General features: G+C 35.3%; 10 protein-coding genes across 15 annotated transcripts; 5 read left to right on the top strand and 5 right to left on the bottom strand.

The window, feature by feature from the left end:
- Window positions 1-274: 274 nt before the first annotated feature.
- On the top strand, window positions 275-1,284 carry LOC123694145. Its single transcript, XM_045639467.1, has 2 exons — window positions 275-420; window positions 634-1,284. Exons 1-2 carry the CDS (start codon window positions 381-383, stop codon window positions 1,098-1,100), a joined length of 507 nt encoding a protein of 168 aa, XP_045495423.1. The 5' UTR covers window positions 275-380; the 3' UTR covers window positions 1,101-1,284.
- Window positions 1,278-9,991, bottom strand: LOC123694151. Its single transcript, XM_045639481.1, has 4 exons — window positions 9,861-9,991; window positions 6,086-6,247; window positions 3,934-4,042; window positions 1,278-1,609 (listed from the first exon to the last, which is right to left on the bottom strand). Exons 1-4 carry the CDS (start codon window positions 9,913-9,915, stop codon window positions 1,483-1,485), a joined length of 453 nt encoding a protein of 150 aa, XP_045495437.1. The 5' UTR covers window positions 9,916-9,991; the 3' UTR covers window positions 1,278-1,482.
- Window positions 9,992-12,941: 2,950 nt separating this feature from the next.
- On the bottom strand, window positions 12,942-17,464 carry LOC123694355 (translocating chain-associated membrane protein 1). Its single transcript, XM_045639772.1, has 9 exons — window positions 17,355-17,464; window positions 17,094-17,246; window positions 16,603-16,791; window positions 16,250-16,403; window positions 15,746-15,923; window positions 15,169-15,284; window positions 14,746-14,891; window positions 13,710-13,824; window positions 12,942-13,310 (listed from the first exon to the last, which is right to left on the bottom strand). The coding sequence occupies exons 2-9, from the start codon at window positions 17,223-17,225 to the stop codon at window positions 13,213-13,215; spliced, it is 1,128 nt and encodes a 375-aa protein (XP_045495728.1). The 5' UTR covers window positions 17,226-17,246; window positions 17,355-17,464; the 3' UTR covers window positions 12,942-13,212.
- A 1,575-nt stretch (window positions 17,465-19,039) lies between these two features.
- On the bottom strand, window positions 19,040-35,095 carry LOC123697309 (ATP-dependent 6-phosphofructokinase). 4 transcript variants are annotated; one of them, XM_045643788.1, is made up of 15 exons: window positions 34,984-35,095; window positions 34,521-34,832; window positions 34,208-34,412; window positions 33,982-34,136; window positions 33,527-33,635; window positions 32,266-32,454; window positions 30,189-30,332; window positions 29,824-29,958; window positions 29,160-29,323; window positions 22,367-22,508; window positions 21,868-22,050; window positions 21,271-21,340; window positions 20,773-20,997; window positions 20,235-20,436; window positions 19,040-19,938 (listed from the first exon to the last, which is right to left on the bottom strand). In XM_045643788.1, the coding sequence occupies exons 2-15, from the start codon at window positions 34,802-34,804 to the stop codon at window positions 19,797-19,799; spliced, it is 2,349 nt and encodes a 782-aa protein (XP_045499744.1). In that variant the 5' UTR covers window positions 34,805-34,832; window positions 34,984-35,095; the 3' UTR covers window positions 19,040-19,796. The 4 variants fall into 4 exon arrangements, with proteins under 4 accessions (XP_045499744.1, XP_045499751.1, XP_045499737.1 ...); XM_045643795.1 differs by lacking the exon at window positions 33,527-33,635 and adding an exon at window positions 33,324-33,432; XM_045643781.1 differs by lacking the exon at window positions 33,527-33,635 and adding an exon at window positions 33,007-33,115.
- A 2,986-nt stretch (window positions 35,096-38,081) lies between these two features.
- Window positions 38,082-43,021, top strand: LOC123694254 (potential E3 ubiquitin-protein ligase ariadne-2). The gene is made up of 9 exons (XM_045639647.1): window positions 38,082-38,158; window positions 38,238-38,512; window positions 38,600-38,846; window positions 39,599-39,774; window positions 41,103-41,288; window positions 41,440-41,625; window positions 41,867-41,983; window positions 42,377-42,529; window positions 42,699-43,021. The coding sequence occupies exons 2-9, from the start codon at window positions 38,291-38,293 to the stop codon at window positions 42,867-42,869; spliced, it is 1,458 nt and encodes a 485-aa protein (XP_045495603.1). The 5' UTR covers window positions 38,082-38,158; window positions 38,238-38,290; the 3' UTR covers window positions 42,870-43,021.
- Window positions 43,022-43,428: 407 nt separating this feature from the next.
- Window positions 43,429-44,417, top strand: LOC123694246 (cytochrome b-c1 complex subunit Rieske, mitochondrial-like). Its single transcript, XM_045639634.1, has one exon. The coding sequence runs from the start codon at window positions 43,462-43,464 to the stop codon at window positions 44,269-44,271; it is 810 nt and encodes a 269-aa protein (XP_045495590.1). The 5' UTR covers window positions 43,429-43,461; the 3' UTR covers window positions 44,272-44,417.
- A 688-nt stretch (window positions 44,418-45,105) lies between these two features.
- Window positions 45,106-53,466, top strand: LOC123697244 (DNA-directed RNA polymerase II subunit RPB1). The gene is made up of 7 exons (XM_045643722.1): window positions 45,106-45,221; window positions 45,528-45,797; window positions 45,880-46,186; window positions 47,455-47,746; window positions 47,851-51,278; window positions 51,437-51,628; window positions 51,887-53,466. The coding sequence occupies exons 1-7, from the start codon at window positions 45,141-45,143 to the stop codon at window positions 53,005-53,007; spliced, it is 5,691 nt and encodes a 1,896-aa protein (XP_045499678.1). The 5' UTR covers window positions 45,106-45,140; the 3' UTR covers window positions 53,008-53,466.
- A 2,736-nt stretch (window positions 53,467-56,202) lies between these two features.
- On the bottom strand, window positions 56,203-60,326 carry LOC123694562 (acetylcholine receptor subunit beta-like 1). The gene is made up of 9 exons (XM_045640030.1): window positions 60,242-60,326; window positions 59,289-59,425; window positions 58,965-59,119; window positions 58,666-58,756; window positions 58,132-58,479; window positions 57,858-58,051; window positions 57,610-57,768; window positions 57,137-57,401; window positions 56,203-57,054 (listed from the first exon to the last, which is right to left on the bottom strand). The coding sequence occupies exons 1-9, from the start codon at window positions 60,300-60,302 to the stop codon at window positions 56,890-56,892; spliced, it is 1,575 nt and encodes a 524-aa protein (XP_045495986.1). The 5' UTR covers window positions 60,303-60,326; the 3' UTR covers window positions 56,203-56,889.
- A 2,254-nt stretch (window positions 60,327-62,580) lies between these two features.
- Window positions 62,581-69,609, bottom strand: LOC123705779 (neuronal acetylcholine receptor subunit alpha-7). 2 transcript variants are annotated; one of them, XM_045654793.1, is made up of 11 exons: window positions 69,196-69,609; window positions 67,061-67,200; window positions 66,436-66,480; window positions 66,168-66,277; window positions 65,913-66,093; window positions 65,756-65,831; window positions 65,476-65,670; window positions 65,202-65,398; window positions 64,822-65,066; window positions 64,466-64,568; window positions 62,581-64,391 (listed from the first exon to the last, which is right to left on the bottom strand). In XM_045654793.1, the coding sequence occupies exons 1-11, from the start codon at window positions 69,272-69,274 to the stop codon at window positions 64,239-64,241; spliced, it is 1,524 nt and encodes a 507-aa protein (XP_045510749.1). In that variant the 5' UTR covers window positions 69,275-69,609; the 3' UTR covers window positions 62,581-64,238. The 2 variants fall into 2 exon arrangements, with proteins under 2 accessions (XP_045510749.1, XP_045510758.1); XM_045654802.1 differs by having other exon boundaries at window positions 64,855-65,066; window positions 69,196-69,608.
- Window positions 69,610-75,204: 5,595 nt separating this feature from the next.
- Window positions 75,205-104,471, top strand: LOC123692040. 2 transcript variants are annotated; one of them, XM_045636706.1, is made up of 8 exons: window positions 75,205-75,414; window positions 79,861-81,594; window positions 93,661-93,725; window positions 98,066-100,368; window positions 100,459-100,584; window positions 100,924-100,999; window positions 102,926-103,108; window positions 103,526-104,471. In XM_045636706.1, the coding sequence occupies exons 2-8, from the start codon at window positions 79,913-79,915 to the stop codon at window positions 103,693-103,695; spliced, it is 4,605 nt and encodes a 1,534-aa protein (XP_045492662.1). In that variant the 5' UTR covers window positions 75,205-75,414; window positions 79,861-79,912; the 3' UTR covers window positions 103,696-104,471. The 2 variants fall into 2 exon arrangements, with proteins under 2 accessions (XP_045492662.1, XP_045492725.1); XM_045636769.1 differs by lacking the exon at window positions 75,205-75,414 and adding an exon at window positions 78,733-78,803.
- Window positions 104,472-108,373: the final 3,902 nt, after the last annotated feature.

The following is a 108,373-nucleotide window of genomic DNA, read 5'->3' as shown; positions in this document are numbered from 1 at the left end:
ATCGGAGATCATTAATATGAGATTATATCTTGCAAGGGTATGTAAGATAAGGTGCGATAAATGTCAGGATTACGAGTAATGTAAGGCGTGACTTCTTTATTACCAATTGTTTTTATGACTTTATTTTCGAGATGTTTTTGGGACAGCCTGTGTATGCAGGCAAAGCACGAGTCACCTAGATGTCGCGCCTATTGTCCGCGCCGTGCCATCCGAGCCGGCGGCCGCTGGGTGAGCCACTACTACAACCATTACCTCATACTTTCAATATTGGGTTACGAGAATTTTTCTTCAAGGCCTTCTTTTAGGAGTAAATAGTGGTGGTATAAAGGCGAAGACGTACAAAATTGATACGCAGTTGTACTTTAGCAATCCATGCGAAAATGAATGCATCAATCGCATTATTATTGTGCTTTATCGCAGGTGTGTTTTTGACTTGTGGTTTTCTTAAACAAAAATGTTACAATTTTTCAATTAACAAATAATTAAGACAAATGTTTACAAGCAAATGTATAATTAGTTAATAGTATTATATTAGTTGTTAGTGCAAATGTGTAATTAATAACTTCAAGCTATGTTTATTGTACAGGAGAATCGTATTATGTAATTATTAAATAAAATTTGTTTTTATTGCAGGTAATGCCTTCGGGTATTATGTACAGCGACAAGTGCCTTATAATATTGGACCACAGGACCCCTACAGCGTGGAAGTGAGCCCGTATCTTGCCTATGAACCGTCACAAAGAATACTTTGGGGAAATGGAGGCAGTAATCAAGTCGGCGGAAACGACTGGTGGGCAACTATAACGAACAAATTTCCCATTTTGAGAAACATGTTTGGGAAGATGCAACTGCCAACGCAATACGGTGCTCCTGCGTCTGTGTATGGTGTGCCAAATAATCAATATCCACAGTTCTATACCCAAAATGTTCCCCAGTATTATCCTTCTGCTAGGGATGTGGGATTTACTGATGATGCAGTCATTATAACTCCACCAAATGTTCCAGTGATACAACAACCTGTGCCTCAACCTTCCCCGGAACCCGCACAGGGGTATCGCTACAACACACCTCAGAACCGCTTGGAACTACCTAATCATTAACTATTTCTGTTACAAGCACCTCTTTCTTTGTAATGCACTGATTTTATGTCAGAGTTGTGAGTTTTGAAATTCACTTTCCATGTAAGAGAGTATTATGTACTTTAAGATACGGGTAGTTACTACTAGTTATAATCGTATTATAATGTAGAGTATCTATAATTAAAATAAAAATTATTATATTTTATATTCTCTTTATTGCCACAATCCCTTAACCTTAATTTAGTAGACTCATTCATCAGCATATCTACAGGCTATAACTTAAAAAATGTACATTACAATTATTATTGTTTTAAGTCATACCTAATTATTAAGAAAAATTGACGTTTTATCGTATCGTGTGAATTTAATTTCAATAGGTAAGTAAATTTTTTGGTTTTCATATTCAATTTCCAACTGAAGTGTATTGGTCATAATAACCCTGACCAGTAGAGTCGATGCCCACGGAAGAACCGGCGCTTACGGACCGACCACCAAAAATTGGTCCTGCTTGCCGCCGCGTTTCACCGTAGCTGGAAAATAAATAAATATCTAACGTCTATATTTGAGAAGACTTTCAATTCTGAATCAGTAACCACTGTCATACAGAACTTTTGACTGGGTTAACCAATTTTCATGTTTTTTTTTTATTCTAGTGCTTTCTTCTGGTCCCATTTAAATCTAGTTTTGACACTTTGAAGGTGGTTTAGTTTTTTATTATATTTACGCTATATTTTATGCATTTACAAGCGCCTGGTATAATTTACTGAGCCGAAGACCATATGCGATCCAACTAAAAAATGAACGTAACAGACCGTGTTATGGGCCCTATTAACAATGGGCAGCGTTGGCCCAATAAATGATCTACTAATACCTACAATGACTGTCGATCATGGACATTTAGGCCCTCTACACTATCTTGATTGCCTCTTCTCGCCCAACGTTGATCATTATAATAATACCTATATGTATATTGTTCCTTTTTTTGCATTTCAATATCAATTTATTTCATTAATTTATCTGACTATTATCTATATAATTTATTATTATTATATATTATTAATTATATATATCTAATTTAAAACAAATGTTATTTCCTAACTTAAAATACCTATTATAGTGTGAGACCCATTTGTAAAAAAGTCTTCAAATAACGATTTTCGTGGGACTCACCTCCGTCATACGGACAACTGATATCCACTTAAACGGCATGTTTTTCTGAACACAAAAAGTGCGGTTGTCACTTGTCAATAATTAAGGCTAATTAGAAAGGTGATAAAAGTAGCTATATATTTTATAATAAGCTAAATTCTCATAATTCTAACGGTTACCGAGATTTTTACATTAAAAAATATGTATATTTCATAAAATGTGGATTTTTGAAAATGTTTCAGTTGGTACCAGTTTTACATTAATGAATCTTAGGAATCAAATAATGTTTATTTAATTATCTTTCAATTGACACCCTTTTTAAGTAAATCGGTCCAGTAGTTATCTAGATATACCGCACAATAGAACGGCCCGACGGCCACCTTTGCTACGTCATAGCTCCCCCCTCCATACCCCTAGGAAGTGACAACCGCACTTTTTGTGTTCAGAAAAACATGCTGATTAAGTGGATATCAGTTGTCCGTATGACGGAGGTGAGTCCCACGGAAATGAATTTTATTTCAATTGGGGACTGTACTATTAATGCGTTTGTGTGGTTGGATCGCATATAAGTTTTTATAATTTCCTCCTAAAAAAATGCATATTAACTTTGAAACATTACTTTTTCCTCAATCCCTCATTCATTACTCAGTCAACCCCCACCCTACCTCAAAATATCATGTTTATTGTAAGTATTCATGATGAATGACTGAAATGAGCTAGATAGATTTTCATTTGACCGAGACTCTACATTCTGTTTTCTGCATTATATTCCTTATAACTTTCTCTAGATTTAGATTTACAATGAAGATTTTTTGAAAATATGTAGTTATCTATACATATAATATCTCCTGTTATTTAGCCAAAAAAAATGTAGAGTTACATGATGTGGGGTTAACAATATCAAAGTCTTTAAATAATTGAATGGATTTTATTAAATTAATCATTAATTACATTGAAATTTAAATAATATTATCTTCCGGCAGTTACACGATCGGTTCGCAGGCGTCGTGTAGACAATCGGCGGGATGTGCAACTGATGGAAAATTCTCGAAGTAGATAAAAGATGAATGAGCCGACACCAGATGTTAGTTTGTACAATGTCACGTGTTGCTTTTCAGTTAGTACCTAAAACATAACGGAAAAATTAGTCAGTTTTATCCTATTGGATATAATATGTTATTTGACGATATCCTTGATATTTAATATAAAGATTTCCTAAGACGAGAAGTTAAACAACGAAGTACAATATCGTCGCAATATTTTATGTTAAAATAAAATTCTACTCACAGATAAATAATCTTCAAAGATATTGAAAGTATGGATCTAATGTTTAAAATATCTTGTTTGCATCTTCTAACTTTTAATGTCACCTTCACTTAAGATAAAAAAAAATTCCTATTTCCCTAATGCGTAGGTATTCTTTTTTTCATTGCAGTGGAAAATTATTATTATTTTAAAAATATAAACAATGGACTTATTTTTTTACAAAATCATATATTTCGTAATATAAATATAATATAAATATAATATATTATATTTCGTAATATAATATAATTATATTTTTTAAATAATCGTGGATCAGTAGGTAAGTGTAGTTAATCCACAAATAAAAACAAAAAATCGTTATGACAATATATCGATTGCTCTATTTTTCGTTTTGGTTTTAGATAGAAAGCCTCAATGCATTTATTAGCTTATAATTTACCTAAGTGCGTTGGGATTGCCAGCTCCATAGCCGCCCCCGGGAATTCCCCAGCCGCCGGCGTTGGCGCGTGCGTTAGCGTTAGCATTCGCGTTTGCGCCGCCACCACCCCCTGTAATATAGAACATTAGTAGTTAGAATATTGTGTGAAAATTTCAAAGATAATTATTTTTTTTTTATTTTTTTATTGATATATTATAGCCCCTTCGTTCATTCGTTTAATAAAATTTTCTTTTCAACATACTATCAAACTAGCAAGTCATGCAGTTGTATGATGAACTTCATATAATACCTAGGTACTAGAACAGTAGAGCCATAAAAAAACGATGCATCGAAAATTTTGTAAATATAGATGACTAACTACTGAACGTCTGTTCCGTTAGTAAATTTATTTAAATAAAAATGGCTTCGTCATTTAGCTACTCTCGAAAGGTTTCATTCGTTTGTAAGCTACAACAGACGTTGGTCATTTAACACAACAACAAGATTCATAATTAGGTACAATTAATAAAAATAACTACTACTTTTAGAATGTAGAGGTCTATAGAAGGCTCAAAATAAAATTGACAGCCTGTTATTTAATGTAAACTATATTCACAGTTCGGCAAAAAAATGTATAAGTAGGTATATTTAAGTTAATGATTGATGAGTTTAGGCCTATATTTTTTACATGTATTATAACGGCGTATATTTGTGAGATAAATTAAATAATTAGAAAGCTGAACTCGTTCACTGTATTGAGAGTTAATGTATTTTTCTAGGTACAATTGACCTAATAGGTAGTAAATCGACGCACCGTTATATTGCACGGCGGCGCGGTGTCGGCATACTTGCTGAACACGTTCATACTACTATACTGTTACTACATTTAGTTAATGCCATTCTATGCGACACATCACCTCTATTTCCAATTCCAACTTGCACATAAATACTGTAATTCGGTGAAATGTACTTATTTTGTATGCATGGCTGAGAGCTAAGTATACAGCATGGAAGAAGCTCAACAATGTGTATAGTTTTGCAGAATATTATTAACATGCAACGAAGCAAGAGGGAATATAATTTCTTCCTGGTATGAACATTTCCGACGCTCTATGCGTGACAAATGTTTAATTAAATTGAATACATATACTTATCATTTAACAGGAAGTACCTAACCATGAAATTGAAAATTTGTAAAAAATATATTGAATACAAAATACATCGTCATGTTTTAAGTTCTGTTGGAGATTGGGCGGAAATTAGTTCAAAAAATCACCCATGCAAAGACAAAAAAGTTGGTATTTTTCTGAATCATACCGGAGATGATCGATTCAAACCTGATTGTGTACCATGAATTTCTAAAACACTTCTATGTTAAATATGGACACACTTAAATAAAAAGGTAACGGTATGAGGTGGTATGAGGCACTTACTGATTTATTGTGTAAACAAATTAAGAGTTTGTTCAGAAATGTAGAGAAAGAGTATTGTAATTGTTAACGAAGCACTTGCACAGCCAGAAAAAATTATCTTGTTACTTAGACATTGGGAAAAAATGAAATAAAAAACGCAATTTTTATGCGCTCTTATAAAATAACCGTGAAGTCTTTGGTTTCGAGCGTACTTTATCAATTCGATACACCTACAATTAAACATTGTAAATATTAAATGCTGTTTAACAGATTTGTGTTTTCAAATTAATTCAATGTATAATAAAGATATTAATGACATCATAGTATAGTTAGAGCAAAATCTGACCTCTGAGTGTTTAAATCATCTTATAAAATAAGGTATATTTTATACGAACCAAGGAACTATAAAACACATATGCAATTTTGGTAAAACTATGATACAATGATATTAAAAGTGACGTCCCGTGTCCCCTAGTGGTAAGGGGCAGATTTTTTATACATATAAGTACATCTGTTTCACTGATTCTTTAGGGACAAGTAGGTGAGCCTTCTGCGTCCTGCCAGACCGAGACGTTTTTTTTTTCGATCCCAGGACCCCTCGGTTCTACGCTCTCGCGTCAACCACTGAGCCAAGGAGGTGGTCATACAATGATATTACACGTACAATAATCTTGAAATTCAGAAATGTAAAAATTTACATCGACACAAATTGTTACATCTTTACAATTACAATAGCAATTTTTATACAAAAGTTCACTTACAAGCATTAGCTTCAGCATTTGCGTTGGCGCTGGCGCTGGAGCCTCCATACTGGTAGGGGTAGGGGTTCAGGGAGCGGCGGAGCCTGCGCAGCGGCACCGGCGCAGACACGTGACCCTCCGCGTCTATTGTGTAGTACGAGCGAGGCACGTAGTATTGACCGGCTGGAATGCACATTACACTCGTATTACACCCAGCCATTACTTTCTTTGATTCATGACTTGACGTGGGAAACTCACTAAAGTTAGTATACTCTTTGAGTTAGTACCTTTTTAGTAATCTGTGCAGACTGTGTTATGTTGTTAGGTTGTTCAAACTATCAGTAAATCATAATACTTTTGTCAGGTAACTTGATAAGCGTAAACCTTGGAAAAGAGACCAAGACGTAGTAAGTACAAACAAACAAACAAACAAACAAAAATACTTTATTGTGCACCAATAAATAAAAAAATTACAAGAGTAAATATATAAAATAAATAGACACAGTTGAGCACAACAGGCGGTCTTATCGCTAAGACAGCGATCTCTTCCAGACAACCTGGTGGTCAAGGAAAAACAGTGTAAGTATTCGTTTATGGGCAAGAGGTGCATTTATAAAGTTTAAAATACATAAATAAAATAGTATAAACACAGAGAACATATTATATACATCCATAATATATCTACATACATATACATACATACATAAACCTACATACACATACATACATATACATACCTACATAAAAGTAGTATACGTAGATAAAATAATATAAATACAAAGTACATATATACATCCCTATTATATACATACATATATACACATACATACATACACATAGAAATGAGCTACTTACTAGTTGAAAAACAGACACATACGGTGACAGCATCAATATAACAATATTGAACTTAAATGAAACAGGTAGATCTGAGTTCATGACTTGGACAGGTAAAATCGCTTCAGCAGTGTTTTGAATGTGAGTAGAGATTGAGCTTCTCTTATGTCTAATGGTAGATCGTTCCATAGCCTGATGGCACGCACAGTAAACGAAGAATTATAAATATGATTTACATGCCCCGGTACGACCAGACGAGACTTATTTGATGATCGAATTGGGTGTAAATTAGACACAAGGAACTCAAATCTCTCCTTTAAATATTGCGGTGTTTTCGGATCAAACAGAACACAGTACAGGAGGTGAAGGATATGAGTATTTCGGCGAAGACGAATGGGAAGCCATTTGAGCTTAGAACGAAATTCGGAGACATGATCGTATTTGCGCAAGCCAAACACAAATCTTATGCAAAAATTTTGAAGGCGCTCAAGGCAGTCAAGGTGGTATTCATAGAGGTCAGGATAGCACGCGTCGGCATAATCTATAATAGGTAAAAGGAGTGTTTGAACGAGCGCAATTTTAGTTGGTATCGGCAGAAAGTTTCGTAGCCGGCGAATAGAACTAGCAGCAGCGAAAACCTTTTTACGCACTTCCTTTATTTGATTATTCCAAGTTAAGCATGAATCGATCCAAATCCCTAAACACTTAATTTCGTTGCGATATGGTATTGCAACCCCATCAACTACAACTTTTGGCAGAGAAGTCCAATCTATCTTGGATACGAAATATTTCGTACCACAAACAATAATTTGTGTCTTATTGGGATTCACATTTAAGCCATGATTGAAACTCCATCTGACAATAGTGGAAATGTCGTTGTTCATTGTTGTCACAGCATTCGGCAAATCATCGATCGCTGCGTGGCAATAAATTTGAAAGTCATCTGCATACATATGATAGAGAGAAGTGATGTTCAGGGATATTGAATTTATAAATATACTAAAAAGAAGAGGGGAAAGCACACCGCCTTGTGGAACACCAGTAAGTAGTAAGTAAGACAAAAGGTTTATAACGAAAAATACTCTCATTAGTGGAGTAAACTTTAACGAACATAGCATAATATAGGTATGTACCTACCTATCTAATTACTTTACAATTTCTACAATGACAACTGTCAGCATTTTAAATGTTAGAATATATAGATAGGATTATCTTATTAATTAATAATACACTCCTTATAATGTGGCCATTACAATTAGCCATAAATTATTATATGTTTTCAAGGTTTCATAAAGTTGTCAGGTCAGTAAAAATCTTAGATCATCATACAGTTCGTGATCGTTTAAATATTCGACCTTCCGTATCGTGATTGGTAAATCTTTAATCCTCGAGTTCAGAATTATTGATGAATATAAGTAATAATTATCAGTCGTGATTCACCTTCACAATTAGGTATTTTAAATCCGATACATGATGCATACGATGTTTACCTACAATTTGGTACATAATATACCTACTGTATTTTTAATATTTCCTAATAACGTTCTGAATGCAATTTTATTATATATTTTTAATCATAGGTATTGACACAGTTTACCGATTTAACCATTCTTTTATTTCTGAACTTTATTTAAAACTCTTTTTAGTCTAATCTACCAAAAAATAAACATTATAATGCTGGTTAATGAGGTGTATAATTTGTAGTAAAAAGTTTATGAACCGTGAAAATTTATTATTTTCTACCGACCGAACTCGTCCAAGAATTAGTTAGAGCTGTCGAGAGCTTAAGTAAAATGTAGTTTTAATGTTATGGATCTGATTAAAACATGATGTTAATTTATGTTAATCAAAGTAATTTAACAAAATAAAGAATGGAAAATGTATTAAACCACTGCTAGATACTTATCGCTATAGACATCAGATTTTTTATCATGTAAACAAGTATCTAAGTTTAATAGTTACAAGACGACCTGTTTTCCTAAATTGTACGTGACGAGGTTTCGAAGCTGATGTACCTAACTAATGCATTATAGATCTGCTGCACTTTTATCATTATTTTTATAGTTAATTAACTAAGTACATACCTAGTTAATTAAACAATTTTCATTAATTTATCGTTTCAAATGTAATAATTTACTTCGGTTGTAGAATAAGTATTAAGTACTATAATATTTTATCGTCACTGCTGATACTAGAGGAAAGATTTTTTGAAGTGAAACTTCTTTATAGGGGTTGGAAAAAAAATTAGTGTAACATTTTTTCGTTACGCGTGCCATTTTTCCGTTACGCGCCATCTTTTTCTTATCCCTACGGTAGGGATCCCTACGTCGAATCACGCGTGGTAGGGACCCTACCACGCGTGATTCGACGTATTTCTGTATAGTTGCATATAGTAAATTATTTTTTGAAAAATAACGTTATAAAGAAGTTTCACTTCTTACGTGTGTACACTACTATGCGTATAGTACACATTTTTTGTTTGTTGCTATTGAAAAAATTTTAAAAGTATTGCTTTTTTTAGTTATAGAAAGCTGCATTGAAAGAAACATAGACTGTATTTTATTTCGTTTTTAGGGTAGCCTGAGCGGAACCGGGAAGAGCGTCTACAAGGCACAAGCTATTAATAAAAACATAAATTAGGAAGTACATTTTAATTTTATGTTATGTATTAAGTTATTGAGAATTTTTTTTAAAAATATAACTTTAAAGCTTGTGAGTATCCTGGAATTGATCAATTATTTGAACTCGAAGATATTAAAGACAAGAATCAAAACGAGAATGGTGAGATTTCACGTTTTGAGTAGGTAGGTATCTAAACACTCTAAAAATTCCTTGATCCGAGTTTTAAAACGTAAAGAAATGATAAAATATGTAATTTACAACGGCCAAGGACTAAAGCACAAAAAAACGACATTAAGCTCGACAGCTCATCTTGTTGGGCAAAAACGGGGAGGGCACTAACCTGCGAGAGCCATGGTCACGACGAGCGCGAACACGAACACTGTGAGGCTGTGCATTGTACTAACTAACGTCGAAGCTTCACAGATAGTGCAATAGAACTGGCTGATGTGGTCACTTTAACCGTTTTATATATGTATATTTACGTGTTCCCCGCGTTTGAGCGCGTCTCCGTACGCGATTTTAGTACCTAACGGTAGCGTTTTGCAAAAAGTTCTCGACGAATTAAACTTCCGCTATAAAATTAGCTCTAAAAACTATTCAACATCGTGATGAAAGTAACATTAATTTCGATCTCTTTATAAACTCAATAGTGCATTTTGTAGGCGCTACAAAAAAGTCACTTTAAGCGACCTAGGTACCTAGTTACGTTTTTTAGACTCAAATTTCACAAAATTAAGACTGAATAAAAATAGACACCTGATATTTAAAAGTCTGATGTTTTTACTTTTTACATACCACTTAGCCTCCTAATTATTTCTGCTGAAAAAAATTTTTTGTTCTTTTCCTTGCGGGTAATACCTATATCTTTCCTACTGTAACTACTTGCTATGTTTTTACCTATGTTCTTTGCTCTACAATAGAAGAAGACTCACTTATCCTTTCTCTCTACTTTGATCGACTTCTTGTAAAAGAGCACTCTTTGTTGCTATATATAGTATAATTGTTTATAAGTAGGTGTCTCAAGATAAATGATACTGTAAGTTAATACGGGTGACGATTGATCATTTTTTTCATTGACTTGTGTAGGCACCCATTCGACTGGAAAGGATCAAATTGTTAAACTATTAAATGAACTGGAGACAATGTTTATTACAATACAAGTTAAACTTGAAGCAAAGGAAAAAAGGAAATCATTCATCAATCATATTCTCTAATACATATTATGTAGAGACATAGATATTTTTTTTATTGTAGCAAAAAAGGGTAGGTACCTACCTAGTTACACCTAGGTACTTAATTTATATGAGTAGTTACGGTGATTGAAATTTATAAATGGTAAGTAGTTACGTAGTTATTATAATTAAATATGAAGGTATTGTTTATTGTAATGTATGTTTAATCTTAGAGCACTATAATAAATATGTATTTAGTTATGACAAATAACGATTATCTTTTCTGTTAAAACAACAGAATTATAGACATGTGAATTGCTCATCCAGATGGATATTCAAATGGCCGAATAGTAATTTCAATTAATTATAAATATTATTGACCACTTCGTCTATTAAACAATGTCATAGTAATTAATATAAATTTTCTATTGTTTTGTGATGTGGAAACACATAAATATAAAATAAGTAATATGATGGTTTCGTAAATAGAACTGGTACCAAGAAAACATCATACCTAACCATCATAACTAATAGGTATGTTAGGCTCGACTCTTGTTTTAAAATCATAATTATATTTTTTCAATACCTACAGGCTTAGATCATTAACCTACAGGCAAACAACCAAATTATGTTACCGGTAAGATGCAGTTTTTTGTTGCTTCATTAAAGTTTCAGTAATATCACAATGTAATATGGATCCATGAGAATAAAGTTTCCTACTTATTCTCAAATATCCAGGCTCCAGAATCATTCATACTAAAGCTATTTTGGACGAATTTGGTGGGACACAGATTTTTTGTCAGAATCTATGCTCCTAATATGTATAAAATAGGCTATACGAACTAATAAAACTGTACAAAAAATTTTACTAGGTAAGTAGTTATTTTTTTGCTTTTTTTATTGAACTACTCTACTACTACTACTTATTACCTTTTCGGCTATTGCATAGCTTCTATCACGGGGACCGAATCGAGAAATTCCATAACGAAAAAAACCTTACGCTCCACACTGCGACGGGCGGAGGTGTGGCTTGAAGCACAGGCTTGAAGGCATAGCATGCAATAGCTTTACCGCAGCAGTCCCCGAGTGCCACACGTCGTTTTTTATTTGTATTAACATTTTTACGAAAATTTGTGTTGTGTCTTGATAAGCGATAGTTTCTTTCAAGTTCATAAACATGAATAATAAAACAAAAAATAAAAAAAATAACGTGTTACGGATTTGGAAATAAAAAAAAAAAACTTTTAAATATCCAAAAATTTATTTTGAATTAAATCAACATCAAGCTTTTAAAAATTGACAATTCATGAAAATTATAAATTATGAGCACATTTCGATAGAGGAAGAATTATAATATAGAATCTAACGACTAACAACAGTCACGAATACATTCTTAGAATCCAAAAAACATACGGTCGAATAAAATTGCTGCTGTTCGTCCTATAGTTTAGTAAAATGTAAAAATAGTGTATTAAAAGAGCACCCGGACATCATTTGAAACACTATTGAGGAGGTATCGTAAGTGTGTTACAAAAATAGTTAAGAAATAGATATAAAAAATATAATTAAAAAATAACATATAATAATTTAAAAAGCATTTTATTGGAATTTCTGATAAAAATATTTGCTTATGCAAAATGATTGAATGGAAACATTTTATCGTGTTCAGACACATTTTCGTATTGGTACACTTATCAATATATTCATATAAACAACGTTTTAACCTAAACATTTAGTTTTTTTTACATTTTAAAGAGATATTTTTACAACCCTGTATCCTCTATACATTATTACGATAATGTTTAGTCTAAGATTGTAGTTAAAACATGTTCCTTTCACGTATATTGGGCGTTAAATAATTGTCGTGAAACTACACAATATACAATACATTTAGAATCTCATTAAATAATAACTTCGTTTATTACATAACATTATAATATTATAACACAATACATGGAATATTTATAGAAATGCTACACGTTTTATTTTGTGCTTCGACAAATAGTAACTTTGTATTTTGAATACAGAAACAAATATAATAATGGAAGTACAACCTATCGAATGAAAAATACATCTAGATTACATACGACCACGTGCATTTCGTTAAAGAATTTAAAAATAATAAAATTTGAAAATGGAGTTTCAATTTGGGCAATGTTTTTTTTTTTTTTGCTCAAGACTACGAATTTTACGCGGGAGAATTACGCCTTATTTTTTATGAGGAGAAAAAGAAAAAATGAGAAACGAAGTATGTTAAAAAGCTTTATTGTCGTCAATGTTTTCAAAAAACAATTCGTAATAAATAAGGTTACGTAATATATTTTGTGCATTTTATTTATCATACCTAGTCTTAAATTATCGTATGCGCGATTGCTCCCGCGTAAAACAAACGTCAAATTCAACACCAATAGGAACAAATATAAATAAAATTTCTTTTAAGTCAACATGTTTCGTTATAAAAGTACATAATGTTCAGATGATTTTGTTGTATGTTCACAACAACGATGTTTGTGTGTGGGTTTACTTCTTGGCCGCGGTGGTCTGTCGCTGCCGAAGAGTCTTGTTCGTGTTCTGATCTACTTCGGGGAGGTCAGATTCTTCGTTGTGGACTTTCTTAACTGCAAATTAAAGATATTATAATATACAAGAATAATAAGAATTATTTTTTCACTAATTCCCTTCTACCTAGAGAACCTAACTAGAGAATGACCTTTTATAAATAAAATAAATAAATAAAAAAAATGACTTAACTGAATTTTGAGACTGACTTAAAATAAAAATGGTAACAATATCATTTTAACCTACTTATAAGTTTTGTGTTTGAAAGTAATATTTCAAAAAAAATTCTAAATAGATTTTTTGCTAAAATAAATAGTTGACGCATTAGATGCATCAACTATTTATTTATTTGATGTAGCATAATGGCATCATTGTAATTCTCATTGTAAATTCCCGATATACAAATTTTTACACTCCACGCGAGTGAAGCCGAAAGGGGAGAAATCACCAATAATTACCTTTTTCTTTCTTGGGCCTCTCTTTCCTTTCCTTCTTGGGTTTGCTGAGGGCAAGTTGGCGCGCCTCCTGGCGTTGCTTCATTGTTTCAGTAATGAAGTTGAACATCAGGTACACCTAATATTATAAAATAATAATTTATGAATTCGTTGACTTATATCTCTTAAATCTTCAGTGAAATATGTATTGTAAGACAATGATATCGTAGATATGATATGAGGCTGTAAATTGCAATTGTTTTCTTCTATTGTGATAGACCAGCAGCATGAAAATATCAATTTGTAAAAAATATCTTTTCACATCACAGATTTACAGAGAATATACAGACAATATATTTATATCAGCTTAAATATAAAACCACATTAAGTCACGTCGTGTCTGTCAATATCGATCATGCTATACTCTAGATCATGCTTAACTATATCTCAAGTATTTTTCTACAACAAGTTGTCTCTATCAGTCACGTCACGTCGTTTCACGTTGCATCATAATATGGTGTTCCCACTTAAATAAGAGTGGCGAGAGCGATATCCTGCCAGACCACGTCACGTGACCATGTCACGTCACATCAGTACCCACCTGGAAGGAGACGAGCAGCAAGAGTGCACCACTCAAAGTCTACAAATGCACGTCAAATTCTGTCAGACCACGCCACGGCATATTCCGTCACGTCACGTCACGCCATACCATGTCATGTCACGTAAGTTCTCACCTGGAAGGAGACGAGCAGCGAGAGAGCACCAACACGCACGAGCAGCGGCGCGGCACCATTAATCTCAGTCTACTAATGCACGTGAAATTCTGTCAGACCATGCCACGGCACATTCCGTCACGTCACGTCACGCCATACCATATCATGTCACGTAAATTCTCACCTGGAAGGAGACGAGCAGCGAGAGAGCACCAACACGCACGAGCAGCGGCGCGGCACCATTAATCTCAGTCTACTAATGCACGTGAAATTCTGTCAGACCATGCCACGGCACATTCCGTCACGTCACGTCACGCCATACCATATCATGTCACGTAAATTCTCACCTGGAAGGAGACGAGCAGCGAGAGAGCACCAACCCGCACGAGCAGCGGCGCGGCGCCAGCGAGCCCGTAGTAGAACGTGAGCACGCCCAGCACGAGTGAACAGAGACGCACGGCGACGAACACCGCGCCGTTCACTACGCTCAAGACTGTGAACAATATTTAGATATTTCTTTCGTGTTTTGATTTGCTATTAATTGTATATTGTATCTAATATTTAGCAAAGTATCCTATCTTCTTGTGTCATACTTATTTTTCAGAATGATTAAGAATGAATCCTCGTAGAAATGCCGATTCTGGGATGAAGTGATATGAAAAAAATTTAAAAAGTTTTGTCCACTTGAATTTTTGTATTTAAAATTGGAACTCTTAAAAAATGTCACTTGTCAAAAATTTATCACACACTAGTATAAAACTAAAACTCACATTTGTCCAGGAAGTCCTCCTTTTCACCACGAAGGATGGTGTTGAGGCGGTAGCTGTGTGCAACAAACTCGGCAAGAGAGTGCAATACAATGAGAGCTACACCCACACGTTGGAACCTATCACAAATATTGAGAAATTTAGGAAACCTAACTACACAAAGTTTTTTTTGTTATAACATTCCAAATACAAAAAATAGAATGAACTTAGAGCTAGCGCGCAAGAGCAACTTTGTCTCCGCAACTATTTTGTCTCTCCCACCTAGTATGAAAGTGCGCGCACGTAGCGACGCAACTCCCCATAGAGTTGATGGGAGAGACAAAATAGTTGCGGAGACAAAAGTTGCTCTTGCGCACTAGCTCTTATAAGAATTTTATAAGAAATTACAAATAATCTTTGATTATTTGAAATGAGCTCAATTTTTAATGCACTAAGAATCCATTTCCATCAAATAAAGAACATAGTTGTATAGTTCTAGATTATTTCTCACCTATCAAATGTTTAACAAAACTGCACTGCAAATCTAAACATATGACACATTTTTTGTATATTTTTATCAACATAGCATAAGAAAACTCACTTGAAAGCATATGCCAAGGAGACAAATGTGAAAGCAACAACAGCTTGACGGATGCGTCCAGCCCACTCATCTTTCTTCACCCTTTGGAAGTACAGTTCAGGGATTGTGTGGATCCAGTAAGCGGCTTGAACCACCCACCAAAGTTTCAGCAGGAATGTCATTGGGTGGTTTGGGTAACCTACAAATGGATGATATTAATGTTGTGCCATAACAATGTTTACAAATTTAAGATGCTGTATAACAATAGTGCAAAATAATTTTTTACTAGATTTTATTTAAAGACTGAACATAAGAATTATTGAACATGCAATATGTTATTGAATTATTTATTTAAAGATAAAAGTGAAAGTATATTGAAATTTAAGAGATGTTCTTATAAGGATATGATATATTTTAACTTGGTCCAAATTTTTTGTATAAGTTAATTTTTAGTTTAACAATAAATGTGAATTAAAAATATAAGAATTAATTTTTTTTTCGAATTTGTATATGTTTCCAACTTACCATCCCATAATTGAGGAATGTTGAACAAGAAGCCTTCACGGAAGATAGCATCACCTCCCCAGATGAAAGTCATCAGTTGGAACACAACCAATTGGCCAGACTCATTGAGCGCACTCAGTCTGGACTTGGATAAATGGAACTTTTTCGATAATTTCTATAAAGATAACAATTATTGTTGTTAATTTATTATTTTTTAGTATTTTATAAAGTGTATACCTAGTTATTATATAAAAATAAAATTATACATGTGATTTATTACCAACATGAAAATGTATTTTAAATGCTTTGTTTTAAAAACAATGCTTTGACATCTTAACTTAGTACATTTTTGAAGTAAGTTCTTTTACACTTACATCTAAAATATATTCCTGAATGATTGCATGCATAACAATGCACACAAGCGAGTAGAAGAATACGGCACAGGCATCTTTCCAGCCTGCTTCATAGAAGAAGGCTTCTCCTTTTGGCAAATCCCTTGATGGTTCAATTCCACTGACATTGTGATGCAAGCTGATGAATAAACTGGCTATTGAACTTGTGGACTGAAACAAAATAATAACATATGTTTTGAATTATTAACCATAAATAAGACATTTATTGATTTTTCTTGATTATGGGTATTATTGATACATTTGATTGACAAAATATAATTATAGCAATCATATCAGAAAATATCCTTATCATATCTGTAATAGCATTTAGTTATTTAACATTTTACAAAGATTGTTGGTGTTACTTAACATTATTTTTAATGAAGCTTTGTCCAAATCTATTAGTTATTATATTATTAAAAGCTCCTATAGAAAGTACCGTAAGGCTTACGTGGCAAACTTTTTACACGTACCTGTACCATAAGACCGAGCAAGAACACCATAACAACACATGATACAATATCGGCATGGTTCTGTATCACAAATTCGTGACTGAAAATAGGTGGGTTTTTGTTAGTTTTTCTTCCAATTGCAGGCTTAACCATCTTCCCGGTGGTAACCTGAGACTGAAAAATTATTCAATATATAAATTTAAATACGAACGACAGAAACTCCAGAATCAAAAATTTAGAGACTTAGTAATTTATAACTTCTTATTTAACAAGAATAAGTACCAATTAACACAAAATACACGGCACCAAAATTGTTTCCAAATTCTGACAGATATCCCAGTTTCGACTGACGTGACACTTTCACTTGGCTACGCGGTCAAACGTCATTGACACCATAATAACGAAAGATTGTCTATGGGTATCCTTGTTGGAACCATAGAGTCAAAAAGGCTCTCTATACACGTATAATATCAGTGCTTGTCCAACAGGACACCGAACAAAAAATGTTACCTTATAGTCGAGCCAATTTAATAGGCAACATTTGACGTCTATCAATTTTATCTTCGAAGAGATGTAACTTGCATAAAAACATCGATTAAAGTGAATTAATCGATACGGATTTGAAACATTTGTCAATCGAATTTATTAATTTATGATGATTTTTATTCACAAGTAATCAATGCATTCGATTCTAGATGTCAGATTTCGATTTTTAGAGTAACATCTCTGGTATTTAAAAAGAAAAAAGGTTTATTGACACAAAATTGTAACGACGTCAGTTCTTCAATTCAGAAATTGTTTATTATGTTTAGGTTCAGAATGGTTAATCAGTAAAATGAAATCTTAAAATAACTTGTATTGGTCATTATTATTATAAATATGTAATCGTAATTTAAAAAAGTTAAGCAAATGTGCAGTTCTAACAAAACGAAATATCATGTTATTCTATGTCGTCGTTACTAGGTTACGTTGTTGAATTTTGTTGAACTGTCAAATGTTGCCTATTAAAATGGCTCTACTATAAAAAGTAAATGTCCGGCAAAACTGTTCCTTATTATAAACTCTATAATTATTATACTTAAAGCTAAGCTTAAAGCATAAAAACTACTTATATACCTAGCTCTACTATTTCTAGAATCCCAGGGAAATAAATCTTTATTGTAACTGTTATTAACCAAAACAATATTATTGGATGATGTTTTTAATACAGATTATTTTTTAAAGATAGAGATACGTCATACGTTATAATATACGCTTATAACTTATAAATAATGGCTTTATTACGCAGTTCAATAAAGAAACGAATCTTCAATGGCGGCCAAAGCTGACTTTGACAGATGGTAGGATCAGCAAAAAAGAAAATAAAAATAACGTAAATTGATAATTATTTTGTTAATTATTTCAAATTGTTTGTTGACAAACTTTTTTGTTATTATATTTGTGTATTTATATGAATTATCATATTTACGTATACAGAATGTAATAAAATCCCCATAATACTTGTAATAAGCCCATAAAACTGAACAACTTTTCCCAAAGAACATATTATTTTGTCAAATTCCAATAAAACATTATTTACTTTCGCAAATGCATAATTGTCATTGTAAATTATTTATGATAAAAAATATCATAGGGAAAATCAAATACATTTTAGTGATTTTATTTTTCCCTTTTTTTTTTGCATACCGTACAGCCGTGTGTGAGCGAGAGGGAATGATAAGCGCCGCCAATGAAGATTCGTTTCTAGATGCTAGGACTTAGGAGGTTAAAGAACTGACTTAATACGAAAGTCTAGTCATTGCCCGACTCGTGTAGTGCCAGCAAGCGACATGTAATTTTTGTGTAATCTATGAGTGAAAGAGCGGGGTTTTTTAGTTAGGCTGGTTGCAGAGCTTGAAAGGAAATTTATAAAATTATATAATTTAAAGGCCTGTTTAATTTTATTGTCACGAGGAATAAAAATGGGGTTATAAATCGAAACATTTATTTTGACGAAGCGATTTTTAATTATGCAATTTTACATTATTTTCAAAAGTTGTAAATTACATTCCACTTCTTAAAAATATTGATATAATATATGGTCTAACAACCTTAATACAATCTCGGAACTATATTTTTCCTTATAACTAAAAATCTCAACATTCCATCCAAGAGTATAAAAATAAAATATTATGTATACTGCAAAAAATATACAATATACAGATTAATTTTTGTAAAATCGTTGTAATTTACTCTTAAATATGGCATGATTTTTCAAAAAAAAACCTACAAAATAATAATTTCTGACCATGGACAAATTAATATCCTTGATTTAAATAAACATTTAGTCCAAGTATTGTATGAAATTATACATAAGATAATTCCAGTCACTCTTTTGTCAACTAATAATATAAGTTTCTACATCTTAGGTATTAAAATATAAACATAATGCCTCATAATATAATTTTACAATAAAAAAAATACTTTTTTTTGGATGAAAAATGTTCTTAAATGAAGAACTGAGATACAATGACTGACATCAAAAAACTAGAATGCCAATAGGAGGATAATTATTATCATCACTTGTTTAATTTTATCTTTTTTTTATTATCAATCTCTCAACAAGTGAAGCTACATCAAATTTTAAATTATAAATAGCAATCTATGTCTAATTTTATAACCATATAATATTATAGTTTTTCCTCTAAACAGTGGCTCAATACATTTTTGACTAGTACAAATAAATTAGATAACATTTTCAGAATCAATCTCTCCTTGTTCAACTGTCATGTACATGCCCTCCTCTTCGTATGTGGAGTCGTGTTTCGCCAAAATACGAAGCAATGGACGCAGCTTCATCCACCACTGTTGTTTAGGAATTCTTTGTCTGTGAATAAGATTACATTTTATGTCCCAAACATTTTTGTTATATATATGTATAAAACATTTTAGAATAACATTATTCTTTAGTTATAATTAGTTAGAGATCAAATAGAATGTTCTTTGTTCAAATCAGAAAATATGTACCTTAATCTAAATCCATTTTACTACATAGAAAAAAAGAGTAAAAATATATTCATTTTCAATGATTGACAATTCGCAAGCCCGTTATACAAATTTCGCGAAACCAGGCACAAAATAAAAAATAAAGAATTTAAAAATAGAACACAACTCGGTACTCACGCGAAATTAGTCTGCGTCTTTAGTTCCTCGAGGGGCGTGAACATGTACTGACGCTTCACGATGCCGAGCAGGCACGCGGAGTCCGGCTTGTTGGCGGGCCCCTTGTGTATCATGTCCACGAGCCAGTGCAGGCACTTGGCGGCCATCTTGGTGCCCATGTTGCGGTCGAAGGGCGTTGGTGAACCTCCTTGTTGCATGTGACCTAGGGTGAAACAATGTGGGTATTAATACGCAGTTCAGCTAAGAAAGGCTTTGCTAACATATTCTAAAATTGATTTCTAGTAATGAAAAAATAACCCTGAACGAATGTACAGAAAAATTCTCGACTTTGGCCTTTTAAAAAAGGCCAGTGTTGATTTATAGTTTCTCATATCGACTCACATAGTTAAAAATTACTTATTATAATAATTTATATGAAATATAAAGAAAAACAAGGAAATTCAAACGATAATCTTCCATAAATGTGTAACTTCCGAATTTCATTACTACAAAATAATTAGCAACTTCGGAGTCCCAAATGCACATAAAAATAACATACCCAGCACATTCATCCTAGCCGTAAACAGCCCTTTGCCCTCCTCGGAGTACAAGCGGTAAATAAAGTCAGTGTTATAATTTTCATTGGCCTTCTCGTTCCTCAATATGAGACCACGTTGGATTCCACCAGTCATCTTGGAAGCCATGTGGTAGACATCCTGCTGGAGATCCTTGATCGAGAACTTCTCCTCGTAGATGTACGCAGCGTCAGCACCACCGGCAAGACCTGGATGTTTTTGATTAAAAACAAAATATAACTAATGGCGATATTCTTAACAGCTTGATGTATAAAGATGGTTATTTTTCCGACGGCACCAGAGAAAGGGTAATGTTTTGTACTCATGCTTCAACAATTGTCCCGCAGTTGGGTACATTATTTTTACAATAATTACATGTTTATTGTGCTTAACACTTTTGTTATTTCATCCGTTTTATTGTAATATAATTGAATACATTTTTATTTTCGTATGTAAGAGGTAAAACCATAAAGTAAAATTACCTGCCAAGGTTGCCAAATAACCGCAATATCCGCCCATTGTTTCCACAACGAACACACGGCGTTTTGTCCCCTAAACAAAGTAAAATCATTATTGCTACAGTTCAATGACTTCAAATTCAATTTATATCTGCGTATAAAAGTATTTTTCAGCGAGTCATCAACAAATTTTGCATTTACCTGTTTCGGAGACTATAAATATTTCATAACAAAAGATACGAAAATTCCTTAAGAAAAACCTACATTATAAACGATTCAATTCATTACATGCCTCCATTTTTTTATTGTAATATTATTAAATTTGAAAAAGCAACCAATCTACTAAAATTGTGAGAGTTTAACTAACACAGGCTTTAGTTTCTCCAAATATATTTGAACTGTATTTTTTGTTATTTAACTTTTTCAATAAAGATTTTTTCTATTTCAAATTTCTTTTTTTCTATTCTAAAATGTGATGAAATTAAATTGTAATTATGGACCACAGATATATTATTAGTATTAAAGTGCAAATCTCCACTCTTCTTCCACTTCCACTAAATGTATTCATTCGTTCATTCACTACTCGTCTCTCTTCTCTTCTGTGAGAAACTACACTCTTACCTGCGCAGACTGTCTGATCCGGTCACAGATCTCAGTGATCTCATTCAATGCGGTATCAGCGCCAAGCGAGAAGTCGGTACCGGGCACATTGTTACTGATAGTGGCCGGTACCACCACTAGCGGGATGCAGAATTCTGGAAATTGGGCGCGCGACTCGTAGATCTCCAAGCCAGCTTGGTAGGCCTGGACATTTTATTAAATTAGAATTTTCACGAATTACCTATCTGTTTGTAAAATGCTCAGTGTAGACATGTCTAAAAACTTTTTCATGTAAATATACTTCTGAAAAACCTATATTAATATTGTGTTATCAACTAATAATCAGGGCTATTATAGACAGAAATTTAGAGGTAAGGAGGTTCAAAAAATTGTGAAAATATACAACTAAATATTCAAAATTTCTAATCACATAAACTATTCATATTTGAAAGGTATATTCGTATTGTTATGTGTATTACTTAAGAGAAAGAGCGTTTAAATTTTTAAATTTCAGTCTTACCTCGAAACCACCAATAATAAGCAGTCCTTGGATATTGAATTGCTTGATACGGGCAGCGATCTCTCCCTTCTTATCTCCTGGCAATGTTCGCTTGGTGCCGAGGAAAGCGCCTCCTTGCGCAACCCATCCGGTTACATCAGACCTTTATATTATGTATTTTTACGTTAATTATTATACCAGGAATTGATATTGTACATATGAATGAATTAATTGTTTTTCGAGTTTTTAATATTTTCTGTCATAAATTATGCCTCGTATAATACGGAAATTTAGAGCTTTATCATTTTTATTAATCTACGTGTAAAGGACGAGCATACTATCAAGGTCAAGCGCAGGCGACAACGGGGCTCCCCACACAGCGACGCCACGTGTATGGAGCGGAGTTTCAACGCTACACGTGGAAGAAGAGGCGCACCGCGGTTTTGACGAGGCGCACCGCGGTTTCGACTATCGCGTTCTACACACTACGCCACGTGTATTGCGTCTACACGTGGAGGAGGTGTGGCCTAGGCGGCACATGCAAGACAGCCGCCGCCGCTTTGAGCCGCCGCCGCCGCTTTGTGTCTCGCCGCCGGGCGATGGCTTTGTAGCTCGCCGCATCGCTTTGTATCTCGCCGCCAGCAACGCATATAAATAGCGAACATTTTGGAACTAAAGTCAGTTGCAGCAAGTTCTTCTTCCAGACCAGTAGTGAAGAAGTAATAGTGAATAAGTAATAGTGATTAAGTATAAATTGTAATTAGTGTACATAAGGGTCGATAATATATGTATGTCGAAGGAAGGGTGTTTTCTTGAACACAAACCCCAACAAATAATACAGTCCACAACAACGTCTGGTCCTTCGATCACCGGATAACAACAAGCGCCGATTACTCCAGGAAGAGGAAACGCTGCCCGTGGAAGACCAGATCCTGCCGAAGAGAGGTACGCATCGGCAACGAGTTCACCTTCGAGGGGCGAATATCGGCAAACCGGTAACGTTGGTACTAGCCTGCTGGTGTTTTTGATCGTCACCAGGCGAGTCAGGTACCTACCGACGGGGCCGCGCTGTTGGTACTAGTCCAATGAGGTGAGTCGTAAGGTTTTTTACGGGTAGACTCGGGCCGTCGGGTGACCTTGGTGGTACGCGCCGGGAATCAGGGGTGCTGGTCAGCGGAACGAGTCTGCCAGTATAAGCCTGCGGTGCGTCACCTCTTTAGGCATGGTGGTTACCCGCAGCCAGGGTGAAGCTGCAGAAGTGGAGGACCGGAGCCAGGAGACAGAGCGTGTGCGGCAAGAACGAATGCGGCGGCTGGTGCTGGACCCGCTGGCATCGCCGTCTGACGCACGCTTGACGTCAGCCACAGACACAATGGAGATCCCGCCGCAACCGCGACGGCATTCGCCAGCGAGATCCGCTAGATCGGTGCGGTCGTCGGCGAGTACGGCGCGGCGGATTAAGGCGGCGGAATTAGAAGCGGCAGAGCGACTCGCCGCTATCCAGAGAAAAGAACTACAAATTGAGAAAGAACTAATAAATAAACGCTTACAGTTCGAGGTGTCCGCCATACAGGAAGACGAGGGCCTGCCGGAAGATACCGTCACCGCGACAGAAGAACGAAACAAGGTAGACGAGTGGCTCCAGTCACATCCTGTGCCGAAGGATGACAGACACCAGCGATCCGAACTAAGAAGAGGAAGATCGCCGACGCCGACCAGACGAACAGGAATAGAGCAGCTGGCGGCGTCCCTGGAGAAGATGGCGCGACCGCGCCTATGCCACGCGGACCTTCCGATATTTTCAGGTGCGATTGAAGAGTGGCTGCCGTTCCGAGCAGCCTACCGGGACACAAGCAGCATGTACCAAGTGTCCGACGCAGAAAACATCCAGCGGCTGCGTACCTGCCTGAAGGGGGAAGCAAGGGACGCCGTGGCAGCGCTGCTTCACACTGCTTCATCACCTGAAGCAGTCATGAAAACTTTGGAGCAGTGCTTCGGGAGGCCCGAGATAATAATCGACAGGGCCATGGAAGACCTAAGGAAGCTGCCGCGACCTGGAGCAGCGGCCAAGGACATCAACTGCTTCGCGGTAAAAGTGCAAAACGTGGTGTGTATACTTCAAACCATAGACAGAAAAGGATATTTGTACAACCCTATGCTAGCACGGGAGATATTGGACAAACTTAGTCCGCACCTGCGCTCTAGGTGGTGTGATTATGCTTTTGCACAGGAAGGCACAGCGGATCCAGAGATCGTGGTGCTGTCCCGCTTCCTCATGAGAGAGGCGGACCGGGCGCTTCGCTACACCTACGCGCCGATGAGCAGCACTGCACCAGCGCGCAGAGACGCCGCAGCAGCAGCAGCAGCAGTAGCAGCGCGACCTGCTCCACCGAAAAGGAAGTCTGCAGTATACACCATGGTCTCCGGTGAAGATGAAGAAGAGAAGAAAGAAGAGAAGAAAGAAGAGAAGAAAGAAGAGAAGACAGAAGAGAAGAAAGAAGAGAAGAAAGAAGACTTCTGCCTGTGCTGCGGGCGCGACCACGCTATGGTTGCCTGCCCGCGCTACGCCAAGCTGTCGGTGGATGAGCGGTGGGCGCTGGTGAGGGAAAAGGGCGCCTGCTTCAAGTGCGCCACGAAGAGACATCGGCGCAGCTACTGTCGAGCGAAACCATGCGGCGTGAACCAGTGCCGCCGCCCGCATCATTCATCACTGCACGACGTAAGAAGAGAAGAGCCTGCTGCGTCGACCGAAGAAACCGTCATGGCGGTTGCTAACCGCGCAACCGCACCGCCCCGCGCCGTCCTGCTGAAGATGTGTCCAGTCACCGTCGTCGGCCCACGGGGGGAGGTATCGACGCACGCACTGCTCGATGAGGGCTCCACCATCACCCTCATTGATGAGGACCTGGCGCAACAGATCGGCGCCGAAGGTCCCGCCACGCCGCTCCGCATCCACGGGGCGAACATGGAGCAGATTGAAGAAGGAAGTCGGCTGGTGACGGTGCAGCTGCGGGGGCAGAGCGACGGGACACTACACGACCTGCGCGCCCGCACTATGAAGAAGCTGCAGTTGCATCAGCAGTCCATCCCGGGATCCCTGCTTCGGTACAGACATCTGCGCGACATACCGGAACGTGAGGTATGTTACGAACAAGCACGCGCGGGTGTCCTGGTGGGCACCGACCACTGGGAGCATATCGTGACCAGAGAACTCCGGACGGGCGGCGCCGACGAACCTGCCGCCTCCAAGACAAATCTCGGCTGGGTGATACATGGAACAACGCCGCGTCGAATGATCGTCGAAAAGGACTGCGTGCTTCACGTCCGAGAACAACAAGCGGACCAACGGCTGCACGACCTGGTGGCAGAGCACTTCAAGATCGAATCACTGAACATAGCCAGCAGACCGCGCATCAGTGACGCCGACCGACGAGCGACATCCATCGTCGAGACTACTACGAAAAAGACGCCGGGCGGGTACGAGATCGGCCTGCCGTGGAAGAGGGATAACGTCCGCATGCCGCCAAGCTACAACGCCGCGCTGCGGAGACTTCTGAAGATTGAAGCAAAGATGGACGCCGCGCCGGAATTCGCAGCCGAGTACACCAAGCAGATGAACAACTTATTCGAGAAAAGGTATGCGGTTCCGTGCGATGGCAGTGAAGGCGAGAGCAGCGTGTGCTGGTACCTGCCGCATTTTGCTGTGACCAATCCCAACAAACCAGGGAAGCAGCGATTGGTCTTTGATGCGGCAGCCAAAAGCCACGGGACTTGTTTAAATGATGAACTACTTGAGGGCCCAGACTTGCTACTATCACTGCCAGGTATATTATTTCGATTCAGGGAAAAGGCAGTGGCAGTCACAGCAGATATAGAGGAGATGTTCTTACAAGTGAAAATAAGACCCGAAGACCAGCCAGCGCAGCAGTTTTTATGGAGGGGAAGCCGACGCGACACGCCGCCACAGCACTATAAGATGACGTCCATGATATTCGGCGCAGCGAGCTCTCCATTTATGGCGCATTACATCCGTAATCATAATGCGCAGCAGCACGCAGAACAGTATCCAATGGCGCTGGAAGCGATCACGAAGAGTCACTACATGGACGATCTGGTGGTGAGCTACGCCGACGCAGAGGAAGCCAGACAAGCGATCGAAGAAATACGGTCAGTGCACGCAGCGGCAGGCTTCAAGCTACGAGGATGGAACGCCAGCGACAGGAGCGTGCTGAGGGACGTGCCACGAGAACTGCACGCCAGCACACCAACGCAGCTGGGAGGAGCGCAGCCAGCCCCGAAGATCCTCGGGCTAATTTGGGACGCCGAGCAAGACGCGCTAGGATTCAACACAGCAATGAACAGGGTACCGGTGGAGGTGCGAGATCGCAAGCGCCCGCCAACCAAGCGCGAAGCATTAAGTGCGGTCATGTCAATTTATGACCCACTAGGCCTCTTAAGTTATTTCACCATCCGTGCTAAAATCATATTGCAGAGCCTGTGGCGCCTCCAGATTTCGTGGGACGAGCCGATACCTGAAGAAGAGGGCGAGCAGTTTGCAGGCTGGCTGTCGCAACTGGAAGCAGTCGGTGCGCTACGTTTGCCGCGATGCTACGCAACGGACAACGTCGAAGACATCGAGCTGCACGTGCTATGCGACGCCAGTGAACAAGCGTATGCAGCCGTGGCGTACTGGCGTATGCGGCGAACGGACGGCAGCGTGCAAGTGAAACTCGTCTCGGCGAAAGCGAAGGTGGCACCACGACGCGCGCAGACGATCCCGCGCCTAGAACTACAAGCGGCGGTGATCGGTGCAAGACTCGCTGATCAGATAAGAAGAGAGCACAGGTATGACATATCTCGTACTTGGTTTTGGACAGACTCATCGACGGTGGTGCACTGGGTGCGCAACGATGCAAGGAGATACACGCCGTTCGTCGCGCATCGCCTCGGTGAGATTGGAGAACTAACACAAAGGGAAGAGTGGCGGTGGCTGCCGACTCATGAAAACGTTGCCGATGACGCCACCCGCCTAAGTTTCACCACGGGACATGATCGATGGTTCCAGGGTCCAGAATTCCTGACAAAGACGGAGGACCAGTGGCCCACGGAGAAGGAACTTCGAGAAACTACGGACGAGGCTGATGTACTGCATGTAAGCGAGCTGCCACGGAAGATGGAATGGCTGCCGGATCCAGAGCGCTTCTCCAAATTCCGCACACTGGTGGGAGCAACAGCAAGGGTGCTCGCATTCATTGACATACACATCAGACACACGGCGACGAGACTAGTATGCCGCCACCTGGAACAAGCCGAACGACTGTTGGTGCTGCGCGCACAGAACGACAGCTTTGGGGAAGACATAAAGCGAATCAAGGACGCGCGCCCCATCAGCAGATCCAGTAGACTGTACAAATTGGACCCGGTAATGGAAGACGGCGTGCTGAGAGTAAGGGGCCACATAAACGCAGCCACAGCACCCAACACGGTAAAGAAGCCGGTGATCCTCGACGGCCGGCACAGAATAACCAGACTAATAGTGTTACAGGAACATTGTGCCGCCGGACACGCCATCCGCGAGCGTGTCACCAACGACCTGAGGCAGCGCTACTGGGTCATCCACCTGCGGCCCACAGTGCGCACCGTAGAGAAGAACTGCGCGCTGTGCCGAGTACGCCGAGCAATGCCGCAGGTCCCAGCCAAAGGGGACTTGGCACGCGCTCGCCTCGACCCGTTCTACCGACGGACCTGGCGCGCCAGCCAGGCGCTCGCCGACCACTTCTGGCACCGATGGATCAAGGCGTACCTACCGACGCTCGTGCCACGGGGGGAGGCGCGAAAGGACACGCGACGCCTCGAGGAAGGTGACGTGGTCATCATCGTGGACCACGTCTTGCCGCGCAACACATGGCCCATGGGGGTCGTGGTGCGCGTTCACGCCGGGCCGGACGACGCTGTGCGGGTAGCCGAAGTGAAGACCAAGAGCGAGATCTTCAGACGCCCCGTCAGCAAGCTCGTCGTGATGAAGGAGGCTACGCAAGCTACGCCGGGGGGAGGACTGTAAAGGACGAGCATACTATCAAGGTCAAGCGCAGGCGACAACGGGGCTCCCCACACAGCGACGCCACGTGTATGGAGCGGAGTTTCAACGCTACACGTGGAAGAAGAGGCGCACCGCGGTTTTGACGAGGCGCACCGCGGTTTCGACTATCGCGTTCTACACACTACGCCACGTGTATTGCGTCTACACGTGGAGGAGGTGTGGCCTAGGCGGCACATGCAAGACAGCCGCCGCCGCTTTGAGCCGCCGCCGCCGCTTTGTGTCTCGCCGCCGGGCGATGGCTTTGTAGCTCGCCGCATCGCTTTGTATCTCGCCGCCAGCAACGCATATAAATAGCGAACATTTTGGAACTAAAGTCAGTTGCAGCAAGTTCTTCTTCCAGACCAGTAGTGAAGAAGTAATAGTGAATAAGTAATAGTGATTAAGTATAAATTGTAATTAGTGTACATAAGGGTCGATAATATATGTATGTCGAAGGAAGGGTGTTTTCTTGAACACAAACCCCAACAAATAATACAGTCCACAACACTACGAATTCGATATGCTAAGAATTTTCCACAGTAAATTAGAACTAGCCACATGTATACCCAGCGCGGTGTCCTCCCGGACGTACTAACGAACGCATCACAACGAAAATACTACATACTTACATACTACGAATTTGTAATAGTTTTAAGTTGTGAAAGCAAATAAATGAACTTTTTTATCAACTATATTAAAGGTAATAATATATACCCTAAATAAATAAATACTAACCACTCCATCTTCACAATGTTGCCGCTAATAAAGCCCTCCACACCGTCGTGTATACCGAGCACGGTGTCCCCCCGGTAGATACAGTTACGCACGAACGAGCGTACGGCCGCGTTCATGCCGCAAGCCGGCGCGCCTACGTGCATTATGGCGAGCGTTAAACCTTCCTAGAAAAAAAAATGTGTGCGTGTACTAGTGTACACACGTAAGAAGTGAAACTTTTTTATGACCTTATTTTTCAAAAAATAATTTACTATATGCAACTTTACAGAAATACGTCGAATCACGCGTGGTAGGGATAAGAAAAAGATGGCGCGTAACGGAAAAATGTTACACAAAATTTTTTTTCTAACCCCGATAAAGAAGTTTCACTTCAAAAATATTAAAATATAACAAGGAATAAAATACAGCGTTTATAGAAAAATGAAAAAAATAATTTGTATATTTAAACAATTAACAGTAAGCAATACAAGTTGTATCTATGAAACAATTTAAAAATTATGCTTATTATTCGTCACAAAGACGAACTTGTGAATTTAGTATTGTTAACCCACCAGATTTCCACAGGACTAAATAAACAACTAACTTTTCTGAAAACACAAAATATAAATATTTTTCACTGAATTTTGTAACTAAAATAATATAACAACTGTGACCATTTGCTTACAACTGGCTTGCCAGCTTCATCGAAAGCCTCCTTTGGTGGTTTCAAGCGGGTCAACATTTTGTACGTCTCCAAGTTACGTGCGAAGCTGCGGCCACGTAGTTGCACAGCTAACTCCCAATTTTTGTCCGCCATCGCCTGTATAAAATAGCAACTCATTACTCATTGAAAATTCCCTCAATGTGTACAAGAAAGTTCAATTTCGATTGGTTTTCAATGTCATCACTTGTCTATTTCCGAATGACGGTAAATTTAAAAAATGAAATGGAAAAATCTTTCTCAGCGGTTTTTGTTGAAAACGAGAATATTTTGTAACGATAATATACATAACGATAATACTGTGTGCTGTTATCTATAAATCATTTCACCTGTGAAACAGCTTTTGTTCGTCTAACGCATTCCATAAGCGGCAGTCGAACGGCTTGATTTCCATCCAAGGAAATGACGCAAGGCTCTGTTTCAGGCGTCGCTTCCATCAATGCCATAACTGCCTCTGCTCCCATACGACAGCCCTGGTAAGTAATGTAATATTTAATTATTTACCTATATGGTATGTTCTTTGATAATTAATGAAATCTATACATATAATAAATCTGTAGAAGGGTCAATTCTGTACATTGAAAATATTGAAAAAATAAATAGCAGGGGGTGTTACTGAATCGATACCAAACCCAAATATGTGATTAAAAAAATTTTTGTCTGTCTGTCTGTCTGTATGTGAAGGCATCACGTGAAAACTAGCGGTTCGATTTCGATGAAACTTGGTATAATTATACCTTATTATCCTGGGCGTAAAATAGGATACTTTTTATCCTGGAAAAATACGTAGAAAAAAATTAATCTTAATTTTTCAGTTTTATCCATAGACGTTGTTCCGTAGAACCGCGAACACACATTGCGTATTATTATAGGCCTAGCCGTATTTGGGAATTGGGTCCAATAGATATTTATAAGATGTTATTGACAGAGGTACTCAAAATGGAGAAATAACCATCCACGCGAAGACCGACATCCGCGCGGACGGAGTCGCGGGCGGAAGCTAGTAAACACTAAAATTATCAAGCTATATTATAATTTTAGTAGATTTTGATAAGCATAAGAACTTAAATTTAACATAAGAAGGCGTGTACCGCAGAAATAAAATTACTTATGTAATTTATTTTGTGTATTAAATTTCTAAAAAATATTGATAAGTTAGCTATATCTTCTATCCATCTATTCTAAAAAAACATGTTATAATTCTGTTATGATATTCAAATAGATAAAAAGATTTAAAAGAATATCTATAAAAAAATGCAAACACACAAAAATACAATTTCATGACGTCCTCGAACTCGATAGATAATATATATTATTTTAACATTATGCGCAGTTAGGTGCGCTTATTGTTGTTCAAATCAATTGCTGTTTTTGGCAACTCCCTTACAAATCTTAGAATATGAAGTGCGCATCACATCAATTTAATATCAACAAACTTTATAAATAACTTAATTATGTTATCTTTATATTATTAGGTATACATATTTTATTGTTTAGAAAAAGCGTTTTTACCATTTCATTAGCTTCATGGGCATTATTTGCAAGATTGACCCAAAACAGACAGATTTAATTTTTTGACTTTATACACTACTTATCAAGCCCTTATTCTAATTCAACTTCAGCCAGCCAATACGAGTCGCAGATTTAAAACATTTTAACATAGGTACTAGGTATATAATATTTTCAAAATGATAATATTAAAAGTAGTTAGGTAGGTACCTAGTTAAACCCGCATCCAGAAATAAACCAACGTTTTCATTATAGGTAGGTACATAATACATATTATACAAGTTCTGGGTAAAATTGCTTCTTTATTTCAATATTTTTCTGGACTAATCATGACGAAATCGATGCTTGTAATTGAGTACCTATGGGTCTTACGTTGCATCATCATAATTATATCTGTTTATTTCCGAAAAAAATAAAGTTATGTTTAGGTCAACAAAAATTAAAGGTGATTCCATGATGAACTTGTCTTTAATTTACAAATCAAGAAAGGTCATCGCCCCTAGGCTCAGAAATTGAGTAGGTACAAAACGTCAATTTATTTCACATCTCGCGATTTCCTCGACAACGCGGCTTACATCACGTAGGCTGCAATTTTGTTATATGCGTACGTGATAAAAGCCAGGGAGTATTTGGAGCCCATTCCCACACTTAGAATTACAGATTTTTTAATATTAGAATACCATTGACCAATAGTAACAATTTTATAACATGACGAAAATACTAAAATTTAAGTTAAACAATTTCGTTGATAAACAGATAGCGATTGGCGTCTACTTTTAGTAAAGATACATGGATATTTTTTTTAAGATACACAGGAACAAGTTTTCACAATATACGAGCACGCAATATACACAAACGAGCAGTAACATTTGAAATAGTAAAATAACACAAACTTACCAACAGTCTATCGAAAGCGGAAGGTGAGCCTCCACGCTGGACGTGACCCAGCACGGTGATACGGGTGTCCTGCTGAAGATTGTCCACCACCACCTTCTTCACCAGCTCCGCGGTGATCGGCTTACCTTCCCGGTCAATAGCACCTTCCGCTACTATGATGATGTTCAAACGTTGGCCCGATTTACGTTCCTGATAGAAAATGTCTATTTCATTTTCAATATGAGTGAGATTACTAGCTCGTTAAACAAAAAATTAAAAATTTATCATGCTTGGGAGGCTTAGTTGTCTAAAAGTTTGCAGATTACATGCATACAAAGCTAAAGTATTCAGATGCTTGGTTGAATTTATAAGCATATTATAGGAATATATATTAATAATATAAGCATATTTTAGGTAGATTGTGCATACCCAAAGTTAAGAGAAGGAAGCAAGAACACCGAATTAAAGATAATGCTTCATAGAAACATAGAAGTTCAATACTGAAATAAACTGAGTCTTTTTATTGAATGAAGAATGCTCAATCAAGATAAATTGTTGTTGTGAACTGTTTATATTCAGCCATTGAGCATTGAATATGCAGCCTTGATAAAACCAAACAGGACAGTAATTAAGCTAGAATTTATTGAGGTACCAATTACGCGAGTCAACCAATTGTAATTGCTATGTAGTCATAAAAATATTAGAAAAGCGTTATTTATTACATTGTTTTATGAACAGTGCCACTCAATTAAGCTTTCGTACCTGTTGCAATCTTTTGCAAAGTTTCTCAACCCAATTATTGGGAACAGGGTCCTCTGGAATGAATACTTGGTCTGCTTCAGACGCCAGAGCGGCAACTAATGCCAGATAACTGCAACAAGCAGCACCCGACCATAATGGACCATGCAAATGGTATCCAATGTTAACGACAGTGCAAATTTTGACAAGTTTTGAAAATGAAATAAACATCAGGAAATCAACAAACATGATAAGTATGAACGCCAAAAAGAGCCAATTCAGTTTATGAAATGAAAGTTTAAGGTGATCCTGCTCCCATATCAAGAATAACAATGTCTTGCCTCTTTTATTTTTGCACACATTTTTTTTTCCCAATTGAGGGGCGCTGGGTCTTCGCAACTAAAAGAATAAGTAGCTTCCGTACAGAGTGCCGTGAATACTGCAAGAAAACTATAAAGGATTTACATTATGGTAGATTTTTTATGTAAAATGAGCATAAAACCAAACAAGGACAGGGCAAGGTGTGAATAACATAAACTCTTGCCTGCTCTAACTTATAACAAAGTTTGTCTCTCCAATCAACTGATGGTGGTGCTTCTGGGATAAAGACAAAATCTGCTTCCGATGACAAGGCGGTGACCAGAGCAAGATATCTACACCAACAATCTTCAATTAGATGAAATTTAAATTAATAATCAAATGTGAATTGGCTCCAATTTTAATTAATAAGCTTCTGAGTAACACAATAATTTGATATTTACAAAAGCTAACATAAACCACATTATTAATTTATGATTCCACTCTGTTATAGCGTTATTGCAAAAAATTAAAAATAAGAGCTAATAAAATACTGAGTATCATCTCAGTCAGTCTTTATAAATTCTTTTACTTTAGTATTTTAACATTATGATTTTATTATTAATATCTTAAGCATTTTATCTAGCAGGTGAACTTTAAAATAAAATTCATTATTCTTTTCATATCAAATGGAGAACTTACCCACAGTGGCGACCCATAACCTCCATGATAAATGTTCTCTGATGAGAGTAGGCAGTGCTTACAATGGCATCAATAGCCTCGATGATACGATGCAATGCTGAGTCTGTACCAATTGTCATGTCTGTTCCACAGAAATCATTGTCAATGGAACCAACCTGGCAGATATTATTTATATTAAATACTGACTACTATTATAAAATGCTATTAAAAAATAAAATATCCTTACCAGACCAGCAATATGCAAGTACTTGTATTTTTCTCTTTGGTCTTTAGTTATCTTGTTGTTCTCCAATAATTCATCCAATAAACTAGACCACTCCTGTCTGAATAAGTTTGCACCAGTCAAGGATCCATCACCACCAATAACAACTAAGTTGGTAATACCTCGAGTTACCAAATTGAAGGCAGCCTTCAATCTACCTTCCCTCTTTCTGTAAAAAAATAATTATTAAGTGTTTATTTTAAGGAATTGATTTAATTTGTGGTTATTATTAAGAACACTATTTAAAAGAATTTATGATATGACAGGTAAAACTTACATGAAATCCATGCATCGGGCTGAACCGATGATAGTGCCTCCTTTGTGGATGATGGAGCTAACTGATGACCAATTTGCCTCCTCAATATTATCACCTCCATCTACCATCCCCTGATATCCCTCACGGATAAAGTAAACTTTACATCCCAAGTATATTCCCATTCTAACAACAGACCGCACTGCTGCATTCATACCCTGAGAGTCACCACCGCTGGTGAAGACTGCAAGGCCCTTGCCTTTATGAGAGCCTCGCTCTATAAATTTTTGCGTCTTCGTCACATCCATCTTTTTGATTTAAATTTGACCAATTCACCTAAAATTTTTAATTAATTATCATTATCTAATTAATTTTACTGAAAAAAAAATATGAATGAACAAGAGATCATAGAGGTCTAAAATATTTTTATTTAAGCTTAAAATATTAATATCACTATCACAAAATGGTTTATGAATATTTTACGCACCAATAGAAATTTATTTATTACCAACAAATTCAAACGCCGGAGAAGGTGAACTTCATCAAGGTGACCTTTTCTTAATTGTTGACATTTCACAATTGACATTGACATAGTACACTTTGACTTTGACATTAATTTTCCGTCACCAAATGACGACTATTTCGATTATGATTTCGACCAAGATTTCGACTCAAGTTTCGACTATTTCCATTTTTCATAGATAAATAATTACTCTTTACTTTCAATTGCATGGAATTTAACTACAATAATAATGTGATATTAATAGTGAATAATATAGTCTCTATCTTATTAATATAGAAGTAATAAAATACGCAAACTGCTCAGCCGATTTTAAAACTTCTATAGCTCATCATTGAGATATACATACGGAGACGACACCGCCTACATCACTTATGTTCCGCTCACCATAAGCCATATGGCTTAACTGCACGCTCATTTTTTATTTTTTTGAAAGTGAAACGCATCAAATATGCCTTCGTGTGTGTTACGATATTGCACAAATAATACGGAAAAGTGCAAAGGAATAACTTTTCATCGGTAAATGTGGTAAATAACTAACTAGATAATAATTTTTAAAACTAAGTTAGACCAAAAAATGGCGCACAGATTTTGTTCGTGGTGTCTCCTCCATACGTAGTAATATTTTCTCAATGTAGCTCATATGTGTGATTTTTACCGTTCGAAAGGAAGTTCGAAAACTATCAATTAAAATATTTTAAATATTGCACGCCTCATAAGCGAAGCGTTGAGGTGGGTACTACTGTCACTTCGCGCAAAACATCTGATTTTTCAAACTTAAAATGTCTTTATGTATCATACATTGCACTTGTAATGGGTACCATTCACAGGCGCACCCATCCGCTGGATTTGTAGCTGGCTACAAGTCCGCGGACCAATCTGCGTGTGTATGTGTAGTTGTGCGCGGCTCGCGGCTCGGCGCGGGCTCGCCGTCTGGATACGCGAGCGCCGCGCCGCACCCGAGCCGCGCCGGTCAAATCCGTACGTGTGTGTGCGCGCGCGGATTTGTCGGTGAACTTGTCAGTCATTCGCCATATATACATAATTAATTTTATAAATAACTAGCTTTCCACCCGCAGCTTCGCCCGCGCAGTCAAAGAAAAACCCGCATAGTTCCCGTTCCCGTGGGATTGCCGGGATAAAACCTATCCTATTTCCCGGGATAAAAAGTAGCCTATGTCCTTTCTCGGGTATCAAAATATCTCTTTATCAAATTTCATGCAAATTGCTTCAGTAGTTAAGGCGCGATTGAGTAACAGACATACAGACAAGGTTACTTTCGCATTTATAACATTAGTATGGATTAAAAGAATTCATAAATCACAACGCATTTATTTATTTATGGTGGATTCTAGATAACAGATTTCGATTTTTAGAGTAACGTCTCTAGTAAGTATTTAAAAAGAAAAAAGGTTCAGTTCTGTAAATCAGAAAATGTTTATTATGTTAAGAATGGTTTATTAGTAAAATAAAATATAAAAATTACTCGTATCGGTCATTATTATTATAAATATGTATATTATTTTAATTGAAAAAAGTTAATCAAATGTGCAGTTCTAGTTCGTTCGTTCTTTTTTTCTTCGTTGTTTCAGCTATTCCTTTGCCACACGCGCTTTTTTTTCTGCGTTAAAAGTATTGCACCAACTACTAGAGTCGGAGAGCTTTTTTTCGTGGTAGGATAGATAAGTAGCAAGGCTCACCAAAGTTCACAGTCGACTGGACTGCAACTCGGCGCTCGTGTAGTGTGTGGGCGATGACGGATTTGTCCACGGATTGGTACGGCTCGGGGCTCGGCTCGCGGTGCGTGTAGTGAATGCCGGGCTTTAGATAATACATACACACACATATTAAGAAAAAACACTATTTTTAACGTTCATGATATTTTTGATGTCATTTTTGTTATTTAAACTAGTTAAAAAACAGTTTAAAAAAGTTCTGTCTTGGACGTCCGTGTGTCTGTATGTGCGGATCCTTTTTCTTGTTAACACGATAGCGACCGAAATACTTTACTAATCGAGTCTTTTTTTTTCTCTTACGCTTGAGTATGCTCAGGAATAGAACCCTTTCATTTTTCAGGGTCTGATTCGATGTGGTTTAATTGTTATTAAATAAACAAAAAAAATTTTTTTATTTTTTTTTTTATAGTGTACTCAAAATTCACCATTATAAACTCGATTCTTTATACTATAAGCCAAGGTTTAAAAAAATAAGTTGGTAGTCAGTCCCTTAAACCTGCGCAGTTTCACATCTAGGTGGGGCCACAAGAAAAATAGCTCAATTATTACGGTACCGCTTTCTTTACTTTTCCAAATGTTTTATTTTATTTCATTTTTATATTTATAGTCACGTACTCTTTATAAATAATCAATTTTATTGTAAAGGATGAGATTATGAGGCGTGCACTTTTGGATTTTCCAAACTATTTGGATGCTTATTTGGATGTCTGTGAATTTTAAACGCCACATCGATATTTTCACATTTAGATTTTTATTTTTTATGTTTTTGAAGTGAAACTCTATCGGGGTTGGAAAAAAATTTTGTGTAACATTTTTTCGTTACGCGCCATCTTTTTCTTATCCCTACCACGATCGATTGGACGTATTTCTGTAAAGTTGCATATAGTAAATTATTTTTTGAAAAATAAGGTCATAAAGAAGTTTCACTTCTTACGTGTGTACACTAATACACGCACACATTTTTTTGACGTGACAACGTCTTATAATTCGATATAGCCGGCTGCACGCACGAAAAAACATGACTCATGCGGCGTTACCTCACTCTGAGGCGTTCCATGTAAGGCTTGAAGTGCAAGCGAGGAGCGGAACGAGCGACAAAGAAGTACGTTGTCACCAGGTTGTCACGTTCAACTTTCGTCAGTAAACCGACTTTACAGACAACCAATTTTTGTATTATCATAGAACTTGACACCGTACCACAGAATATTTAATTGTATGTATATTAATTAAATTTTTGGTTGAATTATATGATTAAATCTAAAACATTTTCTATTAAAATTGCGAATTTTGATATTTCTGGCTTATTTTAATCTGTACTATATTACTTGCTCCAAACTTGCTCTGTGGTACTATGTACTTGTTATTTATAGTCTATGCTGTATTGTCGTATTCATAAAAAACAACAAGTATGTAATAAATTTGTAAAAATTAGAATTTTCTATTTAACTGCTATAAGATTTCAAATCTAATCTTCGTTTTTTTCAGTGCTTACAGTATTAAACAAATCCTGATAACGGCATAATAGAATAAGCGTCAAAATGTCAGCTGAATCGGACATGGAATATTCGGATAACGATGGTGACGATTATGATTATTACGGAGAACAAGATGATTGTGATATGGAAACCGTCGACCAGAGTAAAACTGATCCAGAATATTTTTTGTACTCTTGCTTGAGAGTCGAAGAAGTGGAGAAACTTTTAAATGAATCCATTGAACTCCTTAGTAATAGCCTTCAGATAACTCCTTCCCTTGCTAAAGTTAGTAGAAACGATGTTGAACATTAATAATTGATACTCATCCTATATTATATGCCAAGTGCCCACTTTAACAATCTCAATTTACAGGTGATGCTGCATGCCTATAGATGGAATGCCCAAGAGATAATTAATAAATATAAGGAAAATGCTACTGAAGTACTAATTTATAGTCGTGTTAAACCTTGTGTGCCTTCAACACCGGGGAATTCCAGTCGTTCCCTTTGTGCTGTATGTGCTAATACACCTCCCATACACAGATTCAGTGCACTAGCTTGTGGTCATTACTTTTGCAATGATTGCTGGGCTATGCATTTTGAAGTACAAATTATGCAAGGTAGATTTTCATATATATTTTCTATTACATATGTGTAACATAAATAAAACATGATTGAATGTGAAAAATAGTTATATCCATTATAACATATTACCTACATAGCATCAAATCATCTTTTGCACCTTAAGAGGCCTACACCACCGAAACTAGCGCCACCGAACATTTTATTTTTTTACTCCTTAACCAGATCAAATTTAAAAAATCTAGCTCGGTACTTTGCTAGTATATTACTTGTAGTATTTTTGGTATTACTTTTCACTATTCTAACTGTTCATTATTCTAGAGAACTTTTGATTACCGCCAAAAGTGGCCACTTTTGGCGGTAATCAAAAGTTCTCCTAATTTACCGAATGCAAAATAATGAAAAGTAATACCAAAAATACTACAAGTAATATACTAGCAAAGTACCGAGCTAGATTTTTTAAATTTGATCTGGTTTAGGAGTAAAAAAATAAAATGTTGGGGGGGCGCTAGTTTCGGTGGTGTAGTCGCCTTAAAGTAATCCATTGCTAAATTTAATTTATCTTTTCAATAAAGCCAAAACATTTTTTGTTTCAAATTATTAATTGTGTCCTTGTGATAAATAGGCAATATATAACCTCATAATAAAATATAGATAGTTTGCTGACTGTAAACAGAAAATGTAGGAATGTTTTTAAAGACAATCATATGTCTATAATAATCCATTTTTACAATAATTTTCCATTACAATTTTGTATATAAAATTGATAACATCTTTGCTCATTTATCAGGTGTATCCAATACAATACAATGCATGGCTCAAGAGTGTGAAGTCAGAGCGCCAGAGGATTTTGTGTTGTCACATGTCACTAAGCCCACTCTTAGAGACCGTTATCAGCAGTTCATGTTCAAGGATCATGTGAAGTCGCACCCTCAGTTGAGGTTTTGTCCAGGTCCTAATTGCCAGGTAATTACTTATACAAAAATAAGTACAAAAAATCTTTATTGTTACTTAATCTTTGGTAGATCATACAATGCACTAATCTCCACACTAGGATTCCCTGTGTTGTGGAGAATAGTCTCTTCCAGCTTTCATCTATTTACACAGTTTATACAGAAGTAAATTCTTAACTACGAGTATACTTAATACAATATTCTAGTTGAATAAATTTCTGAGAGTGAATGAGATAGGATTATTTAACCCATTGAGCCCCGAGCGGCCCAATCTGGTCACGACACAATAGATTTTCTATTGTGTCTGTGATTCTGGGGGCTCAGTTATTACTGGTTGTACAGTTGCTACATGTGTAGAATAAAATATATACTTAGCAGCTCTTGAAAAACAAATCACTATTTGTTTTACTGTACAGTAATTTAATCAATGCTTAATAATGAACTATTAATAATACCTTGTATAAAAAATATGTAGTTTTACTAACACTAGAATAAGTTCTACTAACAATATATGGGCAATGCTGCCTGATATAAATAAAGAAAAAAAAAAAAAAAAAAATAAAGCTGATGCGAATGGTAATCAACAAAAATGTGAAAATTAATTGATTGCAAATACAAAAGGTTTTAGAGAAGTCATCCTTCTCCAGGATCACATTTAATAAATTCAAATATTGTATAATATTGTAATCTGCAATTACAGCACAGTTTAAAAAGAACATAAAATTACATACACCATAAGATTTAAATCTATCCTGCGCACGATAAAACAGATTTAAATATCAACTACCTTCAATAAATGCATTATTTTAATGAGTATACAGGGTGTCCCACTTTCGATATACTAAGCTCAAAGGAGGTTATAGTTTTGCATACGCTGAGTACGTAAAAAATACTTATAAAATTCCAGATGCAGTTTTTTTTCGAATAGATGAATTCTTAAAACTCTATGTGTACACCCCTAACAAGCAACACGCCCAAATTTGCCACCCGCACGTGAGATATCGTTTAAGATTATATTTTTATAGACAAAAGCTCACATTATTATAGTGAAGCGGTATATTCTAGCAGCGCGAAGCTAGAGAAGAAAACATGGATTTTAAGAAAAATTTAGCAAAAAAATTTTTGACGTTATTTTATTGTATAAGTATTTTTTACGTGATCAGTGTATGCAAAACTACAAGGCCCTTCGCGCTTAGTATACCAATAGTGGGACACCCTGTATGTAAAAACATACAATTTTATGTCGACATCTACATGCCAATGATTAATGTAAAATTAATTGTAATAATGATTCTATAAGTAACTTCTATTTATTTACAATATTATCATCTCTTTTACTAGTGGATATTCAGAGCATGGGTTCGTGAAGGTGCCCGCCGAGTGGAATGCCAAGGTTGTGAATTATTGACATGTTTCTCATGTGGAGCTCCCCATCACGCACCTACAGACTGTGTAACAATACGTCTCTGGTTGACCAAATGTGCTGATGATTCGGAAACAGCAAATTATATCAGTGCACATACTAAGGTAAGCTTAGATGTAGTTTTATTTATTCAATTAGAAAGGGTGAGCTTTTTATATTAATAATAATTTTAAGGATATTTATATTTGTAACAATAAAGGCATATGAGTTGTTATTTGTTGATGTATACTTTTTTATCATTTTTGACGTTTTTAGGACTGCCCTAAATGTCAAATATGCATCGAAAAAAATGGGGGATGTAACCATATGCAATGCGGCGCGTGTAGACATGACTTCTGTTGGGTCTGTTTAGGTGATTGGAAATGCCATGGATCTGAGTATTATGAGTGCAGCCGTTATAAGGAAGACCCTAATCTGGCAAGTGATAGTCAACATGCGCAGGTAATCGGGGTAATTTTTATTAAATAAATATTACATAAATGACAACAATATACGATAGTACACGCTTCTCTAGGGTACCTACTAGGGAATCGTGTACCATCGTAAACAACATCTGACCTTATCATCAGGCGAGATTTTTATCAAGCGGGTCCCTATTGACGATAAAAAAAAACAGGCGTTGATAAAAATATTCTTCATTGTGAAATATATAAATTAATAAGTTATGAATTTCTTATTTTAGGCACGTGAAGCTTTAAAAAAATATTTACATTATTACGAAAGATGGGAAAACCACGCTAGATCTCTGAAATTAGAAGAGCAAACTTTAGCAAGTTTAAAGAGCCGGATCAATCAGAAGGTATGTAATATATTTTAATGTGTTGCTATTAAACATATTGTATGATAAAATTATTGACTTATTATTGCACCGAAATATTATATTAAACTAGCTTTCCGCCTGCGGCTTCGCCCGCGTTTTCAAAGAAAAACCCGCATAGTTCCCGTTCCCGTGGGATTTCCGGGATAAAACTAAAGCCTATGTTACTCGTGGATAATGTAGCTTTCGAGTGGTGAAAGAATTTTTAAAATCGGTCCAGTAGTTTATGAGCCTATTCGTTACAATCAAACAAACAAACAAACAAAGTTTTCCTTTTTATAATATTAGTGTAGATAATGTAAAATTACATTGAAAATATAACTGGTTCACTTCAATGCAAGTATAAGCATGCAAAATATTCAAATTTATTTACAGGTCATGGCAGGTGAAGGCACCTGGATTGATTGGCAATATCTCTGGGATGCCGCTAAACTCTTAAAACGCTGTCGGTATACACTACAATACACATATCCATTTGCGTATTACATGGATATTGGTCCTAGAAAAGAACTGTTTGAGTATCAACAGGTTAGTTCTATTATTACATAATATATTGTTTATATAACATACCATCCCATTATAATTTTCTATTTTGTATTATAAGACTCAAACAAAAACTAGTTGGAAAACTGAATTCTGAAAATAGATTTTAGAACATATTATTTTTAATGTATTAAAAAAAAATGTTTAATTGCAGGCACAACTGGAGGCTGAAATAGAAAACCTCTCATGGAAAGTTGAAAGGGCAGAAACAACAGATAGAGGGGATTTAGAAAATCAAATGGATATTGCAGAAAAACGACGAACAACATTGCTCAAGGACTTCCTAGATATACATACAAATATTGCGACTAGTAGTAAAGTGTAAAAAAAATCACAAATAAATAATATTTTTAAAGTAACCAATAATAAATATAACAGCGGAAGCACATTTGTACTATATTTGTGAATGCTAGATTTTTTGTTTTGCCAAAGTATATTTATTGAAGTGATTTTGCAATAAAATAGTTAATTCACTGCTTTATGAATTTATTTCGTATTGAACTAAAAAACATACCACAAAACACTTAATAGTTCTTGAAATATGGTATGTTCACACGGTGTCGAGTGTTCCTGTCTTGGTTTCTGTCGTCGGTTGCTGTTTACACTCAGGATCGCGATAGTTCGATACGAGGCGGATACGACAATGTGTGCTGTTTGAATAGAACCACTACAACATTCGCTTTTTCTAGATCCGATGAAAATAAGATTCGGCAAATCGTGGCACCGTGCAAGACCGTGCGAACGTAGGGTTACAAGTCGGGCAATTATAATATCATTTTTTTAATTTTATTATTTTATTAAATCTTTTTTGAAATGACATTGACCCATTGACAACATGTACAAATAGTTAATAATATACTTAGCTGTGATTTATAGTAATTGGTAAATTGTCATTTATATTTGTTACAGTTTTAAAAATGAACTATTTATCAAACGGTTCTTTCATACGTTATGGAAAATTGAAATTGTGGGAAAACTGCTGTCGGCAAATCCATCCACCTACAAGTTTAAATGAAAATAAATCTAATAAAGCAAGATCTTATGCACAAAGGCGTACGAAAATTTATGGCTACACTCTCAAACTCAGCCCTTTGTTTACACAAGTACGATTTCAGAAAGACTATCCACGACTTCATCGTGATAATGAGTTTCCAAATTTCGATTATTATAGGAAAAACGAATTCAAAGATCTTAGTAAGACAACATGGGGGGCTGGTAATAAAAAACCAGGAATCACTTATACAATCGGATTTTTTGGATTGATGTGTGCTACGTACGGTGTAAAATCAGAATTAGTTCATTTCATAACGTATATGGCAGCTGCAGCTGATGTTCTCGCGCTAGCTTCCATTGAGGTTGATATATCAAATATTGCACCAGGAATGTGTTTATCTTATAAGTGGAGAGGGAAACCTCTCTTCATAAAACACAGGACTGAAAGTGAGATCAATGCTGAGGCAGGAACTCCTCTTTCTGTTCTGCGAGACCCACAGACGCCAGAACAACGCATGATCAAACAAGAATGGCTTATCGTTATTGGTATCTGCACGCACTTAGGATGTGTTCCTGTTCCCAATTCTGGTGATTATAATGGTGGTTTCTACTGCCCCTGTCATGGCAGTCATTATGATAATGCTGGTAGGACCCGGAAAGGGCCAGCTCCTTTAAATTTAGAAGTACCCTCTTATAGGTTCGTTTCTGATAATGTTGTCTTGGTTGGAGAGTGAATTTTAAAAATTTATTTACACCTGCATTTTTCGTGGAGGCTATGGAGTAGGTACCTCTATACATATAGATGCAAAATATTTCAAGATTTTTTATTTAGATATCAAAATAATATGAAGTTGGTCAACAAATGTTGGCTTAGTCGTATGGGATTCTTCAAACCTAATACCAGAGTATGGAGTTTGTATAAAAAATTTACTCTTTCAATATAAATAAAAATTATTATGTAATTGGCGATATATTTTTTATTTTTAATGAACATTATAAATATATGGAAATCAATTATTATCCTCATAATAGGTACCTATATAATATTTTATAACCGACCGCGATATTCCCAAAAACGAAGGAGGTTCTTAAAACGAAAGCAGTGTCTTATTATGCTTCTTGAATTATTGCCACTTCAATTTCTGGCATTCTCGAAACAGATAGACCGCATCGAAACCCTCGAAACCATTGATCGAACGGGACCTTATAAACACATATACTGTACGTTGTGGTTTTTTGCAAAGTAACGAAATAAAACCCATCAGCAAAACATGGAAGTAGTTAAGTTAACTTAATGATCTAAAGAGTTAAGTACTTAATTTTATATGAAATTTAGACGATTTTTATTAGGTAGTTAGTTTTTTTTCAAAAGCAATGTCGTCTTTTAGTAAAATTTTCAAACTTTTATGTAATTTTCCTGTAGGATCTATTAAAATGTAGTACAAAATTCTAAACAATTTTAAATTAGATTTTTTACCCTTCCTTTACAGAAATATAGATTTATTCTATTTTTATTTTATCTATGGGTACAATTGACAAGTAGGTAACTGGCAACTGGTCTTCACGCGTTAGTCAATCACGTCAATCACGAAAGGTCGCCAAAATGGCGACTACGTGTGATTCGAAGGCGCCTTTGCGCCAAGTAAAAAGAGTACAGTTTGGTATATTATCGCCAGATGAAATCGTAAGTATAATAAATTCATAATTTAGAACTCAAAGACTGGTTTTAAATAATAATTGGAAACCTTTTTGCGTCTGGGAAAATATTGTGCAACTAATAATTATTACTCTATCTAATCTATCTATCTATTGAACCTGCGTCGTGTTTTCCTTGCAATGCTACATAAACAACTGTAGTAATCTATTCACGAAACTTTGTTACTTTTTACATTATTTTAGATTTATATCAAAATAGACTGCATATTTTTGAAAATAATAGTGCTAATATCATTGAGATGAAATCAGTAATAATTTATATTAAATTTTGCAGCGACGGATGTCAGTTACAGAAGGGGGCATACGCTTCCCTGAAACCATGGAAGGAGGAAGACCTAAGCTCGGTGGTCTCATGGACCCTCGACAAGGGGTGATTGATAGGACATCCAGATGTCAAACCTGCGCTGGTAACATGACTGAATGTCCTGGTCATTTTGGACATATAGACTTGGCAAAGCCAGTGTTCCACATTGGATTTATAACAAAAACCATAAAAATTTTGAGATGCGTCTGCTTTTACTGTTCAAAACTTCTTGTCAGCCCGGTAATAATGTGATTGAATATTAATTACTTTGATTTTGGAACTTGACAATATTAAAGGAATAATGTTGATGTATTTATTTCAGACAAATCCAAAAATTAAAGAAGTGGTTATGAAATCCAAGGGTCAGCCTCGTAAAAGGTTGACATATGTTTATGACTTATGTAAAGGTAAAAATATTTGTGAGGGTGGTGAAGACATGGATATTGGAAAGGAAGGAGAAGAAGGGAAAAGGGGTACAGGGCATGGTGGTTGTGGTCATTACCAGCCATCTATTAGAAGGCAAGGTTTGGACCTTACGGCAGAATGGAAACATGCTAATGAAGACACACAAGAGAAGAAAATAACAATTACAGCAGAAAGAGTTTGGGAAATACTTAAACAGATTACAGGTAATAAAATGAGTTTTGGGAAAAGTGTTTTCTTACATTATATTATATTCAATTCAAGAGTCATACCATATATATAATACTAGCTGCTCCGTGCGATTTCACCCCCGTGGCTTCACCCTTGTTAGTCATAGCGTGATGATATATAGCCTATAACCTTCCTTGATAAGTGGGCTATCTAACACCGAAGGAATTTTTCAAATCAGACCAGTAGTTCCCGAGATTAGCGTGTTCAAACAAACAAACAAACACTCTTCAGCTTTATAATATTAGTATAGATTATACAGATGGAACATCAAGGGAGTTGCATAAGAATTACAAATTTTTTTAGTCATCATCATGACTAAAAAAATTATTATTATGATTATGATAGGACCTTTTTTCGAACACAATAGAATCTGAATTTTGAATTTTTACCTACTGATGAAAAAAATCATACCCTACATACGTACAAATTAAAGATTTTAACGGTTTTTGGGTTTATTTAAATAAATATGAATGTTAGATAAAAACCTTTCTATCCCTTAAAATATTGTGGATATTTATAGAACAAAACTAATTGAAAAAGCAAAAATATACACTACATATGTAGTAAGTTGCAGTTTAATAGATTAAACAGCTCCACTACTAAACCTGAATTACATTTAAATGATTGCCTTGCTGATGTTGCATCTACTTCTACTTCTGCTTCTTCTTCTATTACAGATTATTCCCTAACTTTGTACTTTCTTTTGTATATGTAGGTATATGTAAACAAACAAAGAAATAACAATATTATTGTAGCCATATAGTAAATTGAATGGTAGAGATTGAAGCAAAACTTTAATGACTTGTCTAGCCAAGTGATACAGATCTAAATTATTTATCTATTGAAACCAGCGCATGAATTCAATCACTAATTCTATCATACTCTCGTAATCTGAATTAATGTGCAAAGTCTGTGATTCATAAGTGATAGATTTTTATTCACTTTTTTATATATAGTGGTACTAGCTTTCCGCCCGCGGCTTCGCCCGCTTCATATAAAACCTAATAAATTATATACTAAAACCTTCATTGAGAATCACTATGTATTTAAAAAAAACTCATCAAAGTCTGTTGTGTAGTTTTAAAGATAGCATACATAGGGACAGAGAAAGTGACTTTGTTTTATACTATGTAGTGATTAGTTATGTTATCATTTTCTTAATAAAGCATAGGTATTGACATTTCTCATCAATGAAAATAAGCTGAATATATACTGATGTGTGTTTTCAATTGTTTCAATGTAGATGAAGAATCCTTTATCCTGGGTATGGATCCTAAGTTTGCAAGACCAGATTGGATGATTGTTACTGTATTGCCAGTTCCACCACTATCTGTAAGACCTGCTGTTGTTATGTTTGGATCAGCCAAAAATCAAGATGATTTGACGCACAAACTTGCTGACATCATTAAAGCTAACAATGAACTGATGAGAAATGAACAGACTGGAGCTGCAGCCCACGTACTTGCAGATAATATTAGAATGCTACAATTTCATGTTGCTACTTTTGTGGACAATGATATGCCTGGCATGCCAAAGTAAGTTTGTGGTGTAAAATAAAATATATTTGGTAATCTTGTTTGATCACTACATAGTATATTTTGTTTATTATTTAATATTAATAGTGTTGATTATTTTTCAGAGCTATGCAGAAATCCGGAAAACCACTTAAAGCTATTAAAGCGCGTTTAAAAGGCAAAGAAGGTAGAATTAGAGGAAATCTTATGGGAAAACGAGTCGACTTTTCAGCGCGAACTGTAATCACACCTGATCCCAATTTACGTATTGATCAAGTAGGAGTGCCAAGATCAATAGCTCAAAATTTGACATTCCCTGAATTAGTCACACCTTTCAACATAGACAGAATGCAGGAACTTGTAAGAAGAGGTAATGCACAGTATCCAGGAGCAAAGTATATCGTTCGTGACAATGGAGAGAGAATTGATTTAAGGTTTCATCCAAAACCTTCAGATCTTCATTTACAATATGGTTATAAAGTTGAACGTCATTTGAGAGACGATGATTTGGTCATATTCAACCGGCAACCCACGCTACACAAAATGAGTATGATGGGTCATAGAGTTAAAGTATTGCCTTGGTCAACATTCCGTATGAATTTAAGTTGTACATCACCCTATAATGCTGATTTTGATGGAGATGAAATGAATCTTCATGTACCACAGTCAATGGAAACCCGTGCTGAGGTTGAGAATATCCACATAACACCCAGACAGATTATTACCCCACAAGCCAATAAGCCTGTCATGGGTATTGTACAAGATACTTTAACAGCTGTAAGAAAAATGACAAAAAGAGATGTCTTCCTTACCAAAGAACAAGTTATGAACCTTCTCATGTTCTTACCCACATGGGATGGTAAAATTCCACAACCTTGTATATTGAAACCAACACCACTTTGGACTGGTAAACAAATTTTCACTTTAATTATTCCTGGAAACGTAAACATGGTTCGAACACATTCCACTCATCCTGATGAGGAAGATGATGGCCCATACAAATGGATTTCACCAGGGGATACAAAAGTTGTTGTTGAACATGGAGAGTTGCTAATGGGTATTTTGTGTAAAAAGTCTTTGGGTGCTTCTGCTGGTTCACTTTTACATATTTGCATGTTGGAGTTAGGCCACGAAACTGCTGGCCGTTTCTATGGTAACATTCAAACAGTAATCAACAACTGGCTACTTCTGGAAGGTCACTCCATTGGTATAGGAGACACTATTGCTGATCCTCAAACATACCAAGAAATCCAACGTGCGATCGTTAAAGCCAAAGACGATGTAATAGAGGTTATTCAAAAAGCGCATAATATGGAGTTGGAGCCTACGCCTGGTAATACATTAAGGCAGACTTTCGAAAATCAAGTGAATCGCATATTGAACGATGCCCGTGACAAAACTGGTGGTTCAGCTAAAAAGTCTCTAACTGAGTACAACAATCTCAAAGCTATGGTGGTGTCTGGTTCTAAAGGATCCAATATTAACATCTCTCAGGTTATTGCTTGTGTAGGACAACAAAACGTTGAAGGTAAACGAATACCATTTGGTTTTCGTAAAAGAACGTTGCCACATTTCATCAAAGATGATTACGGTCCAGAATCCAGAGGATTTGTAGAAAATTCATATCTTGCTGGCTTGACGCCATCAGAGTTTTATTTCCACGCTATGGGTGGTCGTGAGGGTCTTATCGATACTGCTGTAAAAACAGCTGAAACTGGTTATATTCAACGTCGTCTTATAAAGGCTATGGAGTCTGTAATGGTTCATTATGATGGCACAGTTCGTAATTCAGTTGGGCAACTTATCCAATTGCGTTATGGTGAAGACGGATTAGCTGGTGAAACAGTAGAGTTTCAAAATCTACCAACTATCAAATTGTCTAATAAAGCTTTTGAAAAGAAGTTCAAATTCGACCCAACCAATGAAAGATACCTCAAGAGAATTTTCAGTGAAGATATAATTAAAGAACTTACAGAATCTGGCTATGTTATTGCTGATTTAGAAAGTGAATGGGATCAATTAGGCAAAGATAGACAAGTGTTACGTGAAATTTTCCCAAGTGGCGAATCTAAAGTTGTATTGCCTTGTAATTTCAGAAGAATGATTTGGAATGTCCAAAAAATTTTCCATATCAACAAAAGATCACCTACTGACCTGAGTCCCATAAAAGTAATTCAGGGTGTAAAAGATTTATTAAAGAAGTGTGTTATTGTGGCTGGTGAAGATAGACTTTCTAAGCAAGCCAATGAGAATGCCACATTGCTATTCCAATGTCTTGTAAGATCTACTTTATGTACCAAATTTGTGTCAGAAGATTATAGGCTTTCAACTGAAGCATTTGAATGGTTGATAGGAGAAATAGAAACTCGTTTCCAACAAGCACAAGTAAATCCTGGTGAAATGGTTGGAGCTTTAGCTGCTCAATCTTTAGGAGAACCAGCTACACAGATGACATTGAATACTTTCCACTTTGCTGGTGTGTCATCCAAAAACGTAACTCTTGGTGTGCCACGTCTTAAGGAAATTATCAATATTTCCAAGAAACCTAAAGCCCCCTCCCTTACCGTTTTCCTTACTGGTGGTGCAGCCAGAGATGCTGAAAAGGCTAAGAACGTTCTATGCCGACTCGAACATACGACACTGCGAAAAGTCACTGCGAATACTGCTATTTACTATGATCCAGACCCACAAAACACTGTTATTGCTGAAGATCAAGAGTTTGTTAATGTGTACTATGAAATGCCTGATTTTGATCCCACTAAAATTTCACCTTGGTTATTACGTATTGAATTAGATCGTAAAAGGATGACTGATAAAAAACTTACTATGGAACAGATAGCAGAAAAAATAAATGCTGGTTTTGGTGATGATCTGAATTGTATTTTCAATGACGATAACGCTGAAAAGCTGGTACTTCGTATAAGGATTATGAACAACGAAGAAAGCAAATTCCAGGATAATGACGAGGAAACCGTTGATAAGATGGAAGATGATATGTTTCTGAGGTGTATAGAGGCTAATATGCTTTCTGACATGACACTGCAGGGTATTGAAGCCATTGCAAAAGTGTACATGCATTTACCACAGACTGAAGCTAAAAAACGTATTATTATTACGGAACAGGGTGAATTTAAAGCCATCGCCGAATGGTTGTTGGAAACTGACGGAACATCCCTAATGAAAGTACTTTCTGAACGTGATGTAGATCCAGTGAGGACCTTCAGTAACGATATTTGTGAAATTTTCCAAGTTTTGGGTATAGAGGCTGTACGTAAATCCGTGGAGAAAGAAATGAACGCTGTGTTACAATTTTACGGTCTATACGTAAACTATCGCCACTTGGCTTTGCTTTGTGACGTAATGACTGCTAAAGGTCATCTTATGGCTATCACACGTCACGGTATTAACAGACAAGACACTGGCGCCTTGATGAGATGTTCTTTTGAGGAAACAGTAGATGTACTACTAGATGCAGCAAGCCATGCTGAGGTGGATCCTATGAGAGGAGTATCGGAAAACATCATTATGGGACAACTTCCAAGAATGGGAACAGGTAAATGATATTTATTTTTTTAATTTAATATTCAAACAGAAATTTAATTATAATAATGTTATCTCATATCTTTTAAAACATCATATTGTTTATGTTTGTATATTATGTTTTACTTGTTTGAATATGTCAGATTAATAATTATAAACCAATTATTTTAGGATGCTTTGATTTGTTGCTGGATGCTGAGAAATGTAAACATGGAATGGAGATGGGCGGTCTCGGTGTTGGTATGGGAGTCGGCGGTGGAATGTTCTTTGGAGTTGGTACACCTTCCATGACTCCCTTGATGACTCCATGGTCAAATCAAAACACGCCCGGATATGGAAGCAGCGTTTGGTCTCCTGGTCAAGGTAAAATATATTTTCTTTCATGTATTTAAAATAAGTATGTAGTTAACTTATATATTTAATCTTTGAAGTAGCTTTATTTGATCTTGATCAAAATCACATTTATAAAGCTTATTGAAAGCTCACTTAATTGAAAATACTTTTATTAAAATATTAACGTAAATATAAACATTTTATTATTAATTTTCCTTACAATCTGAAGGTATAACTTGATATATCAATAAATGAACATATATTAATAACTAATGTTATTCTTTTCAGTCGGCAGCAGCATGACACCGGGGCCATCATTTTCACCATCCGGCGCATCGGACGCGTCGGGCATGTCCCCGTCGTACAGCGCGTGGTCTCCGCAGCCCGGCTCGCCCGGCTCCCCCGGCGCTCCGCTCTCCCCATACGCGTCTCCCGCGGGAGCTTCGCCATCTTACTCCCCCACCAGCCCCATATACGTCGGCGCTTCGCCCAGCCTCACGCCAACGTCACAAAACTACTCTCCCACGAGCCCGTCCTACTCGCCCACGTCGACGCATTACTCCCCGACCTCGCCGATCTACACCCCGACCTCACCCAGTTATTCTCCAACTTCTCCGGGCTATTCGCCGACGTCGCCGTCCTATTCACCGACTTCGCCGAGCTATTCGCCGACGTCGCCGAGTTATTCACCTACGAGTCCGGCGTACTCACCCACATCGCCCAGTTATTCGCCGACATCACCGAGCTACTCGCCGACCAGTTCGTCTTATTCGCCGACAAGTCCGTCTTTCTCCCCTACGAGCAGGGTGTACTCGCCCACGTCTCCCGCTTACTCTCCGTCGTCTCCTAGCTATTCCCCTAACGGCCCGGTGTACAGTCCAGCATCGCACAGCTATTCTCCATCGTCACCCAATTACACGCCGGCTTCTCCGGCATATTCGCCTACGAGTCACTCGTACTCTCCTACATCGCCACAGTATTCCCCGACCTCGCCCAGCTATTCACCGTCCTCTCCGAAGTACTCACCGCCGTCTCCAAAGTATTCGCCGACATCTCCTTCCTTATCGGGAGGAAGCCCGACTTATTCGAGCCCCCAATATTCTCCCACGAGTCCACAATATTCACCGAGTCCAGCTTATTCTCCATCTTCCCCGCAGCACTCTGGCAGTACTCATTATTCACCGTCATCTCCAAACTACTCGCCTTCGTCGCCGAACTATTCGTCGCCAGGCTACTCGCCATCTTCCACCAAGTATTCCCCGACGTCGCCCACATTCACGCCCACTTCTCACAATTATTCTCCGCTATCTCCCGCTTACTCGCCGTCATCGGGCGGTCCTTCATCATATTCTCCTACTTCTCCTACTTTTACACCTACATCGCCTACATATGATGATGGTGATGATTAAACTTGAAAAATATTTTAAGTTTAAAATATTACTATACTAAGCACACAAATATTTTATTGTTATTTGGGTATTTTTACTTTTTCATTATATAGAGTTAGTTTCATGTACAATATTGAGTAATATTCACAAGGACTATGACACCAATTTTTCCCGCTCCCGCAGCATCTGGTTGCCATTTCCCTGTAATAATAATTACTCGATGAATAAAGATCATCATGATAATCATAATTACATATTTATAAGTATTACTTTTGTTATATTTTAAGGAATTATACAAATATTTGATCTATTTTGAATAAAAAAAAAAAATACAAAAACTCTTGACAAGTTACAAAAATATCTAAAATGTACTCTGAATAAACACACAGTGGTTATGACTGTAACCATTGTTACTTATTAGGCCATAAAAATAAATGTTGATTAGTACGTGTTTCAAAATAAAGAATTTGTAATAATGGATCTTGTTTTGTTTTTTTTTAAACTTTGTTCTTGGTTTGTTATACAGGGTGTCCTAGAAGTTATCAGCCACACCAGTTATCAGAAAAATTGAAAAAAAAAATTAAGTCATGTATTATGTCTTATGTATGTCTTATTTGCGTCAGTATGTCATAAGCGTCACTATCTGTCTCGCTCACACTTTATGGAATGTCTCTCTCCATCTTATTTAAACCACGCTGTGGTCGTTAGGAACGCTTTGGATGCACTAGAATCGTTTTTTGTAATTTCAAAGAAATCGTTAAAAACAGACTTTGTTTAACAAAAAATTTTTTTATGGCCGATCTAAGATATATTGGAGTAAGTGTTATACCGCGTTAGAATCCTTATTAAATGAGCTAACTTTTAAAGCTACTTGCCAAACTGGAGTAGTACATTTTTTTTTTCAGGACGATCAGTTGAAGTAGTGTGAAAAATTAATTCTGAAAACTTGGTACGGTATAAAATGACATTTTCCTACAAGTTGGAGTGATCGGCACAGGGTTTAGGATCACAGGCTACATAAAGCACTATTCGGGATAACGTAAGAGAAAAAAAATTGGCAAAAAATAAATATTTGTAACAACAGGAATGAAAAAAACTGTCACATGGTGTACATTTTCTGGAAATAAATAAAAAAATCCGTAACTTCAAAAATACATGACTTAATTTTTTTTTTCAATTTTTCTGATAACTGGTGTGGCATTACCTTCCAGAAAATTTCGGCTTGACGTCGACTTCTGGGACACCCTGTATAATTCCTGTTTAATCATCAATATACATTCAATCATATTTTCAGCCTTCCTCTCTGAGCTAATTATAGTAATAGGGCTGCATTCGGCAACATGGATAACACTTCTATAATATTGTCGGTTGGCAGTTTTGAAATTTGTCTTGTAAGACTTGTATAGGTGACTAGCTGCTCCCCGCGGTTTCACCCCCGTGGCTCCGCTCCTGTTGGTCGTAGCGTGATGATATGATAGCCTATAACCTTCCTCGATAAATGAGCTTTCTAACACCGAAAGAATTTTTTAAATCGGACCAGTAGTTCCCGAGATTAGCGCGTTCAAAAAAACAAACAAACAAACTCTTCAGCTTCATAATATTAGTACTAGCTTTCCGCCCGCGGCTTCGCCCGCTTTGTGCTTTAAACTATCCTATCTCTCAAGTTGGATCGAACTGCACATGGTGTGCGAATTTTATTATAATCGGTTAAGTGGTTTAGGAGTCCATTGAGGACAAACATTGTGACACGAGATTTATATATAATATTAGTATTAGTATAGATTGGTTCATATCATAGGTTCATATTAATTGAACAATATCTTTGTTTTCATTCTGTTTTTATTATTATATACCTAAAAACTTTTTCAGCTTTTGAACAGGTTACCTATGTATTCTTGAATTATACTAAAAATATATTAACAGGAAAGGATAGGTAGGAAAAAAAGTACCTATATATTATATCATAAAAAAGCCCATTGCAATGTTGTACAGTTTAATATCATTCTAAGTACATAATAATATGAAAATTATATATCCCATGGAATAAATCTTATATTTGTGAGCAAAAAAAATTAACATATTGTTAGACGCTTAGGTTAGACCAAGGGTTAGACGTAACTTTTGATTATATTTTTGTGAATGAATAGGCTGTTGTCAATATAGTTTTCACTATTTCCTGTCTGAACATGCTTAGCTGTCAAATACTATAAAATACCGCTTTCCTTTGTGCCTAGGGGCTCGGACGTTGTTTATACGACGTTCGACCCAACTACCCTCACTTGCTAATAGTCGTTGACTTGCTGCGATTTGTTATCAACTACCTAACTACCTACATCAATTAGGTAGCTGTGTAGAATCGCAGTACATTCTTATTACATTCAAACTAATATTTAACCCGGCCTCGCGTATAATTTCTAACAATATTATATTCAATAACAATGACTTTACTTTTTTATTTTGAAAGGATAACGGCATTATAGTTTATACGTTATTAGACAATATACAATATATTGTGATGAACATAACTTCTGGATAAACCTACTTTGTAGTGGTGGCCTGATAATAACTAATTTTGTGTACGTATAAAGAAGGCTGGATTTGGTTTGAGCTGTGTATCTGTATCTTTGATATAAGTAGGTACCTAAAATTTGCAGTAGGTACTAAATCCTAATTTTAACCAAATAGTATGGGCAGCACCTAAGTTTACTTGTTAGAATTAATTAGATACATTTTAACGTAACGTAACGTATTTTCTATTAGGTATTACAAATTTATTTGTAGGAAAATATGTAAGAAATAATATAATTTCTAAATAAGTAATTTCTGAAAAAAACAGTAAGTGAAATGTTGTACTTATATTGATTACGTTGTATAGTAGGTACTAATATCGACTAAATTAAATTCTATTCTATTCTAAAACACATTAACAAGGAAGACAAATCTATTGTAGGTTATAATACTATAAAATATAAAAACAAACTACATAATATTATCTTCTTTAGGTAACTAGTTAGGTACTTTTATTCTATTTAAATTTTATTTTATAATGCCGGCGATGGCAATTCAAGTGTAAATACATAATTAAGTACTTAGTAAATGCAATGAAATCAAAATTGTATAGATAGATAATTAGTATTTAGCGGAACTCTATAATCACAGAGTACCCGCCAACTTTATGTTTAAATCGAAGCAAAAGAATAAAGAAAATATCATTCATAATATTAAGGTTTTTATTTGGTTTAGATACATGCTTCACCAGAATTGTCATCACTGACGCCTTAAATATCTAAATTAACACGAAAATCTACTTGATATCCAATTTGACAAAGTATAAAATTACATAAAGTTGTCACGGTGGATTCTTTTAATAAAACGAACACAGCCATTTCATAATTCTATCAGTTACTTTTAAAACTACTTATGTTAGTTATAAGCGCTGAGGGTAGATATTTAATATATTCAAAATTTGGTATCTAAAAACACACTTTAATGTCATACACACAAATAACAATAGGTACATTTGAGCCTTTTACATCGCGAAATTTAAGTTAAGCGAAGATTTAATAAATTTGATTGATTGAGCATAAATTTTACGAATTCAAACATGTTAACAAAGAATTAGTTTTTTTTAATAAATATTATAGAACAATAGTAAATATAATCAAATAATAAAACAAATATCATCACTAATTTTAGTTTACATTTTTCAGTAGCTTGTTGTATGATCATGACTAATAGATATATACATTTAAACGTAATTTTATTGTTATCAACTCGTCACTTAGTAGGCGATAAGAAATAATATTATCATTACCTAGCATGACTTATAATAATTCTATTTTTTTTAGATATAGTTTCAAATTTATTTATGGCCATATTATCCAAGCGTTGGAATTTGAAGTTTTATTTTCCTCTGTAGATTTCGATGATTCGGTCTTGATCAACGTATTCAAAGATATGTGGGGCGTCCATTAATATTCCAACAGTACCGGCTGTCGTCACTAAGAAAAATATGTAGAGCTGAAGTCTATCGATCACCATTGCGACGTATTTCCAATCTTCTCGTGTCTAAAATAGAGAATGAAAATTTAATAAGCATTGAACAACCTCTTACTACATTTCCTGTAAGTTTTTTTATAATAAACGTTACCTGTATGTAAAGGTCTTCGTTTCGTAAGTGTTCTGCGATGAATTCAACAGCCTCAGTTGCTTTAGCCGCTTCAGGTGATAATAGTAATGAATCAGAGCTCTCCGACTCCCGTCTCTCTCCAAGTCCAAGGCCACCGAGAGCGCCAAGCCCACCGAGGGCTCCAACCTCTCCCCCTCCACCAGCAGCTCGACTAATCTTGCAATTTGGGTGATGTAAATCTGATAACTCCATTGCTTCCATCTTACTTTGCTTCGCTCCGATAGCGCTGTTGATAATTAAACACGAGTTTGTACTTTTTCTTATTACACTTTATACGCGCTATTTGTGTACTATAATATTGAATACCTAAAATGATGGAGAACTATTTTCCAAAAAACTATTGATAACATTTAAGTACGCATTAAGTATAATAGGTAGTAATATTTTAAGTAGAAGTTTACTCTTTTACACAGTATATTAAATTTATAACAGACCTTATATGTTTCGGTAAATCATGAGGAGCAGCAGCGTGCGGTGGTGCCCCCATTCCAGGCATTTCCATCATCCACCTGAGTCGCGTTTTACGGGGTCGTCGCATTATTAAAAGAGTCGGTAAATAGTTGAGGAAGACGCTGCGTATCCATAGAGGCATTCTGCAAGGTTTATATTTTTTTTTGTAACTGACACATGTACATAATATTATTTTAATGTCGTACAACAACATACTTTGAATGTTGTTTACCTGTGCGTTCTTGGTCCTCGGAAATTCCAGTTAATAATAATTACAGTGACGAGAATACTCACAGTATTCATAATAAATGTAAACAACAAATATTTGGCAATAAGTGGAAGCACTAGAGACGTCGGTGGAAGAATCTTTGACACAAGCAATAGGAACACAACCAATGATAGAAGAATACTGATACCCAGGGTTACCTAAAACAAAAGAAGGTGGTCAATAAACATATGATATTATTACATTATTTTAAAACGCAAAGCTTTCAATTTATACCAACCTTTTCTCCGGCTTCAGCAGGGAGGTAAAATACAAGAACGCAGAGGAACGAGATTAGCACAGTTGGTAAAATTAAATTAACGGTATAAAATAGAGTTTTCCTTCTTATGATTATGTAAAAGGTTATATCGGTTTCCGTTGGATGGTTGCCTTCATAAATATTCAAATAAGCGGGTACTTCTATTATATCCCAGGTTCCAGATTTCCAGTAATCAGAAAGATCGACAAAGTTTTTATTGTTGTATAGTGCAAGAGACACTTGGTCGCCATTGAAAGTCCAAGAGCCAAATTTCATAATGCATGTTTGTTGGTCAAATGGAAAATAGGTAACATCAATTGTACATGAGCTCTGCAAAAAAAATTGTTTATTTATTTGTATAGGTATTCTATAAATTAAAATCTTATTCGAAACTTTTTCATGCGTAATAATTTTTTGATGAAATTGGTGATGATATTTATTTATTTATTTATTTATTTATTATGGAAATATCGAATTATATAAGTATAGCAGCTTTAAATGGAAGCTGATGATTACCTGATAAATAGCCGGTGGTACCCAAAGAACTTCTCCATTTGGATAAATTAAAACGTTGGATTTATAACGGACTTCATAGTTGCCATCGGCGCTAAAAATGAAATAATTTTGTAAATATTTAATTAAATGTAAACATTTACAATATAATGCTATTTTCTTAATTGATTTACTATACTTTAGATTTTAGAAGAATGAAGGCATAACAAAACTTTACAGTGGCATACATTACTGAAACCATGACATAATGTCATGTTGTTACCTATGTTTCAGAATATTTGTAACACAAGTGTAACACTTACTTATTGAAAAGTACTATATCCGGTTTCCAAACTTTATCAGGGGGTAATCGAAGTACTCCGATGCCACCATAATCAGCTTCATCCCACATTAATTGGTAGTCCATCCATACTAAACGCAGCCACACATTTGATTTCATGATTTGATTTTTCTCGTTCTGTAAACAAGATCAATTATAATTATTAAATAAATTATAGTATCTATGATAATCTTAACGTTGCGATCGTGATGCTCGGATGTCGTCATAATTAGCTTTTTAAATTTCAACAGGAAGAAGGACCAGTTTCATACTTGAATGATGTGGGATGCAATATTTTTTTACTTACAACATTAATGAGTTGAACAAAGGCAAGGCCAAAGCGAACGTCTACTTTTTGCGTCATGTTCTGGACAGGTCGGATGAGTTTGTTGTACCCGCGAAAAAGATCGCGGACCAACCGCTCCTCGTCCTCCGAACACCATCCTGCAAAATTATAGTTCATATATTTATTATTCTAATACTAATTGTATATAGATTAAAAAAAAAACTTCCTGCCTGGAAACAACGCTAAGCTCGTAAATAAACATTGTTTTTGTTATTATGGATTTACCAAACATTTTCTGATATAAAATAACTCTGGAAGTTGTAAATAGTTTAACACATAATGGAATGAATAGATTGATATCATCAGTGGGAGTTGCCACTGAAGAAGATGGAGACGAAGAAGTTATTAACTATATTAACTATAATTTAAATATACTTATACGATAAAATGAAGGAAGAATTAATGTGGGTCACAACTCGCAATGTTTTAAAAATTCACAACATTTGATGCTGCAGCCACGGCAGATCAATAGGGAGCTGAACCTAAGATAAAGTGTACACAGATCAATTTATGTTAATCATATTATTTTATAAAGACTTAAAGCAAATGAGTTCTTTAAATATTGAGAAAGTGAAACTGCTAGTTATATAAATTATCCAAGTATTTCGTAAAATTTGGTGTTCTGTGATTTAATATTGCTATAGATTGCAATATAATTACTTAAGTACATTTATTATGTATATTTGTATCTGGGTATTATATATTATCCTAATTATTTAAAACACAGATTTAATAAACACGCATATATTCAGAACCTACAATGTATATATATTACCTACTCTTATCCTAATTTTTCCGTTTCTCATTTCAGTATTGGTGTTCAATTTCATGAAATCAATGTTTTATTAGGAAGAGGATACATTATATTTAGGATTTCATTTCATACATCAAAAATAAAATAGTAACATATGTACCTGTATAAAGTGCGGCTAAGAGAGCTAACGCGAGCAAGGGGGCACGCGAGCCCGCCAACATGGCGCTGGCCACTGCCGCACGCGGCCGTACCGCGCCCCTTGGCGGCGTGCGCCGGCCTGCTGCACGCCGGCGCCGCACATCTTTCATCTAACTCGCTTAATACCATTGATTCTCAACAAATTCTGTATTATAATCATAAAGGACGTGCCGCAGAATTTGTGATTTTACAATGAGATGCACGACAGATGTTTCGTTTGACGTGTAAGGATTTTAAGTTCTCCTTTGTAATTACGAATTCATTAAACTGTAAAAATTGTTTTACAAATAGCTACACCACTGAATAAGGATAATTTCCAAAACCACTGAACTACATAAATAGTGGAATAGGTTACGTAGATAGGTATTAATATATAGGTAATAAATAGCCTCCGACTCGCGTTTGAAGTTGTAGGGAATAAGGATATAGTGGTAATGTTTAGGTGCACAAAGTTATGTTTTAAATGTACATAAGTAATACATATATTTATTTAGAAATTAAAGACTTTTTAACGGATTTTAAACGTGATTTAATCATTATATTATTTTCCCGACGTTTCGAACACTTTACAGCGAGCGTGGTTACGGGGAGACTGAGATGTTGCGACCACGCCGTCTCCCCGTGACCACGCTCGCTGTAAAGTGTTCGAAACGTCGGGAAAATAATAATATAATGATTAAATCGCGTTTAAAATCCGTTAAAAAGTCTTTAATTTCTAAATGTATAATACTCGCGTAAAATCAAACCCTAGAACATATATTTATTTTAAAAAAAATTTTTGGATTAGTTGTGCCAAAATCCAAAAAAAGTAACAATTATCCTATAATGTTGCTAGGAGCTTGTATAGGATAGAGAACCGAAATATCAAATTAATTACCTAAACTCTATTGGTCGAATCTAACCTACGAAATATTTTAAGGCATTTATTAATTCTTTATTAAAATCTCGCTGTTAAATCTGAATTATTTCATACATATGTATAGACTATAGACATAATATAATTACATAATATAATATATTTTATTTTTACCCGGAAAGAATGGAAAGGACCCAATTCATTTGTTGGATTTTGATTTATGAGCTTTGGTTGTAATCATCAGAATTATTGTTGTAGTGACATAGGCTACAAAGATAAGCAGTCGGGTCTTTGGATTTCATAAATACATAATATTATGTATTAATAATAATTATTGTCATGGGTTGTTCTTAAATATAATGCTCTGCATATATTGTCGTCCGTGCGTTTCTCATTTTGTCCTGCGTATTTTTTGCCATGTAGGTCGAAACTCGAAGCAAATCATCAATATTAATATTACATATCTCTTACTGCATTTTTTCAGTATAAATTAAGGTTAAAGAGTTCTCTTACTACAAAAGGTTACCTAATTTATATCTATTCAGATTCGTAATTTCATGATAATTACAAATTAGGATAAAAATAAAAGAAATTTGTAATAATTATCTTTGCAATGTACCTAGGTAATGGCTATTTAGAGGTGGGATTAAAGTATTTTACTTTGTCTCGTACTTACCTAGGTACCTACTACTGACCTACCGTATGAGCTTTCTTTCTATATCTTTGTCTAGATATTATTGCCTGTTTTAATAGCTTATTTTTGGTCTAATACACAGAAGTAGAATCAAATTTAAAATATGTAGATCTATGGAAATACAGATATTTGTTGTTAAACATAAACAGTATTTGTTTTTAAAACACCCCATCGTGTTTCCACTACCAAATTAATCTAGTTATGTAACTAAGGTATGTTATTGTACAATATAAGTAAACAATCTTAAGCTGCCTTATATAATCATATTATGCTTAATCTCATAATGGGTTGGCATGTTAATTAACTATAATCTGTGTAATAGAGATTATCGGAGAATTATTTATTGATCTGTTTTATTCTTGAACAGAAGACGAGTGACTACTGACTATTGACTGGTATATAATATATATTAATTTAATAAAAATATGAGATAATTGAATTATTCTATACCGCATATTTGAATTATGCTAATATTTGTGCTGAGAATATTGTAATGTAAAGATTTTCCTTGTTGTTAGAGTTGTTTTAGCCCTGCAGTAATATCTGTTGTTGGTTCAGAAGTAAGACGACGCGCATGTGCGGTTATCCCTAGGGAACGCATCGATTGTCTTCAGCTACTCAGGCTGTTCCCAGGCGTTTCGGAAATATGTAGGTCAGGGCTATTCATTTCGACATTCTTTATGTTATTAAATTATAACCCAAAGCCAACAGGAATCTGATTAAGGTTTTAATATGATTGAAATAATACACGTTTTGTTTCGTTCGTTTATATTTAATAAACAAAGTGCAATTCAGAGTATTAACCCTAACAATTGAACAATTTATGGAGACAAACGACGTCCCAACATCGCCGAGGAAACCGCACATTACTTATCTATCCTATAGTTTCATATACGATAGCAAAATAATGCGCGGATTTTCTTAACAGTTTGATACACAACTGTGATGATCGTATTAGTTGTCGACAACAAAAAACATAAGGATGATGGGAAAACATCTGCACGTATTCATATTCGTTTCGCAACTTCCAAAGAAACGTCTATGGATTCTGCAGTTGTTATCTCCGACCGGGAAAACATACGAGGAGCTCTGCGAGGATACAGCATTCAATCGATGAGTGTATCCGAGCAGCTCCTATCATCATTAACGTTTTCCCCTTCGGTAGATGAAAATGTTTTCCAAACAAAGCATTTAAAATGACGGCATTTGGATAATAATATCAAATAAAAATAAAATTCGAAAGCGTTCACTATGAATAACCATATTTCTAAAGTTGTCTTTTTGAATGTGTATATTACAAATAATAAATCCTCGTAATTCGGTAGTATCTTGGAATGCTCGGATATGATGCATGAATGTAAACAATTGCAACGGAACAGGTTTCGATGTCGTGGACATGATGGTAATAAATTTACATAATATTATTATGACCAAAACTTCAAAAAGTTAACATTACATACGATTGTATCGAAAAAATTACGTTACGTAGGTACAAACGTGATATTATCATGTATTGTAATTGTATAACATTGTTTCGAAAGACCGAGTACGATTTTAATAAAATAATGATTTCATTAACTACAATTTTAACGAGCGTTTTAAGCTATAGCTTTGGATATTTATTTATAACAATATCGTCCCGTTCACAACGAGGCATATCACAACCTGTACCAATTGAAACAACATTGTTTGTAAAGTTCTATACTAGCTACTGACACAAATACGTTCGAAAATAAAGTTAGGGACCATAACCACGATTCACGGAATCGAATAAGGAAAAACAAAGGGCTTATTTTGTCTGCCCAATCAACTATACTGTACATAGGATCAAGGAAGATCTAACAATGTAATAAATTTTAAACGTGACCGACCATAAAAAGGTATGAAGGAAGACATTTTTGTGCTACAATTTCGGTAACGATCACAGTCACAAATTGTGATCTCCTGTAATGGCGACTATTCTAGCGTGGATCACTAAAAGCCTGGTCGTCGCTGTATCGGCACCAGATATGTTAATTACTGCCACGAAATCGATTCGGTCGATTGCTTAGAAACCATTCTTATTATTATTATTGGAAGGGTGGGTATTGGTGTGATGATTTCTCAGGGAAATATCATCATGCTGAAACATTACAAGTTGTTCGAATGTTCTGAGAGTCAAAGCCGAAGGCATCGAAGGACTGATTTCAAGATTAAAGAAGAAGATTATGAACAGGCAGTATAAGTATTTATGCGTAGGGATGGCAGTCAGCGGTTACTTATGTCTACAGGGGGCGCGGGCGGCAAAGCAGGCGGCGGCAACTTCAGCGCCGCGGCATCGGCGCCCGCACCAATTCGCACATCACAACTTAACAAATATTCGCGGTATCACAGAACGTTACGCATGCGCAGACGCAGGCGGGCGGGTCGCTACGACACCATGATGTGTGGTGCGGACAGCAGCACGGCTAGCGTGGCGATGATTGTGAACAGGGTAAAGATAATAAGGCACAGTCTGTCCACGACCATGGCGGCAAATTTCCAGTCGCGCGAAATGTCCGCATCTTCGTCGTCTTTGCGCATCTAGAACAAAATATTTGTTGAGGTCATATATTTTTTGAAAGTTAATGTTAATTAAAAAATATGTATGTCATTACCTGGTCTGTGATGACTCGAAGCTCTTTAAGAATTAGGGAGAGCTCGTAGTCTACACCGAAACAGCTGTGTGTAGTTAGACCTGCGCCGTTTTCCTCTCCGCTCCTAGAACAGACGTATGGTTATAACCATCTATATGATGTGAAAAAGTAAAGTTAAAAAACAAGAGATTGGTCCAAGGATCATAGGGTACTACGGGACTTATGCTGACAAATGACAAAGAAAAAAAAACCCAAGACCCGAATTACTGAAGAGATGAAGTTGATTTATCTAATGAGAGACGTAATGTTTTATAGCTGTTAGGGCCAGGTAAACTGCGGAACGTTCGAGGCTGGGGTTTAAAAACCGTGCTATTTACGGCGAGTAGTGTTCGTGTAGATCGTCGAGGGACCTGTAGTATCGGCAGCAGGGGGGCTGCTGCGCATGAGCATGCCGGAAGTCATCATCGATGTCGAGCACGTTGGCAAGGAGTGATTTTGAGGAACGCTCGCGAAGTTCCAAATCCGGTGGAGGAGGCGCGCGCGCTGGCGGCGGCGTCACTGCCGAGCCGGGCCGGGACATGCGCAGTATCCACGGCAGCCAGTACAGGAACACGCAGCGAATCTGTACCATTCATGAAATTGCTTCAATGGATCTTGTCTTTCATAAATTATTTGGTGATTTAATATTATCTCATATTTATTTAACATGCAACTTATACATTTATTTCTAAACTTAAATAAATGAAATCAAACTTACCCAATCACTCATTTCATGCGTGTCGGCGTGTCGATGATGGTAGTTCAAAATAAGTATAGTAGAAACAACCGAAGAAGCCACCATGAACATTATACAGTTGAAGTACGTGCCGAGCAGGGGTACTGCATCTGATGTGGCTGGCATCGTCTCCGCAACCATGTTCAAAAACACCGTCAGAGATAGCAGGATCGTCACACCTATGTGAATTAATTGTTATTTATTTTTTTCAGATCAATAAGTTTCTTAAGAGTGATTTCGATGGAAATAGACCTACCTAAAGATAGTTTTTCTCCTGAATCTGGCGGTAAAGTGAATCCCAGTAGAGCCATAGAGGCAATTAGCACGCACGGTACAATTAAATTGAAAAAGTAGTAAAGCGTTTTCCGCCGGATCACTACTGCGAATGTTATGTCGATGTACGGTTCTGGACAGCAGTTGTAGTAGATCTCGTTTCGCTTGCCTGGTACACCTGATGAAATCCATGTATTTATTTAGAAATATTTAAGAAAATCGTGAACCGTGAAGTAAAATTATCTTGATAAATCTATACGTACCAATAAGCTCCCATTCTCCGTTTGTTACAAAACTGCTTATATCTCCACCAGCTTCATCTTGTAGTTGGAGATCCAGCTGCAAAATATTATTTTTGTTTAAGCATTATCTGTGATTTTACATTGTAGATATAAATATGATTCAAAACATTATACATACTTGGTACCCATCATATGTCCAGCTCCCAAACTTCATCTCACATCGTTGATCATCAAATGGGAACCAAGTGATATCAATTTTGCAAGTACTCTTAAAAATACCAGGCGGCACGTAGAGGCATGACCCATTATTCCGTACTACTACGTTGGTCGGATATGTGCTGTCGAAACCTTCATCGGCACTGTTTTAAAAAAGCAATTTTAAGTTTAAATGATGCACTATCGATTAATTAATTGTATGGATTTATTTCAGTACCTATTGTACATAAGGACGTCTGGTTTCCATAATCTGTGTGGCGGCACTCGTAAATCTTTAACTCCACCGAAGTCAGAAGTGTTCCACCTCAAGTTCATATCATTCCATTCCTAAAAAGATTATTTATGTGTGCGTTACAAACTAGTTCTACATAAATTTAACTTTTTTTCCACGTGACTTTAGTTACTTCACGTGGGTTTAGTTAAATATTTCTTTATTTTTAAAGTATCAAAATCAATTTCACAAGATCATATACGAAATTACTTACCAATTTTAGCCAGATGTTTGTTATTAAAAGCTGGTTCTTTTCGTCCTGTAAGTAAAACAGTTATTGCATAATTCAGAAATTAGCATATTCTATTCCTTTAGTGGCAGTTGCAACAGTTGCGTTTCGGATCGCTGGCCACAAGGTTTGTTGGTAATTGCAATGAACTAACAGCAGGCCATTAATTGTTCTTCAGTTTAATACATAAAGTCAATTTATACCCTTCATATTTTCTCTTCATTGAAACGGATAAGGTAGCTTGAGAAACATCTTAAGATGAATGTTGTATCGGGTTATGGATAGCCTATAGGTACAAGATAAGTGTTCGCCTAATTGAGATGAGATTTTCAGCTCTCTGCTCTTGTATTGCACTTACATATAAGTTTGTCATTGAGTAAGTATATAATATGTATAAGACATGTGAATAAGACAGTTTTATTTATTGAATCTGGTAGTAATATGTGTAAATGTGTTTATTTACATATAGATAGATAATTTTATGAATTTTATGTTGTAATCAAATTTACATTAATGCTAATAACAGTTTAAAATTATAATCTATAAGTCTACTACGATTACTTGATGCGAAACAGTTGGAGGTAGTCTAACATCGATAAGGTACACATACCACATCAATGATTTGCATGAGTGTGAGGCCGAAGGATAGTTGGAGCGGATCGCTCTCGTTGACCACCGGCCGCTCCAGAACGTTATAGTGGTCCAACAGATGATGCAGCAGCCGCTTCTCGTGGTACCCACCGAGGACCCCTAGTCACACTTTTCTATCAATATGCGTTTGTTTTCATTATCCAAATTATAAACTCTTATAATGTAATTATTCTATTTTTGGATAAGTAATATGTTTAACTATTTAATCTAGAGTTTTGAACATTGAGAAGAGATGGTTGTTCTAAGAAGGTGCGTGCCTTAATGATCATACAAATTTTTTAAAAGTATAAAGAAAACATCTTTTCTATAATTAGGCAATTCAAACATTACTTAACTACAGGTTTATAAAATTGTCATATTATGCCATAAATTGAATCTAGCTTAATAGCAATCTGTCTTTCGTTAAATCAAAACTTGGAAATTGTGTCACATAAACAGTAATCAAAGAGTTAAGGCTTTTTTCCCTAGATTAACTAAGCTGATGTAATAATTAGGTATTAATCTGCTACGAAAGCTCTGATGCATTCAAATACATAATTTAATTTAAATATCACTCTTTAAAATATAACTCAATTTAATATTATTAATAAGACATTGAATTTATAAAATGAATTAAGCATCCAATCCCTATGACGGTTTAATGTTGTAAAATGATAAACGATTATTTTTCATGTCATAGAGACAAAGTTAGTTATTAATTATTATTATTATTAGACAAAATTTATACAGACAAAAATAGTGGCACACGTAAATAAATGTATTGTTTCAGTTGTATAATAAAAATGATTGACCATTCATGTCACTTAAGTATATACGGTGTTCTCATAACGATTATAAATCATGTAGAATCAACGTAGGGCTTTTTGCAATACCCGATTGACACAAATGAAGGGAAATGACACCAATCAGGTCGTAATCATCTTTTATCAACCTATCATTTACATATTATAATTAAAATTATATATTTAAAAAGGGAAAACATTGTATATTTGCATATTAAAGAAAAATGCCAAATTGAGGGTAGTTTTAAAGCCGCGAATCTATACAACATTTTAAACGTAAGTATTCTTTGAATTTCTTGCAATCTAAAACCATTTGATTATGGTTACGATTAGTATCAGTCGTTTTTAATTTAAAGATAGAGGTTTCTGATATTAATAATAGTAATTAATAATAATATGTTATATCAAAGGCATGTTAAATGGCACGCATAAATTGAGACAAATATTATACAATCATACTTTAGCTTGTGTATAACTGTAAAGCCTTCGTAACATTACATCATTTTGGTATTTTAAGGTGTGGTTTGTATTTGACTAATGTCTATGAAGTGATATCAGAAATTTAACTGTGCAATGTATACGCATAATATACTACACTATACTCAATGCAGAGCCATTAGGAGAGTAGAATCGATAAAAAATATGGTGCATTTTTAATACACTGTAATATAATTTAATTTGGAATCTTATTTGAATCTAAAATTAAATTTCAATTATACATATTGATGACTAATATCAAATCAATCTTAGTGTCCAAGTCCATATATTCTTTGTCCAGTAAAGTTGGATCGCCCTATTATTTGAACCACACTCCCATGGTCAGCTTTATTTCTGCGGCGATTGTTTAAGCTTTATTTTAATAAATTTTGTTTATTAACATAAACATTGCAATGATCACTCTTGCCAGGACACACATTTGCCACGTTTCTTATTAGGTACGTGAAGCACTCTTAACAAAGCCGAATTTAATTGTGTTTTTTGATAAAAAAAGAAGAGCGGGTGATTGATTATGAGATATATATATTTTGACTGACTAGCTCTACAAATACCATAATTTCGATACCCTGGTTAAGCCTAGGAAAAGAAGCGAGGTTAACGTCTTGAGTTCTAACAAAAGATGAACGGTGCCACAGAATAATAACTAAGTAGTAGACGGTTGTGACTTGGTGAAGTAATTTTTTAAGGTTATTTATTTGTAGGATATGTTCGACAACTAGGTTACAGTGTTTCTTTGTTTATAGGTTAAGTAATGAGTTTGGTGATATGGTGCGAGTCATGTTAAGTGGAGGGGATGTGTCGGCTCAGTGCTCACCCATCGGCCAGAGCAGGCCCAGCAGAAGCAGCAGGCCCGCGGGCGCCGCCAGCTGCAAGCGGCGCGGCCGGAGGGCCATGTCAGCGCCGCAAGCCCGCGCCGCGCGCCGCCGCGCCGCCGCGCCGCGCCATCCTTCCGATCCGCGACACCCGCGACACCGGCCCCGGCCCCTGCACCGCACTCCCGCCCCTTGCACGAGTCCTAATCAGCTTAAACTTAATCCTCCTGTGGCTTTCATAAATCAAACTATTTACGACCGACGGCCACGCGTGCCGGCCGATCGAGCATCGCCGGCAACCGCCGATGGGTCTGTCAGTTATGTTGTGTTTTTGAGCATTGTTGTTCAGCGGAGTGCGGCCGACCGTGGGGCAGCGGAGCCGCCGGTGTGCGGACTGGCGGAGTCGCTGAGGGCCGCTGCGCCGTCGCGCCGCCGCCCATTCAAGCGCGCGCCTCGCTCCCGCTCCCGACCCGCCGTCGCAAACCGACACCCGACTCTCCCGAGTCCCGTACCACTCCTACAGACACTTTAATTATGCTAATTTTAGAGCCTGTGCAATTTTTAATGACACAAATGTTAAATTTATCAAAAGTCTATTGATCAAGTGAAATTTTAGAAATAAGATGTAATATGAGAGTAGACATATATCCTAGATTGAGTTTAGCGATATGCTGAAATTAATTTTGGTCATGTTCCAATGGGTGAATTATATAATATCGCAAATAGAAAATCAAGATATCAAGATAAAGTAAGTAAATCAAGATTGAGTGATTGTAAAATACATGAAAGGAGTCAAAATGAGTCCTGTAATTGTAATATTTTACATGTGAAGCCAGGTCAAGAACGAGGCGAGCTCTCGAATTCTAACGATTCCAATTTGGAGTGTAGGATTTTGTGGTTGTGTTGAGGAGAGGATGCGGGTTGCGGGGATGCTGCGCGCTCACGATCAATGAGGGACACCGGCCTAGCCCCCACCCCGCACCCGCGCTCCACCCTGCCTCCCCATACTGCATCCTAGCATCACTACGAATCGTTGACTTCACTAATTTTCTCATTGACTTTTAAAATATCAGCTGTTAAATCTTTTGTTTGAGGGTATTAAACTACGTGAATAGAACGGCATATTTTGCTCGTGTCGTGCAATTTTTGTGTTTGCGCAGCCTCCCAGCTTAAACAAAGACAGTGTCTATATGACTAGAGAATAGTCTCTATTTTCGTTAGCGAAATCATATTTGTACTCAATAAGAACTAGAAAAATAAACCGCTATGTAGACTCTTCTGTTGTTATATTACTTAGTTTTTTCATTTAATAATTTACGCGATTAAAACAAATTAAGTATTATAATTATCGATTTCCTATCACTGGGAGTAAAATTATTGAGGTATTTATTAGACAAAGAGTTTGAAAGACTGTACCCAATATCGTAAATCCTTACTGAGCGTACTATCATAGAGCATGCACTTATTTTATAGTTTGTAGCATAAAATAGTGTACATATTATATTACATTATTTATTAAAAAGCATATTTTTATTTTTTTATAATAATATCTGGAAGTCATATAATCCATACTAATATTATAAATGCGAAAGTAACTCTGTCTGTCTGTCTGTTACTCAATTACGCCTAAAGTACTGAACCAATTTGCATGAAATTTGGTATAGAGATATTTTGACACCCGAGAAAGGACATAGGCTACTTTTTACCCCGGGAAATAGGATAGGTTTTATCCCGGAAATCCCACGGGAACGGGAACTATGCGGGTTTTTCTTTGACTGCGCAGGCGAAGCCGCGGGCGGAAACCTAGTATTATATAAGTTAAATTTAAATTAATATTACCTAACACGAAAAAATTGTTTTGTTAATTAATTCTTTTTTTTATTGTACTTGTTACAAGTATAAAAGTAAATGCTGATAATAAACTATTACTAAAATTTTATACCTATTTAATGTATGTACTTATCTTATTTTCCAACATGTCATATGTGTATTGTATGGTCAAGGTGCAAGCATCAGCACAGTACCAGGCTCCATATATGGTTAATAGCTCTATATAGTTTATATGATTTGGAAGTACTTTGTATTTTGTCATAAACAGATGTCGAACTTCGACGATGATGCTCACTCGGATGGATAACAAACCAAAACTTTTCATAATACATAAACGAGCAATGTTCCTTTGTACAGATTCTACTGTTTTGATAATTTAAAACAAAGGCTTAATCGGGCTTCACTAAATATTAAGAGACGCGAAGTTTTCGAAACTCGATGAAAGCACCAAGGATTATGATACTGAATGGTTTGGTAAGAACAAAAGCGGTTCATTTGCTTTAAACTGGGTGAAATAAAGCACCTTCTATGGGCGAAATGTCAAACGTAAAGGTTAAATGTTAAGAGCCACGGGCTAGTTGAGAATTGAAGTTTATGGGATGCGTTTGCAGCCTCTAGGTAACTGTGGCAGAGACAATGAGTTTAAAGTGATGACGTTCAGATGAGCGCTCGTGGGTGGATCAAAAGAAGATCAATTAAGTTATTTCGAAACTATTATATCTTTTTATAAACGTGACATTGAAATAAACTGATGAAGTGACTCTATTTTTCTATTTTTCATTTTGTTAATCAAGTTAAACATATTTTATGTTTAACTTAATTATAAATCTGATAGCAAATTTTGAAGCAAAAATAATTTGAATAATTAGGACGTTTGTTTTACTCAATTAAAAAAAAAATCAGCAGCAATGCGTGACATTGATACTGCATAAGTGCTTATACACTCTTCTGGCTATAATATATGTTACATAAGCATTTAAAATTAAAATTGAACAAAGTGAAGAGTTATGTCAGTTGCGTAACACATATAGCAAATACTATAAAACACTGTTGTTCTGTTAATTTAAATTATAATATAATTATTACACTAATTTTTCCCGCCAATTCACACGCGCGTATTTTTTTGTGTTTGTACATATAGATACCTAAAAGATATATGTATATAGGTTGTTCTGAAAAACCTAGTCTTATTATCTGTGCATTCATCATCCATATAGCGTAAGGCTTAACAGTATCTTTTACATTTACGATAGGTACCTATTTATTAGTACTTATTAGTATTATTGTATTAATGAAAATACCGCAATCCTTTTATGGCTTGTGTTACATTATTACAAGCGCGTGGGAAGATAAGGTGGTCGCTCTACAATTCTACATATTTGGCTTGCTTTCATTCCCAGTGCAGACAGGAAAATAGGCTTTTCCATAGACTATATTAATCTAGATCTTTTCTAGATTAACATGTTATATGAATTACACGGAACTGTTAATTAGGTACAGCTCTATGTTTATAATCTTAAATGTGTTAAAAATAACGACATATAGAATAACGATAAATAAGGAGTTTTAAGGTTAGGAAAGGCGATAACGCTGTAGCCTGTAGGCTCGCGTGACCATCGAATGGCCGGCTGCAAATTGCACATTATACGCTGAATTGCAACCGAACATTAGAGCATTCCTTAATATTATTCCGTGACACAATAACCATTGGTTCTATTGCTTTTTATTGAAATCTGAATACCACAAGTACCAGTATTACACGTTGAAGATTCTTTAAATTTATTATACTTTTCAATATAGAATTATTAATTAATACTCATACGCAATGAAATGTTATTGTCAAGATTAATTCAACTTTAATTATAATTTATATCACTTCAAATTATGAAATAAATAAATTGTTTGAAATTGATTTGTGCACTATGTGCCAACAAGACTTCACTTTTAATGAGGATTTAATTAATCAATGTATGAATATAATATAATATTATCTTAGGAAACTCTAGACACTTAAAAAAATGTGATTTTGATGAGATTTGTTTGTTTGAGAGAGCAAAATAAATAATAAAATAAGTACCTACATTCTATTAAAAATTTAAATATTATGTCACACATTCTTATCAGAAGGCGTCTCTTGTCCAATTACTCTGCAATACGAATCTAGAATTTTAAGAAGAATGACTGCAATGACGGATTTATCTGTGGATTTATATCGTTTTATGATAGTGCATTTAAAAGCTAACTATGTTGATGTGTTTTATTATATTCATTATTCAGTTACATAGTTATCTACAGAGGAATGTAATGATATCACTAGGAATATTCCAAAAGCGGTATTTACAATAAGACAAAATTCGCATCTCTTGGACTCTACATTCAATTTATTATCGACTAAAACTGGTAATATAGTAAACATTTTACATACTATTATAATACGATTAATAGATTCGCACATACTTAAGCAAAAATATGTAACTTAAGTATTAGCACGAAATAAAGTCTTTAAAATAAAAAATGAAAAAAGTTATTTTGAGAGGCCGTCTGTGAATCATGCTGATTACATATTGATGACCTTCCAGTGCCGCTGGTCCGAAAATATTGACCCAAATTGTTGTTCTGATTAAAGTAACATCTTATTTAGATAATGTCAAAGGAAACAAATATGTCTGTTAACAATGTTTATTCTATTAATATTGTGTGAAAAATGTTTAAAAATTCTAAAACTGAAACCCAAACTTTTACTCTACATTTAACTTTCTTGTTAATTAAGAATGAAGAAGTCACGGGCGGATAGAAAATCCGCCTCAAAATCTGTTGCGTAGTTTTAAAGAAAAGGCGACTTCATTTTATAACTACTTATGCAGTATTATGTAATTGTTTTAAATCAAGCAATTTTAAAGCCTTTCGCGCATTTGATCTTTTCTAGCGACTTCGTTATATGTAAGTATATCTTTGAATAAAAGTTTGCTGAAACTAATGAGTTAAATGGTGTATGCCTTAACTACTCAGTGAATACGGGTAGGCAGAAAGGGTCAGGTATTTAAAAAAAGCTCAAAGGTAACATTCCGAAAAGTAATTTTAAAAATGTAGTTCCAGCTATACAAGGAGAAATTAGGTGAACGTCTCGAGCTCCGCAAATACGGACAGTGGACACGAGCAGTTTAAAAAATCAGCAAATTTAACGTGATTGCTATTTATGACAATTTATCTTTGATCTTTAATGTAGTTTAATCTTGTTATTTGTAATTAATATAGTGTTAATTTAGTTCTTAGAATTAAGTATGAGTATTGTGAAAGAAAAGTTTTTGGAAAAAAATTTTAGGTTACCTCGTGGCTCGTACCTAGAGAAATCTGATATTATACATTAATAATTTTCTCTATGGTTAAAAATATACATAAGTATAACTTCGAGCTCGACCTCCACGGCCTCGCGCATGGTACATACCTATAGGCACTAAGTGATCACGTAAATATTCAAAAGTGTAAGAATTTTTGAAATCGTTGCAGTAGTTACTGAGATTTACGCGTTCAAACAAACAAAAAAAAGTACTTTTCAGCTTTATAATATTATTACGTACAGAAGTATAGATTAGGTTTTCCGTTTAACTAACTGTGCATGTTAAAATTTTGTAACGTTTGAGAAAGCCGTTGTAAGATAGAAGGAGAGAAAATATTTAACCTTTATAGCTTATGCAATTAAATTTTTGAAAATGAAACTATACAAGAACGAAGAAATAAACAATCACTGCTCCACGAGAATACTTATCACATTAGAAGAAACAATGGTAAACGTAAATAGAAAAGTCCTTTAATTTCTGGTTACCTCAGAGTTAATGCCATTAAGACGTTTAGACTTACGCACTTATAACATCTGCTTGGAAAGACAACATTGTGACCTACGAAGCCAAGTAGGTAAGAATTATGGAATAATCTAATCTAATTAGAGTGTGGACTGGCTTCTCCTAGCGAATAGTCGTCAGTCGAAACGATATATCTGTTTGAATAGGAGAGTAATCCGAGTCCTGATTTTCAATACTGAGAATAGGTGACATAGAACTGTGAAACTTTCTTTGCGACGGGACCGTGTCAAGTGCGATTGTAGTACATAGTAGCAGGGCGCTCCGGCCGGTGAGAGCGCGGCCCGGTTGCGACCGGTCGGCCCCACCGCCAGCGCGCACGCATACGCCGCTCTGTGCCGCCGAAGTCGCGACGCCCGCCCGCGTTCCCCGTGCGCGACACGCCGAACCGCACCGTTGCATTCATCTAACTTTTATTACCATTTTCGTATCGCGAGCTCGGAAGCTAAAATGTTTGAGCAGTGATCGAACTCACTACGAGTGACTTACGTGGATGGGAACGTGATTTGTAGCCGTCGCACAAATATTATTGTGGTGAGTGAAAACAAACTAGAATAAGTTAATAGGATAGGATAGGTAAACACGGAGGAGCTCTGTACGGGATGCGGGGTTGGATCGAAGTGAACACCGCGTGCGCTTAATGAGTTTCGGGGCGGTCGTGAGGCACCGGTCGCTACGTTCCCGGGCATCCCGGTTTAGCCGCGCGGCCTGCGTAGCTCCCTGAATCGTGTTTTTCACTCGTTCAGGCGTCAGTTTTCTTTACTGCCCGCCCTTGCTGTTTTTGGTATATATTTTTAGTTAATTATGTTGTTATTTACTTATATATTTTTACGGTTATTGTTTATTAATAATGTTGATATACTGGCACTGTCCATATCAATTAATCAACTAATAGTGCAGATATAGCATCAAGTTTTTAAATTTTATAAAAGCCTTTATTCATTGGGGTATTTCATGAATGTATAATATTATGTTTTAGGAGAAACCTTATGGCACTTTAGTGAACCTGTTTTGCGTCGCGGAAGTTATAATCGTATATATTGATTGCTAACGTAACAGTAAATTATTATTAACATATATTTGCAATATAAATCCGCAGATAACACTATGAATCTCGTAGGATGAAATCATCGTTCATTAATATTCGATTTACATAAGCTCGGCGTATCTGAGCGTCTTGTTATTATTTTTATATTATGTCGTATAATCTCTATTATGTTCTCATACAAAGTATTTACTACTAAGTAATAGTATTGAATATTTTATGTTTTTGTCAAAAACGATTTTGGATTTAATAAGCTTTCGTGTTTCGTGTTAAAGTTAGTAGTTATGGTGATTAATCGTCAATGAAATATGCATTTTATTTATTTTAATATCAGTTGAGCTCTTATTTCACACTTAATCTTTTTTTTCTTTTGTATTTTCAATTTTATAAGTTCGAACGGCTACATCGGCTCACATTTCTATGGACTTTTGATGCAATCAGTTATTCAATTGCCTAAGTGTTTATTACATAAATTAACCAAAACAAACACTAGTCCCTGTACCTATTAAGAGCTTAATAGAATATCTAACATTAACCCAATAATCCTATAACAATATATTTTTTTTAAATCCAAACCAAGTTAATTTTTATCAAAAGTATGTAGTTATCTTTAACCAATTTAAAAGAGAATGTTATTGACTTTAAAATATCTGCTTTGAGCTAGTGAGACTTGATAGGATGTTAACCTCTTCGTTTAGTTTTGCGACGTGACCGTAGCGAATACCTGATGTCATGCGAAAGACGCCCACTCTACAGTGTTTGACCATTCAACGTTTAATCTTAGATAACATTATTAAAATTCTTATTGTTGTACTTGATTATAAGGCAAATCATAATTGGAACAAATGCCTCTGTTCTGAAATTAGATTTTTAATTTCCTTAATTCCATTCCAATTTCATTTTCTCATTTCGAATGATTGATAGATGTACCTACTTAGATGGACTTTGGAAAGGCGGAAAATAAATTTGTACAAAAACATTCGAAATAGCGCTTATTTTTTATTATTTTTACTTATGCTTTTCAACTAAAAATGGATGCAATATTAATAGCTGTTTTATATATGGCAAACATAAAATTTTTCAAAATATCGTGTTTGGAGAAAAATTAGCATAAATAAAGAATATTATTAGAGTGGATTAGTATAAAAAAAGGTGTAAACGTATACGAATGATTGGAATTTATTACGAATTAATGCCGTTTAAACAATGATTTATTTTAACCGATATTAAAAACCAATATTAATTGTGTGCAAACTTAAAATAATCGAAATTCCTAGAAATATTTACGATTGGTTAGGTTAGTTGTTTTTTTAGTTGCATAGTATGTGTTTTGTGTACTCTATTATTATTCAGATTACACTTTAAATAATGGAAAATGCATATAGACTCAATTCTAAGGTATTTATGAATATTAAACCGAATAATTGTAGCTTGGTGTGGCTTTAACGAGCCAACCTGCCGATCCGCTATGTAAATGTCGCGTGCCGATGGAGTCACAGCTTCGAAAGCTAATACCAATAAATTGCAAAATGTTTAGAAAATATTATATTTTTACATAATAACGGATGTTGTAATAATGTTTTCGCGAGTCGCATGTAAAACACTTGAAACTTATTAAATTTTGAAGGAGATGTGAAAGGAGATTGACCTTACGCTCAAGATCTATTTATCGTATTTTAGCTTACATTTATTTTAAAGCACATCATTGGCCTTTAATGAAAATTGATTATGTAAATGAAGTATTTAATTATAGCCTTATAAGTGTAATAAACCTTTAGAATTATTTTTGTAATGGTTGACGTGGTAAATATGTCTATCTCATCTTCTATTGAAGAAAACCGAAAGGTCAAGTTTTGCATTATATTTAAAAAGTGGGTAGTAAAGCCGTAAAAAACATGATTGCGAATAACACATTTTAAATTTATACATATTGAATATAATATTGTTAATGAATTGGAGATCTGAAGACAAATGTATACCTACATGATGTTAAAATTTGAAATAAATAAAACGATTCAACAAAATGTAGTCATATTTCAACTTTAATGAATCCACAATCAATCATCGTACAATAAACAGTATTTAGCATTTTGAATACTAATCTAGACATATTAGTGTTTGTAGTTACCTACTTTGAACGGGTCTTAAATTTCACAAAAGTAGGTGGGTCGGTACAGTTATGACCACTAAGAAAAATATTGATTTCCGATTAATGGCAATACTAACAATGAATATGCAAATAAATGGTAATGTAAATTAGACATGTTAATGGCTAATTAGCATACTTCATACTATATTGTACAATATCCGCAAATTATAGGTTTGCTTTTGTTCAGGCATCGCGCTTTAATTGTAAATAGGTATTTAATGCGTTTCTTTTCGTAAATGCCTTATTTAAAGTATCTGGCTTAATTTCATTGATAGAAATAAGAATACGCATGTTTGCCTTAATGTTTGCAGACGTAATTTGTAACCTTCACATAAAAAACTGAGCTACCTAGCCCAGTTATTCACAAACTGTGAAACTATCATGTTTCTCAGATGAACAATACAAATCAAGCGCTATATAATCGGCATGAATATTCATAAACCTTAATGTTATTTATCAGTGTTGATGTATATGATGTACAATAATGTTTTACAACATAACGGTGTTTGTTAGGAGCGTGTGAAATATATTTGAATATATGCAGACTAAAGATAAAACAGTGTCAAATTATTGATAACATATAAAAAGTGTATTTTTAATGTGAGATGGACTTAATTTTATTAGTTACAAGCTCATTCTCTAAAAGTAGAGCTGTCTAGCTGTAATTTCCTGATATGAATATACAATTTGTAAATCCATTCAATAAGTCAGGAGATGCAACAATGCAATGTAAGCTAAGGAAAAACCTTTTTTTCTTTGTTTATTCAGTAACATCACGTGTAACGAAAACTGTGATTCAACGTTCTCATTTTGGCAAATACATGCCGAGGTCGTTTGAGAAGTGCAATACTCCTTTACGTGAATTGTTTTTAAATGATGACCGAGAATATTAACATCGTCCAGGGAATAGATTAGTAATAGTGCTAACAGTTATAGTTTCTAATTAATAATTAGTGGAGTTTCTAGTTCGTTTATTTAAATATTTTTTTAAAGTAAGGTTACATCATTTGTTTTTCCGTAAGGTTAGCTCAAATCAAGAAATGATTTTTTTTTCAAAACTTGATATTTTGTATACTATAAAATAAATACTTTGATAGCTTCGATTTAAAATAAAATGAATACGAATTGATGAAAGTACGACAATGTTTCTTGGAGAAATACTTACGCAGCCCTTGACGCCCTGTTAATATCTCGATCTCCACAAACCTGGCAAACCGCATCTGGTATTGGCTTCAATACCAGTGACCCACATCTCTGTCATCCAATGATGTGACTGTTTGCGTTCTCAAACACGCTCGTAATACTTTCATATCGATCGACGAAAGTTTTCTTAATAGCGAGTGGGAAGTAGGATTTTAGTAAGCCTAAAATGTTTACACTTTCCGTACAAGACTGTTTTGCATGAACACTGTAACATGTAATGCACTTAATACATTACCATCTGAACAGGTTGTTCATTACAATTAAAATTAATAATTAATATCTACAATAAAAACATATAGTTACATATAATTAAAAGAAGAAAGTAAAAACAATGCAAGTATACTTATTTCGTGATGTAAGTATACGAAACGGAAGTTAAAATGAGAATTTTGAAATGATGAGCAATGTACTTACATACATAACCAACAACACATTCAAAGCATAATTTAAGTAGTAACCGCAAAAGATAATAATAACCTTGCGCAATTTGACATATGATTTACGTTTCGTTATTTATTATACGCGACTTTAAGAATCACATCAAAATTCGATTTCACCTAATGAAAATGTTATTTTTCTACAGATCCGGTCCTGAGTGCCGTGCCTAAAAAAGGTTGCGGCGCGTTGTACGCGGCATGGAGACAGGCGCAGTTGTAGAGGAGTTCATTACTATAGTACCGGTGGGCGATACCAAGCCTGCGGTTCGGGATCCAAGTTTCGTAACTGTTCTTACTGTCGGGGCGGCCAGTGGTGCGGCCGAAATAATTGTACAGAGGCCACGTGGGGCGAGACTCGGTCTTGGCCTTAAATTTGAGGGTGGGTCAGCTGCTTCTGAGAAAGTAAGAAGGTTACTTGTTCAGTCATGTGCAGACGATAGTCCAGCAGCAAAAGCAAGTGCTCCTTGGGGAAAATTAATTCCCGGTGACGAAATATTGGCCATAGATGGAGTCTCCGTTTCTGACTTAACCAGAATAGATTGTGTGCGAAGACTTAAAGATTCAGATGAAAAATTAACACTGTTAGTAAGACATTTTGAATCAGAAGATAAAATGGATAAACTCACTATCGGAGAAAAAGAGTTAGATAGAAGTAGCCTACAAAATGAAATAACGAGGCCTACGACTCTACCACCACCGGTTCCTCCTAGAAAATTAGGAAAGAAAAATTCATTTAAAGACAAATCAACTCTGCAAACTGTTGGTGAGCAAAATACGTTCATAAGCATGGACAAACAAACAAAAATGGAAAATTCAGTAAACAATCAAAATTCTACAACTACAGGAATTAAGCTATCACGGAAATCTTCTTTTGACAGTCATTTATTTCGTCAAAATAAAGAAAGCCTTGCTTGTCTTAAAAAGGGATCACCTGAAGAGGTTCGTCGTTTAGTACGACGTCTCTCAGATGGAAAGGCGATTCCACCAGAAGCGGAAGTCTATATTGACTTATTATCCAATGAATGGGAACGTTGCCTCGCTATGGCTGATGCAGAATCTGACGACACTGGTAGTTCAATATCTACAGTCATTGATAGATTAGGGTCCATGGCGAATTCAGTGGAAAATAGTATACCATCCACGCCCATAATGCAACAAAAATCTATCGATATCCAGAAAGTGTTGAATAGTATCGAGAATATTGACAACAATTTATTGAAAGACTTGGCAAATAAAAAAAATAAAGAACAAAAGATAGAGGCCAGTGATAAAAAATTTGAAAAATTTACATTAATACAAGAACCTAAAAATAAAAACATCGTACTATCGAATGCAGTAGTAGTTTCTAAAGATATAACTTCAATCCCTAATAAAATGCCTCAAAGTGATAAAAATAATAACACCGTAGATGAAAATGCTGCACCTAAACCCACATTAAAAGACACGACAAACAATAACCAAGAAGTTGTACAAGAAAAACCAAAACCCATGCCGAGAAATACGAAAGTTGAACGTTCTGCTAGCGAAAGAAAACGGAGACCTATTCCTATCCCAGAACCATCTTCGACGCCGATTATCGACCAGCTTTTGACAGCCACGAAAAAAACTTGCATTGAAACTTGGCTACAACGTTCTGAAGCAGAGATGAATAATAAGACCATTGAAAAGGCGGAAGAAAGCTCTGTGCCGGAGATTCTTCCTCGTTTAATTGATTTCGTGCCTAAGAGCCAATTCGTAGAAAGCAGTAATGAGGCACCAGTCTGTATCCGGCCGACAACAGCACCACCACCGCCCCCAGTGGAGAACAGAGAAGATGGCTCAGGAGCATCTTTAGATACCATAGGTGAATTGGACGAATCCTGCGACGTCACCGACAATTCGTAAGTATATTTTATTGTTAAACCATTCGTTTGAGTAACGCTTAAATATATAGTACAAAGCCTTAACATAAGTTATAGCAATTAGACACGTTCATATATTTTAAGTGTGCTCAGTAAAATATTCCATCAACATTCCACGAGAAAATTAATAAATACCAATAGTTTCCTAAGTAAACCATGACATTTGGTATTTGAGTAAACAATAGGCAGGCAACATTCCAGTGTAAATAATATGCGGTCAAGAGATTTGTTCTGTCGTATCCGTTATTGGTCTCGCTTCCTCATTAGACGTTAAATATGGTGACCTATTCATGTGTAAATTAACTGCAATATAAGTCACACGTCAAACGCCGTTTCTCATTAAAACCGACAGAGATGAATAGGTAAAGGTAATGTTATTTTAGAAACTTAGGTACCTTTTAAATTCTTAAAAACTAAGAAATATAAACCAAGTATATACTTTATTGAAACTATATATAAAAATTAGTGAAAAGGTTGTAAATAATATAAGTTGTATAAAATCTAGACAAATTTGTAGGAAAAAGTTTTCTACTAATCTTGTTTGACCGCTACCAGCTGAAGAAAGTACATTTTCACTCGAGAACTAATCGTTGTTAGCAATTGAAACGTCGATTAACGACAACTGGTTGATTACTACGAGATAATATTTCAAACTTATACAGAGGTATCACAAATACAGTAGGCCACTGGCCAATAACTGACAACTGTTTTTTGTTTTCCTGTTATGGTTTTGAATCAAATATTTTTTTTGCATTTCACAACGTGTTATATTAGAATCAATTTAAAATTTGATTGTATATGTATAGATTGATTGTAGAGTATTAGCGAAGTTCAACAATTCAATAGATTTATATTAAAGCAAATCTAGACTCGACAATTTTGATAAAACTAACCGGAACTTAAGCCATCGAAAACGTTTCATGAGGTCATATCTGGGACGAATACTTATAGACGTAATGATCTTAAATTACAATCTCGGTAACAAAGCGCTAGCGAGAAAGAACTCTATACGGTTACGAGTTACGTCGCGTTTTCATATATTTCTACGCAAACAATACTTTTACTAGTTGCATAGGAACAGCAGATAAAGAAAGAAAATAATATTTTATTTGGAATGGTGACACACATGGAAAGTTTTCTATATTTTCATACAAACTAGTACAATGGCGGGTGGCAAAGGCGGGTGGTAACGGCCAACTGCACCCCTAGCCCCTCACCGCTCACCCTGAAAACACAAGCAGCCTTGTGCACCCAGCCATTGTGTGCCCACCGACATGTATAGACAGTGTACATAGAAACGAACTATGCCGATATCACGAGCTTTAAACTCGTGAATAGAACCCCTTTGAAAAGATAATAGCATCAGTATTGTTGTACATACTGCTATTGAACACCAGCCTCACTGAGTGTAGTAACGTTTCGATAACCGCCTGAGAACATACACGAAATTTACAATTTATGCGCAAACTGCTGTATAAGTGTTCAATGTTCTTGGTTGAAAATGACATCAAAAACGAATTAAGCAACATAATGTAAATGTAATACAAATATTTATTTACACATGATATAAAAATATAGCAAAAACTGTCGTTACATCTTTTGGTCTTAATTCCGTCTAGCCCTATTTCGCAACGCGCGATAAGGAACTTCGTTCCAATAGATATTTTCCCCCTCATCTATTTGAAAATACAATCGGTAATCTGTTTAGGTATAGCAAAATTCCATCTTGTAAACACGGCACTGCACGCATATTAGTTGAAATGCGAAATGTGAATAAACAAAATTGATTGCATTAAGACCGATAGCATCTCTATAGAAACCGTTAGTTGCAGGTCAGTCTGGTATGTTTTGATTTCTATTGTGAATCTTCGAAGATGATTGACATCTGACCGCTGCGACCTGCACGCCTCTGGGAGAAACACAAGACATCTTAGGGATAAAGTAACTGTAATAGAAACCTGGCAGGTTTTGTGAGCTTCGAACGAGATGTGCTCACTGAAATATGAATGATTTATTGAAGAGACAAACGGTCCTCGTAGAGAATAACTGTAAATGGTATTTGCGGTTTTAGAATAATACAAAATATGAGGCGTGCAATATTATACTTAAACAAAGAACAAGGAGTATGACAAAAGCGTACATAATGTGTCTTTGCTATATGAGGTGAATATAGAGCTGTTTGGAAACGCATTGTCAAAATTTTAGGAATGGCGTGAAGGGGTATCCCAGTTTGTAGTGATTGTACGACATCGAATTAAATCATACGTTATAACGTGGAAACTTTAGTAGGATGAAATAATTTGTAAAAGTAGGTACTTTACGATTACCATATATAGTTAAGTAGACGTTTTAATTTTTTACTTCCACCTGTCTATTGAACATTGAGTACACCTGCTACTTTTTGCAGTATTAACTCAAATTGCAATAGATTATCGGACTAAAATTGTAATGCAAATTAAACTGCATTTATGCCGGAATCATTATATACCTACAGTGAATTTATATTACCTACATATTAATATGCGGATCTTTTGAAAGAATTCTACTCATCTATTTTAGGTTTAAAAACTTTCTTAATTTCAGATAACCGCAAAATAAATATTTTCGTTTCTAGAAAATAGGTACATTTAAAAATAAAATTTAAATTAGGTGCCGTGTTTATAGCATGCAGTGTTGGTAAGCGTATGTAAGTAATACGGCAATCAAGATTTAGGTATATTATTTTAAATATCTCGAACTAATTAAATACATGTTAATTACTTCAATGGAATGTTACGCTGATCTAGTACAATCTAATCAGGTCGCACGCAAAGTTGAAATATGAGTGGATTTGTTATGTATAATGTTTGGACAGTGTATCGAATCAAATTTAATCAACTCAATTGGCTTTTCCATCATTAGCGAGATGTATACGAATTGTTAATCAAGTTTTGCAATAAATCGTTTTTAATAAACTTGAAGTGTAGCTTGTATGGAGCTTTTTAGGCGCTGTATAGAGTCGTTGAACGGCTATAGTCATATAGTGGTCGATACTCAACATTTCTAATTGCCACTACACCCACCGAATAACAGTTCATATGTAGTTGATACGGTTGCGGTGGCTATGTAATAGAAGCCTACTTTCAATTATGTATTTTGATAATATAATACAGTTAAGACGTTAAATTACGGTTATACTTATAACAACTTTATAATATTATAATATGTAAGTATGTGTGCATACTTACTACATAATTAATATTAAATTATTTTTTGTTAAATTTAACGTAAAAGAACACCCTTAAAATGTATTATAATCAAAGGAGAAAAACTTCCAAATACACAATATAAAGTTTAGATTTTTTTTTTGAGAATTTTTAATAAATGAAGTTGTAGGTTATAACAAAATAACGATCATACGTTGAATAACACTTTACAATCAACACCCTATCCGTCAAAAATCAAAATAAGAGTCCTTCGTGAAGATTTTAGCGAATAAATCGTTAACATTCAACTTTTTGTTATGCTTCGTCCAACTGCTCTGTCAGATGAAAACATTGTTTATAAAAGTTTTATGTACAACATAGGTGAAGTAAATGAACACGCATAATATCAATAGTATAATAGTAAAAAGTGCTTTCTGAATTCCGAATTGTGAGAGTAAAGCGACATACTGTTAAAGTGCTTTTAAATAATATACCGAACTATGTAATTATGAAGAGTAATGCATATAACAGATAATTTTCACAGCTTTTTAGTATAGCATTTTCTCCATACCATATATTGCAATAATTTAATTTTGCCTTTCAAGTGTTCTGCGTAAATTGGTGGTACAGTGGTACTACATTCATGTTCGAGATAATCAAGTAACGTCCGCATCGTGATTGTGACCCACATTCTCGAATTTGAAAGAGAAAACGTGAGGAATATGGGGCATTACGATAGCGTTTAAACTTTAAAGCCATCATTTAGTAATTGATAAGTTTAATGTCCATAATTGATCGTTAGCGACGCCTATGCAGTACCCAGATATTTGGGAGTGGCCCAAAACAATTCATAGCATTCTAGCATAAATTACAATAATTTTGTAGCAGGGTTTTTGTTTTTAATGCAAGTCATTTAAGACAACGCTTTGCCTTTCGAGGTCACAGCTCGCATATCTTTATTCTAGTAGACGTTACTTTCAATATTATTGGCGTATTCTGTCAGCGTGTGGAACACTCCGGTATTGCGAAGGTTTGCCAAGAATCCGCTGACACAAGTCTGTATTTCTAGGACAAGGGGCAGGTTGTTGTGATCAATTGTAAATTCTAAACTATACAACGACGGTCATTGAACTAGTTGCATGCTACTTACGAGTTTTGCTGATAAGGAAATGTTTGTGCAAAGAAGATAGTATGCGGTTTCATTTGCATATAATATTTTGCAATGGATAACATTATTTGCTTAGCTAATTAAAGAGATCTACGTATATGTTTTGCAGAGAACAAATAGGTATAATAAATATGAGTGATATTTCATTTTGTAACAAAATACATTATTTTAAAAAGGTTAATGAAACTTAATTTATGTTTATTTACTGATATAACGAAACATCAACCAGACATTAAGTCAATCTAACTATACATTAATAAGTAGGTAAATAGCACGCTAATGTCCCGTAAATCAATTATCATAGTTTTGAATATAATAGACAAGTGTCCCACAATTGATAGTAAATATTATCCGACATGATTTGAAGATAATCTCTGACTAAGTGGTTTGATCATGACGCCTTGTCGGCGCTATGTGGAGCCGGAATAACGGTACTGATGTGTCTGCGTCGATTGGCCCTGCATCTCGTGGACCTTGTCTCTGACATCCAATACATCTAATACTGTTATTAAATTTATGCACGCAACGTCGTACTTTCTCCCGTGTTTAAATCGGGCACATCGATCACAATGATACTATCGATTACTTACGATATTCTACTAACATTTTAACACCCACGCTTCAATTAGGTTTATGTTTACTCACGAGCAATTTAAATAAAATGATGAAAGCCGACAGATGCTTCGAAGAATTTAATGTTCAGACGAGTAATTAAATACAATAACTGGGAAAGCTTGCGAAATTGCAGTAATGCGGCTACGTATCCGCAAACCAGTGTACGCGTTTCAAAGTTAGGAATTCCACATGCAAGAAGCGGAAGCGGTGCGTTGTGCCTTGATCTTGTATATTTAACATATGTTGTAGGCTCATAAGTGTAGGAAATATATGTTATGTCGCCCGAGCCGAGGTGTGGTGACAACTGTTCGAAGCGGCCCTGTTTACACGCGTGCTCCATTATTCTTATTTGTTTGATGTCCCGCTTATGAAAGTCCATTTAGCTATTTGCACATTTAAAGTGAGTGAACTCAAATATTTACTTTTTAATGTTAATGCTTATTAGGTGTCTCTAAATGACGTTAACCTCTTCTTAAAAAATATACAGTTAATACTTCAATACATTGTAAACAATTGAAGTAAGGATATTATTAAAATATAATATATTGTTTTTATGCTTGTTCTTATCGTTACAATTATTGCGAAGATTTTGTCGATAAAATACTTTAATTTACAAATGCTGGTTACCTATTCTGGTTACTGAATAAGTATCTGTTTGCGTAAAACACTTGCAAAATGTGCTGTAAATATTGATTAGCAATACTAACCGTTGTCGGACTATTTTGAATATGAAATTGCTTGAGTACCAATTTAGCGAATAAATTGTCGAAATAACATTTTTCTATATCCTGCTATATGATTACTTATAAGTTCTGCAGTTAGGTATATGAATAAAATTTTAGTTCTATGAATTTACTGTTAATATAATTTACATGTAAGTACTTTTTGCAGATCAACATGTATTAGAAATGGCAGTTACTTTAAAACTATAAAGTCGTGTGAGAAAATTTTTATGAAATTAATACGAAGGCTTATAAAGTGTCGTTTGAGCGCAATATATCAGCAAATGGCGAGTATTTATACGAGATAACGAGAATATAACAGTACGTCGTCGGCCAATGATGTGTAGTGTGGGACTGCATATATTTTTTGCGGTGAACCTTCAGGCTTATAGGTAATGAAGTGCAATGAGATTCCGAGAAGTGTCCCGCTAACGGTACGAGGCTATCGCTGTAATTTGTACCTTATTGCGTTATTCTTTTATTGATCCACTTTTAACAAATTATGATCAACTTATTTGAATAACTTAACGAGCTCGATAAATGTTAGCATCGCGCAGATGCAATACAAATAACGTTTAAAATCACATAAAAACACCTAACTACTTTGAAAAGAAAGTTTCACGAGAGCCTCACTTTAAAAAAATATAAATTTAAATCTATATCATTTATAAACATTTCATTAAAATGAACTTAATTTACTACTGTGTCTGATTTAATTTACTTTCGTATTAGAGTTTCACTCTTCTATTCTATTTTTCTATTTCAATCAGAAATTTCTTTGAAATTCTGATATAGAGCTGACTATAACTTTTAAATCCTGTCTAAGTATATAAAGTCAGAAAACATAGTTCAGGCAGCCTTCTTGGCGACCAATATGGTATATGTACGTCTACAGTGTTACTATTAGCTGTGCTCCGCGGTTTCACCAGCATTGATTTTACGAAAAATGCTTTTTTTCCTCATTTATAAAATATACATCGCTGATATCTCATATTATATGAAGTGTGATATTGAGCGTGTAGAGTTCGACAAATGGTCTATCTATCTCAAAAATAATTGTAAGCTTTAGGTATATACTAACTCTAACATCAACATAATTTGAAACGAATCCAATCTGTTCGTGTAAGAAGCACATTCGAAAACATTTAACGCAAGGTTTTCTAAATATGAAAGGTATGCCTCATTCTTTGATTGTTTTCAAACGCGTACGAAACCCAATTATTATGCATAGTAGTACTTTATGTAGAGCGTTGCACAAAATTAATCGACAGTTGACTGATAATCATGCATTATGTAAGAATCGGCAGTATTTAATCAACGTTAATATTTGGTTTCTACATATTTAGTCCATTATATTATTACCTACGTTCTAGAAAACTATCTTGATTTTTAACTCAGCTCGTTGAAAGTTTTCTAAATAAATATAAATCGTTATATTATTTAATTTACTGAGTAGATTCAATTCACAATTTGCAAGGTTCTGCACAAATGTTACATAACTTAAGTTCCTCAAGCGTTGCGTTATTCAACAGTTAAACGAACACAAATTTCTTCCTGATAATAATTAGTTTTAAAGTTTCGTTAGACTGCAAATTAAGAAAGAACTTTACAATTATAAGGTTATTCTTGGTCTAGTTTTTATTGACCGATTACAAAAAGGGTCTCAATTATTCGATTGTAAAGTTGTATTCAATAATACACTAAAAATCATTGTATTTATATTGAATTATCATATTTATGAAAATTGTTTCGCAAATAGAAAGCTGCTTTATCTAACTGCAATAAAGGACATTTCCGTGCGATCATAGTTGAAACCACGGAGAGTAGGGACCAAAATACAGTATATTATGTATGGATTGCATTATGTATGAAGATGGTCTAAAGATATCCATGAGAACCAAATGCATAAGAAAAGATAAACACACAGAAAAAACAAATGCAACTAGTTGTTTATTTATAACTACGTAGACTAAAAGGGAAGGTTGCAAAGCTCAATGTGATCTACATGAACTGGATTGTGGATACCGGTTTGTCCTTAAGTGTTTTATAATTCAGAGATATTAGGTATACGATTCCGATATCAAGCGATAAACGTTTTATGCATACTAATATTTTGGAAGAAGTGAGGCATCATAGTTGAGAGCTTGTTTGTCTGCTGAATTTACAGTCATTATCGTTCTATGCATTTAAAATGTATCTTAAGCTACTTAATGATTCATTCTAAATTGAGCTATATTAAAACTAGCCAGAATTTTTAAATATATTCCAATAAAATACGAGGACATTGCTCTCTACACAAATGATGAGATGATTAGGTTATCGGCCACCTATAGCATAAATTTACTGGGTACGAAAACATCACATATGCTGAAAGCATATGTGACGTTTTCGTACCCATTTCCATTTCATTTCAATTTTTTTTGGAGGTACACAATTATCAATTCTTATTAATAAATTATAAAGACAATAAAACAAAATGTTCGCACAGAATTTAAGTCACTTTTGATCAAATAAGAAATTTGTTAAGTAGGTGTTAAATAGATATCTAGTTTTACATTATGTGTTATAATTTCCGTGGGTCGTGTTTAAACACCAACACCCACACTACAATAAATTTTATAAGTTATTAGTTTATTAGAACAAAACGTTTTATATGAAATATGAATAATGAACCTAGTAAAATATGAGCAAAGATATCTACATATTTGGGTTTAAGTATAGACTAACGGTTTTACGAAAAACCGCATCTTACTCATCTCGCCATATGTACTTAATTATATACGAGTATACCGACCTCAACATAACGTAAAATTATATACCAGTAAAAACACAATTTCGCACCATAATAACAAATTAATTTACACAAAATACTGTTGATTTTCATAAAATTATTCATACAAACTTGTTAACCTTGATCTAAATTGAAGATAAGGTAACTAAAATCTCCGCTATTTTTTACACCCACGTCGCACTCTTCTATAGTCTTAATTGTCTATGGATTAATTCGGTTATGTCAATACTTAGGAAGAATCTCTTAAGAAGAAAAATTTAGTTCAAGAAATACAGACCGTGTGAAGAAACGCGTGATATCTCTCGACTCATTTTGAGCTTTAGAAGCAAAGCAAAGAGGCCTTTAAACGAAGAAAGAAAATTGTTTAGCGCACTAAATGAGAGCAATAACTATTTAAGAAAAGCATTCTTACAAGTGTTGATTAAACTTGGACTGAATACAAGTTTTCCACTTTATTTAGAAGTAGGTAGTTAGGTCCTATATCAGGAACCGTAATGAAATACAATATTTTTTTCTTTCTTTTATATAGTAAACTAGAGGTCCGGCTTCGCCCGTGGTACATATTTTGCAATAAAAGGTAGCCTATGTCCTTTCTCGGGTATCAAAATATCTCCATACCAAATTTCATGCAAATTGGTTCAGTAGTTTAGGCGTGATTGAGTAACAGACAGACAAACAGAGTTACTTTCGCATTCATAATATTAGTATGGATGTCAAATGTCAATTTCAAATGATGAAGTGCATTTAACATTGAACAAACAAAGGAAAAAGTCTCTAAAGCTGTAAAGTCTGATTGTCGTATAAAATAAGCACAAGTAATTTTAAAACTTATTGCCATATATGTGTTTAATCTTGACTGAGATCTATATTTACGATCCAATATTGTCTGTAAAAGAATCGTGAAGGTTTTCCGGTAAGCGAGAGGTATGCGGCTGCGCAAGCACAGGGGAGCCGGGAGGGGAGGGATCACGATGCGGTTAACCTAGGTTAGGCCACGCTCAAGCTCGACCATACTTTCGCGACTCACTGGCTATTTCATACTTGATACGGATTTTATCGTATAAGAACGGGCATAACCATAATAATTGATGTCTACAATTTCTACAAGCCAAATATAGGTGCTGTGTTAGGAATAAAATGGAGGGGTTTATGATTGTTAGTTGTTACCCATATTATACTTAACATGTTATTATACCAGTATACGTACATATAATTTAAATTTTATGAATAAAGAAAGTTTTACCTAATTATATAATATTGTTGGTTAGCAACATACGGTACGATCTAGGTAAATATTTCACTAAGTGAGAGCTTTTTTCGCGAGTTTTTTTGTTCCTTAATTGTTCCATTGAACACGATATGGTAGCAATATTATACAAGTATTTCAAATATGTGGTAAGGTATTTCGTCTTCGTTGTGGATTGCTGGCATTTTGAATCTGTTTTCTGAGAATTTGCGATGGACCCTGACATTTTGTAGATAGCAGCTTGCGTCTTGATTCGATGTTATTTACATTCAATTTTGTGGCTTTTTAATAATTAACATACCCGTTTGATATTTATCAGAATTAATGATTTCAAAACTTTGAATGGAAAATAATGATGTCTTATTCGATATTGAAAACAGAAAGCTTTCAATTAGTGTTAATAAATTATTTTATTATCAGATAAAAAACAATTAGGTAATATATTTTACTCACTTATTCTTTTATAATCGATTGAAGATTTCACTAAAGCTGAGTTGATTTATGATACATACTAGCATTCCGCCCGCGGCTTCGCCCGCGTTTAAAAAAACCCGCATAGTTCCCGTTCCTGTGGGATTTCCGGGATATACATATATTATGTTTATCCAAGTTACCCTCTATATATGTATACTAAATTTCAATGTAATCTTCAGTAGTATTTGCGTGAAAGAGTGAGTAGGTACATCCATCCTCACAAACTTTCGCATTTATTATAAGTATTACATTTCCCAACGTGTAGAATCAACAAAGCTAAAAACAGTGTAATATTTATGGCTATTAAAATATTATATAATATTAAATAATACATCATTTATTTTGATAAGGGTTAATACCAAGGTACAAATAAAGAGCTTTTTGTAGCGGTGGTATTTTAATTTCTTTTTTTCAATAAAAAAACGCTTATTGTGACATGACTGTAATAGTTAGAGATATGCTGCCGCTGATTTTTTGTAGACAATGGTGTGTTCTAAAAAAATGTAGTATATCATTTTGTTCTATCATCAACAGTTTTCGCAGCGCACGCGATGTAAGGTAGTTTTTTGATATTTTTTTCACACCTTGGATTACGTTATCGTAATTTTAGTAAGGATGCCTATTTTTTTTGAAAATGAAATATAGCCTATGTCACTCAGAAATGATGTAGCTTTCCAACAGTGAAAGAATTTTTCAAATCTGCCAAGTAGTTTCGGAGCCTATTCAATTCATACAAACAAACAAACAAAAAATCAAACCTTTCCTCTTTATAATATTTGTATACATTTAAATTTATTGAACACATCGATAAGTGGTACAATAATGTATTCAGATATAGAATATGAGTCATAAATCATAAATATTATGAAATACGAAGACACCACTCAAGATTCCTAGTAAATACGTGATGATAACAAATTATTGACCGCACGTGCCGCGTTTACTCTTTCTCCAATATAAACAAACAATTCATAATTACTATTAATTCCTTTCTTACGATACATTGAGAATTATGCTAAAGATCTTTTTTTAATAAATAAAAAATAGCACATTCACAAAGATTCTTCATTAACAAATATGTTTGAAAGCTCATTTCAATAATCATATAAGGTACATCTCTGAATGAGTATGTATAATATTTTTAATTATAGTGTCGGTATTAGTAGAGGTATTAACAATAATTATAAATGAGGGGATGCGGAAAACTCGTGAGTCGCTAATCGTCGCTATTACATAAATTGGTCACTTACAGTCAATTGCTTTAAATCTCTACACACCGCTAAACTCGTGATGGATTAAGTTTACAAACAAACAACAAATAAGTACACAATTACGAATGTTTCTCTAGCAATAAAGAAAGTAGATAATTGTTAAAGTTTAAACAGTTCGCTTGGCGTGGTGTTTCTTTGTAGCAAAATGCAAGAAACAATACTTTTTCATATTGCTAATGGATGATAACGATCACTGCAGTGTTATCTTATTTCAGCTTCACGTTTCTCCTATCTATTCAGGCCGTATCAGAGCTATTTTAATTACTTTTATTATATTATGTTGACTCTTATGGCACAGAAGCAAGTGATATTTAATCTATTCTATACTTCAATTTTAACGGACGATATAATTTTCAAAATGTCTGCAACGAAAGCATACGAGTTACTCATAAAGCAAACAGTCAGTTTATCTTAAGTACCAAAGTTTATCAGTTGTAAAATAAACCTTATGTATATTTTCATCACTCTCATTTTACGTGTTATTTTCTTTATTTATAAGTATGTTTTTTTATGATTTGTATTTCATATTCAGCTAAGGATCCATTGTCATTAAAAATTGTTTCTATTTTTCAGGAAACCACGCACTGACAACGATTCGAGTAAACGAAAGTCTTCCTTCGATAAAAGTTTTTGGAATGGTGAGTTCATACATATTAAATTTTAACTACTTAGTTACGTTACAAAATATTTTTAACATGAAACAATGCGAAATTTTGTTTAGAGTAGGAATAACTAAAAATTAAAATTACAACTTCAGTGAAACCTCACGAGTTTGAAGCAAAAATCTCACAAAGGATTTTTTAAGTAAGTTTTTATCAGCTATTTAATTATAGCTACATAAAGAATCTCGAAGAAAGTAAGGCGAGTTGAATTCCTGTTTTCCGTTGGCCGACCAATAATGTAACGAGCGCGACCTGCCGCATACATTGTTCAACATTTTGCATGCCACAAATGCAATTTCAGACTGACATTTTATGATTGAAAGTGATTGGCAATTCTTTCACCTTCGCTGTCGCTGGCAACAATACGTTCTTGCACGCCCGAGATATCAATTAAATTTTTTATAACATACTTCTCGATCTTTATCTTTCTTCAGCCATAAGCTTTAATTATTATTATCAGATTTATAGCAAAGAAATTTAGGAATGTCATCCGCAATAAACTTATCTTATTGCCATTTAAAATTGAAGTCGTGGAATTTTCTTTGAAAGGCCAACAAAAAGCTTTGAGAGCGGACTGACTGCAATATGCAATACTAATGCGGATGTTATAGGGTCGCAAGTTGGTGTGCAGCGAACAATCATGCTTGGAAATTTGATATTAAATTGTTTTGTAGATTTAATGGAATGTGAATCGAAGCCGTAGATCTTTCAAATTATTTTCCTTTGAAAACGAGCTTTCATATCCTTTTTGTGATGGACTTTATTTTTCTCTTTCATAGTCGTCCGCACAAATGCGATTGTATCGATAAGTAATTAGTCGTAGACTCGTAGTTTAACTACCTACATACAGAGTTAGATACAAAACAAAGAGATTTTGTTTTTGACTCGACGACCTTTAGATTTAAATGTTGCGATTATGTCTTGTTTTATCTCAGGAATATTATGTAAGACATGTCATTGGAGAAAGTTAATTTAGTTTGAAAGTGAAATCGATTGAACTTTCTTTCACTTATCCATTTCATAGTCTCGTTCTTGGTCTATTATTTGAATAATCGATGAAACTGATGATTCAATATTCGAGACGCCGTTTGTCCGTTACTTAATTTAGAACGTTCATTGTGCACGTCAATAATTAATTTATTGATACTTCAATCAATATCTAAAGTTGAAATTTATAAACATTTCAACGAGAATAACGTCAACGCTAATAATAGCATAATATGAAGCTGCATATATTAAATTATGTTTCACCAAATTTCACTTCCATTGAAGAATTTAATAAATTCCCACGCGTCGCATGTGCGCCGACATATAACTAAATAGTATACAGTATTTAATGAAAAGAGGAGAATGTAAAAAAATGTGCAAACAAGTCAGCAAACACGTTGGAGCGGTTCAGATTGCGAGGGACGGAGAGGGCTCCGGCATTCCAGCCTCCGCGACCGCGCCGACGTCATCTCTGCGCATTCTATCCGCTCCCTCCTCTACTTGTATGCAGGCTGCAGCGAGGGATTGCAAAGAAAGCTTGCCAAATTTAATTTAATGGATAAATAACTTACCTGTTGTAGCCGTGCCAATTCATAAATGAAGCATTTTATTGCATTTAAATTCAAAATTTAATTGAATTTATTGAATTTATAAAATGGCTCTACCATTTTATATCAAATTATGTGTCATTACGTAAAACATACGGTTAATATTTTAAAAGCATGCACATAAGTAAAAGTTGGCGATCAAAGCTCCTATACACACACAAAAACATATAAACGGAAGTAGAGCATAGCAAGGGGCGCCGCGACCCTGACATCTGTAGTGCGCGAGCGCCGTCTGTGAGCGCGCTCGGTCGCCGCCCTCCAACGCCTTCCTCTAAAAATAGCCAAAGATTTAGTGATCTAAGCACAGGTATAGTTGCCGAGCTTGAACTAGAACAACAAAGATGTCTTGACCAGTACATTGCATAAACGTACAGCCGTGGGAGCGGAGTAAATAAATATTTTAAGGCGCGTTTTAAATATAATTCAACCTTCGTTATGAGTGGTATTTTTTCTTTTTGCGAATATAGTTAGTGTCCGTGGTTGTGTTTATACGTAGAGTCCTAGTGGAAAACGATCCTGTAGGTGGTGCGGTCCTGCAAGTTCGATGTGGCCGGTGAAGGGTGCGGGGGAGTCGCGTGCGCAGCGCGGTGTCCGTCCCTGGTCCGGAGCAACGCCCCCGTCAAGGGCGGCGACGCTGCAAATTTCTGCAAGTCCGTGGCGAACCGGCGACTTAGTGCATCGCGCTCGGCCGCGGCGGCACCGCGCACGCCGCTCATGAGTCTTTGTGGGCGCACACGCGCAACACGCACACTGCACAGCCCTATCTTAAATAACTGTTATTTCGGCCTGAAATGGAAGTGTTCCGCATTCCATTTTTGATCTTCCTCGCCTGACTGTGGAATATCAGGTTTAAGATCCTTTCTTTTTTTTTGTTCGTTGCCATTGTTTTCGCAAGTTTTTCCCAAAGCGAAGAAAGTAAATGTTTTGTGAATGAACGCAATCAAAAACTGGTTTCATAAACGAAAGTGCAGTGTTATGAATTGATGCAAATTACTTTAACTCGGGAGCTTATTAAAAGTTACACAATGCTGGATACAAGGAGGCTACCGAGGCGCTCTATGTCTCTACTTGGTTGGTATAGCTTGGTATATTTTTTAAATAAAACGAATACTGTAGTTGTAAAATGTTAGCCTTAATGTTGTTATTTTTGTAGATTATCTAAATGCGTGCAATATAAAATAAAATCTTGAACAATATTTTTTCTTCTTTGCTATCCGACTTAAATATTTACTTACATATCATTATCTTGGTATTTACTTACATATCATTAACTTGGTATCTATAGGGAATTATACCCAAAAAATATTACCCAATTTTTTAAATTAAAAAATTCAACATATTAACTTTGAACCAAATTTCCCAAATTTTCATAAGTTGTAGCCTTGCATCAATGCGAAATATTACTCATAAGTGTGAATTCTTTGAATTACTTTGTATTTTTTTAACGTATTATTTGTTATAACTGTATATATCTGACTGAGCTACCTGACGAAAAAGTAAAAAGAATTGAAGCATTCCATATTATTATGCATAAATGCAAAGTAATGGTTTTACATTTCCGCTTTCAAATTATTTTGTTTATTGTTCTCTATTAAATTATTATTATTTATACGAGTAGGTACTTTCTGTACCTGAAATAACTCTTTACTTAAACCAAATTTGGTTTGATACAATATGATGTGTGATGTAGATCCAAGAGATTAATTTTTTTATTATAAATATGTTTAATATGTACGAATGTAAAATGTAGGAAAAAAAGTTTGTGTATGTAGACCATAATTATGTATCATACAAAATAAATATTCAAAGTAGGTAACACGTAGCAGATCTGCAACTGTACAAATCAGTTCAATGTCTTTATGTATAAGTAAGTATATTTGTAATTGCCTACTTGAAAATGGATAAAATAATTATATCGAGAACAAAAGCAATTTCAATATAAACACTTGTGCAAATATTTCGAAGTGTGCCATATCGATACAATTAAGGCCTACAGTTTACGTTAAATTTCAAGAATAATAACATCTTCAAGAGAGTATTTTATAAAAAGTCTCGTTTCAAAATTCAAATTTATATTACTTTTATATTATGTACACCCAAAAGTTGCTCGTGCTACACACCAAGACTTATACTGTTCTTAAAATTCGACATTCGCGATGTCTACATTCAATAGAAGAAGAAAAAGAAGGTATTGCTGAGTGCTAACGTGCTTGTTAAACGTTTTGATATTTTATTTTTATTACTTAAAATACAATTTATGAGAGCTAGTAATTACCTAACTTTGTAGAATGTGAAGACATATCAATGTGATTTTATTTATTTTTATTGAATTTTTTTTCATTAAATTCAGTGACGAAATCAATGACACATCGAGATAGATTAGTCAATGGTCAGCTGTAATAGAACGGTGAATCATGTAGTCTCAACGTTTCCACTATTGACATAACTTGCGTAAATATTAGCGAGTCAAGGACCCTTGATGACCACACAATAAATATCGATATATATTTATCACCACAAAGAACTGCAATAATTATACTAAAATCTCGAAACACGATGTATATGTATATAAAGACGTGATCAAAGTTTTTATGATGCGTTGACATGTTGAAAACCGGTAGGATTACTTTTAATAGGCTGTAGTTTTTTAGCGTCTACTTCTCCGTGGCTACACCAGTTCTAAATGATTTTATTATACGTTATTTAATTTATTATTTTCAGATCGTGTCAGCAGAAGTGATGCTGAAGACAAAAGTCTTTCAAACGATGAGACACCAGTTCCAACTTGTCCACGCCAACCACCCGATGGTGTCGAAACGCCTTCAGATGCAATTGAGAAGACACCCGATCTGCCAACAAGATTACCACCTCGTATACCCGCAGGCTGGCCTGGCACTCGTCCACGGTTCTCCTACACGTTGAGAACGCAAGATGCGAGAAGCGAGGCTAGCGTTAAGGACAAAATTGCTATGTTTTCATCCGACCATGCAATGTCTTCAGATCGCTTAGATAAGTGTGGCACTCTTCCAGTAAGAAGCCATTCCACTCTTAGAAAAAGTGTTACGCCCTATGCTAAAAACTATTCCGAAATATCTTCCTTAGATAGACGATTGACGAAATCACAAGACAACCTTGATGAAAGTCCATGCATATACAAAATACATTCTGAAAGGCCAGAAGTGCTGGGAGGTGTGGAAATTTCTAAAACTGAAATGAAATCTAACAAATTAAGTAATCAATCAGATTTACACAAACCATTATTTTATGGAAGCACGACAACTTTAACTTCAGAAGCGTTATACTCTCGACCTGGGTTCCACAGCCGCAGTATTAGTGAAGACAGTACGACTAGCACAGGATCACATAAATCCAATTTAGAGTATTTAATAGAACAAAGAAAGAAATCGATGTCAAAACTTCGAGGCCTGGCCATACCTGAAATGCAATCTCCCATAGTTGATTTACCTGAAATAAAAGTACAAGATAATCTTTCGAAGACGTTTCTTCAAAAATATTCTAAGCCAGAAATTAAAAACGATACAATTGTTAAGAATTCCAAGCCATCTACTTTTAACGAAAATAAATGGAAAACTAATTTTTTGCCAAACAATATTCCCAAATATTCACCTGCATTCAAAAGGAAATCTTTACAAGTTTACACGCCATCTTGCTTGTCAAAAGAATCAACACCTGAACGAAAGTTTGCTGAAAAAGTTGAAACAATTAATAAAAGCAGTGCTTTACATTCCGCCCAAAAACCTCAACGAACTACATCAGATTTGGCTAGAGCTACCCTATTTAATTATTCACCCCAATATAAACAATTCAGTAGGAATGGTTTTAATCATTCGCAGGATTTTAAAAATGTCGAAGTCAAAATTTGTACAGCTACTGAAGTTGTCGATAGTGACAATGATTCTGCGATGAGTTCTACACAATCCAGTTATCGTTCATCAGCATCGTCACCTATGCATAACTTGGACAACGTGGAATCTGATAGTTCCCATATATCTCCAAGAATTTCACACTATGCAACTTACCTACATTCCAAGTCAGAATTTTTAGCAAAACCTATAAATATCGATAAAAACAATGAATTCGTTAAAAGAAAAGTGTGCCGTTCAGTGTCATCCGATACGAATGTATCTCTCAGTTCATCTGCTGGATCAGCAGCTACATCAGGCTCTCAAGCAAGCTGTAGCTCTTTAGAAAGTTCTGTAGCTGACTCAGATAAGAGACGAGTTTCAAAAACATACAACGTGGATACTATAAATCGACGCAATATACTTGCTTCAGCAAAATGCCGAAGTGGTAGAGATATAACTCTAAAGTCACCTGTTATTGAAACTAAATTCTCTCATGAGTCACATGACAGATCGCCCAGTCCTGTTCATAAAACGTCTGAACGCCTTTCTACGCTCCCGTCTACAGTGAGTGCAATAACGAATAAAGGCGAAACCAGACGACGTAACAAGGTAATTGTTGAAAGTGACTCTGACTCTGACAGTGAAATAACTATTCGGCAGCGAAAATCTGAATTTAAAAATACAAGATTAAAGCGTAATTCATCAACCAATAACAAAAACAAACAAAACAATATCCCACTTGAAACAGATAAAAACGAAGAAGTACCATATGTTATTAAAGACAAAATAATGAACGAAATTAATAAAGCTGGTTTAGATGATTATAATACTAACAATAACAAAAGAATAAGTTCAGAAAATATTAAGCAAAATTCCAAACATAACGTAATTTCTGGAAAATGGAGAAACGAGGAAAACAATAATAATGAGTTTAAATCACAAAAGATGCCAGATGATCCTGTAACTGCTAGATCAAGAAATAATATTTTAATTGTTAATAATAACAATACTTCACAGACACCTAAAGATAAGACCAATAATAACACTAAAAGTAGTACAAATGTCAAAACGCAAATTTACCACCTTAAAAAAGGAAATGGGACAGGTGTAGGACTTATTTTAGCTGGAGGAATTGATTGTGAGGCAAAAGATGTAACGGTGAGTTATAAATTCGTTACAAGAAATTGAAAACTTAAATAAATTTTATTTTAAATAATATGAGAATAATAATTAAAATTTGATTTTTAGGTACATCGAGTTTTGTCCGATAGTATAGCAGCCAAAGCAGGCATTGAAAAAGGAACTAAAGTTAGGAGCATTAATGGTTGCTCTACTACTGGACTTACACACGCCCAGTCTGTTTCAATTTTAAAGGTAATTGTGTCAATGAAAATAATAATATAAAAATAAGTCAGGTTTTCCTTCGTGACGCTGTAACTCCAGAATGCACGAACCGATTTCCACGGTTTTGCATTCGTTGGAAAGGTCTCGGGCACCGTGAGGTTTATAGCAAAGAAAAGGTGTCTCTGGTGGCGAAACGGAGTTCGCCCGGTTTGCTAGTTATGTATAAATTACTTATAAACACGTACAACATATCATCTGAATTTACCGCATAATTTCAGGCAAAGCGGTGTTGTCCACTGTCAAGATATTTATCTGAACAAAGAGTAGATCTATATTTTATATTAATCATTTCATCAAATTATATTACAGGAACAACGGCCTGAAGTTGTAATTGAAATTGAAAACGAAACACAAGGCAGTTTCATGGAATGCGGCTCTGAAAATGGTATGTTAATAAAATTTTGTAGTCGAATGAATGAGATGTGTGTTGATTTTCGCGTGCTTTTTACTTATCGTGCTTTATCTTAATCGTTTTTTCTGAATTTGAAGATAATGAGTGAGAACAATTCTTACATAAAAAAAAACACTGCAGACAATATCAATCTGATGCAAATAAAAAAAGATTTATCTTTTATGTAAAAAAATATTGAACTTTCGTTACAAATTGAATAAAGAAAGGCACAGATTTTCAATGGATAATGCATCCTCTTTCTACAAAAATCAATAAAAATTTAATCAAAACTAGTTACTTTAATGTTTTAACTAACTTTTAGTAATAATTGGAAGTTTATAAGAAGTACTATCGCGTAGATAAGAATTAAACAAGAATATATACGCTTTTCCTGTGAAATTTAAATGATTTCTTAAAAAATGCACAAAAATTAGAAAGAACGTTTCCATAAAAAAAAATTGAATCTTTTAATATAGGGTGTTTCCTTCTCTTGCCTTAAACACTGTTTGCATCCAGTCTGGCATACTCTAGAAGACATTTTTGATGTCCACTTGAGCTATAGTGTACCAAACGGCCCCAGCTGTACTTCTAAGCTCATCTAACATTGGTGCTGGGTTGGAATCGAACTTTATGTTTCTTTTTAGCATGTCTCAGATGTGTTCTATTGGATTAAGATCCGGGCTACGAGCTGGCCACTCCAATTTTTCAATAATAACCTATTGAAGGTACTCTTATACGCATCGTACGACACGCGGACGTGCGTTATAGTGTATTAGTAGCAAATTTTATTCTCTGATAAACCTGTAATAGGGCTGAACATGTTTCTGGAGAATTTCTTCGATGTACCTGATCAAATTTAAGCCATTATCTACGATAACTAACTCCGTGCGAGCATCGAAACTTATACCTCCCCATACCATTATTGACCCTCCATGAAAAATCGCAGTTTGAGTGTGGTGATGGGTGAAAACCTCTCTTCTCGTCTCCTCTATAATGACTCTTGGCTATCAGAAGCTCGTAAAGTGCCTTAGCAGTCATCTGTGAACACCTCACGAGCGCACTGGCTGTGGGTCCAGTTTTCATGTTCTCGTGCAAAACGAAGACGTGCTTCTCTGTGATGTCTGAGGAGTTCTGGACGGCGTGCTGGTCTGCAAACCTTCAAATTAACTTCCTTCATTAGTCTTCTCACCGATTGCTCACTCACATTTATTATCCTGGTGTTTTAGAGTCGGTGGCGTATCTCAAAAACTGTCAGAAAGCCATTTCTGAGTATCTCTTGAACAATAAACGGGTCTTCTAAAGCTGATGTGCACCTCACGCCTTCATTTCCTGGTCTGCACGTGTAGCTGCCAGTCTCCTGGTATCTTCTCTATGCATAGTGCATCGCCGAACGTGGTACGTACTGTACATTAGGTACATTATGTTGCGGCAGTCATTGGTCTAACATTGTGATGGCCTGAGCAGGTTGTTCAGATGTTAACGGCATTTTTTATTGTTTGTTATGATCATTGACTACAGTACAACAATAACAATATCTTAAAACGGCATAAACGATATCGAAAAAAGTTTAAAACGAACAATTCGTAACTTCGGCTTAACCGCACAAATCACAAATTTCGAGTAACTCTTAAAAAGTGGTAAAAGATTATCCTCAAACTTAATGATTTCTTACCATAAAATTAAACAAATAATATGTTAACATATCTGCATACAAAAAAATCGTGAAAAACACTTCAAACTTTTTTTATCGGCAAATTTGCAAGTGGCCAAGATTCCGTGCCGGTGAGTGTATTAATGTGTGGCATCTACAACCAAATGAACCGTTGCTGATCCGCATTGATGACACAATTCCTTTCGTGTCAAGTATTTCGCACATAAGCTTACTTAGTAAAGTTAATGTATATTTAATAATCTTTACAGCGGAGTCGAAGGGTCATCAAGATCTAAATAAATCACACAAGGGTGATAATACAGCATCTGGATCGGTTGTGACAGTTGTTTTGGAGAAGGCGGGAGGTGGCGCTGGCTTAGGATTCGGTCTTGATGGTGGACGAGATTCCCCCAATGGAGATCGTGCACTTACCATCAAAAAGTTATTTGCAGGTAACTAATTTAATACCTACTCACAAATCAACGTTTCTGAAAGTAAGGATTAAAATGAAATCCTGTATAGTCCATACAATGTTATTTTATATAAAAAAAAATATTTAAACTTGCAATCAGCTCTATCTTTTCGTTTTCTTAAGAAAGTTCATTCGAACCAGTAGTAACAGGTATATAATAATTGATTACGATAATTTAATTTTCCGATTAAAATTTGATCTCTATAAAAAGGTGTAAAATGATTTGAGTATCAATAACGTAATATAGGTAAGTTGATGTATTTCTGATAGTTAAGTTAGTAGAAAGTAACAATTTGATAATATTTTGAGAGGAAAATTTTTTATCAAGTCCCCCATTCATTATTATTATTGATTACATCTTTAGATTTCAATTAATAATGCAACCTAAATGTTTCAGGTGGAGCCGCGGCACAGAGTGGTCGTGTTATTGTCGGAGCTGAGCTTCTCTCTGCAGGAGGACAGTCCTTTGAAGGCTTCACTCGTACTCAAGCGTGGGCGGCCTTGAAGGCCCTACCCGCTGGACAAGTAGTCTTAGTATTAAAAAACCCTATATCGACTGAAGCTTGATGTTATTTACATTTATATATTGTTAAGTTTACGAGAAAAAAGCTATTCATAATCCTCACTTACATTGCAAGTTGTGATCACTCGAAAAACATAGTTTTAGTTTTATTATTCTCTTTGCTAGGTTTTCACTGTAAATACTATTTTCAAACATACATTTTACGTAAAACGTAGTTTAATGATCTGAAGACTGTACTTGAATTTTGATTAACATGTTTATTTATTGTTAAAATACTAGTCCGGAAAGATAAAAATAATAATTTATAAGTACCTATGTTATTAAGGCATAATAATATGATAGTTATTTCTAGTGTTAAATGGCGTGCCATTCCGATGATTTAGAAGTTAAATCACGATTTTTGGGTTGGAGACAAATTATCGGCATATTATTTTTTGTTATTATAATAATCGGTATGCCATTTGCATTTGAGATAAGAGACTAACTATTATGTATATGTTGCTTATGGTTGTTAAATAACATAATCGTTAATGTGTATTATCCAATTTAAGAATCATCGTTTAATGTAATCATTATGGTTAATTTTAATCGAATAATCTTTTCGCCTTGCCATTCCTAATAATCATTCAGCCTATCTTACCAGCAGTAGTTATAGACACATTTGTAAATATTGTTTTAGTTCATATCCTATAACTTTTGTATTTTATTTCATAACACATTAAACACTTAAAGTGTAGCCGCATAATATTTATAGTCCCTAAATTATATCTCTCGAAATGATGTTCTCTATTTTTTCACGAATAAATATTTAAAAAATAAACTTGTGTTTAAATTCTCCTCCCATACAGAATCATCTACATAAAAGGTTGTTTTATAGGAATATTTTTTTTGAACTTTCTAGGAATTATATAAAATGTTATTATATAACATAATTTTACAGATGATGCAGCTATATATCAACATGAATGGAACATTGACATTCTGTTTTCTACCAGTATAACGTAAACATATGTTGTGTAATAATAATATTTAGTGTAAAGGCACGAGATGACTTCTGAAAGTTGCTAAAGGATTGAATTATTCAAGATCAATGTTTCATCAGAAAATCGACAGTATTAAACGTTCTACACAAAAGATTGAAATGAGGTTGGTGTAGGTGAACTGATTGATTTCATAACGGGCACCTAAAGCCTTGTTTCCACTTGAGCATGCTCAGGCGAATGAGCGGCTCATTTGGCCGAGCCGCTCAAGTGGAGACGTCTGAGCACGCGCGGCCCGAGCATGCTCAGGCGTCTCCACTTGAGCAGCTCGGCCAAATGAGCCGCTCATTCGCCTGAGCATGCTCAAGTGGAAACAAGGCTTTAGACGGGCACTAACAAACTCATTGATAGGTGTCAGCCTGAGTTTTATCTACGTTTTGTCTCATAAAAATCAGGAGTATATGGTTATTTTTAGAATGGGTAATATACACATGTTTTTTCATATTTTTCAATAAAACAACTTGTTCTTTTATAATGTTATATTTGTCACATACTTCGTTGTGTATATCCACTTTCAATACAAACTATAAAAATGCAAAAACATCCGTTAGTTGTGCCATATTCCTACGTTATAAATTATAATGCATTATAAATATAAATTAGTTTTATCAATAAAATATATTATGATAATTATTTACAAAATATACGTCTCATAGTATCTACCTTAATCATACTAGAATTGTTTGATTTGGTCAATAGACTACAATAATAATTTTACATTAGAAACATTCCAAATTCAGTATAAAATTTTTAGTTTTAAATTTAATATCACAGACTTCCCAATCGTATCAAAGAAGAATAAATTACAAATGAACCGCAATATTAAGTTATTCTATTGCACGTGTTTTGTGATATTATAATAATTAAAATATTCTCTTATTGAAGTTCTAACTTCAAAATTACAAAATGATTTCTTCATGGGTCCCTGCTAGGATTAAGGGATCATAGTTATAAGGCTCTACCAAACTTCATTATTATTAACAAGTATAGGGATTTCCCACAAGAGTATGTTCGCATCTCGTTAGTACATAGCCTTCAAGTGACGCATAACTAAGGTAAACTGAAAGTAGGAGTATAATGTGAATTTAAATAATTTAGAGAAGATCAAGAATACGTTGGAAATTAGATAGATATACGCAGAAGCGTTAACAAAGGTCTGTTTACAACTTTCTACCCTCAATTCGATTATTAAATTTTGAATGGGTATTTAATAATCGAATCTTGTAATTATAATCTTTTGTATGGAATCACTGCGTAATGTTTGAGAATAGACAATCATAACTGTTAACGGTTGGATATTGAAGCGATTTGTGTTTGTAAATAAATATGAGGCTTGTGTTCACACTTGTGTCCCTGCAGTGGAAATGAATATAATATCGTGTCAAGAGGATTTCCTCTTGGCACGATTAGGTTTACGGTGAAACTTTTCAAAATTATGTACTTAAAAAAGAGCGTATGTGCAAAACACACGTGTCAGAAGTGAAACTGCTTTGGCAATATTCAAAGATACCAAAATCATCGCCTTACTCCATGACGTGACGATAATGCCTTGACGCGACCTTTAAATTTTACTCTCAACACGCTTAAAGAAGTTTCACTTCAAGCGCTCGCTCGTTCATAATAAAGGAAGTCATATTTTAAGGTTAGGCTCTCGTCTATTTCCTCCTTCACTATTTAACCAACTGTAAATATACTTTATAAACTTAGTGGGAATATTGTGCCCCTGTTTTCACTTAAAGTTGTCAAATTTGTTTACTTAGTGTCTGTTGATACCAGCCAATAAAGTATCATCACAGAGGCATCGAAGAAGATATTTAAAATAATGTGTACCCTGTGGTACCTCACAGACATAGTGGTGTACCTACTGAATTTTCAAGGAGAAAACAGATTACAGACTTTAGCGATTATATAGGGAAAATACCCATCGCATTTCTCTTAACAGTTGAATATTGAAGCTGTTTGTAATATTAACGTTTGAAAATATATAAAATACAAAAACGTATCATTTAAGAAAAACTCACCACTGTATATTATATATTCAGGGTGTGAATTCCTTGTTACGATTTGAAATAAATTAAAACTTTCACTCAATACTGAATACGGATTTCTAAGCAAATGGAAAAGAAAATACAACACTACTGCTTCAATTATGAATTACAAGCTTCAATATCCAATTCAATTATTACAATACATAATACGACGACGACGACGACGAGACGCGACGACGAGACGAAGACGACGCGGTCGGCGCAGTGGTAAAGTAACTGCCTACTGAGCCGACGGTCCCGGGTTCGATCCCCGGTCAGGGCAAATATTTGTGTGATGAACTCAATTACTTGTTCTTGGGTCTGGGTGTTATTATCTATATATGTATTTATTAATATTATATTTATCGTCGCCTAGTACCCATAACACAAGCCTTAATTGAGCTTACTGTGGGACTAGGTCGATTTGTGTATTAATGTCCTATAATATTTATTTATTTATTTATTACATAGTTACTTTTTGTACTGAAAATAAATTAATTCTAATTATTGTATTCAAGCAGTTAAAATGACAGAACTTTCCTACTAAGGAATCCTTTTCGAATTTATTTTGTTTTACATACATAATATTTGTAGGCAAAGATCTTAATAAGAATAAATTACAAATTCGAATACATACAATAATGAAATTAGTAGTTATTGAAAAAAAAAGTAATATATGAAGAAAATAACTTATGCGTTTAACGGTCATAGTTATTTTATTACGCAGTCACTAGGGGTTATAATAGTGGTCAACCACATGGTCAACAGACTCAAGAAATTGTAAAGATTTTTAAAATATACAAACATCCGTGGAAGATTTATATGAATTCAGCAAAGAGCAGCTTACATAAATCCTACTAAAAATTAAAGACGTTTACACGGGGGTTTAATGCGAATTACAGCCCGTTCACACATGTCTCCGTTTTACTGTTCCGTTTTATCGTGTACGTTTTTTTTTCGTCGATGGCGTATGTAATTGTATGAGCGACTTCACACATGGCACAGTATACTGTATACAGTAAAAAATATCGTTCCGTAAAAAAAATACATTCCGTTTTGTCATCGAATACTGGACGACGGAACAGTAAAAATATACGGATACGTAGAATTTTAACGGATAGGTCCTGCGTGCGTGAAGAGCGGTGTGTGTGGGGTGTAGAAGGGGGAGTGATGCGACAGGTTTTGAGATTTGACTCGCATTTTCTATTGTACATTCAAAGAGAACGCGTGCGTGCATTGTGTGTAATAATTATTATAATCATTGATTTGTAGAATAAAGGCGGTATATTGCGAGAGATTTCTGTTCACACATCGGATCCAGTAATGACGGATCCGTTGAACGTTATACGGTGCCTATGTGTGAACAGAGTATAAATTTATGACGTATCCGTTAAAAACGTTCAAGTAAAACGGACTCCCATGTGTGAACGGGCTGTTAGCCGTTAAAACTTTACAGTGAGTCCACACTCACTCTACAAGGTTACAAGAAGACTCTACTAAAAGTATTCGAGACAATTACGAGGAATGATATAACGATTAATGCTTTCAAATCCGTTTAAAGACTTTAATTTCTAATTACAACAGTCGCGTAAAATCGAACACTTGAAAAATATTAATGACATTACCACATGTTACTGTAATATTACCGTTACTGT

Source organism: Colias croceus, chromosome 1 (assembly GCF_905220415.1).
Source record: "Colias croceus chromosome 1, ilColCroc2.1".
Lineage (NCBI taxonomy): Eukaryota > Metazoa > Arthropoda > Insecta > Lepidoptera > Pieridae > Colias > Colias croceus.
Note: the sequence above shows the minus strand (reverse complement) of the source record. Positions and strands in the feature narration are given on the sequence as shown.

Bases quoted from the DNA above. Each gene is read 5' to 3' on its own strand.
- LOC123694145 (XM_045639467.1), top strand. From the start codon at position 381: ATGAATGCATCAATCGCATTATTATTGTGCTTTATCGCAG. The intron at 421-633 runs GTGTGTTTTTGA...TTTTTATTGCAG, and splicing joins ATTATTGTGCTTTATCGCAG to GTAATGCCTTCGGGTATTAT.
- LOC123694151 (XM_045639481.1), bottom strand. From the start codon at position 9,915: ATGCACAGCCTCACAGTGTTCGTGTTCGCGCTCGTCGTGACCATGGCT. The intron at 6,248-9,860 runs GTTAGTGCCCTC...TGTGCATTCCAG, and splicing joins CGTGACCATGGCTCTCGCAG to CCGGTCAATACTACGTGCCT. The intron at 1,610-3,933 runs GTAAATTATAAG...TTTATTTTCCAG, and splicing joins GGCAATCCCAACGCACTTAG to CTACGGTGAAACGCGGCGGC.
- LOC123694355 (XM_045639772.1), bottom strand. From the start codon at position 17,225: ATGGTTAAGCCTGCAATTGGAAGAAAAACTAACAAAAACCCACCTATT. The intron at 16,792-17,093 runs GTACGTGTAAAA...ATTTTGTTTCAG, and splicing joins TGCTCGGTCTTATGGTACAG to TCCACAAGTTCAATAGCCAG. The intron at 13,311-13,709 runs GTAATTATTGGT...TTTAATTTGCAG, and splicing joins GAGGCCCAAGAAAGAAAAAG to TTAAGAAAGTCCACAACGAA.
- LOC123697309 (XM_045643788.1), bottom strand. From the start codon at position 34,804: ATGGATGTGACGAAGACGCAAAAATTTATAGAGCGAGGCTCTCATAAA. The intron at 34,137-34,207 runs GTAAGGATATTT...AATATCTGCCAG, and splicing joins ACTTGCATATTGCTGGTCTG to GTTGGTTCCATTGACAATGA. The intron at 30,333-32,265 runs GTAAGTTTGTGT...ATTACTTACCAG, and splicing joins CCGCTTTCGATAGACTGTTG to GGCTGTCGTATGGGAGCAGA.
- LOC123694254 (XM_045639647.1), top strand. From the start codon at position 38,291: ATGTCAGCTGAATCGGACATGGAATATTCGGATAACGATGGTGACGAT. The intron at 38,513-38,599 runs GTTAGTAGAAAC...CTCAATTTACAG, and splicing joins TAACTCCTTCCCTTGCTAAA to GTGATGCTGCATGCCTATAG. The intron at 41,289-41,439 runs GTAAGCTTAGAT...TGACGTTTTTAG, and splicing joins ATATCAGTGCACATACTAAG to GACTGCCCTAAATGTCAAAT.
- LOC123694246 (XM_045639634.1), top strand. From the start codon at position 43,462: ATGAACTATTTATCAAACGGTTCTTTCATACGTTATGGAAAATTGAAA.
- LOC123697244 (XM_045643722.1), top strand. From the start codon at position 45,141: ATGGCGACTACGTGTGATTCGAAGGCGCCTTTGCGCCAAGTAAAAAGA. The intron at 46,187-47,454 runs GTAATAAAATGA...GTTTCAATGTAG, and splicing joins AATACTTAAACAGATTACAG to ATGAAGAATCCTTTATCCTG. The intron at 47,747-47,850 runs GTAAGTTTGTGG...ATTATTTTTCAG, and splicing joins GATATGCCTGGCATGCCAAA to AGCTATGCAGAAATCCGGAA.
- LOC123694562 (XM_045640030.1), bottom strand. From the start codon at position 60,302: ATGTTGGCGGGCTCGCGTGCCCCCTTGCTCGCGTTAGCTCTCTTAGCC. The intron at 57,402-57,609 runs GTCTGTTATAAA...AATTATCAACAG, and splicing joins GATTTACCGAAACATATAAG to CGCTATCGGAGCGAAGCAAA. The intron at 57,055-57,136 runs GTAACGTTTATT...TCTCTATTTTAG, and splicing joins ACGAAGACCTTTACATACAG to ACACGAGAAGATTGGAAATA.
- LOC123705779 (XM_045654793.1), bottom strand. From the start codon at position 69,274: ATGGCCCTCCGGCCGCGCCGCTTGCAGCTGGCGGCGCCCGCGGGCCTG. The intron at 66,481-67,060 runs GTATGTGTACCT...TTTTACTTACAG, and splicing joins TCATGCAAATCATTGATGTG to GACGAAAAGAACCAGCTTTT. The intron at 65,067-65,201 runs GTAAGTTTGATT...TGAATGGTACAG, and splicing joins CGCATGAAATGAGTGATTGG to ATTCGCTGCGTGTTCCTGTA.
- LOC123692040 (XM_045636706.1), top strand. From the start codon at position 79,913: ATGGAGACAGGCGCAGTTGTAGAGGAGTTCATTACTATAGTACCGGTG. The intron at 100,369-100,458 runs GTGAGTTATAAA...TTTGATTTTTAG, and splicing joins GTGAGGCAAAAGATGTAACG to GTACATCGAGTTTTGTCCGA. The intron at 103,109-103,525 runs GTAACTAATTTA...TAAATGTTTCAG, and splicing joins CATCAAAAAGTTATTTGCAG to GTGGAGCCGCGGCACAGAGT.